Source organism: Loxodonta africana, chromosome 5 (assembly GCF_030014295.1).
Source record: "Loxodonta africana isolate mLoxAfr1 chromosome 5, mLoxAfr1.hap2, whole genome shotgun sequence".
Lineage (NCBI taxonomy): Eukaryota > Metazoa > Chordata > Mammalia > Proboscidea > Elephantidae > Loxodonta > Loxodonta africana.
The window spans coordinates 69,835,542-69,979,720 of NC_087346.1; the positions used below are offsets into that span (position 1 = coordinate 69,835,542).

A 144,179-nucleotide genomic window follows, 5' to 3' on the forward strand; every position below is an offset into this window, starting at 1 on the left:
AAGGAATGTGGGATGTCCCAATGGTTAGTCATCTCAGAAACTCAAGGGAAGGGGATGGGCATTGAGCATCCAGGCACTATTTGGAAAGGAATTGGGCAGCCTAAAAAATTAGTGTTCTTCATAAAGGAAACTGATAGTGGGGACAAAGTCAAGGGGATTAGCATTCTGAGTCAGAATTCTTACACCCAAGATAGAAAACAAAATAGGATTCCAGACCTGGAGGTACAGAGGTATCTTAAGCTTTCAGAAGAAAGTCAAACATCCAGTTACTAGAGTTGGAATACAAGGTTAACCAGGAGACCTGAACAGAGGAAGAAGGCAAACGTCCAGTTATTAGTACTAGAGTATATGAAGAGATGCTGAGTTAGCAATAAGGTGGACAATACTGAGCCTCTGACCTACATAATGGTCTAAGAGTAGAATGAGCCCAGAGTCTGGGGCACAGCTGAGGCTGCAGATACAGCCTGTCCTCTCCCGGCCTTCCAGCATTTGGTGACAATACAACTCCACTGTAAGGTGGCAGTATGGTTTAGAACAAATGAATTAGCCTTGACTTGGAAACTTTCTGCCTCAGATCTCAGATGTTGGTAAATTCTTTGCTCCTCAGTTTTTTTTTTTTTTTTCTGTTGAAATAGAAGAAATTCTGGACAGATACACATCAAAATGTTAACACTAGTTAGCAGCCAAATGCTTAACCCCTGTATCACCAGGGCACAACGATTATTTAATGATTACTAGATAATTTCCAGGCACTGTGCTAAATAGCTTACAAATTCTACGTCACTTAATCCTCACAACAACCCTATGAGGGGTGTACTGCTCTGGTCTTCATTTTATAGATGAGGATTTCAAGCCCCAAAGAGGTCACACTTCTGCTTTGATAACTTCTTGTATTAATTACATACTTTTTAGTAATTATAAAATGAAAAAATGCATCTGCCCCCAAAAGAGTATTTGATAGTTTTGTAAACTGGAAACTGCTTAACCAAAGCTAGGTAGTAAGGAACAGCAGAGGTTTATGATATGAGATCACAGAGCAGAGCCCAACATGTCTAACTCTAGGGAAAGAAGATGGAGTTTCTTACTAATGTTAACAACAACAACAACAAAAAAAAACCCTTCTTTAAAGTAGGAAGACAGAACAACCTTCAGAGTCAAGCAAAAGGGGCCTGTCTGCTCTTTAGAGAGACCCACATATCCCAAACACACACAAAGTTAATTTATTAAAGGTTACATATGTACTTGTGACACTCAGGATCCAGCATCCAGAGCTGGTATATTGCAATTTGAATCCTGACCATCTACTCCCATGGCTAATACTTGTCAGACCCCTGGAAATGGCTTCTTCACAGCTTTTTTCCTAAAGTTTGAATTAGAAGGCAACTGAGTACAAATGCCAAGGAAGCATGATACTGCCAATGTGGAGACAAACACTGCTTCAGGCTGGAATGTGGAAGAAGAGTTTAGATTAGAGAAAAAGCAAATTAACTAACGTGCCAAATACTTCCTTACAGAGAGCAAGAATGAAATTGATTCTTGGGAAATAAACTATTGTTTTTCCAAGAATACAAATGTCCATTTTCTTGTTTCTCTAGTGTTCCAATTTGTGGTTGGAGAGGTACTAATGAATGCTGTAGAAGAGCTGTACATAGTGCAATACTAAAGAGCTTCTATTACCCTTATTTCATATATTCTAGATGTAGGAGCCCTGGTGGCACAGTAGTTAAGTGCTGCAGCTGCTAACCAAAAGGTCAGCAGTTTGAATTCACCAGCTGCTCCTTGGAAACCCTATCTGGCATTTCTACTCTGTCCTATAGGTCGCTATGAGTTGGAATCTACTGGATGGCAATGGGTTTTTTAGTTTAGATGTAACATGCATGAAGTATATTGATTATTTGTACTGGTTTTTTAGTTTAGATGTAACATGCATGAAGTATACTTGATTATTAGATGGATGTTGAACTATGGAATAGCAATTACTTTAAAAAAAAATTAGTTTAGCTTTTTCTTTTTTTTTCGAGATATAGTCACAAAGCCTGTCTGAGACTGTGTTTCTTTGTTTTGTTTTTTTTTTTAATTGTGTTTTAGATGAAGGTTTACAGAGCAAATTAGTTTCATTAAACAATTAATATACATTTTTTTTGTGACATTGGTTGCCAGCCTCACGACATGCCAACACTCTCCCCTTCTCAACCTCAGGTTCGCCATTACCAGTTTTCCTGTCCTCTCCTGCCTTCTCAACCTTGCCCCTGGGTTGCTGTGCCCATTAGTCTCGTTTTGTTTTAGTAGTAGTAGTAGTTAGGTGCCATCGAGTAGGTTCCAACTCATAGTGACCCTATATACCACAGAACTTAACACTGCCTGGTCCTGTGCCATCCTTACATTCTTTATGCTTGAGCCCATCGTTGTAGCCACTGTGTCAATCCATCTCGTTGAGGGTCTTCCTCTTTTCCGCTGACCCTATACTTTCCCAAGCATGATGTTCTTCTCCAGGGACTGATCCCTCCTGACATATCCAAAGTACGTAAGACACAGTGTCGCCATCCTTGCTTCTAAGGAGCATTCTGGTTGTACTTCTTCCAAGACAGATTTGTTAGTTTTGGCCAAACCCGAAACCAAACCCATTGCTGTCGAGTTGATTCTGACTCATAGCGACCCTATAGGACAGAGCAGAACTGCCCCATAGAGTTTCCAAGGAGGGCCTGGCAGATTTGAACTGCCGACCTTTTGGTTATCAGCCATAGCACTTAACCACTACGCCACCAGGGTTTCCAAGTTCTTTTGGCAGTCCATGGTATATTCAATATTCTTCACCAACACAACTCAAAGGCGTCAATTTTTCTTCCGTCTTCCCTATTCATTGTCCAGCTTTCACATGCATATGATGTGATTGAAAATACCATGGTTTTGGTCAGGTGCACTTTAGTCTTCAAGGTGTCATCTTTGCTTTTCAACACTTTAAAGAGGTCCTTTGCAGTGGATTTGCCTAGTGCAACGCGTCTTTTGATTTTTTGACGGCTGCTTCCATGGGTGTTGATTGCGGATCCAAGTAAAATGAAATCCTTGACAGATTCAATTTTTTCTCCATTTATCATGATGTGGCTTATTGGTCCAGCTGTGAAGTTTTTTTTTTTCCTTTATGTTAAGGTGTAATCCATACTGAAAGCTATGGTCTTTGATCTTCATCAGTAAGTGCTTCAAGTCCTCTTCACTCTTGGCAAGCAAGCTTGTGTCATCTGCATAACGAAGGTTGATAATGAATCTTCCTCCAGTCCTGATGCTCCATTCTTTTTCATATAGTCCAGCTTCTCAGATTATTTGCTCTGCATACAGATTGAATAGGTATGGTGAAAGGATACAACCCTGACGCACACCTTTCCCGTGTTTAAACCACACGATGTCCCCTTGTTCTATCCAAACAACTGCCTCTTGACCTATGTAAAGGTTCCTTATGAGCACAAGTAAGTGTTCTGGGATTCCCATTTTTCTCAATGCTAGCCGTAACACCGTTATGATCCACACAGTTGAATGCCTTTGCATAGTCAATAAAACAAAGGTAAACATCGTTCTAGTGTTCTCTGCTTTCAGCCATAAGCAATGATATCCCTGGTTTCACTTGCTCTTCTGAATATGGCCTAAATTTGTGGCAGTTCCCTGTCAATATACTGCTACAGCCACTTTTGAATGATCTTCAGCAAAATTTTGCTTGCATGTGATATTAATGATATTGTTTGATAATTTCTGCATGCGGTTGGATCACCTTTCTTGGGAATAGGCATAAATATGGATCTCTTCCAGTCAGTTGGCCAGGTTGCTGTCTTCCTAATTTCTTGGCATAGACAAGTGAGCACTCCCAGTGCTGCATCCGTTTGTTGAAACATCTCAATTGGTATTCCATCAATTTCTGGAGCCTTGTTCTTCGCCAATGCCTTCAGTGCATCTTGGGCTTCCTCAGCACCATTGGTTCCTCATCATATGCTACCTCTTGAAATGGCTGATCATCAACTAATTCTTTTTGGTATAATGGCTCTGTATTCCTTCCATCTTCTTTTGATGCTTCCCGTGTCATTTAATATTTTCCCCATAGAATCCTTCACTATTGCAACTGGAGGCTTGAGTTTTTTATTCGCTACTTTCAGCGTGAGAAATGCCAAGAGCATTCTTCACTTTTGGTTTTCTATCTCCAGCTCTTTGCACATGTCATTATAATACTTTACTTTGTCTTCTCGAGAGGCCCTTTGAAATCTTCAGTTCTTTTACTTCATCATTTCTTCCTTTTGCTTGACCTTCAAGAGCCAGTTTCGGAGTACCCTCTGACATCCATCTTGGTCTTTTCTTTCTTTCCTGTCTTTCAATGATCTCTTGCTTCTTCATGTGATGTCCTTGATTTCATTCCAGAACTTCTCTGGTCTTCGGTCACCTAGTGTTCAGCGCGTTAAATTTATTCTTCAGATGGTCTCTAAATTCAGGTGGGAAATACCCAAGGTCATATTTTGGCTCTTGTGGACTTGCTCTGATTTTCTTCAGGTTCGACTTGAACTTGCATATGAGTAACTGATGGTCTGTTCCACAGTCGGCCCCTGGCCTTGTTCTGACTGATGATATTGATCTTTTCCATCATCTCTTTCCAAGGATGTAGTCGATTTGATTCCTGTGTATTCCATCTGGCGAGGTCCACGTGTATAGTCCCCGTTTATGTTGGTGAAAAAAGGTATTTGCGATGAAGAAGTTGTTGGTCTTGCCAAATTCTATCATTCGATCTCTGGCATTGTTTCTATCACCAAGGCCATATTTTCCAACTACTGATCCTTCTTCTTTGTTTTCAACTTTTGCATTCCAATCACCAGTAATTATCAATTTATCCTGATAGTGTGTTCTATCAATTTGAGACTGCAGCAGCTGATAAAAATCTTCAGTTTCTTCATTTTTGGCCTTAGTGGTTGGTGCATAAATTTGAAGAATAGTCGTATTAACTGGTCTTCCTTGTGGGTGTATGGACATTATCCTATCACTCACAGTTGTACTTGAGGATAGATGTTGAAATGTTCTTTTTGACCATGAATGCAACACCATTCCTCTTCATCATTCCCAGCATAGTAGACTATATGATTGTCCGATTCAAAATGGCCAATATCAGTCCATTTGAGCTCACTGATGCCTAGGATATTGATGTTTATGCATTCCATTTAATTTTTGATGATTTCCAGTTTTCCTAGATTAATACTTTATACATTCCAGGTTCTGATTATTAATAGATGTGTGCAGCTGTTTCTTCTCATTTTAAATCGTGCCACATCAACAAATAAAGGCCATGAAAGCTTTCCTCCATCCACATCATTAAGGTCGACTCTACTTTGAGGAGGCGGCTCCTCCCCAGTCATCTTTTGAGTGCCTTCCTTCCTGGGGTACTCATCTTCTGACACTGTATCAGAAAATGCTCCTCTGCTCTTCATAAGGTTTTCGTTTTATGGGCCTGTCTAATCTTTGGTTGAAGGGTGAACCTCAGGAGTGACTTTATTATATAGTTAAAAGGGTACCCAAGGGCCATACTCTTGGGGTTTTTCTTTCTAGTCTCTGTGAGACCAGTAAGTATGACCTTTTTTTGTGAGTTAGAATTTTGTTCTACATCTTTCCCCAGCTCTGTCCTGGATCCTCTATTGTGATCCCTATCAGAGCAGTCGGTGGTGGTAACCAGGCACCATCTAGTTGTGCTGGACTCAGTCTGGTGGAGGCTGTGGTAGTTGTGGTCCATTAGTCCTTTGGACTGATCTTTCCCTTGTGTCTTTGGTTTTCTTCAATTCTTTTAACATTTTTTTGATTAATTTTCAAAAATTAAATAAAATTCTGAGCTATATTTAAATAATGTTGATTTAAAATGTTGATATTCATTAGTTATAATTTGTATTTTGCCTATACTTTTAAATAGGAATTTTGAATATTTTAGAAAAAGCTTTTTTAAAAATATGAAAACAATCTTATATTTTAATTTTTCACATTTACTCTAATTTATTATAAAATACATTTAAATTTTTTACACTTGTAAGTTTTTACTTCTTATTTCTTACTCCTTTAGAGCATTGTCAATAAAACGATAATTACATGAAAATCTTTTTAGTAACGTTTTTGCTGAAATTAAGGCAAAAAGTTAATTTTAGTGAATAATTAATTACTAATTATGTCTTCGTTGTGTTACTCAGCCAAATAAGGCTGCTCCCACAACAAAACTCAGAAATGTGCAATACTAATACAATTCAGTAGTCTCTGATAATAGTTTGCTGACTTTCAGTTATTTAAAAACCATAGCTTTACATACTTTGTATGTGTATATGCACTGTTGAAAACACGTTTGTCAAGCCCTGGTCTTCCCACACTACCCCTTTTACTATTTAAACCAAATGATGCAATGCAGTATGATGATGCCAATCATTAAACTATCAAAACTACGTTAAAAAGCTATGTATTCTTTAAATTAGCTTGAGTCCTTAACTTTCTGAAAGCAAAGAAAAATGAAAACAAAGAACTAAACAAAACACACAGACACACATACACACACACACACACAACCGGAGGGGACATCTCTGGAAAGTTCTAGTAGAGACAATTTAATGAAGTTTTAAAAGTATAAACGTGGCGTATCCATTGTGGTGTTAAAATGTCACTCAGCAACGCTTTTATTCTTTTAACCATTGTTTGTCTTAAAATGACTCTGTCAACAGATAGTTCTGCATATAAGCCGTGGGTCCCTAAGCAGCTGCTGGCCACCAAAACGCTCTCCGTGGCCCTCTGCTGAGGTGCCCAACTGGGAGCGGACGTCAGGGCAAGGCTGTCAGGAGCGAGTGACTGCCACTCCAGCCAGAAGCCGGGCAAGAACGCCTCCAACAGCCGCGCTCGCCTACCGCTGCCTGGGCGCGCTCTCCCCAACTGACTGCCGCCCATCCACCTGCCTTGGCGGAGCGCGCCGCAGCCTGTGCGCAGGCGCAGGCCCCGCCTCCTCGCTCCACCCCCGCATCGTCGCTGCTGCAACGTTCCGAGTGGTAAACCCCGTCAGCCCCGGTTTAGTTGCCCCTTCGGGTCCCCGCGGGCAGCTCGGTGGCGTCCAGAGCATGGAGGGCGAGAGCACGTCGGCGGTGCTCTCCGGCTTTGTGCTTGGCGCGCTGGCCTTCCAGCACCTCAACACCAACTCGGACACGGTGAGCCGAGGGTGCGAGGCGGGATTCGGTGTCACCTCAGAAGAGGCCTGGCGCACGGCCTCCTTCCCCCGGCCGCAGTCGGAGCCTGCATACCGTCGTCGCCCCGGCCCCGCCCGCCCGCCTGCCTACTTTTTCCCCCTCGCCGGCTCTCCCCTGGTGTCTCTGCCTTTCCCCCTCTCCTTGGGGGTCATTGATGTGCTTTCTGCTGCTAAAGTCTCCCTAGATTAGTCCTCCCTCCTTTAACCTCTGTATCGGTTCCCGGACCCGAGTGGCCACATGCCCGCATTTCTCTCCCTTTCATCAGTCTACCTTTTTTTCGGGTCAGACTTGGGCGTGAAAGGAAAGAGAGTTCGCTTAGCGACCTCCCGCCACCGCTAGGAGAGTTGCCTGCTAACTTTCGGTTTTCCATAATTACCGACGGTGTCATTTTAAAGACAGCTGTAAATTTTTTCATGCAGAGCAGCAACTGTGTTTTCTTTTTGTTTTTGAGATGTTAGGATAGATGTTGCACTCGGTGACTATTTTTTTGGAAATATTAGTGAAAATTAACAACTGGGTGAAAAAGCTTATTTAATGTAATGGATAGCAGACTTTTATATGTTTGCATTGGTATCAAATTTATTAAAATTGTAAGGGCTCAGCTAGTTCCTTTTCCAGTGCTTCCGTCATAAACATTGTTTATCCTCAAATATTTAAATGCTTATTTTATGTATTTTCCTAGGTACAAAAATCTTCAGATGAAGTTTAATGAAAGTTTTTCAAATACAGGGTGTATTTTCTAAAACTTATGAAAAAAAAACACGAAAAGCCTCGGAAGTGGTGTTTTATAGTGTTTAGTAACTCGCTGGGAAAAAAAAAAAATCTGTACTGTTTAAAAAACACCATATTGAATAAAGTTTAGTGATTTATACTAACTTTTGTACCCATTTTATAATACTGGATCTGTCTTGCCAGTTTTTTTTTTTTTGGCACTGTTCTAATAAAGGTCAGAATTAATATATTTTATTATGCAGTTTTGAATAACCTTACAGGTTAACATCTATCAAAATACCAACTATACAATCATTTCTAATATGTGTGTAGCCCTGGTGGCACAGTGATTAAGGGCTCCGTGCAAACCTAAAGGTGGATGGTTCGAACCTACCAGCCACTTAGCAGAACAAAGATGTGGTAATTTGCTTTCGTAAAGATTATAGTTTGGGAAACCCTGTGGGGCAGTTCCACAGGCTCCTATAGGGCAGCTGTGGGTCAGTCCATTACAGCAGTGGGTTAATAGGTGTAGCTGTGGAAATTATTTTGGAATGCCCTTGTTGTTAGGTGCCATTGAGTCAATTCTGACTCATAGCAGCACTATGTGCAACAGAACAAGACACTTGCTGGACCTGCACCATCCTCCCAATCATTGTTAGTCTTGAGCCCATTGTTGCAGCCACTGTGTCAATCCATTTTGTTGAGGGTTTTCCTCTTTTTCACTGACCCTCTGCTTTACCAAGCATGTTGTCCTCCTCCAGGGACTGATCCCTCCTGATAGCATCTCCAAAGTTGTGAGACATAGTCTAGCCACCCTTGCTTCCAAGGAGTGTTCTGGTTGTACTTCTTCCAAGACAGACTTGTTCATTCTCTTGGCAGTCCAGCACCTCAATTCAAATGTGTCAGTTCTTCTTTGGTCTTCCTCATTCATTGGCCAGCTTTTGCATGCATTTGAGGCAACTGAAAACACCATGGATTGGGTCAGGTGCACCTTAGTCTTCAAGGTGACATTTTTGCTTTTCAGCACTTTAAAAAGGCCCTTTGCAGCGGATTTGTCCCGTGCAGTGCACCTTTTGATTTTTTAACAGCTGCTTCCATGGGTGTTGATTGTGGATCCAAGTAAAAGGAAATCCTTGAAAACTTCAATCTTTTCTCCATTTATCGTGGTTTGGCTTATTGGTCCAGTTGTGAGGATATTTTTGTTTTTTTTTACGTTGAGTTGTAATCCACAATGAAGACTTGTGGTTTTAGATTGTCGTCAATAAGTGCTTCAAGTCCTCTTCACTTTTAGCAAGCGACGTTGTGTCATCTTTATAACACAGATTGTTAATGAATTCTTCCTCCAGTCCTGATGCCACATTCTTCATATAGTCTAGCTTCTCGGATTATTTGCTCAGCATACAGATTGAATAGGTATGGTGAAAGGATACAACCCTGACACACACCTTTCCTGGCTTTAAACCACACAGTATCCCCTTGTTCTGTTTTAAAGACTGCCTTTTGATCTTTTACAAGTTTCTCATGCCCTTGAGGAATGCCCTCAGTGTAGATATAAACAGAATGGATCCTTAAATCCTCTATAGCTTCTGAGATGAGCCCTTGGGAAGTAACTTTAGAGTTTGAAAGGCTCCTGTTTCTCAGATATTGTTCTCAAAGTCTTAAAGGGGTGGTTTCCTGAATAGTTGCACTTGCATTGCCCTTGCTTCATTTCCCAGGGTTTGCTCTTGGGAATATCAAAATCAATAACACTAGAGTGTAGAGTTCCAGATTTTTGTTTTCCCCCTTTGATTGTGGTAGACTTATATTGTGGAGGGCTTTCTTTCGTGCTCTCTCCTTTTCAGGAGATGGGAAAAAATGCATTAAAATCTTAAATGTCTGTATAGCACATTAGGTCTTTAAATGTGCCAAAAGAAAGAATTGAATTATCTGAAGTTCAAGGAAATCACCACTTTTATGGCAAAATGCCTGTTTTTTTTTTTTTTAATTGGGGCTCACAGTTCTTTCAGAGAGCAGAGTATGATAATGAATTCCAAATTTTTAATGTTTCGTATGTTGCTCTACAAATTTATTGTTCTGTAGTAAAAACACTGATCATTGTGTCATTTCGTAGTTCTGAGGCCTCTAGTGGCTCCTAGAAGTGTCATTTAACCTGGATGTCTTGGCTTGGAGCCCTGGTGACACAGTGGCTAAGGGCTGGGCTGCTCACCAAAAGGTCTGCAGTTCAAATCCACCCCAAACCGAAAACCAAACCTACTGCCATCGAATTGATTTCTACTCATAGCAACACTATAGAACAGAGTAGAACTGCCCCGTAGAGTTTCCAAGGAGCACCTGGTGGACTCCAAATGCCAGCCTCTTGGTTGGCAGCCGTAGTACTTAACCACTAAGCCACCAGGGTTCCCTCAAATCCATCAGCTGCTCTGAAACCCTATGGGGAAGTTCTACTCTGTCCTATGGGGTTGCTGTGAGTCGGAATTGACTCCACCGCAGCGGGTTTGCGTTGCTTTTTTTTTTGGTTTGACATTTGGGATGTTCCATTAATAGCTCTATCCTATAGATCCTTGATTTCCTTACAGATAGGAGGCTTTTGTTCCAGGACAAACTGCTTTATTCCTGCTTGGTCAAACACTGTGTGCTCATTCCTGATTTTAAGTCTTTGCTGGTGCTTCCAAGTATTAGCTAAGCGCTTTACGCTCTACCTATGTAAATCCAACCCAGCCACCTTCAAGGTCGGCTCCATTCCAGCCCTGGACGGCTTTCTCCAGTTACTTCAGGCCATGTTAATTAATCTCTTCCCTCTTCCTAAAATCACCAAGATATTTACAATCTCTTCTGCCAAGTGCTCCTTGGAAACTCTATGGGGCAGTTCTACTCTGTCCTATAGGGTCGCTATGAGTCGGAATCTACTCGGCGGCGGTGGGTTTGGTTTTGTTCGGTTCTACACATTTTAAATTTAACTACTCACGTTTGACGCCTGAACTAGAAGTGTCTCTGGTCTTTTGTGTGCGCTCCAGCTGCTACGTACATTTGAATACATTGTAAAATACTCAGGAAATACTGGTTAGTTAAGTGAATGGGGGAGCCCTGATGGTACAGTGGTTAAGCACTCAGCTGCGAAGATGAAATTCAGAGGCTCAAACCCACCAGTGACTCCAAGGGAGAAAAATGTGACAGTCTGTTTCTGTAAAGATTTATAGCCTTGGAAACCCTATGGGGCAGTTCTACTCTGTCCTATAGGGTCACTACGGGTGGGAATAGACTCATTGGCAATGGGTTAAGTGAATGGTAATTCTATCAGGTAGTCCATATACTGCTTCTTATTTTTATCCTCATAGGAAGGTTTTCTCCTTGGGGAAGTGAAAGGTGAAGCCAAGAATAGCATTACTGACTCCCAAATGGATGATGTTGAAGTTGTTTATACAATTGGTGAGTCACTTATTTCTGTCTCCAACTGTTGATAGTTTATGCTAAAGTTACTGTTTTAAAATTGCTAAAAAAGAAAAAAAAAAATTAAACCCAAAAGCGCATTTAGAAGAATATATCTTACTCCTTACTTCTCAGTTAAAATTAAGACCAAGGACTGGTCTAAAGCTGGAAGAGAAACATGGTACATAGGAAGCAGTAAGACTACTGTGAGGAACAAGAAAAATGAAACAGCTCCTGTATATATTTAGGTGGCAGAAGAAGACGGCCCAGCAAAAGGAAAAGGAGCCAATAAGCAAGACCAAGAACAAAGAAAATAGTTTCTAGAAAAATCTTGGGATCAGCAGTGTTAAATGTTGCAGAAAAGCCCGAAGACGATTAACTGGAGTGTAATGGGAAAAAGGCCAGACTACAGATGGTTTGAGGAGTGGGGTGGTAAAGCAGCCACAGCTGGTGGCAGCTGTTCTTTCAGGGAAAAAAAAGGAAAAGGAACTTTAAAATATATAGTTTTCTGATGATCTAATATATAGTTTTTTCTTAAGCATGTATGTATTTTTAAACAAAATACTTTATAAAAAGTTTGGCATCATGATAATGTGTCAGTGTGTAGACTATTGTGAAATAATCTACAGCATAGTTTTGAATAATGCATTATATTCCACTATATGGCCTTGCTAATTTAAGTAGTCTTTTAACTAAATTGGAAACCCTGGTGGCCTAGTGGTTAAGAGCTACAGCTGCTAACCAAAAGGTCAGCAGTTTGAATCCACCAGGCACTCCTTGGAAACTCTATGGGGCAATTCTACTCCGTCCTATAGGGTCGCTATGAGTTGGAATCTACTCGATGGTAGTTGGAGAGGGGTTTGGTTTTTTAACTAAATTATAACCAGACTGTTCCCAGGTTTTCATTATTATAAATTATATTACAACAAACCTCCTCGTACATAAAGATATGTCTACATGTGTTGTAGATAGATTCCTGAGAATGGTGTTACAGTGTCAAAGGGTATGAACATTTTTTAAGTTCTTGATATAAGGAAATTGCTTTCCAGAAAGATTATATTAGTGTATACTCATTATCATTTTTTGTTTGTCACTTTAAAAGGCTAAAAATAGGAGTATACAGTAGAAAATAAAAAATTTAAATTCCTCACTCATTAGAGCCTCCTCGGTAGCAACCACTGTTAACAGTTTCATTGGTTTTTTTAACTCATAATCATACACTTAAAACGCAAATATATAAATATATATATTTTTATTTACACAAATGGAATCATTATATATATGCAGAAATATCTCCAAGATATCATTAATGCAGAATAGTATCAGTGCATACAGCTCTTCCTCATTCTTTTTAATAGCTCCGTGTTTCCCATTACATCGAAGTTGCATCCCTTATTTAACCAGGTATGAATGTTTCTTTTTTGTTGTTGTTATTACAAACATTTTGAACATTTTAGTACAGAAACCTTTGTGTCTTTGAGTATATCTTAAAGTCAAATTCCTAGAGGTAGGCTAGTTCATCATTTTAAACTCCTCTGCACAGTATATGAAAATACCTGGGTCCCCATACTCTTGCCAACACCAGTGGTCAAATCTTTTCATCTTTTCCAATTTGATAGGTGAAAAAAAAAAAAAACTTTTAATTTGCAATTCTTAATTATCAGTGAGGTTCAGGATTTTTTTCATGTTTTTACCTTTTTTTTTTTTTTGCGTATTCCTTTGAAAAGAAAGGACAAGCCTATTCCCAGTCTTTGTATTTCTACTGGGCTGTTTTTCTTATTGATTTATACATTGTTTTATACGTTACAACTTAAGGCGTTTGGTCTTTTATTTTTATAGTTTGTATTTTTACTTTGCTAATGTTGTTGTTATTTATTTATTTATTTTTTTAGTTCTGACACTTGAGCTTTAAGACCAAGCTCTTAGAGCGTTTTTTTTTTCCTAATTGAAATTAGCATGCCACCCATTTTGAGGAGTTTAGTTTAATTCAGCAAACACTTATTGAGCACCTACATTCTGCTAGGCACAATGCTGAGCTTTAAGGCACCAGGCAGGTGTGCTGTAGGAACACTTTAGTGTTTACTCCAATTATTTTAAGATGTTGGATTAGTTTAAAACAGATGCTAACGTCAGAAATCCAAGATTGACACCTTACTACATTACTTTGGTTAACTAATGGCATTTCCATCAGTTTTATACTTTCTTTTTTTTTTTTGTATATATACACCAGAGTATGTTTTGCAGGCTATAAGTTACAAAGACTGTTTTTAGTGTATTTTCAGATAGAGATTTATTTGAGGTTATTAAGTGCATTTGCTAGAAGAAAAATGTCTAAAGAGGATGGTCACTTTTCCTATTTAGATGTGGTATTACTATTGACAAGAGAATACAATTTCTTAAAAGATGTTGGGTTTTTGTTTCTTTAGTCTGTAGGTAACACTGACAAATCCTTCATGGAACAACTACTTACAACAAAAGATAATCCCCTTTAACAGTTGTTTATATTCAACTGGTAAAATTAGAGCATAATAACCTTTTTAGAACTCAATAAAAATATAGCAACTTTGAGCTTATCTTTTATGTTGATGTTGTTCAACCATTATTTAGAGGGAATATAGAATTCTGATTATGAGTAAGCCTCTGAGTTTGGACTTTGACTGTACTACTAGCTTGGGACTTGGGCAAACCACTTAATTTCTCTTTCCTGTTACCTCATCTGTAAATGAAGAGAGTGATAGCATCTATCTCATAGGTTTGTTTTACAGATTAACTGAGATACTCAATGGTAAATCATTTTCTGGCATGAAGTAAGAGCTTGATATATGCTATTTAAATGACTATTAGGTTTTTAATGTAATTATAACTATGAATTCTTTTTTCTCAGACATTCAGAAATATATTCCATGCTATCAACTTTTTAGGTGAGTAATATTACTATAATAGCAAGTAAATAGTCCATCATGAAAATTATTCTCTACAAGTAATTTTTAAAATTAGCAAAGTATCTTAGTTATCCGTTGTATATGATGATGTTGATTAACAAGAAACTACATTTTTTTAATAGCTGAAAATTCACCTGTGCATTGTCCGTCCTGTCTAGTGGTTCTTTCTCTTGTGTTTATATTCTTTATGTGAACTTGGCTCCACTGCCTTTCTCAGGTATCAGCTTACCTTGATAATTGCTTTTCCTTCTCACACCGGGTCTCCACATCGCATATTATAAACTCAGTGACACAGTCTCTTAGATTATCAGCAGTAGCCCTTTTTTCCCTCTCTTTTTATTCCTGTTTATTTTACCAACTATTTCCTTATTTATCCTTTTTTTTTTTTTTTTTTAATATTATCTTTTGTCTATTAACCAGTTTAGTTCTTCACCTGTCTTCCTTTTGCCTTTCTAGGGTGAAAGCTTGAATTCTTAGGTCTAATACACTGCCTTCTTTTTTTTTTTTTTAACTTTTTATTGAGGTAGATGTACATACTTTATGAACAATGGACATACAGGGATTCTTGGTTAGAGACTCATAAAAGGTACTCCCTTGAGGGATCTGCTGGGCCAGCAAAGGATTAAGAGGAAGAGTGAAAAAACGTAACTGATTCAGTATCTATTGGCAATCACCTTAATAATAACACAATTTAATAGTCTCAGAGCTGAGCCTTTTAGCTCTTAGAAAACAAAGGGACTAAGGGAGGAAAAGGTATAAAGAGAACCCCTTGAAATGGTTATTACATTGTTTTCACTTAACAACATAATAATAGGCTAGAAAGTTAATGTTTTAACAAAGACCAAAGAGCTAGTTAATGGTAGAAAATAAAGAAGAATCAGATTTCTGAATTCTAACCCAAGCTCTTTTCATTATACCATCCTGTTGTTTCTGTTATGAATAATATAGTAAACATGTTAAAAGCAAAATCTTCTGATACTGCACTTCTTGGAGTCTGAATTTGATAAGCTTTAATACCCAGTTTTATGCTCTAATACAGGCGTTGCCACGGTATGGCCCCAGTGATCTGCCTTTGTATGGCCCTTGTGCTGAGAATGATTTCTACGTTTTTTTAAATCTTAAGAAATAAAAGAAGAGGAATATGCAACAGAGACTGTATGTGGTCTGCAAAGTCTAAAATATTTACTACCTGGCCCTTTACTAAAAAAGTTTGCCAGTCCTGTTCTAATACATTGAAACAGATTTGCTTAACTCAAGTCTAGGGAGGCGCCTGGGAAACAGCCCACTGAAACCCAAAACTTAAAGCCACTTTAAAAAAAAATTGTGCAGTTTACATTTCTACTGCACAGTACATCTGTTTCTGTTTTAAAATGCCCCCCATCTCCTCTTCAAAAACTTAAGTACAATTGATGCTTCCACAGAAGATTTACACTGCTATCCTATGGTTTCTTATAAAAACCCATTGCCATTGAGTTGATTTCTTCTACTAGCAATCCTATAGGACAGAGTAGAACTGCTGCATAGGGTTTCCATAAAGCAGCTGGTTGATTGCAACTGTCCACCTTTTGGTTAGCAGCAGAGCTCTTAACCACTGTGCTACCAGGGCTCCGTGGTTTCTTATACACCCTGGTATATTACCTTATGCCCCAGTTGGAGGAGTTCAGAAATGGACCATGCTAGAGAAATATGTGAATAAATTATCGTACTTAAGAGTTTTCCTATTGGAACTATAAAAATAGGTAAAATGGAGGGATCAGTTTGATCAGCCTGATATCCTCCTTTTGGTAGGTAGAATGCTTTGTCAATTTTTCCGTTACAGTTTTTTAATGGGAAATTTTTAATGTAAGTGATTGTAAGTTAAAAAACATTCTGCCTATTAAGATCTATTTTTTTCAGTTTTATGTGACGAAATTTTATCAGTATACAGATTAGAATCACCGCTAAAAGCTTATTCCAGTAAACATTATTTATAACAGATTTTGCATAACAAAGATATTTCATTATCATAGAAAATAGCATTGTTGATCTCAATGAATGCTAAAAGGAAGAAAATAGTATTTGTAATCTGTTATTGGAAGGGAAAGAAACCTAGAATAAATATTTTAGAATCTTTAGCAATTATCCTCTCATTTTTCCTACATCTTTGACATTCCAGCTAAAGAACAAAGACCACTAAACTAAACTAAAACTTACCCCTCAAAAAACTAACCACCTCCTAAACCACTATTCATCTAAGTGTAGCTTTTTGGAGGCTTGGCTTAGTTGTCTTATCTCTGAGATTGTTATTGTTGATGTTAGGTGCTGTTGAGTCTGTTCTGACTCATAGTGACCTTATGCACAATGGAAAGAAACACTGCTGGGCCCTGCATCACCCTCACAATCATTGTTATGCTTGAGCCCATTGTTGCAGCCACTGTCAATCCATCTCATTGAGAGTTTTCCTCTTTTTTGCCGACCTACTTTACCAAGCATGATATCCTTCTCCAGGGACTGATCCCTCCTGATAACATGTCCAAATTATGTGGGACGGAGTCTCGCCTTCCTTGCCTCTAAGGAGCATTCTGTTTGTACCTCTTTCAAGACAGATTTGTTCCCCATTTTGGCAGTGCATGGTGTATTCAATATTCTTCGTCAACAGCACAATTGAAAGGCGTCAATTCTTCAGTCTTATTCATCGTCCACTTTTCACAAGCATATGAGGCGATGGAAAACACCATGAGCCCTGGTGGCGTAGTGGTTAAGAGCTGTGGCTGCTAATGAAAAGGTCAGCAGTTTGAATCTACTAGTCACTCCTTGGAAATCCCATGGGCCAGCTCCCCTCTGTCCTATAGAGTCGCTGTGGGTTGGAATCGACTCAGTGGCAATCGGTTTTTTTTAGATTAGCAATGAATAAGTTGTCTTTTGTTATGTGCTTCATAACTCCTGTTGTGTATTTGGTATGTATCAATATTTTAGAAAAAGAATTTTTTAAACAAATTGTAAATGAATTGTGTACTGGCTGTATGCTTAGTTTCTAATACCTGTATTTAGTGGTTAGATTTTTGTTTTGTTTTAGGGTAAAAAATGTGATGATGCCTACACTTATCTCTTGATAAGTTTCTCCACCCCTTTTCCACTTTCATAGTTTATGGACTTCATGTTTCTGCTACTTTAAGCCTATTAATTTGAGAACTTTATCTGTTTCGGTATTTATTTTAGGATTTCATCTAAAAAGTAAATGGTTACATGGATTTTGGTTGAGTAGTTTGGCTAAGAGTAACTAAAAAAGTACTAATGAATAATAATAACTAAATTATACTTTTAGCTTATTCGAAATGTCTTTAATATTGGCTTTTTTGGCTTTTACAGCTTTTATAATTCTTTAGGTGAAGTAAATGAGCAAGCACTGAAGAAAATATTATCAAGTGTCAAAAAGGTATTGTAATTTTACCTCCACTAATCATAAAATTTCCTGATTTACCTGTTGTTGTTTTTTACATTATTTTTGGCTCCTAAGATTATGAGTACTTTGACAGAACGTTCAAGCAGTATTTAAAACCTAGCGCTGTCGAGTTGATTATGACTAACAGCAACTCTGTAGGACAGAGTAGAACTGCCCCATAATGTTTCTAAGGAATGACTGGTGGGTTTGAACTGCCTACCTTTTGGTTAGCAGCTGAGCTCTTAACCACTGTGCCACCAGGGCTTCAAGCAGTGTTTATCTTCATAATATCCTGTTAGGCATGTGAAGGGTTGTTCGTTCCAGAAATTCAAAGGGGTTGCTCTGAAAACAAAACTAGTCAGTAAAACTGTTAATCTTGTTCGCATTTTGCCTTGAACTACAGCCATTAACTTCGGCCTCTCCCTCTACGGTATTCTCATAACGTCTTCCCAGCACCATTCATTTTAGCACTTAATCTGTTACTGTTATTTTAAAGATATAAACACCTACATTTAATCTCCTTAGCTTACAGTTACTATTTTTTATATTGCAAAGACTATACAGCACTTAATTTGAATCCCTCACGGCATACTTGGTGTTCAGTTAAAATGTTAAATTATGAAAACGGATTTTTTTCTAAATACAGAATTTTTTCTGAATACCATATTTTTCTGAATTGACACAGTAGCTGCAACAATGGGCTCAAATATAGCTACAGTCGTGACGATGGTTCAGGACGGGGCAATGTTTGTTCTGTTGTGCATAGGGTTGCTCTCGGTTGGAACCTACTCTACGGCACCTAATAGCAACAGCCATTTTTTTCCTCTTAAAATTTTTGATCCTTGATTTGAGAATCATCATAGTTTCAATAAAGGAAGTGTTTTTTAAAAAAATGGTTTGTTGAAAAAGCTTAGGCTTTTTTCCCAGTTTTATTTGGGCATTTTAAGATATATCTATAAAAACGTTTTACTTTTTTTTTTTTTTATTAATTTTTATTAAGCTTCAAGTGAACGTTTACCATTCCAATCAGTCTGTCACATGTAGGTTTACATACATCTTACTCCCTTCTCCCACTTGCTCTCCCCCTATTGAGTCAGCCCTTTCAGTCTCTCGTTTCATGCGAATTTTGCCATCTTCCCTCTCTCTCTATCTTCCCATCCCCCCTCCAGTCAAGAGTTGTCAACACACTCTCCAGTGTCCACCTGATTTAATTAGCTCACTCTTCTTCAGCATCTCTCTCCCCCCCACTGACCAGTCCTTTTCATGCCTGATGAGTTGTCTTCGGGGATGGTTCCTGTCCTGTGGCATCAGAAGTTCTGGGGAGCATTGTCTCTGGGATTCCTCTAGTTGCAGTCAGACCATTAGGTATGGTCTTTTTATGAGAATTTGGGGTCTGTATCCCATTGGTCTCCTGCTCCCTCAGGAGTTGTCTGTTGTGCTCCCTGACAGGGCAGACATCGATTGTGGCTGGGCACCAACTAGTTCTTCTGGTCTCAGGATAATGTAGGTCTCTGGTTCATGTGGCCCTTTCTGTCTCTTGGGTTCTTAGTTGTCGTGTGACCTTGGTGTTCTTCCTTTGCCTTTGGTCCAGGTGGGTTGAGACCAATTGATGTATCTTAGATGGCCGCTTGTTGGCATTTAGGACCCCAGGCGCCACAATTCAAAGTGGGATGCAGAATGTTTTCATAATAGAATTATTTTGCCCATTGACTTAGAAGTCTCCTCAAACCAAGTTCCCCCGACCCCAGCCCCTGCTCCGCTGACCTTTGAAGCTTTCATTTTATCCCGGAAACCTCTTTGCTTTTAGTCCAGTCCAATTAGGCTGACCTTCCTTGTATTGAGTGTTGTCTTTCCCTTCACCCAAAGCAGTTCTTATCTACTAATTGATCAATAAAAAGCCCCCTCCCTCCCTCCCTCCCTCCCTCCCCCCTTTGTAACCACAAAAGTATGTGTTCTTCTCCGTTTTTTCTATTTCTCAAGATCTTATAATAGTGGTCTTATACAATATTTGTCCTTTTGCCTCTGACTCATTTCGCTCAGCATAATGCCTTCCAGATTCCTCCATGTTATGAAATGTTTCAGAGATTCGTCACTGTTCTTTATCGATGCATAGTATTCCATTGTGTGAATATACCACAATTTATTTACCCGTTCATCCGTTGATGGACATCTTGGTTGCTTCCAGCTTTTTGCTATTGTAAACAGAGCTGCAATAAACATGGGTGTGCATATATCTGTTTGTGTGAAGGCTGTTGTATCTCTAGGGTATATTCCGAGGAGTGGGATTTCTGGGTTGTATGGTAGTTCTATTTCTAACTGTTTAAGATAACGCCAGATGGATTTCCAAAGTGGTTGTACCATTTTACAATCCCACCAGCAGTGTATGAGAGTTCCAATCTCTCCGCAGCCTCTCCAACATTTATTATTTTGTGTTTTTGGATTAATGCCAGTCTAGTTGGTGTGAGATGGAATCTCATCGTGGTTTTAATTTGCATTTACGTTTTACTTTTAAGGAGAAGTAATTTTAATTTCTTCACTTTAACTGTGTAAATATAAAACTTAGTTGCTGAAAATGGAGCCCTGGCGAAGCAGTGGTTAAAGAGCTCGGCTGCTAACCAAAAGGTCAGCAGTTCGAATCCACCAGCTGCTCCTTGGAAACCCCGTGAGGCAGTTCTGCTCTGCACTAAAGGGTCACTGTGAATCAGAATTGACTTGATGGCATCAGGTTTGGTTTTTGTTTTTGTTTTTTTTGCTGACAGTGTCACAGATCTCTAAGCAAATGTTTTTCTTTGTTAACAATTAGTTACTAAAAATCTTATTTTTCCATTTAAAAAAGGTTTATTGATACTAACAATATACTTGTGTAGCATGCTACAGTTTACAAATCCCTTAATATGATTTTATTCTGTCTCAAAATCAACTCTGTATCATCCCCATCTAAATTTCAGGTAAAAACTATAGATTCATCTACTTATTTAACAGACCAAGTATCCATTATAGGAAGTTAACTTGTTTTCAGGGAGAAATTGCCTATTATGTGAAAATGGTGTTGGCATTTTCATTTAAATTTTAACTAGAGATTAAGATTCCAAGATAACAACTGTTACAAAAGAAACTGGAGGGCATTTAGAATTTCCTTTCTCCCCTACTCTATCTTGAATAAAATTCTAGAGTAACCCTATAACTGAGTGGGAAGCTAATTAAACTGCAAGTCAGTTTGCATACTTTATAAAAGTATATGCTATCTTCTTGAATATTAAGACAGTCATCTTTTAAGGTTGTCAATTTTATTGTTTAATTATAACAGTAAGACATAATAATTATATCCATTATTAAGACATAAACCGGATATTTTTTCTATATTCTTTCAGAACGTGGTAGGTTGGTACAAATTCCGACGTCATTCAGATCAGATTATGACGTTCAGAGAGAGACTGCTTCACAAAAACTTACAGAAGCATCTTTCAAACCAGGAACTTCTTTTTCTGCTACTGACACCAAGTATAACAACAGAAACCTGCTCCACTCATCGGCTGGAACATGCCTTACATAAACCTCAAGAAGGGTAAATGTTGGCTAGTTATTGGCTCCTGAAGCTAATAGAAGAAAATGCCTAATATTTGTATAGTACTTGCAACTTAACAAGTAGTCGAATTACATTGTCCAGTAACCCTCTGAGGTAGGTCTTATCATTTGTTCTTCGTAGTTCAGAAAATGAAGATCAGATAAGGAAACCAGAAGCCCAGTGTGGAATGTTGACTTACATTCTGGCACTGAAGATTTGCTGTTACTCACTATTTAAGGTGGAAAAAATATTTGTCTTTTAGATACTGGTTGATAAAGAATATAATGTTGAACTTAAGCCTAGGTACTTGAGCAGCTTTTCTACAGTCTCTATAAAGACGCAGAGGTGGTTCTTGTTGATGAGTCAACAGGGATTCCCCATAAGCTGTAGAAAATACATTTTCATAAAATAGAAGAATTAAAAGAGTATCCACTAAGATTAATTTTATTATATGCAGGAAATAAGTCTCCTATCAATACTGCCTTTTTATACTTGCTAACCAGTTAAAATAGGAATTGAAGTGTTTTTTTTCACACAATAATCTTTTACCATGCACATTCATAACTTAAAAACCAGTTGCCTCAGTTCAGTAAATTCTATCTTGGGTATGTAGTAAGGAATGGGAGTTTTTTGTTATTTTTTTAATCTTGTACAGGAAGAGTAGTCTACTAAATACTTTTTGTAGATAGATTAATAGATGCTATTTTTTCACTTTGTTCTAAATTGATATTGTAAATTTTTATTTCTTCAGACTTTTTCATAGGGTACCTTTAGTGGTCGCCAATCTGGGCATGTCTGAACAACTGGGTTATAAAACTGTGTCAGGTTCCTGTATGTCCGCTGGTTTTAACCGAGCAGTAAAAACACACAGGTGAGATTCTTCAACTGTTTCCCCACAAAACTCTTTATTTTCTGAAATTAATTTTTTATTTGAACAAACCACAGCAGAATAAAAATGAGAGGGAAACAGAATAATAATCACATTATTCTAGTAAACTGAACACTTTTTACTTTCTCCATATTTCCTTCTAGCACTTGCCCATTTATAGATTAAAGAAAATAAAATTAAAAAAAGCAGAGGAGAAGTTTGTTGCACATCCTACACATTTTAACATATCTATTCTAGGTTAGAATAAATAGCCTCAAAATAATTTTATAAAATTAATATTAATTAAAGCCATGAATTAGACTAGGTATGTGCAAGAACTGCACGGGGGCCGTGATCTGACCTCCTCTTCACAAGGGGCAAGGAGGATCAAGAACAACAGCCCAGGGCTGATTCCTACGAGATGGAGGTCAGATATGCCTCCTCTCTCTGCCACCTTTACCAGTTCTGACACCAGTTGTCCCTCCCATGGCAGTCTGCCTCTGCTGGGTTCGATAATTCATTGCAGTGACCACGCAGAATTCACAGACAATAGTCACGATTATGGGGCTTGTTAGGGAAGTAACAGGTTATAATTCAGGTTCAGGAACACTCAGGATCCAGTTCTTCCTTCAGGACAGCAGCTGTGCTTGCAGGTACGCCTCTGTCTGGCCCTAGGCCTTTGCCCTGCTCAGGCAGGTGTTACAAAGCTCTTTAGCTCCTGCCAGTAAGTCCCCAGAGGCGCCCCCTGGCACTCAGCTTTCTAGCCATCTTCTGCTGTTGTTTCTCTGCCACCACTTCTTGAGCTCTCTCTTTTCTGATTCCGGGAGCTTTTCAGTACAGGGATCTCGGGTCCAAAGGATGTGCTTTCTGCTCCTGGTTGTTCTTCCTTGGTGGTGGGTTTCTCTCCCTTCCCACCTCTGGGATGGCTCACCTCCAGCACAGTGGGATGGCAAAAGCTGACCAGTCCCTTTGGTGGGCCATGGTTACCTTATCTGCACAGTCCCGCCCAGTCACCTGAGTGGGAGTTACAAGACCATGGTGAGAAAGGCCACACAAAGGCGATCCATTGCACTTTAATATTAAATAAAAAAAATCAGGCTTCAACCAAGACTCTCACTCATACTATAGGATGCTTAGGTGTAACTTTTTTTGTGGCCATTAAGTAAAAGAATAATTCATATCCAAAATAGCAACACTGGTACTATAGGGTACCTACTAGAGAATGTATAAACTTCATGAGGATAAAGGACTGGGTTTTATTCATTTTTGTGTCCTCACAGTACTTAGCAATGTACTTTATATAGGAATTGAATGTTGTGTTTCATTCATTCTAAGATACACTTTTTTTACATTTATTATTGAAATTGGGATGCATCTTAAAAACCATGCCTTCTTAGCATTTATTTTCTTTCTTTGTGGTGTATAAAATAGCGGCATCTTTTTCAGTCAGTGCCTTAAATTTGATCAAAATTTTTTTCTAATTGATGGCCTGTCCCAACTGCGAAAAAGGGACCTTTAATTCTCCTCCATCCTTCAGTCTTTTTCCTCTTTTTTCAGGTCTGGCAATAGTACTTATGGACCTAAAAAGTTAGTTAATGTGAAGATAAAATGAAGTAGACGTTTAGGTTGGTTTTACAGGATACAAGTAGGTTGACAAACTGATGGTCCCTACAAAGCCTGTAAAAAAAATCTTTCATTACTTACCAACTATAAGGAAGTTTTCCAACTTTGTAAAATGAGTTCTGGACATTTACCTGAGGAAATGATATTTTTTTATAGCTCTGAATTTTTTAAGGAAGATGGATCTTTAAAGGAGGTACATAAGATAAATGAAATGTATGCTTCATTACAAGAGGAATTAAGGGTAAGTTACCAAATACTTAAAGACCACTTCTAGAGTTCACAGCACATTGATTACTGTGAAGTTTTTTAGGGGGTAACCTGATATTTTGGTTATTTTATATTAACTGTATTAGTCAGTATTGCCACAGTAACAAAGACACCAAAATCTCAGTGGCTTACAATGGAAAGGATTTATTCTTACATATCTTGGCTGCAGCTCCGTTCCTATTCCAAATGTCAGCTTTAGTCCAGGATCCAGGCTAAAGGATCAGCCCTTATCTGGGACATACTATTCTCATAGCAAAAGGAAAAGAGCAACAAAGCTGATGGAAATTCACAACAGGTCTTAAAACTTCTCAGAACTGGCATGTCACTTCTAGCAATAAAAGCAGGGATATATAATCCTTTTACAGTATAAAGAGGGAATAATACAGTCTACCACAGTATTAAGTCTGTCTCACTGTGTCATTTTGGGTGCTTTGAGAAGTAGACATCAAGACAAGTTTAGATGTGCAAGAGATTTATTCGCTTGAGAAGGATAAAGTAGGCAGAACAGGTAGGCAGGGAGAACCTTTAGACTACAATGCAAGTCTGACCCCAGAGAAGAGGGATGTGGGGGGATGGGAAGGATTGGGTAGGGAGAGTCTCAGTCTGCAGTGCTGTTCTAAGAAAATTTCAGCTAAGACAGTTCAGGAGTACTTCAAATGAAGCTGCCTGTTAGAGGATTTCCACGTCCTCCAAGAATGGACTTGCACTAATACCCACACTGTGCTAAGTCACTGTCTAGGAGCAGCCTGGAAGAAGTGTGGCCTTAGCGCAAACAGTGGTGGATCCAAGAGTAGCAGCTGGGGCTGTGAGTCTACTGTGCTCTCCCAACAGGAGATGTAAGGGGTGTATTTCCAATGGCCAACATACTTTTCAGTATAAAACACTAAGAAAAAAAAAAAAAACTAGTGCCATCTAAGAGAAGGGCTTAATTCATTTTACACATTACTAATACTACACAGTATTTTATTTTTGAATATGAATGGTAATACAGAATCCCACAATTATAATTTTAACTTTGCCATATTCTCTTCTGGTTTTTTCCTAGTATGTGTGTGTATACACACACACACTTTTACATAGTTGACAGTTATGAGGCCCTATAAATTTGTACAATGATTTTTCATTTGATCATTTTTCATGTTGCTACATAGTCTTTAGTTATTATTAACAGCAGTATATCGTCTTCAGTTATTTTTAATGGCAGTATATTTCATAGAGCAGTACATTAGAACACTTAAAAGTACCAACTCAGGGTAAAATAGGGCAATGTAGAGATATGTCACAGGAACTGTGGGCTTCAGGAAGGAATTAGAATCAAGAGCTGGAAAGCCATCAGAACTTCCTCCCCGTGTCCGCACATTGGTCTCCTTCTTCATTTATCTACAGATCTTCCTATGTCTTCATCCACTGGTCAACCACAGTATGGCTAGCACAGAGCTCCTGTGTTTAGATCTCTTCTGTTGGAAGACATTAGGATTTACCAGTTGGCTTTGTAATATTTCTAAATTCTCAGGAGATCACAGGATTGGTTCTACCTGAAGTGGTGAGCTAGGGGGAAGGTGGAGTGAAAGCAAGGGATAGAAATAGGTGAAGGGGTTTCTGGCCAACTCTTATGTGCAGGATGAACAAGTTCCATGAGAAACAGGCTACACAGACACCTAAAAAGTATCCACTAAAACTGGCAGTAACAACTTTATTATTCTATGATTGGATATTAGTGACTTGTTTTGATATTATACTAAATTTTAAATAAACTTTGTTTTTCAGTTAAGATATATTCCCAGAATGGCATTACTGAGTCGAAGGGTATATTAGTACTTTTAAAACTGATGACACATAAGGGAAGACTGCTTTTCAAAAGCAGTCTTACGGGAATTAACATCTTCAATAGTTTGCTTTCACAACAGTAAAATATAGGGTTTTTAAAAAATTTTCATTATCAGTTTCATAATGTTAAATGTGTACAGCAACTATGAATCTCTCACTTTATAATAGGACAGTATTTTTTGTTTTAAACTGAGTTCAGTATTGCTTCAGGTTTTTATTTCTGTGTGGGGGGAAATAACTGACATGATAAACTAGGTATAAAAGAAATAATACATCTGGAAAGCATTTTATAACATATAAAGCACTACACAAGTGCATATTATTATTGAGCTCCTCCAGGACACAACACAATAAAATTTACATGAAGGCAGTGGTATTTGATATTATTACCAAAGATTTGTGAATCTAGACTATACATAACGTGGAATTTTATCTGTGCCCTTATTTTATTTTGCAGAGTATATGCAAAAAAGTAGAACACAGTGAGAGAGCAGTAGAGAAACTACTAGAAGATGTAAACAGATTAAAAGAAGAAATTAAAAAAAGAAAACAAGCACAGATCCAAGTAGCAGGTACTAAGTAACAAGTTAACACATCAGTATTTCCTATGCTTTAAAAAAAATTCTCACTGATTTGAATTCATGTATGAGCCAACTGCACTGACTACAATGAATCTGTTCACCTTGAGGTTAAAAGTCGTCATCTTATCAGTATTGTTAAATCACACTGAACAAAGAACGTGGTATTACAATAGAAGTACAATCAGAATGCTCCTTAGAAGCAAGGATGGCGAGACTGCGTCTTACATACTTTGGACGTGTTGTCAGGAGGGATGAGTCCCTGGAGAAGGACATCATGCTTCGTAGAGTACAGGGTCAGCAAAAAAGAGCAACACCCTCAATGAGGTGGATTGACACAGTGGCTGCAACAATGAGCTCAAGCATAACAACATTGTAGGGATGGTGCAGGACCAGGCAGTGTTTTGTTCTGTTGTGCGTAGGGTCACTATGAGTTGGAACCGACTCGACAGCACCTAACAACAACATATTATTGATATTAATGAATACAACTTAAGTTTAATTTTGTTAGAAATGGTGTGACTTCACAAAATTTGAGTGAAACCAAAGATAGGAGTACAGTACAAAAAAGCCTAATAAAAATTTATAAATTAGAATTTGGGATTATGCATATCATTTTTCTCACTGTAGATAATTTGATATAATGGTTTAGTTAAAATCTTTTTTAAATTTACTAACAACTAGCTAATTATAATAGCTTGAGCAAATGTTGTATATTGAACTGTTATTTATTTTGTTTAGGAGAGAAGAATGTCCCAGAAGAACCTCAGGAGAACACTTTTCTTTGTCAAGCTTTACAGACCTTATTTCCAGATTCTGAATTTCTTCATTCATGTGTTATCTCTTTAAAAAATAGACGCATTTCTAAAAGTTGCTGTAACACCAACCACCATCTTGATGCGGTAGACAAACTGACCTTAATGGTAGAATACACTGATGTTCCTGAATCTAACCAGGCTTGTACACGACAAATAATTAAGCGAAAAGCATCAGACACGGAAGATGGATGTCAATTCAAGAAATTACGGCTGCTGGAGATACAAAACAATCAGTCTAAAACAGATACTGACAGTAGTAACCAAGAAAAAGCATCCACAATGAGCAGTCCAGAAACTGATGAGGACACTGAGAAAACGAAGGGTTCTGGTGAATATCCACAGTCGCCTACATTTTGATCCTTTTAGGCAAAAAAGGAAGTTTTTGATCGACTGAAGGGTAAAGCCAAACATTTCTATTGTTTTTATTTTGTTGTGCTATTTGCAGTAATACATAAATTCTGATGCATGTATTTCATAAAGTACTTTTAAAACATCAGATATTTTTATTTTAAAATCAAACTTTTTTGCCTCCAAAATGTTGAGGGAAAGGCTTAAATAGATGCATTTTTCTAAATTTGTACAACATTCTTTACAACTGGAAAAGAGAAACACACATTTTCACAATGTGGAAAGAAGTTAATATGAAAATTTTATACCTGTCAATAAAGGTTCTACTCCTTAAGTGATGATAAGTAGTACGGTATGGCTAGGCTTGGCAGATGAAACGCTGGATACCGTGCAAATATTTGGGACATACTTATACTAAAAGTCATTGTTTCAGCTTTTTATTTTTGTATATTATCAAGGAAATAACTGATAAAGCTATGTATAAATAAGAAGTGATGAGTACTGATAATTTCATGGTTTATCTAAAATTCAGATTTAACTGGGTGTCCTGTATTTTTATTTGCTAAATCTGGCATCAAACCCTGATGGCGTCGTGGTTAAGAGTTACAGCTGCTAACCAAAAGGTCAGAAGTTTGAATTCACCAGGTGCTCCTTGGAAACCCTATGAGGCAGTTCTCCTCTGTCCTGTAGGGTTGCTGTGAGTTGGAATTGACTCGACGGAAATGGGTTTGGTTATAATGCAACACAAACAGCAATCTCTCCCTATTCTAAAGTCCTCTCTACACAAAATTTGAGTGAATCCAAAATTTGAGTATGGCATTTTGTTCCACTGTACATAGGGTTGCTTTGAGTCAGAACCAACTCGATGGCACCCAGCATAAACCTCCTAATCCAATGTGTTTAGGATCAGCAGTTGGCTAGTTGAAGTAGGGATTCAAGGACTTTATGTGTATTTGTGTGTATATATATGTATATATACACATATATGTTTGGATGAATGTACATCAAAAAGATTTTAACAACATAGAAATGTAGTTTGCCAACCTTTTTGTATAGGGCCAGGAATTCTTCTAAGAGTGTTAAGTCCACTGATGGGAGTTCCTATGTAAATCACACCTATCACTGAACCTTTACAGTTCCCAGTTCTGGTTTCTTTCAAGTGAAGCAAGAAGTTAAATTTGGAAAGCAGCCTAAGCATAGAATGTAAGGAGCTTTTTCATTTTCACAGCATGCTCCCACCAATCTTTGAGTTGTCTAAACCACAGCTAATTTGAAAACTTTTTTTTTTAAGCTAGTTATCTTTATCAAGTCTTCCCAAAGCATTTACTTCGTTTTCCTAGCAATAGTAACTTTCTTTTTATGATTCACCAGTGAGAGTCAGAGATTTCAGTATGATTTTTAATGAGGCTGTAAAGCCCCCATTTAATCTGGTGAGTTGGTTAAGAGCTTTTACTGTACATGCAGATGTATTTATGTCTTTTCTACAATTGTGCTGTATATGCAGATACAATTAATGTCCTCTCCACAGTTATGAAAATTTTCCAGTAAGTATATACCACATCACATGAAGCTGTCACCCTGTTTTGCTCACTAGTGAAATGCTGCACACACACTTTGACCTTTGCTCTTCTGCTCGTTACTTCCTGAGTGGAGCAAATTCATCCTAGTATCAAAAAACTATTATTTTCTGTCTTATGTGTTAACCTGCATTACCATGGGGCATTTACAAGGTCAGTATAATACCAAATATGTGCAATAATTTCTACTGCTGGGGTGGTGGTTTACTGGTTACATAGGAAATGCCGTGGTGTTACACAGGCAGGAGGGGAAAAAGGGTTGTCGGTCTGACCTCTAATTTAAAAATAACCACAAAAGACACAACTTTTATTCTTCTGTCGGGAGCAATGGAGAATGAATAAAACCAAAGATTCAAGGAAGCAATTAGTCCAAAAGACTAATGGACCACAGGAACCACAGCCTCCACCAGCCTGAGTCCAGAACTAGATGGAGCCCAGCTACCACTGCCAACTGCCCTGACTAGGATCACAATATAAGGTCCCCGTTAGAGTGGAAAAAAAATGTAGAACAAAACTCAAATTCATAAAAAAGACAAAACTGACTGGTCCAATAGAGACTGGAGGAGCTCCTGAGACTATGGTCCTTAGACACCCTTCTAACTTGGAACTGAAGCCACTCCCAGAGATCACCTTTCACCCAAATAATGGACAGGCCATGAGGTGTTATTATTCATCTATACGAGACTATCTAATAGTCATCTATATAAGACCAAAGATCATCGTATGAGACCAATCTTAGAACAAGCATCTATAAGAGACCCAAAAGGCATTATCTGCCCAAAAGCAAAGATGAGAAGGCAGAAAGGGGTAGGAAGACCAGATGAACAGAAGCAGTAAACTTGGTGGTGGGGAGAGTGCTGACACTGTGGGGACTGCAGCCAGTGTCACAACAATTTGTGTATAAATTATTGAATAAGAAACAATTTGCACTGTAAACCTTCACCTAAAGCATAAAACTACAAACTTCATCAGAGCCTACAGAGTTTATCACATAGAACATAGACAGAAAATGTCATTAACACATCAACAAAACTGGATACTAGGGCTAGAGAGGTGGGAAACAGCATAAGTAACATCACATGCAAACATCTCAATAGCTCAAGAGACTTCAAAGACTGCTTGTGTACTTGCTGAAACTCAAGTAGGAAAACTGGCCTTCATACAAAGTTCAATTTGCTAAAATGTTGTAGAGGTACAAAATATTTAGGTCACACTGCACAATGATCCATCCCCACTGAAAAGAGCAGTACTAAGCCTTCAGTCTTAGGTAGGCTTGCTCAAGTCAGTAGACAGGTGAACTTCCACAACTGATGACCCAGCTTTCGAGGTATCCAGTGAGCCAGAGGAAAAGAATCCTTATAAGACTTTTTTTTGCTGATTACTCTCCATCTTTTGGCAAAGGGTGGAATGAGGTAACCAATAATGGGTTACATATGAACTACCAGTTTATTTCAAAGGACACATTAATAATTCGAGGACGGAACAGTCCAAGAATAAATGTTACGTCCTTTTGTGACAGTACCACTATCCATCCCCAAGTAACATCTCTATAAAAAGACTCGGTCTTAATGCTTCAAAGGTCAGCGGAGCAAGGGCGGGGTTTGGGGACCTGGTTTAAGGGGACTACTAAGTCAATTGGCAAAATAATTCTATTATGAAAACATTCTGCATCCCACTTTGAAATGTGGCGTCTGGGGTCTTACATGCTAACAAGCGGCCATCTAAGATGCATCAATTGGTCTCAACCCACCTGGAGCAAAGGAGAATGAAGAACACCAAGGTCACACGATAACTAAGAGCCCAAGAGACAGAAAGGGCCACATGAACCAGAGACCTACATTATCCTGAGACCAGAAGAACTAGTTGGTGCCCGGCCACAATCGATGACTGCCCTGACAGGGAGCACAACAGAGAACCCCTGAGGGAGCAGGAGATCAGTGGGATGCAGACCCCAAATTCTCATAAAAAGACCAGACTTAATGGTCTGACTGAGACTAGAGGAATCCCGGCGGTCATGGTCCCCAGACCTTCTGTTGGCCCAGGACAGGAACCATTCCCGAAGACAACTCATCAGACATGAAAGGCACTGGACAGTGGGTAGGAGAGAGATGCTGATGAAGAGTGAGCTAATTATATCAGGTGGATACTTGAGACTGTGTTGGCATCTCCTGTCTGGAGGGGGGATGGGAGGATAGAGAGAGTTGGAAGCTGGCAAAATTGTCACGAAAGGAGAGACTGGAAGGGCTGACTCATTAGGGGGAGAGCAAGTCGGAGTACGGAGTAAGATGTATATAAACTTATATGTGACAGTCTGACTTGATTTGTAAACGATCACTTGAAGCTCAATACAAGTTAATAAAAAAAAGACTTGGTCTTTTAACAAGTCATACATTTGCTAGATAAGGGAATCATTCAGAGCAATTTGAACTCTACGGCCAGTCACATGGGATACATACATTATATATGCATTCCACCTTCCTGCACCTATTTATGTCCCATTTGTAAGGCAGAATCTGGGCCTCAAAATTCCAACACAAGCAATACCTCCCTTATTTACTATCAGTATCACTGCCAGTATCAGTGGTACATTACTCTATGAGCTATTTGGAGACCAGATATGTGGTACCATATATAAAATGTAACAAATATTAACATTTTAGAAAATCTGTGATCTGTTTTCTTTAATGAACATTAACTGGTATGGGGGGAAGGTTCACTTATTACCTCATTCTTGAAACTATTTTTTTCCATAAGATTTAGAAGTTCTTAAACCAGAAATCCTTAACATATAGTGCAGTAAGATCTAACTTACCTCTTAATTTTCTACCCAAAGGCTGTTAAATTTTATAATTTGAACCAATATTATTACCACACAACAATTTATTGTAAATAAGTTTATTGGTAATAATCTTACATAGTTTATTGCCGATATTTCATGTTACAAACTTTTGGGTCTTTGAGATATGCAGGATCCTTGTATGTAACTGGCATAAACCCTGTAAAGAAATAATTAAAGTTCTTCACAAAAGATGAGCAAAATTTTGATTAGTCCAATTAAGTTGTTCAGATATTCTTACCCATTATTTGAGCCCTCTTAATTGCTTTTGTTATTTCTTTCTGTTTCTTCCCACAAAGACCTATAAAAGAAAAAATGGACACATTCATAGTCATAAGAAAATGCCAATATTCGAAATTTATAACAATTGTTTAAGTCAAGGGTCAGCAAACTTTTTCTGTAAAGAACCGTCAGTAAATGTTTTAGACTTGGCTGGCCATACAGTCTGTCACAACTATTCGACTGCTATTTTAGCCTAGAAGCAGCCATAGACACTATGTAAACAAAACTAATTACAAAGACAGCAGGTTGTACTTGGCCTGTGGGTCAGTCTGGGTTTTATTAACTGTCTAAGAATGATTATAAACCAAAAGGAAAAAAAAAAACCTTAGCATCGAGTTGATTCTGACTCATAGCCACCCTATGTGACAGAGTAGAACTGCTCCATACGGTTTCCAAGGAGTGGCTGGTGGGTTCAAACTGCCGACCTTTTGGTTAGCAGCTGAACTCTTAACCACTGTGCCACCAGGGCTCCAAAAATGATTGTAGTGCACTCCAAAACATCAAGAACACAGTTTCTTTTAAAGCCCAAGTTTTTTGTATGTTGTCAGCCCAGCTATCCCTAAACATAAGACATACAAAACAGTAGTAATCCTACTGGCCTAAAAAGAGAGTTTCCCAGAGCACCTAAATCCAGTCTAAGCATGATTTATAGCATTATTTGAAAATCTGCTAGTTATCTTAAATAAGAGAAGCGGGTTTATACAATACTTATCTAAATTTAAATTGCTGCAATAAAAAGCAAAATACCTGTTATGTGCCTTCCATAAATGCATCCAGTAAATGGAGAAATAAACTGAGACAAAAGCTGTTTTTTTTAATTTGGAGGAAAAAAATTTATATTAGTATGTCTGTAAATTTATAAGTCAAACTTTATATGCCATCTTCAAGTTATGTAAAGGCTTATTAGTAAATTTCAGACAAACTTCATAAAATATGAATAAGAATATTTAACTATTTATTTAGCTCATCCTATTAACAAGTCTTTAAAAATAACCAGTCAACTAAAGTTAACATCTACCTGTCACAAAAGAAAAATCTATACAAGTAAACAACAGATTAATCAGCATATTCTTTCAGTGGTAAAGCTGTTTTGACTTTTCCACAGATATCTTTCTAAAATACTACTTTTAACAAGGTACTAAACATAATTTCATCTGTTACGATAGACTATTACATAATCATGAAGATGAATTATCGTAGTGGGAGCTTTAAGAGGTACTGAAGTACATGGGACCATTTCCTGTAATTTGTTTTATAACTTCTTTAGCACTTTCTTGGCACTTTACATAATCCTCCTAATATGTTGAATTTTAATATTTTAGTTTTTCTCCCTCAAAAGCAGCTATCACTTTACACTATTGTCAGTATACTTAAGTCCAACGCCATTCTCTTCCCCCAAATTTGCCACTTCTAATTGCTGGGAGTTAGACAACAGGTAAAATTACATTTGAAGTAGGGATATGAGTGGTGAGGTGCACAGATCAACTTCACCAGAGGGGCTTTTTCCAAACTACTTGCCCCACCAACTGAGAATCACTGCCATAGTAAGCGACTATGAATGACATGTGTCAGACTCATCAGGCATGTTGGGGCAGAAAAAGAGAGGAGAAATATGGAGCTGAAATAACAGTAAATACGGAAAGAGCAAAGGGGCTCTTCTTGGATACCTTGTATATAGATTTATAACTAGACTTGAAATTATAAAATTACTAGAACAGTTGCCTCTACACAAAGCCTGCTATAAAACTGACAATTAAGTGGTAATCATAAAGGAGCAAAACCCTAAAATCAAATACCACAGTGAAGTAAAACAAGATATTACCTGTACATTCTTATAATCTACATGCTTTCCACACAAGAGGCATTTTTTAAGAGGTTCCTTATAAGGATTTTCCATTGGAATGGGCTAGGATAAAGAAAAACATCTGATAAGGTACTTTAATGCAACAATTTTGAATTAAAAAATATTAAGGTTACCACATTCAAATCCATCCAAAGGATGAGTTGTGCCTTACTGTATGAAAAAGAATAATTTAGATACAACAGCTTGGCTTGTGAAAAATCGAGCACTTTCAAAAGTATTCAGCATTTTAAAGATTTCCGTGAGCTTGTATATATGAAAGCACTTTATTTTGTTTCAGTTTGGCTAAAGAGGAATTAACTCATGGAAGATTCTGGGATAAAGTACAATCTTTGGAAGAAAGAGAGTCTATAGAAGAAAAAAAATTCAAATCTGTGATTGGAAAGTGATTCTCCATTTAAATGCTTTGCCTAGATTGTAGATAACTGAAAATTATAAATTATGAAAAATTTATTTAAGCATACCTGGTATCATGTACTAAATAGTATAATCCCTAGTTTATCCAACTCCATATTTCTCTATCAGATGTTTTATTACTATATTTTATACACAGATAAGAATAGCTGTGCTAATGGTCCTGTGGCTTACTATAAAAAGAGCTTTTGTCTTCAGTTTTACGGCCCCACACTTCTTTATATGGTTGTCAGCCTTTCTTGGCTTTTCTGTCTTCACTACTGCCTCTGATACTCCTGTCACAATGCCTCCCTCCACTGTGTGTGGTTGTCTCCAGAAAAGATGTTCTTAATATAAAAATTGCTTTGAAGTCCATGACCCTGGTAATTGTATGCACAATTTCAAATGAATGGGACTATGCTTTTTTCTGCAGAGAGGGACCATAACTTTCATCACTCTCAGTGGAGTTTATGGCCTGAAAAAGTAACTTCCTTTACTCTTTTCAACTATGGTGTAAATCAGATGACCAAGATGGATGCTTAGAGGGACTAGAGAAGTTCTCTGGTTCAACTCCTTGAACTTTCTCAGGGTCCCTGGGTGGCATAAACGGCTAAACACTTGACTACTATGCAGAAGGTTGGTAATTTGAACCCATCCAGAGACGCCTTGGAAGACAGGCCTGGCAATCTGCTTCTGAAAGGCCGCAGCCTTGAAAACCCTATGAAGCAGTTCTCCTCTGCACACATGGGTTTGCCATGAATCAGAATTGACTTGACAGCAACTAACAACAAGCTTTCTTAATTTATATTCAGCTCACATTAAATAACAAGTAACTCTATTGCTTCTCAACACTGTGCTAAGTGCTGTGTATAGTCTGATTGTTGTTGTTGAGTGCCATAGAGCTGACAGACTCAAAGAGACCCCATGTAACAGAGCAGAACTGTCCCATAGGGTTTTCTAGGCTGTAATCCTTACAGGAGCTGATTGCCAGGTCTTTCTCACTCGAAGCTACTGGCTGAGTTCAAACCATCAGCCTTTCAGTTAGCAGCTGAGCATTTAACCATTGTGCCACCAGGGTTCCTCAGAGTTTGATTAGTGTCAAACAAATTATCTTTGCAAGTAGTAAGAAAGCCTATACTACCCAAGTCCAATGCTAGTACTTTAAGCCATGTCTGCAAGTTGGTAGAAACTGCATTTCATGCCCTGGTATAAAGCTTTAATTCTGATCCCTCATTTATTAAGACAGCTCCCCCAAAAGTGATGGATGAGATGAAGTTAGGAAAAATGTTGTGAATTCAAAACTAAGAAAAAAGCTGACCTGTAGTTTTGTATATATCAATTATAATTATTCCATCCACCAAAAATACCTTTTTTTAATTCCCAAATCACTTATCCTTACATTTACGATCTAGGAAGAAAAACGTGGTGTTACAGAAGCCACCCTTGTTAGGAATCTAGTAATTCTCTTACTTCAAATCCACTTAAGTGCCTAGTCATCGATGAATTATAATTTTCAAACTTAAAGTGATGATTATTGTTTTCTCTTACAGTTTAACCCTATTTATATAGCTAAGATACAAGAATCAGTCATATTTGTGAAGGCTTTATGACTAGGAAGAATAAAACCTCTTACCAGATCCTCATTGCTGGTCGTCTGTTTATATTCTGAACAAGCTCTTCTCCACAGCACTACAATTAAACAGAAACAGTACCAAAACAATTCTTTTTGTTAGTTGAGTTGCTAAAGAAATATTTTTTGGTTTTATGGAGGCAAGATGAATCAAGGGACACAATATAAAAGAAAGGCTTTATATTCATTATGCTCACAATGACTGGATTTAGAACCTCTAGTTTTGATTGGGACAAAGTGGGACTTAAGATGGATGTGCCTTCCAGTCTTCGGGAAAAAGGGCACATTATTTTCCCACCATACCACCTCTCACCTGCTCTCTCCCTGAACTTTATTTTCCCTTCACTCCATGGTCAGGGACAGATTTTAATGCAAATATTTCAGTAAAAGTAACAAAAAAGGCATTACTATACTAAAGGGAAAATGATTAACACACCTTCTCCAGAGAGCAGAGAAGCAGGCAGTCACACAGAAAATAAAAGTGCAGAAATGAGAAGACTGGAAGGCCTGTCGCAATTTCGTCCTAGTCTGGGAACTTACACGTCTTCTGAAATGAGCTGTTTGGTGACTCTGGAAATGTCCCTTCTTCACTAAGTTTACCCGCAGGTCTTAGGTGAGTAAGGCCCCGCCAGTTCCTGAGAACCACCCCATCACTGTCTTTGTAGGTTAAAAGAAATTTTTTTTTTTTTTTTAGAGTGAACTGGATGCTATCTCACGCTCTTTGAGCTCTTGAATATTTGCTCTGGGTCATTATAGATTCCCACCCATCTTGGATAAAGTTAACCGCCTAGAAGTCACGGTCTCTTTGCTAAAAGTGACGACTCCGCAAGACCAGGGGCTAAGGCAATGGTTGCAACGCTACAATTCAGCACAGGATATGGAGACTTTACCTGAGTGAGTCCCAGAACCTGTGAGGCAGACGGCAGCCGTTACCAAATGCGTCAACTTTTTTTTCCCCAGAGCACGGCCAACAATAGCCACAGCAGCCATAGCTCCTTGCTCCTCCTCTTCCTTTCCCCTTTTCAAATCGACCCCACCAGTCCCTTCTGGTGCTCTTCCCCTATCGGCTTTAGCACCCCATTAAAGGTTCCGCAGGCGAACGCTGGAGACTCCAGCGAAGAGGAGGTGGGGGTCCTTCAATGCAGCTGCGCACTACCTTCCGTTCGCACTCTCACCACGCCGCAGGTCCGCGGACACTTATGATTGGACGAGGCGAAGGCGGGCTCGTACGCCTGCGCGCGCGCTAGGCTAAGGCCTCTGCTTCCGGCCTGAGATTTCTGGGGATTAATTTGGGGTGCTTCCTTTTTTTTTTTCCCCGAAAGTGGGTGTGGGCGTGAGCGCAGTTTTGCCCCGGTTGTCACTCCTGCCCACTAGCTCCTCTTCCGGTGTTTGGCTGCTGGATCTGGGGGTGGGCAACGTTCTGGCTGGGCCCTAGGTCCCTGCTATGGATGAAGGTGGCTCACGCATCATCCGGCGGGTGTCTGTCCGCAAAAGGAACCGTCCTAGCCTAGGGAGCGTTTGTGCCGCCCCCACCGCGGCCGAGCTCAAGCCGGGCAATGTGGAGGAGGAGGAGATGGTGGCTGAGGGCCGGCGGCGGAAAACCGTGGCCGTGCAACCCGTCGAGGTACATCCCCATCATTTCTCAAATTACACGGCATTCTTCATCCCATGTCCCACCTTTGGAGCGGTGATACACACCCTGGCCTTCTGCTACCTCGTGTGCCCAGTGAAAGAGGGTGGGAGACCAGTTGTAGAAGACATGGAGGTTGAAACTCCAAAATTTTGTCAGTTTGCCTTCCAGGTGCAAACAATGGGCCAATTGCAGCATTCTGTGCTTGCTTCGCCTTTGTTATCTCTGTTAATCCTTACGAGGTATTGCCTCATTATCCCCATTTTTATATAGTTACGAAACGTAGACCCTGAATTGTACTTAGATGTGCATATAGCAAGTAAGTGGCATGACTGGAACTCAAATCTAGACTTTGAAGTTACTGCTGCTCTTACTCTACTAATAAAACCTACCATTTATTGAAGACACATTATGTGTTGCGTACCTCGTTAAGGTATTTAGATTATCTAAATTTTTACAAGAGGAAACAGGCCCAAGAGGAAACAGCTGCCATGTTGCTACCTCTCAAGTTTACATCTCTTCTGTTTAGTGGATCACCCCAAGTCTTTGCTGACTCTCCGTCTGACCCAATGCCAAATTTCTGGAAGAATCCCCTTGGAATGTCCAGTGGTACAATCATAATTTTGTTTCAGGACAGTTTCTGTAAATTGGAGGCTGGGAGGATGATGTATTCAGAAACTCCTAGCGAGCTGACACCCCAGTGGATGTCTACCAGTCTTGCTGTTCTAAGGATTTAGCACAGTAGTTAAATCACAGACTTAAGAATTAGAATTCCAGCATTACCACAAACTAGGAGTGCAGTTTAGGCATGTCACCCAACCTCTCTGGACGTCTGTTCCTTCGTTTGTAAAATGGGGATGAAAATACCTATTTTATAGGGTTATTAAGAGTTAAGTGAAATGTGTGCAGAACACTTAGAATGGTACATGGGTGTCTAGTATTACTGCTAATACACTTTACTTTTGCATTATTTTACTCTGGTTGCCAAGTTAGTTATACTGTTTTCCTTAGGTAGCTTTTTTTTTTTGACTTCTCATAAATCAGTATTTTAAGGTTATTTTTTGCCCATTTAATGTGAAATTGTAATTTCTTTTCTTCAGATTAACCCTTTCTCACCCCTACCTCAAATTTTTCTTTCCTAATTGTTTACCCTCTTCCAGTATTTATAAATATGATACCTATTACTTTATCATGATGTTTGTAGCAGCTTCACGCTTCATGTGACTCCCGTAGTGACCTGTATTTGTGAATTTAATTTTGAATAACCTAGATATTAATACAATGTTGTGAATAATGCCCCTGGAGTTGTAGTAAGTGTGTACTCTAATGTTTGCAGATGTGTTATTAATGTCTATAGGTAACTCTTAACAGAGAAAGGCATAGCATTGGAGTTGAACCCGATCAAGACTTTGAGAATTAACTACTTGAAAACAAGTTTCAGAGTAATATTGGTCACTAAACTATTTAGATGTATACTTGAAGATCATGCTTGATGTTCTTAGTATGTCTCTAACTGAACCTGTATGACCTTTAGAAAGGGTGAGAAATACACTAGAAAGCTAATTTTTTTATATCATCAAGGTTTCATTCATCATAAAAAAGAAACCTCATTTAATGAGACCATGTCAGATAAACCTCTTTTCTCTTTTATTCTTTTGTATTTAGATGTTGTGTTTATGTACGACATATATGTTTTGGGTATCATCTTCCAGGTTAAATGTTATTTTTGTCTGATATGGTGGCAAATGTAAAAGCGCTTACAGTTCTTAACATTAATTCTAGTTAAATGTTAAAAAGGTATTGCACATTTTTCTTAAAATTTTCTTAAAAGACTGGATTAGGTATTTTCCTTCATATATTGTTCTGAGGACCATAATCTTTGATCATCATCCTTTAAAATAAAGTATATTTCAAAAATTTCCAAATAACTTAGTTATGAAAATTTTTGTAAAAGCATCATTTTAAAATATCAGTAAGTATTTTCCAGTGACTTTAAAAACTCCACTATATAACTGGAAACCCTGGTGGCGTAGTGGTTAAGTGCTACGGCTGCTAACCAAAAGGTCGGCAGTTCAAATCCGCCAGGGGCTCCTTGGAAACTATGGGGCAGTTCTACCCTGTCCTATAGGGTCGCCATATAGTTTATATTTGGTATGGAGCTCTGATGGCTCAGTTGTTAAGAACTCAGCTGCTAACCAAAAGGTTGGCAGTTCAAATCCAGCAGCCACTCCTTGGAAACCCTTTAGGGGCAGTGTGTTCTGTCTCCTAGGGTCACTATGAATTTGAATTGACTGTACGGCAGTGGGTTTGGTTTTGGTTTTATAGCCCTGGGCTGAAACTTTTATTCTTAATGAAACTCAAATTAATCTTAATTATTTTTACTTCTTTCCAGTATAATGACAGTGAAGAGGACATGTTTGGTGGCTGTGATAGCTTTACTGAAAACTCTTTTTTAGCTCAAGTTGATGACCTGGAACAAAAATATATGCAACTTCCTGAGCATAGAAAATATGATACAGACCTTGTCACCGAAAATCTTTGTTCAGAAAGCATCAAAGACAGTGAACTCAACATTACAACTGTAGACAGCTTTACTGCCTTGACAACTGATGACCACACAAAGAACCAGTGTGGGCAGGAGGATGTCACTATTGAATCTGGAGATGATCTTTTGTATGATGTACCTTCTTCACAGGTTTTATACTTTGCAAATTTGCAGAACTCTTCCAATGACTTGGGCTATCAGTTTACTAAAGAAAGGGATTGGAATTCATCCTCTCTTCAGACTGTGAATGAGGAATTGTCCCATAATTGCATAGAGCAACCCCAACAGAATGATGAATCTTCTAAAGTCCAAACTAGTTCAGATGTGACTAGGAGAAAAAGCCTTAAAGATCATCTAAAAAGTGCCATGACTGGAAATGCCAAGGCCCAAACACCAGTATTTTCTAAGACTAAACAGCTCAAAGAGACCCTCCTATCTGAAGAAATTAATGTTGCTAAGAAAGCACTTGAGTCATCATCAGATGACTGTGGTCCTTTTTATTCATTACCCAGCAAAGTGAGAGACCTTTATGTTCAGTTCAAGGGAATAGAAAAACTATATGGTAATGCTTTTTGCTGTAATAAAAAAAGTTTGTGTCATTATCATAATATTAATGGAAAACAAATGCTTGCATGATCACATTTTCCATTTTAAAAACAAAACAAAATAGCAGTCCTGTCTCAATCTGCCATCTCTATCCTCTTACCATTGAACCTTTTCCTTTCCCTTCACAGTCACATTTCACAACCCCATTATCCTTCCTGTTTCTCTTTCCTCACCTCAAATACGTCCTCAGCTCACTTCTATTCTGAGTTCTGGGCTCTTGCTATGATACAAAAATGTCTAGAGTATCTAAACCAAATGACACTTTTAGTTCTTAATTTACCTGATTGCTAGTAGCACTATATTGACCGCACTCTTCTCAAAGCACTCATTTCTTCACTTCTTATTCTTACTGATTCTCCTTTGTAGGTGACTTTTCACTTATCCTTGGCTGGTCTTAAAATTTTCTCTTTATCTTTGGTTTTGGCAAGTTTGATGATAATATGTCTTGGTGATTTTCCTTTGGGATCTATCTTGTATGGGGTTTGATGAGATGGCCTTTCATCTTTCACGGTATCAGGGAAGTTTTCTGCCAACAAATCTGCAACAATTCTTTCTGTATTTTCTTTTATCCCTCCCTGTTCTGGAACTCCAGTCACACACAAGTTATTCTTCTTGATAGAGTCTCACATGATTCTTAGGGTTTCTTCATTTTTTTTAATTATTTTATCTGATTTTTCTTCAAATATATTGGTTCCAATTGCCCTATCCTCCATCTCCACAATTCCGCATTCCAATTCCTCAATTCTGCTCCTCTGACTTCCTACTGAGTTGTCTAATTCTGTAATTTTATTGTTAATGTTTTGAATTTCTGAATGCTCTCTCTCTATGGATTCTTGCAGGTTTTTCAATTTTTCACTGTGTTCTTGGATAATCTTTTTGTTTTCTTCAACTGCTTTATCTTTGTGTTCCTTGGCTTTTTCTGTAGTCTGCCTTATTTCATTTCTGAGGTCGTCCCTGATGTCTTGAAGCATTCTGTATCTTAGTTTTTTTTATATTCTACACTTGGCAATTCCAGGAATGTGCCTTCATCTGGGAAAGGTTTTGATTCTGTGATTTGGGCGTTTGTAGAAGCAATCACGGTCTGCTGCTTTATGTGATTTGATATTGACTGCTGTTTGCAAGCCATCTATAAGTTATCGTAATGGTTTATATTTGCTTACAGAGTCTTTGTCTTCTTGTTTTGTTTCAGTACACCCAAAAGGGCTACTAGAGTGCACTAACTTGATTGTCGGAGCCTTTGAATCACTTATGTCCTGTTACCAGCTGGTTTGAGCTGTTACCCGGTATATGAGCCTATGAGTCCATTCACTATTCTTGAATAGAATCAGCTCAGGTGTCCTGATGGTGGGTCGCCTAGTGTGTGGTCTAGACTCTCACCTCCTATTTTAGAGGAGTAGTGGTGATGGTTGTATGCACCGGTTTCTAGTAGAGGCAGGGGGTCACACTCTGAGGAGGGCAGGGTGCTGACAGCCTTCTCTCAAGTGCCAGTGAGGAAGGAGCATCTGTGTTCTCTAGAGCGCTCTGTTGGTTGGGCTCTGCAGCTGTACCTTAGGCACCCAATGCTTATACCTGTAAGGACTGGTAGGCACCACTATCCTTGGACCCCTTTCTTGGGTGGGTAGGTGGTGTGGATGGAGCCTCAGCCCTCGGTTCCCTGCTGTGGATCAGTGAGGGCTCTGTTTAATAGGTAGAGTGGTATCGGACCTCCAAAACTTGCCTTTGCACTGCTCAGCTACAACATTTACAGTCAGATCTCTAAAAGAATTGCCTTTGCATTAAAATAGCCACCTGGTTCCATGTAGGGGTGAAAGCCAAAGACTGGATCTCTTATGCCTTGATGGAGCTGGCTCTGTTCTGTTATTCCAGTTTAGAGAAATCAGGAAAGGATTTTTTTCTGATTGTTAATTGCTGCTTTTCCAGACCAGGAGAATGGGTTAGGAAAAAAAAAAAAAAAGAACCTGAAGAGCACTTCACTCTCTGGCCCAGGGAATTCCAATGTTAACGAAGCCAAGCAAGGAGGGGAGGAATCAGATAGATAGGAGAGAGTAGTGTGGTAAAATAGACAAAATCACTTATTTGGTGCTGAGATTCCGGAGGGGTATGTAGCCTGTGTGTGCTGGCTGGGTCACTGCCGAGATTGCCCCAGGGGGTTAGAACTGCATCCCTGCTTGCCTTGTCTCAGGAAGCCACAATCATCCCCGCAGCGGTGGCCCCAAGGCTCCACAAGGGCTCAGGTCTGGGGCACGGCTTGCCGGCTCCGGAACTGGTCACTTCTTCAGCGGATTCTCGCTCCCCGAGGGCTCAGGTCTGGGGCACGGCTTGCAGGCTCCGGAACTGGACACTTCTTCAGCGGATTCTCGCTCCCCGAGGGCTCAGGGCTGGGGCGCAGCACGCTGGTCTCCGGGACTGCTCGCTGCTTCAGCATGCGGATTCTTGCTCCCCTGTTACTCAGGTCAATTCCTTAGTTCTGAGTTTGATGGTCAGGGTTCGTAGATTGTCATGTATGTAATTGATTCACTTGTTTTTTTGAGTCTTTGTTGCAAGAGGGGTCAGCAGAAGCTTCTGCCTAGTCAGCCATCCTGTTCCTGCCTCATTTCTTCACTTCTTGACAGTCCTCTACTAATTTCCCTCTGATTGCCTGGCTTTTCCTCAATCTCCTTAGCTGTTGTTTGCTTGGCTGGCTCTGTCTTCTCTACCAAAACTTAGTTGTTGAAATTCCTTAGAACTTGAAAACGTCTTGAGTGAACATAGTATTAATAATACTACTGATTAAAACTAACCATCTTTAAAGATAACTGAAGTTAAGGTTTAAATGCAAAGAGGTAGTATAAGTAGCAATTAATATATCTCGTGTAGGGTTGCTATGAGTTGCAGTCTACTTGACGGCAACAGGTTGGGTTTAGTTTTTGGTAATATTTTTGAGAAATCCTGAGTCCTTGTATATATTTCAAACATGTCCTTTTAGAAGAGATAGTTGCTGCTATACTAAAAGATGAGCTAACCCCTTCATAACTATTTCTGGAATACCTATGTTAGGATCTTATGAACCATATGAAAACATGGCTTCTCATTTCAAGGAGAAGACAATCAGCTGGAGAAGTAAGACAACAGGAAATGAAGTCTAATACAAAAACTAATTACAAGAGTCTAATAAATTCTAAATAGTGAGGTTCAGGTTTAAGAGGTAATGGTATGTGTTGCCCATGAAGTAGATGTTAGCTATCTTTTCTCCTAGTACCTTGTTCTGCCTCTCTTGCCAGAATGAGTACCTTGAGGACAGGGCTCTATCTGACTCATGTTTTTGTTATGTAACTAGCACTGTGTCTGGTACACGCTGGTAGGTTCTCAGCTGTGCTGGGGGTTGTCAAACTAGTTATAGATCCTGACACTTATCCACAAGCTTAGCACCATGAACCTTAGTTCCTCGTCTATAAAAGAGGTAATTGTAATGTGTAATAATAATCTGTAGTAATAATAATTGTTTCGCAAGGTGTATTTTTTGTTAATCATCTGAAAAATGAAAACAAAAGAAGACCAAACCTGTTGCTGTCAGGTGGATTCCAACTCATAGCGACCCTATAGGACAGGATAGAACTGCCCCATATGGTTTCCAAGGAGCAACTGGTGGATTAGAACTGTTGACTTTTTGGTTAGCAGCCACACATTTAACCACTGTGCCACCAGGGCTCCCACCTGATGAATTAGGTGCTGGTAATTTTCGTCAGTAACTGATATCTTTTAAGTAAGAACTTTAGTAAAAACTTTTAAAATCTCTTTATTTGTCATGTGACCAATTTAAAGTATAAGTATGTATGCTGCTTTTCATTAAGCTAGAGCAGTGGTTCTCAAAGTGGCGTTCCTGGACCAGGAGCATCATCCTCATCTGGAAACCTGCTAGAAACGCACGTTCTCAGGTCGGCACCCCAGAGTTATTGAATCAAAACCTCTGAAGGTGGAGCCCAGCAGTCTGCATTTTAGCAAGCCCTCCAGGAGATTCTGCTGCGCCCTGAAGTTTGAGCACCACTGAGCTAGAGAACTGCAATCTATACTGTTACCTTTCTTTCTCCCATAGAATTACATGCTTAATGTGTTTTATGTAAAAGCTGAGAACTGAGTTAACGTAACTTCTTTTTTTAATGTTTCAGGATGAATACTGTTACATGGCTTTTTTGTCATTTTAGACTTAAAAAATATGAATTGGATGAAATGTGGGTATGGTAAAGTTATATTTGTGTATGAACGGTTTGATTACTAATGGGTGATACTAGACTGAAGTAAATTATGTTTTGGAGAAATTTTTTTTTTAATTAAAAAAAAAAAACAGTCATTTGTAAATGTTTCGAAACTGCCAAAGAAACACAATAAGTTAGTCATTTGTAACTGTCATTCACACATAACTATTCTTAATACCTTTGTAATATGTCCTGTAGTATGTACCTGTTACTCATATTTTTTCATTTTTTTTGAAGCAAAGGTAATACATTCAAGCCTAATTTTTTCTGTGCTTATGTTCTTTCCTGATACTTACATAAGTGAGTTGATACTATTTAACACACATTTATAACCTACCTTTTTTTACTTAACTATATTGAGGACCTCTTAATTTTATAGTGAAAATATATAGATAGGTCTAGTCCCCATTTTTAAGCTGCAGTGAATTGTGATTGTGCAATAATTCATTCAACCAAAAAACCCATTGCCGTCAAGTCAATTCTGACACATAGTGACCCTCTAAGACAGAGTAGAGCTGCCCATAGGGCTTCCAGGGAGCACCTGGTGGATTTGAACTGCTGACCTTTTGGTTAGTAGCTGTAGCTTTTAACCACTATGCCACCAGGGTTTCCTGATCGTGCCTTACATTCACCTTCTTTCCTGCCTGATGGCACTTTGTTATATACAAGCAATGGTGTGGCTAACGTCCTACACACAATCTCTGGATGCTCCTGCTTTTATTTCTATGGGTGCAGGGTTCTAGGGGTACTGCTACTAGATCAAAAGCAACGTGCAGTTTTATTTTTGATACTGGCAATTTACTTTCCAAAAAGGTTCTAGCAGTTCTTACTTTTCACCAACCATATGTAAGAATGCCTGTTTCTCACCACTCAGCTTCGCATTTTCCTTGTGTGGAGTTTTGGGGGTAGTTATTTGTTTTATATTTTTATTTAACCCATTTTCTACTGATAAAATACTGGTGCACATTTTGAAGACTTTTAATGATTCACAGCATCAAATCCTACAGAATAGTTGTGCTAGTTTTCATGCCATGTCTCAGACCTGATATTATACTTCCCATGAGTCCCACCTTGCTACATTATGGGAACCTTAGACTTAGTTAACAATCCCAGTCTTTTATGGTTTAAAATGGTATTCAGGCCATACACAGTTCAGCTGCCCATCAGAGCTAGTTGAGTCGTCTTGGTTTCTGCAAAACCTCATAGATTTTTTTCCACTTTCCCCTATTTCTTTCTAAGATGGTATTTGGGTGAAGAAGAGAAGTTTACATGATCCCCTTGCAGAATGTAAGAGGAAGACCTTATAAATCACACAGGTTGTTGTGCTGTCCTTTAGCTGACAGTCCAGATGATGCCCCTAGTCCACTAGGGCACTGTCTGCTCTGGTAGGATCTTAGGCCTAAGTCTGCAGCTGGTGAATAGGTAGGCTAGTCGTGCCCCCCGCCTCCCCGCCCCAGCTGACTAAGCTTAACGGCTGTACGCATAGAACATTAGGGATTTTTGACATTTAACATGATGTATATTACATTTATCCTTACGAGAAGATGGCTACACAAGGTAGCATTTGATTTTTCCTTAAAAAACATTCTTCAGACTGAAATTGTAGAAGAGGAAATAATGCTTTCTTTTTTAATTTCACAGAATGGCAACACACTTGCTTAACTCTGAATTCTGTGCAAGAAAGAAAAAATTTAATATATTCCTTGCCAACGAGTGGTGGAAAAACTCTTGTGGCTGAGATTTTAATGCTACAGGAACTCCTTTGCCGACGGAAAGATGTTTTAATGATCTTACCATATGTAGCAATTGTCCAAGAAAAGGTGTGATTTTTTTTAACAAGTATTATGTGCTATTATTTGGACATTAAGATTTAAAAACTGGAATAAAAATAATAACTTTTTATTAACTGAGAGGAGGTACGCCTTCTAAGGATGGAACGTCATTTTCAGGATGTACAAAAGAAGTATGGAGTACTTAACCTGAGATCTAGTAGTATTACATGTTATAAAGAGATTTAGATTTTTCTCCAACCTGGTGGATTAAACTCCCCTTTAAATGTTCTGTTGATATTTAGCCTGCTTTTTTTAAGCAGAAATTAGCCAATTACTTTACCGAAATAATTATTCTGATGCTTTTTTACTTTGAAAGAGATATTTGAAATTTATTTTCACATTTATTATGTACTTTAAAAGTTGCATTCATTTTGCAAAGATCAGCCTTTATATTATGGTATTTCTTAGTTGTGTATGTATTATATGTGACCTTGTTACGGTGGGTTGGTGTTAAACCCTATATTAGTTTTTAAAATTCCTGTGACTCTCCTTGGAAACTCTGTGGGCAAACCTAGGTACTGGGTTAGGTAAGCAATTACGGTTGTTTTTTTGTTTGTTATTGTTTGTTTTAACTAATATTGTAGATTTCAGGTTTGTCAACTTTTGGTATGGAGCTGGGCTTCTTTGTTGAAGAATATGCTGGAAGCAAAGGAAGATTTCCTCCAATTAAAAGAAGGGAAAAGAAATCACTATATATTGCCACTATTGAAAAAGGACATAGTCTGGTGAACTCCTTGATTGAAACTGAAAGGATTAGTAATCTGGGTCTGGTTGTTGTAGATGAGGTTCGTTTCTACTTCTGTAACTTATCGGTTTTTTATACTAACATTTATTATTCTGATTATTTTATGAATCTGCTTGATACCTTTATGAGAATGATTTATTTTAATATATGGACAATATAGGTGAAGGCTTTTCATGATCTGTAATGTTAAATTAAGTTTTATGTCAACTGTTTCTTGTGTGAATATATGTGTGTATGTAGTTTTGGGAGAAAGATGTGGCAGTCTACTTCTGTGAAGATTTACGATCTTGGAAACCCCATGGGTAGTTCTACCATGTCCCTTAGGGTCACTATGAGTTGGAATCAACTCAACAGTAGGGTTTTTTTTTTTTTTTAATGTACAGTTTTGTAATAGAATTTATGAATTCCCGATATGGTAGAATGTTGTCCCCAAACTTCATTTACTTAAAATAGTAGTGAAATAATATATATGCATTAAGGTTGCTATGTCCAAAATGTTTAAGAGTTATAAAGCAAGGATTACATATTCATTTCATACAAATGTTTTATGTGGGCACTATATGCAGACTTAACTCTCTCCCGTTTTAATCTTATAGTTGCACATGATTGGTGAAGGAAGCCGTGGGGCTATACTGGAAATGACTCTAGCAAAAATCCTCTACATCAACAGTAAGCACTTTTTGAAATGTGGTCACTAATTGATTTATAACCAAGAGATGTATGAAGGACTTAATTCTACCACTAAGTAAGTTATATAATCTAGAGTAAGAGATTTACACATTCTGCCTTAGTCTTTTTAATTTGTTAAAATAAGCTTATGAATTTTTATTGGAAGAATAGATGGATGAGTGGGATTGTAAAGATAAAAGGTGAGAAAGTCCTGTATCATTATCCTTCAATTACTAGCTAGATGAGCTTAGGCACATTGTTCAACTTATCTGTTCCCTCATCTGTAAAGTGAGGATAATAATAGTACCTGCCTGATGGGGCTTTTGTGAGAATTCTGTGAGTTAATGTGTCAAGTGTTCAGCAGTGCCACCTCTGCCACCACCATCGTCACCATACCAGCAGTGCCATATACAGTAAAGCCTGAGGAAGCTGGGACCTGTGTAAGGCGGAAGCCTGTCAAAGAAGGAAAAGTCAAATATTTTCCACTAATAGCAGTAGAAAAGTGGTACGACTGCACCTTGTTAAAAACGGAAAACCTACGAGACCCAGAAGATCAAGGCAGTCCTGTAAAGTTCCAACTTTGACAGGTTTCAACTGTATTTAAGTAGTCCCTTTCCGGAGCTGTTTTGCAACATCAGACAATCTTTAAATATGCTTGAAATATTTACTCTAAATTTTCTCTCTCCTATTTATTAATATGATTATTCAGTGCTTAACTTATATTTGGAAAAATTATTAACTGTAAAAATCAAGTCTTAATACTAAAAATTATTTTAAAAATTGGGACAGGCAATGCTGTTTAGGTAGGTATAGCACTTTATAATCATTCATTCAAAAAAAATCTATTGAGCACCATTGTGTGCCAGGCACTATTCTAAGTACCAAGAAGATAGCAGTGAATAAAACAAAGTTCCTGCCTTCATCAAGCCTATATTTTAGTGAAACGGAAGAGACAATAAAAAGATAAACCAGAAAATATATCGTATGTCAAATACTGGTAAGATCTATAGAAAAATATCATGCAGAGGAAGGGAGGAGAATGATTACCTCATTGTCAATTCCAGTGTACTTTTGCTATCCTTTATTGTTGTTTTAACTTTTCTGTAACATTGGTCTGTTTTCCATTCTTTCCTCCTTTGGGTGCTAGAGCATCATTCTCTCTTGGTTTTCTCTTCTGTCTCTCTGTCTTATCACTAAGAGCTAGCACAGCATAATGGCTGAGGATAGACTCTGGAGCTAAACCAGCTTCAAATCCTGGCCCACCTTTACTAGCTACATAACCTTTGGCAGGTAATATCAACATCCTTCAGTTCCTTTTCCGTCAGATATGGATGACAGTAATAGAACCTTCTTAGCTGAATTGCTATGAAGATGGCACAAGTTAATACATGTAAAGCATCTAGCATAGTGCCTGCCGCATAATGGACATATGTTTGTTGTTGCTATATGAGCATATTCTTTGAATTGTATTGAATAAAATGAATCTCTTTAGCTTTTCCTTCTTGTTCTCCTTTGTAACACCTCTTTCTAAGCTTGTTCTTTATGTACATTTGTGTTACCATAGATTCCTCTTAGACATGCCCCTTATTTCCTACTTCATGCAATTTCTGCTAATTCTAATCTATACGTACGATTTCAGGTACTTCCTGTGTGCTGTGGCTCCCAATATGTGTTTCTAGCTTATACCTCTCTTTTGAGTAACATCATCTGCCAACTGGACAGCCGCACTTGAATATCCTATGAGCAGCTCACATTCACCATTTCCAAACCTAAGTCATTTCCTTCAAACTCATTTTTCAGTCTGAATTCTCTGCCACTATTTTCCATTGGACTGAGTAAGCCAAAATCTTAGTCTTCACTCTTGCACAGCTATGAAATCCTAACTATTTTACTTCATTCATATATTTTCATAATTCCTCTTCACCTCTCTCTGTACTATTAAATATTTTAGTTCAGTTCTTCATCCTTTCTCACCTGGATTACTGCAGGTTACCAAGCTCTTCTGTCTGCCCTAGTCTTGATCACTGTATCTTTACCCAAACAAATCTGTCTTCTCTGGTGCATTTAGAATGATCTTTCCCAAATATAAGTCCAATTAGTCTACTGTTTAAAACTCTTTAATAACTTCCCTTTGTTTTCTGCATAAATTCCAAATTTCTTAGCACAACCTTTCTTGATTTGGCCCCATACTCACCTCTTTAGCTTCATAGTCCATCCTTATGGAAGGAGAAAGGAAAATATATATTCCCTATTTAATTATCTTCAGTGGTAATTCAAGACAAAAGTCAGTGCAGCAGTGAAGAAGCATTTGTTAACACTCCTTTGGTTTTTGATCTACTAGCTAAGTCCATAGAAAGCAGCCAGTTTGTACTGCCCAGGAAGTCACGCAGCTGCATAAGCTTCACTCCACTTTTATTTAAAACAACAATAACAGAAAGTTTATAACCTGATAGCAAGACCCCATAAAGAACTTTTCATGTGGTAAGAGTTTGGGACCAGTTCAGCCCTGTGTCCTACACTCTGCATCTATCTATAGCCATACCTGTGGAACATATGGTAACTCTTCATACAGGTGATCCACATAGTCCACAACAACCATATTTATACTCAGTATGCTTTGTTTAGAAGTTTAATGGACACCCCACTCTTTTGCCAAGTTTGAAATTATATAAAATTCTAAATAGTAACTTTCAGAACGCCTGAGGATTTCATCCTTTGATTGCAAGATAACTACTCTGATGATATATTTGTATTTTTCTTACCCCTCTTCCCTTTCCCAAGTAACCCAGGAGGAATTCATAAAAAAACAAATGGGTCAAAATCACTAATACTATTATGATATACCAAATATATGATATACAAATTTTCCTCAATACTTTTTTTCTTTTTTAGAAACAACTCAAATTATTGGGATGAGCGCAACGTTAAATAACGTTGAAGACCTACAAGAGTTCCTTCAAGCGGAATATTACACCAATCAGTTTCGACCAGTATGTACCTAAGGTTTGCACTGTATTGATTTGTTGTGCACTCATCTTACTTAGAAATAAGAGTAGCTCATGTACTATATAAAAAATTTTGTTTAGTGTAATTCTATTCACCAGGACTATAGACTAATAAGAGTTTGTATATAGAGAATGTAAACTCCATGGGGCCACAGATCTTGGTTTGGGTCACTAATGTATCTACGCCATCGGGAACAGTACCTGGCCCATGGGCCCTAGGTCGATATTTACTGAATGAATAGTTATTGAATGAATTTTTCCAGGCCCATTCTATTTTTCCTCTAAGGTAAATTTTTCATTTAGCCAAACTTTAACAAGACATGTTTTGAGTTATTGATATATAAAAGAAAAATTATCTTCAAATATTTATGTTTTGATAGTTATTTTTTAAATAAATTCAGACTTTACATGGAATTAATTTTAAACTTCTTAATAAGCAGCATTCCCACAATGTTTGAAGAAAGTCAACAAATAAATTTGTAGTTATTTGAAAGTATCTTATGTTCATATACTATCTACAGTGCTGGTGTGTATGTTCTATGCCTAAATAGTTTTTCAGAGAATAATTTTTAAGAATCATCAAATTTTAATTTGAAATATTGTTTTTTTTTACGTTTGTACCAAATGTGAAAATTTTTAAGAGGTGTTTTCTGACTTTAATTTTCAAATTAGAGATTCTTCTTTTAAAAATGCAGTGACCTGTGGTTAAAAACTCTTTTTTTTGTCTACAAAAATTTAAATTAAAAGTAATATGGTGGTATTAGAATTCAAACCAATAATCTTGGAGGGATAACACAAATAACACCTTAATTAAAGATGAAGAATGTGAACATTTTGACTTGTTTATACTGCTGCTTGTGACAAATACAAATGTCTGGTTTCCTATTGGATATGTGAATACCCAGTTCATAAGTGTTTTTTTTAAGGATATTAACTGTTATTTTAATCTAGAGACAAAAAGAGACTTAAAAAAAGGGAAACGGTGAAGAAAGCTTATAAGTTGAAGCATGCTTTACATATTAGAAAAACTAAAATGTTTTTACAGCAATTTTTTTTTACAACATAATTTTATAAAATCTAGAACTCTTGAAAGAGGAATTCGTATCTGCTATTAATTTCAAATGTCCTTTTAATTCAAGGTTGAATTAAAAGAATATCTGAAAATAAACGATGAAATATATGAAGTTGACAGCAAAGCTGAGAATGGCATCACTTTTTCACGTCTCCTTAATTATAAGGTAACACTGATAACCTTTAAATCCAAGGTTCCCAAACTTTGTGCCAAGGTACCCTGGAGCACCATACAAGATTCAGCGTTTGACATCTGTTGGACACCGTGTAAACTATTGGTTCAAGATAGTTTCCACTTTCAACATTAGATCACACTACATTCCTTTCTATGACTTCAGATCTTTGTGAAATTGGATTTTTTGCAGTTGCTGTAATAATAAGCAAGTACCTTGCAAAAATCAGTATGAAATAGGAAACAAAGTCGGCAGTGTCCAGTCTGATCCCAAGGCCTGAAAGGCTGTGCAGTGCCCAAAAAGTGTACACATCCTGTCACTGAGCAGTTGTGGCTATTTCGGAATGAAATAAAAAAGATTTTTTTTCTTTGTATTGATATATATATTATTTATTCAAATGGCGACTAAGTTGTGTTATTAAGCTGTTTGTACCAAACTACCTAATAAGCAGAACTGTTAAGGTTATTTCTTTTGTCCTTGGGGTACCATGAATCAAGAAAACTTGGCAACCTTTTCCTTAAATGTTTAGTATCATTCAACAACAATTTACAAAACATACCAGTGAAACAAAGACAGTGGAAAATTTATGGACTATGTAGTTCACATATTGGTGTATAAAAATGTAAATATCTACCATTGTTGTATGACTTATATGAAGGATATTAAAAAGGGGGGAAAGGGGTTTGTTTTATAACAGTATGAATTCTATGAAGGTATATTATTCTAAAATCTTTATCTTAGTAAAGTCTAAGGAACTGAGGAGATTTTAAATAACTTTACATTTTTTTCTTCATGTTCTTTGAATTCGTGGTGTCTCCTTAAGGTCACAAAAATTGTTGTAATTCAGTGATAAATATCTTTTGTATTTCTGAAAATGTCCTTTAGTATGATTGTATCTGTGTTTTTGAAAACTCTCAGTAATGACAAAGGGTATATCTTATGTATGCAGTCCTTTGACTATTATCAGGATCAATTTGTGTTTCCGTGGACTCTTCTGTTCTGCTTTGGTAGAGATGGCATGCAGAGGGGTTATTAATAATGTTAGCTATTTTCACTTCTTTTTTGTTTTATTTTCACTTCTTTAATTCCTGTTCATTTAATTCTAGTTTTTTTTTTTTTTTTAACTAAATATAGCTAACGAAACCCTAATAACCTAAAAGTGGGACTTAATGTTTAGATGTTTAATATAGATTTCATCATTTCTTTTAAATGATCAGATTTATTAAATAAGAAGTTTAAAATTATGTATGATTTTCTTACCTTTCAAGTCACATTGGTTAAAAAACAAAAATTGACAGTCTTTAATAGTTACTAACTTCCTTGTTGCTCCATCTTGTTATTTTGCAGTATTCTGATTCCCTGAAAAAGATGGACCCTGATCGCCTGATAGCATTAGTAACAGAAGTTATTCCCAATTATTCCTGCTTACTTTTTTGTCCTACTAAGAAGAACTGTGAAAACGTAGCAGAAATGATATGCAAGTTTTTAAGCAAGTATGTTAATATTTTTAAAATATCATTCACAGGGGTCTGAACCTAGCATTCATGGATTCATAGGAAGTACAGGAATAAACTTCAGGAAGTCCATGAACCTTCTGAAATTATATGCAAAGTGGTGTGTTTATGTGAATATTTGTTTTTTTTTTAGCTTGCATCAGATTTTTCGCAAGACTCTATAATCCCCAAAAAGGTTGACAAAGACTACCTAACAGTTAATGAAGTCAGAATCGAAATTCTAAGAATATTTTATGTACTTACAGTAATAAAAGTAATGCAATTTTTAAAAAGAATATTTACATGGCATCTACTAAAATTAAAATGATAGGCACTTTGTCACTATAAGATCAAGGATTCATATTTCTAACATGTCTTTTTCCTAGGGGATATCTGAAACACAAGGAGGAAGAAAAGTATGAGGTGATTAAGAACTTGAAGAACGTCAGTGGTGGCAGCCTGTGTCCTGTTCTGAAGCGCACTATCCCGTTTGGAGTTGCCTATCACCATAGTGGTTTAACCAGTGAGGAGAGGAAGCTCTTGGAGGAGGCCTATTCCACAGGAGTTCTCTGTCTTTTTACCTGCACGTCCACCCTAGCAGCAGGTGTCAACCTACCAGCTCGTAGGTAAGATGGAAGAAACCATTGGCCAGGCTCAAAACGTTTCAGTTCCTAACTTGCAAGGAGTTTTATTGTGGTTTTACTCTTTCTCAGTAGTGGGTGATGATTTATCAAATGTTTTTTCAGCATTTTTTAAGTTGACTATTTTTTTTTCTTTTAATATTTTAATGAAAAATAACATTAATAGATTTCTTTCCTTCTTTCCATAGTTGAATTTGGTGTCAGTTATGATGCTAGTTGTAAGAAAAAGTTAACAAGTTTTTCATCTATTTCTATGATCTATAAATAACATAAGGTTTCCTTGAAACCCTGGAGATCTCATCCATAAAGCCATTTCAGTCTAATATCATTTTTTAATGCAGAATCTTGACTATCTTTTCAGTTACTATCAAAGTTGTCGTCCTATGCCTTAGTTTCCTAGGGCTGCTGTAACAAAATACTACTAAGTGAATGGTTTTAACAACAGGCACTTATTTTTTCACAATTCTAGTGGCTAGAAGTCCAAATCAAGGTCTCGGTCATGTCAGTTTGTTCTGGAGGCTTAGAGAAAAACTTTTCCGTACTCTCTCCTCGTTTGTGGTCAATGCTGGCAATCCTCAGTGCTCTTTTGCTTATAAGCAGATCCTCACAAACTGTGTTTCTGCTGTATGTCACCCTGTTTCAATGTCTGCCCTCCCCTTTTATAAGACAGCACTCAGAAGGAATTGGGATTATGATCTACCCTATTCCAGTATGACCTCATTTAACTTAATTGATAACAAAAGAAAAACTGTTTCCAAATAAGGTCACATTCACAGGTACAGGGGTTAGGACTTCAGCTTATCATTTCAGAGGACACAATTCAATCCATAGCAGCCTGTGTAATTGATTTTTGCTCCTCGTGATTTATCACTATGGGTTTTTTTTTGTTTTTCCTCCTAATATATGGTCAATTTTTATAAATCTTCCAGGAGTATTAAAGCACATATATTATTCTGTTGGATATGAAGTTCTGTATAGCGCAATGAGATCATACTTGTTAATTATTTTATCGACTCTATTTTCTTGCTATTTTTGGTTCCTTGATCTGTCAGTTTCAGAGAGATGTGTTAGTCTTCCATTGTAACTATGAATTTATCAGTTTCTCCTTTTTGTGTTTTTAGAAGTGATTGCTTTGTATATTTCAAAGCTACTTAGATATATAAAAGTTTACTACAAATATCTTATTGCTGAATTGTACTTTTTATCAATGTAATAGATCCCATGTTTTACTCATTTAATTATTTTGCTTTAATCATGACTAAAACCCGTTGCTGTCAAGCTGATTCTGACTTATAGTGTCCCACTAGGACAGGATAGAACAGCCCCATAGGGTTTCCAAGGAGCAGCTGGTGGATTCAAACTGCTGACCTTCTGGCTAGCAGCCAAGCTCTTAAGCACTGCACCATCGGGGCTCATTACTAGGACTGCATTTTTTCCCCAAGTAAATCTTTTGTCATTATTTTATTTTTCAACTTCTGTCACCAATTAAGTTCCCCACTATCAGACAATTGGAGAAAAAATTATAAAGTTATATATCCTATTTCTATTATTTCAGTAGTTACTCTTAAAATTCTAACGGTTGTAATCAAACATGTTTTTCTATCACTTTAGAATTAACCAATAATTATGTCCCCCCCCCCTGAACAAAAGAATCTTAGCATTTGTATATTTTTCTGCTCTGCCACATTTACGTTACAATTACCTGGAATTTTAGTTTCAGATTTTTTATTTCATCTTATGGTCAATAATTATTTAACCCAAAAAAACCAAACCCATTGCCGTCAAGTCGATTCTGAGTCATTGCGACCCTATAAGGACAGAGCAGAACTGCCTGATAGAGTTTCCAAGGACCACCTGGTGGATTCGAACTGCCGACCTCTTGGTTAGAAGCCATAGCACTTAACCACTACACCACCAGGGTTTCCATAATTATTTAAAGTTACCTGTAAAATTTAAAGGTCCCTAGGTGACACAGTGATTAAGAGCCAAAGGTCGGCAGTTCAAATCCGCCAGCTCCTCCTTGGAAACCTTATGGGGCAATTTTGCTCTGTCATATACGGTTGCAATGAGTCGGAATCGACTTGACAGCAACAGGTTTGGTTTTTTAGGTTTCAGTGGCACACACGGTTTGTGCTTAACTGCTAACCTAAAGGTTGGCACTTGGAACCCACAGGCCTGGCAGTCTGCTTTCATTAAGATCGTTTTTAGTTGCGGTCAAGCTGATTCTGACTCATGACAACTCCACCTGTGTCAACGTAGAACTACGCTATATAGAGTTTTCAAAGCTGTGGTGTTTCAGAAGCCAATCACCAGGCTTGTCTTCTGAGGTACTCCTGGGTGGGTTTGAACCACCAACCTTTGGGCTAGTAGTCTGTCACTTAACCATTTGCACCACCCAGGGACTTCTTCTGTTAAAAGAATACAGCCAAGAAAACCCTATGGAACAGTTCTAATCTGTAACATATTGGGTTGCCATGAGTCAGAATTGACTTGATGGCATCTAACAACACTGCCTGTAAATTTTACTTGTTTTTTTGCTTACCACTGCCTCTTGTATCCCATATCTTCCTTCTGTGTTCATTTTTTTAAAAATTTTATTGTTCTTTAAGTGAAAGTTTACAAATCAAGTCAGTCTCTCATACAAAAATTTATATAAACCTTGCTATCTATATACTCCTAGTTGCTCTCTCCCCCTAATGAGACAGCACACCTCTTCTCTCCACCCTCTATTTTTGTGTCTGTTCAGCCAGCTTCTGACCCCCTTTGCCTTCTCATCTCCCTCCAGACAGGAGCTGCCCACATAGTCTCATGTGTCTGCTTGATCGAAGAAGCTCACTCCTCCCCAATATCATTTTCTAACCCATAGTCAAGTCAAGTCCCTGTCTGAAGAGTTGGCTCTGGGAATGGTTCCTGCCCTGGGCCAACGGAAGGTCTAGCGACCATGACCTCCAGGGTCTTTCTAGTCTCAGTCAGACCATTAAGCCTGGTCTTTTTATGAGAATTTGAGGTCTGCATCCCATTGTTCTCCTGCTCCCTCAGGGGTTTTCTGTTGTGTTCCCTGTCAGGGCAGTCAGGCACCATCTAGTTCTTCTGGTCTCAGGCTGATGTAGTCTCTGGCTTATGTGGCCCTTTCTGTCTCTTGAGCTCATAATTGTCTTTGGTGTTCTTCATTCTCCATTGCTCCAGGTGATCTGTGTTCATTTTTAATTTTGCTGTTCTTGAGTAATTTTTTAGAGTCTTTGCATAGCTAAGATGTCCTTATTTTCGCCTCACACTTTAACACTTTGCTGGGAAAAGAACTCTGACTTCAATTATTTTCCTTAGAAGATTTTATAGATATTGCTGTATGTCTTCTAGGAGGCAAGATTGCTGATTTTTGTTTTTGCGTGGGTTTGCCGTTTTTTTTTTCCCCTCTCCAGAAGCTTGTCAGCTTTTTCCTTAAAATTTTAGCATGATGTATAGTAATAATCGCAGCTATTGCATCTCCTACTCCACCTCTTGAGCATTGGCCATATGCCAGGCTGTACAGTAACTGCTTTACATGCACTTACTTATTGGCTCCTCACAGCAACTCTGAGGAAGGTTGGATTTTATTATCCACATGTTATAGAAGGGAAAACTGAGGTGCCGAACAATTAAATAACTTGCCCAACTTCACTCCTCAAGTGAGTTTCAAAGCCAAAATTCGAACCTAGGAAGTCTAATTCTACCCAACTCTTAGCTGCTTTCCGAAGATTTAACACTAGAGTGGATACTTTCATTGTAAAGCCTTATGCCTTTCTTCAGCTCAGAGTAATTTTTCCCTGTTATTTCTTCGTTTCTTTCCTTCTATTGTCTCTGTTCTCTGCTTTTTTTTTTTATTAACTTTTATTGAGCTTCAAGTGAACGTTTACAAATCAAGTCAAACTGTCACATATAAGTTTATATACACCTTACTCCGTACTCCCACTTGCTCTCCCCCTAATGAGTCAGCCCTTCCAGTCTCTCCTTCCGTGACAATTCTGCCAGCTTCCAACTCTCTCTATCCTCCCATCCCCCCTCCAGACAGGAGATGCCAACACAGTCTCAAGTGTCCACCTGATACAAATAGCTCACTCTTCATCAGCATCTCTCTCCTACCCACTGTCCAGTCCCTTTCATGTCTGATGAGTTGTCTTCGGGAATGGTTCCTGTCCTGGGCCAACAGAAGGTTTGGGGACAATGACCGCCGGGATTCCTCTAGTCTCAGTCAGACCATTAAGTATGGTCTTTTTATGAGAATTTGGGGTCTGCATCCCACTGATCTCCTGCTCCCTCAGGGGTTCTCTGTTGTGCTCCCTGTCAGGGCAGTCATCGATTGTGGCCAGGCACCAACTACTTCTTCTGCTCTCAGGATGATGTAGGTCTCTGGTTCATGTGGCCCTTTCTGTCTCTTGGGCTCATAGTTATCGTGTGACCTTGGAGTTCTTCATTCTCCTTTGCTCCAGGTGGGTTGAGACCAATTGATGCATCTTAGATGGCCGCTTGTTAGCATTCAAGACCCCAGACGCCACATTTCAAAGTGGGATGCAGAATGTTTTCATAATAGAATTATTTTGCCAATTGACTTAGAAGTCCCCTTAAACCGTGGTCCCCAAACCCCCACCCTTGCTCCACTGACCTTTGAAGCATTCATTTTATCCCGGAAACTTCTTTGCTTTTGGTCCAGTCCAGTTGAGCTGACCTTCCGTGTATTGAGTATTGTCCTTCCCTTCACCTAAAGCAGTTCTTATCTACTAACTAATCAGTAAAAAACCCTCTCCCTCCCTCCCCACCTCGTAACCACAAAAGTATGTGTTCTTCTCAGTTTATACTATTTCTCAAGATCTTATAATAGTGGTCTTATACAATATTTGTTCTTTTTCCTCTGACTAATTTCGCTCAGCGTAATGCCTTCCAGGTTCCTCCATGTTATGAAATGTTTCACAGATTCGTCACTGTTCTTTATCGATGCATAGTATTCCATTGTGTGAATATACCACAATTTATTTATCCATTCATCCGTTGATGGACACCTTGGTTGCTTCCATCTTTTTGCTATTGTAAACAGAGCTGCAATAAACATGGGTGTGCATATATCTGTTTGTGTAAAGGCTCTTATTTCTCTAGGGTATGTTCCGAGTAGTGGGATTTCTGGGTTGTGTGGTAGTTCTATTTCTAACTGTTTAAGATAACGCCAGATAGATTTCCAAAGTGTTTGTACCATTTTACATTCCCACCAGCAGTGTATAAGAGTTCCAATCTCTCTGCAGCCTCTCCAACATTTATTAGTTTGTGTTTTTTGGATTAATGCCAGCCTTGTTGGAGTGAGATGGAATCTCGTCGTAGTTTTAATTTGCGTTTCTCTAATGGCTAATGATCGAGAGCATTTTCTCATTTATCTCTTAGCTGCCTGAATATCTTCTTTAGTGAAGTGCGTGTTCATATCTTTTGCCCACTTCTTGATTGGGTTGTTTGTCTTTTTGTGGTTGAGTTTTGACAGAATCATATAGATTTTAGAGATCAGGCGCTGGTCGGAGATGTCATAGCTGAAAATTCTTTCCCAGTCTGTAGGTGGTCTTTTTACTCTTTTGGTGAAGTCTTTAGTTGAGCACAGGTGTTGGGTTTTTAGGAGCTCCCAGTTATCTGGTTTCTCTTCATCATTTTTGGTAATGTTTTGTATTCTGTTTATGCCTTGTATTAGGGCTCCTAACGTTGTCCCTATTTTTTTGTTCCATGATCTTTATCATTTTAGCCTTTATGTTTAGGTCTTTGATCCACTTGGAGTTAGTTTTTGTGCATGGTGCGAGATATGGGTCCTGTTTCATTTTTTTGCAAATGGATATCCAGTTATCCCAGCACCATTTGTTAAAAAGACTATCTTTTCCCCAATTAACTGACACTGGGCCTTTGTCAAATATCAGCTGCTCATATGTGGATGGATTTATATCTGCGTTCTCAATTCTGTTCCATTGGTCCATGTGTCTGTTGTTGTACCAGTACCAGGCTGTTTTGACTACTGTGGCTGTATAATAGGTTCTGAAATCAGGTAGAGTGAGGCCTCCCACTTTCTTCTTCTTTTTCAGTAATGCTTTACTTATCCGAGGCTTCTTGCCCTTCCATATGAAGTTGGTGATTTGTTTCTCTATCACAGTAAAAAATGACATTGTAATTTGGATCAGAAGTGCATTGTATGTATAGATGGCTTTTGGTCGAATAGACATTTTTGCTATGTTAATTCTTCCTATCCATGAGCACGGTATGTTTTTCCCCTTAAGTATGTCCTTTTTAATTTTTTGTAGTAGTACTTTGTAGTTTTCTTTGTATACGTCTTTTACATCTTTGGTAAGATTTATTCCTAAGTATTTTATCTTCTTGGGGGCTACTGTGAATGGTATTGATTTGGTTATTTCCTCTTCGATATTCTTTTTGTTGATGTGGAGGAATCCAAGTGATTTTTCTATGTTTATCTTATAACCTGAGGCTCTGCCAAACTCTTGTATTAGTTTCAGTAGTTTTTTGGAGGATTCCTTAGGGTTTTCTGTGTAGAAGATCATGTCATCTGCAAATAGAGATAATTTTACTTCCTCCTTGCCAATCCGGATGCCCTTTATTTCTTTGTCTAACCTAATTGCTCTGGCTAGGACCTCTAGCACAATGTTGAATAAGAGCGGTGATAAAGGGCATCCTTGTCTGGTTCCCGTTCTCAAGGGAAATGCTTTTAGGCTCTCTCCATTTAGAGTGATGTCGGCTGTTGGCTTTGTATAGATGCCCTTTATTATGTTGAGGAATTTTCCTTCAATTGCTATTTTGGTGAGAGTTTTTATCATAAATGGATATTGGACTTTGTCAAATGCCTTTTCTGCATCAATTGATAAGATCATGTGGTTTTGTCTTTTGTTTTATTTATATGGTGGATTACATTAATGGTTTTTCTAATATTTAACCAGCCTTGCATACCTGGTATAAATCTAAATTTTTTTTTTTAGATCATGGTGGATTAATTTTTTGATATGTTGTTGAATTCTATTGGCTAGGATTTTGTTGAGGGTTTTTGTATCTATGTTCATCAGGGATATAGGTCTGTAATTTTCTTTTTTTGTGATGTCTTTACCTGGTTTTGGTATCAGGGAGATGGTGGCTTCATAGAATGAGTTAGGTAGTATTCCGTCATTTTCTATGCTTTGAAATACCTTTAGTAGTAGTGGTGTTAACTCTTCTCTGAAAGTTTGGTAGAACTCTGCAGTAAAGCCATCCGGGCCAGGGCTTTTTTTTGTTGGGAGTTTTTTGATTACCGTTTCAATCTCTTTTTTTGCTATGGGTCTATTTAGTTGTTCTACTTCTGATTGTGTTAGTTTAGGTAGGTAGTGTTTTTCTAGGAATTCATCCATTTCTTCTAGGTGTGCAAATTGGTTAGAGTACAATTTTTTGTAATAATCTGATATGATTCTTTTAATTTCAGTTGGGTCTGTTGTGATGTGGCCCATGTCGTTTCTTATTCGGGTTATTTGTTTCCTTTCCTGTATTTCTTCAGTCAGTCTGGCCAATGGTTTATCAATTTTGTTAATTTTTTCCAAGAACCAGCTTTTGGCTTTGTTAATTCTTTCAATTGTTTTTCTGTTCCCTAATTCATTTAGTTCAGCTCTAATTTTTATTATTTGTTTTCTTCTGGTGCCTGATGGATTCTTTTGTTGCTCACTTTCTATTTGTTCAAGTTGTAGGGACAGTTCTCTGATTTTGGCTCTTTCTTCTTTTTGTATGTGTGCATTTATCGATATAAATTGGCCTCTGAGCACTGCTTTTGCTGTGTCCCAGAGGTTTTGATAGGAAGTATTTTCATTCTCGTTGCATTCTATGAATTTCCTTATTCCCTCCTTAATGTCTTCTATAACCCAGTCTTTTTTCAGCAGGGTATTGTTCAGTTTCCAAGTATTTGATTTCTTTTCCCTAATTTTTCTGTTATTGAATTCCACTTTATGGCCTTGTGGTCTGAGAAGATGCTTTGTAATATTTCGATGTTTTGGATTCTGCAAAGGTTTGTTTTATGACCTAATATGTGATCTATTCTAGAGAATGTTCCATGTGCGCTAGAAAAAAAAGTATACTTTGCAGCAGTTGGGTGGAGAGTTCTGTATAAGTCAATGAGGTCAAGTTGGTTGATTGTTGTAATTAGGTCTTCCGTGTCTCTATTGAGCTTCTTACTGGATGTCCTGTCCTTCTCCGAAAATGGTGTGTTGAAGTCTCCTACTATAATTGTGGAGGTGTCTATCTCACTTTTCAATTCTGTTAAAATTTGATTTATGTATCTTGCAGCCCTGTCATTGGGTACATAAATATTTAATATGGTTATATCTTCCTGGTCAATTGTCCCTTTTATCATTATGTGGTGGCCTTCTTTATCCTTTGTGGTGGATTTAAGTTTAAAGTCTGTTTTGTCAGAAATTAATATTGCTACTCCTCTTCTTTTTTGCTTATTGTTTGCTTGATATATTTTTTTCCATCCTTTGAGTTTTAGTTTGTCTGTGTCTCTAAGTCTAAGGTGTGTCTCTTGTAGGCAGCATATAGACGGATCGTGTTTCTTTATCCAGTCTGAGACTCTCTGTCTCTTTCTTGGTGCATTTAGTCCATTTACATTCAGCGTAATTATAGAAAAGTAAGTGTTTAGTGTTGTCCTTTGATGCCTTTTTATGTGTTGTTGACAGTTTCATTTTTCCACTTACTTCTTTGTGCTGAGACGTTTTTCTTTGTAAATTTTGTGTTCCTCATTTTCATAGTATTTGACTTTATGTTTGCTGAGTCGTTACGTTTTTCTTGGTTTTTGTTTTGAGTTATGGAGTTGTTATACCTCTTTGTGGTTACCTTAATATTTACCCCTATTTTTCTAAGTAAAAACCTAACTTGTATTGTCCTATATCGCGTTGTATCCCTCTCCATATGGCAGTTCTATGCCACCTGTATTTAGTCCCTCTTTTTGATTATTGTGATCTTTTACAAATTGACTTCAATGATTCTCTGTTTTGAGCGTTTTTTTTTTTTTTTAATTAATCTTAATTTGTTTTTGTGATTTCCCTATTTGAGTTGATATCAGGATGTTCTGTTCTGTGACCTTGTGTTGTGCTGGTATCTGATATTATTGGTTTTCTGACCAAACAATTTCCTTTAGTATTTCTTGCAGCTTTGGTTTGGTTTTTGCAAATTCTCTAAGCTTGTGTTTGTCTGTAAATATCTTAATTTTGTCTTCATATTTCAGAGAGAGTTTTGCTGGATATATGATCCTTGGCTGGCAGTTTTTCTCCTTCAGTGCTCTGTATATGTCATCCCATTGCCTTCTTGCCTGCATGGTTTATGCTGAGTAGTCTGAACTTATTGATTCTCCTTTGTAGGAGACCTTTCTTTTCTCCCTGGCTGCTTTTAAAATTTTCTCTTTATCTTTGGTTTTGGCAAGTTTGATGATAATATGTCTTGGTGTTTTTCTTTTTGGATCAATCTCAAATGGGGTTCGATGAGCATCTTTGATAGATATCCTTTCATCTTTCATGATGTCAGGGAAGTTTTCTGTCAGCAGATCTTCAGCTCTTCTCTCTGTGTTTTCTGTCCTCCCTCCCTGTTCTGGGACTCCAATCACACACAAGTTATCCTTCTTGATAGAGTCACACATGATTCTTAGGGTTTCTTCATTTTTTTTAATTCTTTTATCTGATTTTTTTCAGCTATGTTGGTGTTAATTCCCTGGTCCTCCAGATTTCCCACTCTGCATTTTAATTGCTCGAGTCTGCTCCTCTGACTTCCTATTGCATTGTCTAATTCTGTAATTTTATTGTTAATCTTTTGGATTTCTGAATGCTGTCTCTCTATGGATTCTTGCAACTTATTAATTTTTCCAATGTTCTTGAATAATCTTTTTGAGTTCTTCAACTGTTTTATCAGTGTGTTCCTTGGCTTTTTCTGCAGTTTGCCCTATTTCATTTCTGAGGTCATCCCTGATGTCTTGAAGCATTCTGTAAATTAGTTTTTTATATTCTGTATCTGATAATTCCAGGATTGTATCTTCATTTGGGAAAGATTTTGATTCTTTTGTTTGGGGGGTTGTAGAAGCTGTCATGGTCTGCTTCTTTGTGTGGTTTGATATCGACTGCTGTCTCCGAGCCATCAGATATTGTAGTGATTTATTCTATATTTGCTCACTGAGTCTTATCTCGTTTTGTTTTCTTTCAATATACGTGCATGGGCTACTAGATTGTGCTGTCTTGATTGTTGTAGCCCTTGACTTACTTATGACCTATTACCAGGTGTTTTGGGCTGTTACCAGATATATATGCCTGAGTCCATTCACTATTCTTGAGTAGAATCTGATTTTGGGTCATCCAGTTTGTGATGCACTCTAACACCTATCCACCTTGAGAAGTAGTGGTGATAGTTGTGTGCACCAGATTCTATTAGCAGCTGGGGTTCACAGTCCAGCGGGGGCAGGATGCTGACAGGCTTCGCCCAAGTGTCAGTGAGGTAGGTGTATCTCTATTCCCAGAGCACCTTGGTGGGAGGGCTCTGGAGCTGTACCTTAGGCCCCCAGTGCAAGTACCTCTACAGATTGGTAGGTGTCACCCTCCTTAGACCCCTAAGGCCAGAGCCTAGGTGATCTGGAGGGAGCTTCAGCCTTCAGTTCCCTGTTGGGGGTCAGTGAGGGCTCTGTTGAATACGCAGAGATATCAGACCTGGGAAACTTGTTTTTCCAGTAAATCCGCTAAAAAAAAATGCAGTCAGATCCCTATCAGAAATGCCTTTGCATTATAATAGCCACCTTGTTCCCTGTAGGATGAAAGCCCAAGACTTTATATCACATATGCTTGGCTGGAGGTGGTTCTGTGTTTTTAGTCCAATTAGGGAAGGATTTTTGGTCCCTGGGTTTTTTGTGGTTTCTTCTCTCAGGCTGGAAGAATGGGTTAGGAAAAGACCAAGAAAAAAAAGGGAAAAGAAAAGCCGCGTAGCAGTTCTCCCTCTGGCTCAGGAAATTCCAATGTTAATGAAGCCGCCTGGGAAGGGGAGGGGAAGGTTCAGAAAAACCGGAGAGAGTAGCACCCCGGAATATAGACAAAGTTACTTATCTTGCTTGGGATGACTATTTTATCTGAGATTCCCGAGGGGCGTGTCAGCTATGTGTGCTGGCTTGGTAGAGATTACCCCTGAGGGTCAGGCCTGCAGAAGCCGTGGTCAGTTCCTCCGCTGCCAGTCCAAAGTCCAGCGTCAACGTTCCCCGGCTGGGATGCTTCAAAACCAGTAGCTGCCTCCCAGGGACTTCTCCTCCCGCCAGCCGCGTCACTGCGCCGCCGGCGAGGACGGGCTGGGCCCCCTGCCGAGGTCAGTTCAGGGGGGTAGGGCTGCACCCCGTGTTTGCGCCGTGACAGGATGCCTGCTCAGCTCCCCTGCGCCCAGTCCAAAGCCCGGCGCCAAGGTTCCCCGGCTGGAACACTGCACTCCCAGCTCCAAAACCAGTCACTGCCTCCCGGGGACTTCTCCTCCTGCCAGCTGCCTCACCGCCCCAACTGCGCGGACCGGCTGGGCCCCCTCCCGGGGGCAGTTCAGGGGGTTAGGGCTGTGCCCCGTGTCACAGGATGTCCTGCTCAGCTCCCCTGCGCCCAGTCCAAAGCCCCGCGCCAAGGTTCCCTGGCTGGGACGCTGCACTCCCGGCTCCAAAACCAGTTGCTGCCTCCCGGCGACTTCTCCTCCTGCCAGCCGTGTCGCTGCGCCGCTCGCGCGGACGGACTGGGTCCCCTCCTGAGGTCAGTTCAGGGTCGTAGGGCTGCGCCCCGTGTTTGCGCCATCACAGGATGTTGTGTTCAGCTCCCCTGGGCCCAGTCCTAAGCCCGGCGCCAAGGTTACCTGACTGGGACGCTGGCTCCAGGCTCTGAAAACAGTCTCTACTTCCCCGTAGTTGTTCGTTCTCCGTCTCTGTCACTCAGGTCAATTCTTTAAATCTGTGTTTGTTGTTCAGGGTTCGTAGATTGTCATGTATGTGATCGATTCACTTGGTTTTCCGAGTCTTTGTTGCAAGAGGGATCCGAGGTAGCGTCTACCTAGTCAGCCATCTTGGCCCCCCTGAGTAATTCCTCTGTTCTCTGCTTTTGTCACTTCAGTTAGAAAGGTTTGAGGCGTCTCAGACTGAGCTTGCTTATCTCTTAACTTTTCTTACACATTCTTCCATCTATTTAAGGGATGTGATTTCTTCAATTTTGCTTTCCATATAACAAAATCAGTTTCTAACTGTGTCTGTTGTGTTCATTTATTATTCAGTTCTCCTATTGAAATTTCAAATGAAATAATTTTTTTTTTTTTAATTTGACAGGAACTCTTTCTTCTTTTACTGCTCTTTCTATATGACAGCCTATTCTTAATATTGTGAATACAGTATTCTTTGGAATTTCTCTGTGGATGGAATTTTTTGAAAGTTCTCTCCTATTGTCTGTATTATCTGCTCTGTCAGTTATTTGTTCTGTACATTTTTGTTGTTTTCTTTTATGTCATTAGTTTTCTTCAATTCTTTGAAAATCTTGGCTGTTAGGGAGATTTATGAATAAAGGACTAGGTTGATTAGTATAGGTAAATGGCATAGGTTTTCTCTTGTCTATGAACATGAAGGAAACTCTGGTGGCATAGTGGTTAAGTGCTACGGCTGCTAATCAAAAGATCAGCAGTTTGAATCCACCAGACTGATTGCAGGCTGATTTTGTACAGGATTAAAATTGCCATTTTTATGGGTCAAAAACAATTGAAATCTGCAATTTCATATAGTTTAAAGTTAAAGCAATATAAATTCATAAATTTGTGTTGTTACTATATGGTCAAATTTTTCATTTATGGGGTATAAAATTTTAAAGGTTTTGAGACTGTTGGTGTATTGAGTTGATCATAAACTTTGCAGTTAGGCAGACTTGGGTTCAGATCATGATTTTGGGACTTATAACTTTGTGGTTGGAAAACCTGGTGGTGTAGTGGTTAAAACCTACAGCTGCTAACCAAAAGGTCAACAGTTTGAATCCACCAGCTGCTCCTTGGAAACCCTAGGAGGCAGCTCTACTCTTTCCCATAGGGTTGCTATGAGTCAGAATCAACTTGATGGCAGTGGGTTTCTTTTTTTGGCTAACTTTGTGGTTTGGGGTAAGTCACAACTTGTCTGAGCTTCAGTTAACCCCTTTATACTAAAAAAAAAAAAAAAAGGATAATATTACCAAGAATTTTGTAAGAATTACAGATAATGCATGTAAGGGACCTAGGACATCATAAAAAAAAAACAAAAACCAAACCCAGTGCCGTCGAGTCAATTCTGACTCATAGTGACCCTATAGGACAGGGTAGAACTGCCCCCTAGAGTTTCCAAGGAGCACCTGGCAGATTCAAACTGCCGACCCTTTGGTTAGCAGCCATAGCATTTAACCACTACACCACTAGGGTTTCCAAGGACATCATAGAGTCTTGGTAAATGGTAAAAAAAGCTGCTAACCAAAAGGTCAGCAGTTCAGATCCATCAGGCACTCCTTGGAAACCATATGGGGCAGTTCTACTCTGTCCTATAGGGTCCCTATAAGTCAGAATCGACTCGACCGCAACGTGTTAGGTTTTATAATTTTGACTTAATAAGCCATTAAATGTAATATCACAAATATATAATGAAATGAAGAGTTAAAAGTAGATGCTATTGCTATAGATGGAGTGTCAATTTTAATTAATTTTATCAATTTCATAGAGTTATTTTAAGAGCCCCCTATGTTGCCAAGAAATTTTTAAAGAGGAATCAATATAAACAGATGATCGGCAGAGCTGGCCGTGCTGGAATAGATACTGTTGGGGAGAGTATCCTTATCTTGCAAGAAAAAGACAAGCAACAGGTAATACTGTCTGGTTGTTTGTTTGGCCTCTTATTCTTGGTCTTCGGTCTAGCCCTTTTGTGAGGTCATTTATTCAAAATTAATTATCAATCTTCCCTTAAATGATGCACCCTTCTCCGATTAGTTTGGATACTTTTGGATTTCAGTCACACAATGAAAAAGAAGTTCTTTATCTTTTTCCATTTTCATGCGGAATCTTGTTAAATTCTTATGCTTTTGTCTTTATGTTTTTTGTTCCTCCCCGACACCGCCTCCACAAGATTTATACCAAGTATAACCTTTTTATACCTATTTGTACCAAGTATAACCTTCACACATTAATTTTTTTTACCAGTCCAATGGTTGGAATATTTTATTATCATTAAAACTATTCTAAGGTGAATGTAGAAGGAATATTTTTAAAACAGAGATGACCGGCAATGCCTTGCTATAAGATCAGGTTTTTCTATTATTCTTTTCTCTTTCACTCTAAGATAGAAACAGTACCTGGGGAAGTTAATTACCTACCATTGGGTGGAGCCCTGGTGGTGCAGCGGTTAAGAGCTACAGCTGCTAACCAAAAGGTCAGCAGTTTGAATCTATCAGCCACTCCTTGGAAACCCTGTGGGGCAGTTCTGCTCTGTCCTGTAGGGTCTCTGTGGGTCCAAAACAGTCCACAGGGGCAGCACTGTCCTGGTGAAAAGGCACCTGCTGATTACTTACCTGTTGCCACCCCTGCCCATCTTTGTCTTTTTTTTTTTCGATTGTAGTAAACATATAGGAGGTAACAAAACATTTGCCATTTCTATGTTCTTCACGTGTACTGTTCAGTCACATTCATTACATTCACTATATTGTTCAACCATTGTCATTAAAAGTTCCTGAATTTTTCCATCACCCTTAACAGAAGCTCTGTGTCTCCTAAGCATTATGTCTTCATTCCCCCTCTTTCCAACCCACCCCTGGTAACCACTAAATAAACTTTGATCTCTATATGCTTGCCTATTCTAGATATTTCATACAAGTGGGATCATACACTATTTGTCCTTTTGTGACTGACTTATTTCACTCAGCATAATGTTTTCAAGGGAGCATCACTTATTTTTTATAACACAAAATATAATATTGCTTTAATTTTTGTAGGTATTGGAGTTAATAAACAGTCCATTGGAAAACTGTTATAGCCACCTTGTTCAGGAATTCACCAAGGGAATCCAAGCGTTATTTCTCTCTTTGGTTGGTTTGAAGGTATTTTAAAATATTTCTTAATCTTATTACCATCACCTGAAATAATAGATGTTAAAAAGTTATGTAAACTGTAAAGTATGGAAGAAATGCTAACTTCTAATCTATGGAAAGGAGCGGTCTATGACATGATAAATCTGCATCTGGATTTATATATATATTTTAATCCTTTGAGTTATAAGGAATATGAAAAATCAACAAATCATATAATTGGGCATCCATTGTATTTAGAGGACTTTGGTGGATTCTGTGGCACATACAAGGAACTCTAAAGATACGGGTCCTGATGTGGGATAATCTAGCACCTCTCCCCTTATTAAGGGGAAGGTTCACCTGTGGTCCTGTGACCATTCGAGGATATTACGGACATTTGTGGGATTAGTATAGCCTTTATCAGGCAGAAAAGCATGATGGAAAAACACTCTCCTAAGATTAGAAATTAGCTCCCTTTTTTAGGGTTACTCCTGAGTTAAATCTTTTTTTAGGGTTATTTTGAGTTAAATAATTTACCCGAGGGCTCTTAGCCAGAAGGATGTAAAGCTAGGTTTTGAATTCAGGTTTGACTGACTATAAAGCCAGTACTCATATTCCATCATACAGTCTGCCTTCATTAACATCAACAGTTTAAGTGAAAATGTAAAGGGGAACTGATAAGTAAAAGAGATATCACAAAGCATAGTTTGATGATGCTGCAGGTAAACAGTGTAATCATTATGTCCTCTGTCAATTTAGAAAAGGAAGAAAAGGGTTTCGTGCTGGGTATTGAAGGAGAGGAAACCCTGGTGGCGTAGTGGTTAAGTGCTATGGCTGCTAACCAAAGGGTCAGCAGTTTGAATCCGCCAGGCGCTTCTTGGAAACTCTATGGGGCAGCTCTACTCTGTCCTATAGGGTCGCTATGAGTTGGAATAGACTCAACGGCACTGGGTTTGGTTTTTTTTTTTTTTTTTTGGTTATTGAAGGAGATACAGTTTTTAGATAAACACAAGGAAGGGAAAAGCCATTCCAGGTAGTTAAAATAGGAAGAAAGATAAGAAAGCTTAACAAAGTGAGAGGGTTTATACTACTTCATTACAAGAGTTACTGTAAAAGCTATAATGATCAGGACAGTGTGGTACTGGTGCAAAGATAGACATGTAGGTCAGTGGATCAGTGAGTCCAGAAATAGATCCACACATGTATAGTTACTTTTCAACAAAAGTGCCAACGAATTCAACAGAGAAAGGATAGTCTTCGACAGATTGTGCTAGAACAACTGGACATCCATATGGAATTTAAGACATTAACCTCTTATCTTACCCTGTACAAAAAATTTTAAATGGATCACAGATCTAAATGTAAAAGCTATAATAAAACTTCTAGTAGAAAATATAGGAGAAAAATTTTTGTTGCCTTGGGTTAGGCAAAGATATCTAAAATGGGAACCATGGTGGGGCAGGGAGTAGGTCAATTAAACAGACGTCATCAAAATTAAAAACTTCTTCTCTTCAAAGACACTGCTGAAAAAAATTAAAAGGGTATCCACAGATGGGGAAAATATTCATAATACGTATATCTGACAAATATACACATGTCATGGGTTTGTTGTTAGGTGCTGTCGAGTTGATTCTGACTTATAGCGACCCTACATGCAACAGAACAAAGCACTGCCCAGTCCTGCGCCATCCTCACAATATGTCGTGGGTTAGGACTCAGCAAAAGGCAGTCCTCCACGATCAATTAGGAGGGAGTTGGAACTTCACTTGAGGCTGGAGCATTTAGAGAAACAGGGAGATTGGGAGAGCTGAGTTGGCCATATACGTGAGGTTTTGCAGGCCTGGCAAGGCAAGATCCACAGGTTACACAGTCATTCCAAATCTGCTTTTAGCAGTTGCAGTGCAACGGCAAGAAGTCCAGGCAGCAGTTGGTTCAGGATGGAAGCAGGTGGGCAGCTGTCATCCAAACCTTTCTATAGGTGGCAGAACTCAAGCTCTTGGGCCTAGTCCTAAAAAAAGAGGCCATCAGTGTTCCCTTTTCCTCTTGATGTAGGGGCTCCCAATAGGACTGTCGTGCAAGAGGGCTGGGATTCTAGACAGGATGATTAACCCTGAAAACCTTTAGAGCTGAAATTGAAGCAGAAATCAAGTCCGCTGGTAGAACAGAGGTGAGAGGGAAGAAGGGCACTATCTATGATTTGGGCAGTATGAGGTCAGGGAGCAGAAGTATAGAGGTGAACATTCCTGGAAACACCAGGGCCCCGCTTTGATATGAGAGAAGGAGACTTCAGGAGTTAATAAGAGACTATAACAGTTGTTCTTGGGTCACAGGATCCAGGGTGCCTCTATTTATGTTTCATATACTCTGCCAGACACTTTTCTTGTTTAATCCCTGATTCTTACATGCCTTTGAATTAAAACCAAAAAAAACCCCTGCTGTCGAATCAATTCCAACTCATAGCGACCCTATAGGACAGAGTAGAACTGCCCCATAGAGTTTCCAAGGAGCGCCTGGTTAGCGGCCATAGCTCTTAACCACTATGCCACCAGGGTTTCCGCCTTTGAATTAAGTAATATTATTTCCCTTTTATGAGTAAAGAATCTGAGGCTAGCAGAGATAAGTTGTACAGACTGGCTTACTGTGCTCGCACACTCTAGTCCATGCTACTGCAGCCTCTTGCCTGGATCACTGCAGTAGTCTAACTGGTCTCCTTGCATCCATACCACCCTGCCTTCCCACATCCCTTCCAAATAATTCTCCACATAGAGTGATCTTTTCAAAACGCAAATATGGTTACATAATCCCCTTCTGCTTCAAATTTGTCAGTGGTTTCCCATTGCTTTTAGGATTAAGGCCAAATTCTTCATCAGTGGTCTACCACGGTAGATGTGGCCTCTGCCTCTTTGTCTAGCCTCTTACCAGCTTTCGCATGCTCTGCACTGCAGACACACTGACCTTCTTTTTCAGTTTCTCAAACATGCTGTGCTGCTTCCTACCCCAGTGTCTGTAATCCTGGAACTCTCCCATTTTCCCTCTCCATCTCTAGTTTCCCTCTCATCCCACTTCTTTGTCTAGTTAACTCCTACTCAACCTTCAGATCTTAGCTTAACCATCACTTCTGCATGGAAGACTTCGCTGTGCCTCTGAGTCCAGCCTATTGAATATGCTTTTATAGAATATAAAATATATTTGTCACTGAATCCCAGTGCCTAGCAGAGGGCTCAGCATGTTGTTGATACCTGGTAAATACTGAAATTAATGAGTAGACTAACTCTGAAATTGGGCTTGGGTGAACTTGCAGGTTAGGGTATTAGTGACTAATCCAGCTTTAAGAAGCTGAGGAGGCCAGAGACAGAGGCCAGCCCGGTTTGTTTAAATCACCATGTCAGAAGTTTTTCAGGGAGGTAGGAAAATAACATGAGGGTAGATAAAGGGATCAAGTAAAGGTTTCCCACCAGCTACCACTGCAAGGGCTAACTGTATATAACCACGTAGGAAACAGTACAAAACTGAAGTACATTAATAATCTACAAACTGAGTATCAGTTCCTGAATATCTTAAAAGTATAATTTTAGTCTAATTAAATATATTAAAAATGATTTTTATTAAAAGAGGAAGAAGCAATAGAAAATGTCCATGCCCCGTAATATTTTTTGTTACGCTTTATATTGGTTTAATATGAAATAACTACTTAATTTTTCCAGTTGAAATATCATCAGGATTGTAAGAGAGAAAAATGTATTTATCGATTGACTATATTTTAGTAGAACATGCTGATGTCTTTGAAATTGGCTAGTATAAAATCATTCTAATTCAGGGTCAACTTTACATCTGAATACCAAATGGAGGTTAAGTATGACTTATGCTTGCCCTTCTAAGTTGTAAATGGTGAATAAAAAAAAAACAAACCAAACTCGTTGCCACTGAGTCAATTCCGACTCATAGTGACCCTATAGGACAGAGTAGAACTGCCCACAGGGTTCTCAAGAAAGGCCTGGGGGATTCGAACTGCCAGCCTTTTGGTTAGCAGCCGTAGCTCTTAACCACTACGCCACCAGGGTTTCCATAGTGAATAAGAGGCAAAGAGAAAAAGGCAATGAAAGAACAGGAAAATGAGATGGGAACAGGAGAGGGAAAAAAAGTGGTAGAAAACTACTATTTGCTTTTAGTAACATTTTCGGGTCCGCTGGGAAATACTGCCTGATGCTGTTTTAGTGGAGTTTTTCAGGAGTGTTTCCCACCTGTTTCTTTTCTTTTAATATGTATTTTAGAGCTAAAAGATACTTTCATATGTGGAAGCAAAAGGGTAAAGGGCCAGTTTTCTGAAGGACACTGAGCAGGAGTTAATGATAATTGCTGGGACGTAAACTGAGAGAGCACAGCTTTGGAGATAATACAAAAAGTTATTGGAAAGTCTAAGGAGTTTTGAAGGTGCCCTCGTGGCATAGTGGTTAAGAACTTGGCTGCTTACTGAAAGGTCGGTCATTTGAACCCACCGACAGCTCTGCAGGAGAAAGATGTGGCAGTCTGTTTCCGTAAAGATTTACAGCTTTGGAATCCTATAGTTCTCTTCTGTCCTATAGGGTCACTATGAGTTGAAATTGACTCAAAGGCAATGGGTTTTGGGTTTAAGGAGTTTCAAGCAAAATATGTGTGACTGTTTTCATAAAAAGTGTAACTATTCTTTTAATTGTATTTTCTTGTTAATTGTAAAATGCCAGTATAAAATCATATGTGCAGTTATGAAGATTATCTGCTAGTTTTTTTATTTAAATAGCTTTGAGGTATAGGGGCAAGTCAGCATCTTGATTAATGTGCATTCAAAGTACCTTGAATTAAGAAAAATAATTCATTGATGTCCTGAATTGTTTCAGATTGCAACAAATCTTAATGACATATATCACTTTATGAGTGGCACATTTTTGGGGGTTCAGCAGAAGATTTTGTTGAAAGAAAAAAGTCTCTGGGAAATAACTGTTGAATCACTTAGATACCTAACAGAAAAAGGACTGCTACAAAAAGACACTATTTGTAAGTCTGAGGAAGAGGTCGAATATAGTTTTCATATTACAAAGTTGGGACGAGCTTCTTTTAAGGGTAAGAGTTTACCTGAATTGAATTATTAATCTAAAGGAAAGCGTTGGAAAAAGTAGAAATTAAAATTTTCTGTTACTTTAAATTTGATTTATAATTTCATACTCATATTCATATTAACATTAGTTTTATTTTATAAGCTGTTAGACTGCTTCAACTTTCAGAAGTTAAAAATTGTTTTGAATTACGTTTTCTAATTTACACAAGTAATTTAGGGTACTATAGAAGTATGTAGAGAAAAAGTCAGTCACTCAACCTTCACACTCTGCTCCCCCAGCAATCACCCAAACCCCAGTATCCTACCAAAAATAACACTTCAGTATTAATCTTTCCAGACCTTTTCTGTATGTTTTATTTCAATGCATAATGTATACATATATGCTGTTTTAATATTTAAGCCTTTGTTTTTTCATAAATAATGATTTATATTGTTCCGGAACTTGCTTTTTTTACTTAATATAATAGAGATTATTCTATGACAGTGAATAGCATTTCCTTCTTAACAGCTGCATCATAATTTACTTAATAGAAAGTAATGTATGTATATTGTTTTAAAATCCTAAGAACTCAGCATTGTATAAAGGAGAGTTCCATACCCCTGTCTAATTTCCACTCTCCCTGGGACTACCACGGGTAACAGTTTGATATATATCCTTTTAAACATTTTAATGTAAATACCCACATGTATCGGGTGGCTGGGTGGCACGAATGCTAAGTGCTCAGCTGCTAGGCGAAAGGTTGGTGGTTCAAACCCACCCAGTGGTGCCTCAGAAGACAGGCCTAGCAACTTGCTTCCACAGGGTCGTAGCCTTGAAAGCTCTATGCAGCAGTTCTACTCTGCACACATGGGGTAGCCATGAGTTGGAGTTGACTCAAAGGCAACCAACTACAACAGCCACATATATGCATATGTGTTACGTGTAAAGTTTATTTTCTCAAACAGAATCATGGCGTATTTTTTGACAACATACTTTTCTCACTTATAAAACATCATGAGCATCTTAACACATCACTCTCTTTAAAAAATCTACCTCACTTTCTCTTAATAAAGGCAGTCATTTATATTATGGGTGTACCAAAATTTTTTTAACCATTCTCCTATCATGGACATCTCTATTCCTGTATTTTTGAGTATGTGTGAGAGTATTTCTCTGGGTTAGATTCACAGAAATCAAGCATTAGTTGGGTCAGAAGGTATGTACATATTAAACATTGATGGATATTATTAAAATGACCTCCAAAATAGATTTTGAAGACTTTTTGCTTCATTTAGGTAATTTCACCTTACAAGCAGAATTTTATTTAAAATCACTTCTTTCTCCCTCTAACAATTATGAAAGATGAAATATTTATATCTTTCTTTTAGGAATGATAGATGTGGCTTATTGTGACATTCTCTACAGAGACTTGAAGAAAGGTCTTGAAGGACTCGTACTTGAGAGCCTTCTTCATCTAGTCTACCTAACGACTCCCTATGATATGATTTTCCAGTGTGACCCTGATTGGATGATATACTTTAGGCAGGTAAGAATACATTATAAGGAGATTATTCAATTTAGGCTACTTAGCTTATTGATGATATGATTTTTGTTAAGTGGTCAGTTTTTGTTTTGCTCTGTTAAAATATATTTGGCCTCGAGTCTTTTTTCTTTCAGTTTTTAAAAATAGTAATATGGACACAGCGTTTTTGGTTTGTTTTCCTTAAATACTACTTTTCTTTTAAATATAAACATACTCATTATACAATTTTTTTTTTTAAAGTACAGAAAATGAAAAAAACGTACTGGTCCCATTCTCCCAGACAGTTACTATTACCGTTTGATGCCCACTGCATTTTATAATGCCTAGAATGTAAAGAAAACAATGAAAGTTGTCTCTGATGATCAAGAGTTTACGTGAAAGCTCTATCAGAGCCAAACATGATGATATACCAAATCCAGTGATGTTAATATCCAAGAAGGAATGTTTATTTTATAGTCAGTAGGAAGGTAGAACTTGTCCTACTTACACATAACCAAGTGGAAAAGTGTAGTTTACTATGATTTTACTGTGAGCTAGCTAGATGTTTAGATGTTTGCAGCTGAATGTGGAATGTACGAAGTATGAATCTACGAAAATTGGAAATCATCAGAAATGAAATGTAACATATACATATCAGTATCCTAGGCATTAGTGAGCTGACATGAACTGGTATGGGCCATTTTGAATTGGACAATCATATGGTCTACTATGCCGGAATAACAACTTGAAGATCTATTGAAGTACAGTGCTGTCAGTGATAGGATAATATCCACACACCTACAAGGAAGACGAGTTAATACGACCTTTATTAAAATTTATGCACCAACCACTGAGGCCAAAAATGAAGATTTTTACCAACTTCTGCCATCTGAAATTGATCAGACATGCAATGAGGCTGCATTGATTACTACTGGTGATTGGAATGCAAAAATTGGAAACAAAGGATTGGTAGTTGGAAAATGTGGCCTTGGTGATAGAAACGGTGCCGGTGATCGCATGATAGAGTTTTACAAGACCAATGACTTCTTCATTGCAAATACCTTTTTTCACCAACATAAATGAAGACTATACACACGGACCTCACCAGATGGAATACGCAGGAATCAAATCAACTACATCTGTGGAAAGAGACGATGGAAAAGCTCAATATCATCAGTCAGAACAAGCCCAGGGGTCGACTGTGGAACAGACCATCAATTGCTGATATGTAAGTTCAAGTTGAAACTGAAGAGAATTAGAACAAGTCAATGAGAGCCAAAGTATGACCTTGAGTATATCCCACCTGAATTTAGAGACCATCTCAAGAATAGATTTGATGCTTTGAATGCTAATGATCAAAGACCAGACGAGTTGTGCAAGGACATCACACATGAAGAAAGCAAGAGGTTATTAAAAAGACAGGAAAGAAAGAAAAGACCAAAATGGATGTCAGAAGATACTCTGAAATTTGCTCTTGAACATCAAGCAGCTAAAGCAAAAGGAAGAAATGATGACATAAAGAACTGAGGATTTCAAAGGGCAATTCGAGAAGACAAAGTAAGGTATTATAATGACATGTGCAAAGAGCTGGAGATGGAAAACCAAAAGGGAAGAACATGCTCGGCATTTCTCAAGCTGAAAGAACTGAAGAAGAAAGTTAAGCCTCGAGTTGCAATAGTGAAGGATTCTATGGAGAAAATATTAAACAATGCAGGAAGCATCAAAAGAAGATAGAAGGAATACACAGAGTCATTATACCAAAAAGAATTGGTCGACATTGAACCATTTCAAGAGGTAGCATATGATCAGGAACCAATGATACTGAAGGAAAAAGTCCAAGCTACACTGAAGGCATTGGTGAAAAACAAGGCTCCAGGAATTGACAGAATATCAATTGAGATGTTTCAACAAACAAATACAGTGCTGAAAGTGCTCACTCTCTATGCCAAGAAATGTGGAAGACAGCTACCTGGTCAACCAACTGGAAAAGATCCATATTTATGCCTATTCTCAGGAAAGGTGATCCAACCAAATGTGGAAATTATTGAACAATATCGTTAGTGTCACACACAAGCAAAATTTTGCTGAAGATCATTCTAAAGTGGCTGCAGCAGTGCATTGACAGGGGACTGCCAGAAATTCACGCTGGATTCAGAAGAGGATGTGGAACCAGGGTTATCATTGCTGATGTCAGATGAATCCTGGCTGAAAGCTGAGAGTACCAGAAGGATGTATACCTGTGTTTTATTGACTATACAAAGGCATTCGACTGTGTGGATAATAAAAAAATTATGGATAACATTGCGAAGAATGGGAATTCCAGAACACTTAATTGTGCTCATGAGGAACATTTACATAGATCAAGAAGCAGTTGTTCGGACAGAACAAGGGATACTGAGTGGTTTAAAGTCAGGAAGGGTGTGCGTCAGGGTTGTATCCTTCCACCATACCTATTCAATCTGTTTGCTGAGCAAATAATCTGAGAAGCTGGACTATATGAAGAAGAACGGGACATCAGGATTGGAGGAAGACTCATTAACAACCTTCATTATGCAGATGACACAACCTTGCTTGCTGAAAGTGAAGAGGACTTGAAGCACTTACTAATGAAGATCAAAGACCACAGCCTTCAGTATAGATTATACCTCAACATAAAGAAAACAAAAATCCTCACAACTGGACCGATAAGCAACATTGTGATAAATGGAGAAAAGACTAAAGTTGTCAAGGATTTCGTTTTACTTGGATCCATAATTAACACCCACGGAAGTAGCAGTCAGGAAATCAAAGGACGCGTTGCATTGGGCAAATTTGCTGCAAAGGACCTCTTTAAAGTGTTGAAAAGCAAAGATGTCACCTTGAAGACTAAGGTGTGCCTGACCCAAGCTATGGTATTTTCAGTCACATCATATGCATGTGAAAGCTGGACAGGAATAAGGAAAACTGAAGAAGAATTGATGCCTTTGAATTGTGGTGTTGGTGAAGAATATTGAGTATACCATGGACTTCCAAAAGAATGAAGAAATCTCTCTTGGAAGAATACAACCAGAATGCTCCTTAGAAGCAAGGATGGTGACACTGTGTCTTACATACTTTGGACATATCAGGAGGGGACAGTTCCTGGAGAAGGGCAACATGCTTGGCAAAGTACAGGGTAAGCGGAAAAGAGGAAGACCCTCAACAAAATGGACCGGTACAGTGGCTGCAACAATGGGCTCAAGCATAACAACAATTGTGAGCATGGCACAGGACTGGGCAGTGTTTCATTCTGTGGTACATAGGGTCGCTATGAGATGGAACCAACTCGACGGCACCTAACAATAATATGAACAAGCTAGACGCTTGAATACGTATTAGTCAGAGGCAGTATACAGCCTTTAATCCCAGGAAATTTATTTTCTTTCTAATGTCATTTTTGTAATTATCACGTAGTTTTTAAGAGGCACTGTATAATACAGTTACTGTCAAAATCTTTTGCTCTTCTCCCTTCCCCCAGCCATCTTTGTAGTAAACATGACCACACAAACTCCATGGAAGCTAGTACTTGTAGCCATTTCTTTAAGCAATTTTGCTATAGTATGTTACATATTAATAATGTATTTTTTAACTTGTAGTATTTGTAAATAAAATTTATGTTTTTCTTCATATCCTTTGAAATCATGAAAATATAATATCCAAAAATTTGATTTGGTTCAAATGATAGATTTTTTTAAGTTATAATATGATTTTTCCATGTATTTATTCTTTTTCTGTGTAGTTCAGCCAGCTCAGTCCAGCAGAGCAAAAAGTAGCTGCTCTTGTTGGAGTCTCTGAAAGCTTTATTGGGAAGAAAGCATCAGGTCAAGCAATCAAGAAGGTACCATAATCTTTTTTTGTTTTTTTCCTTCCTAAATAATGAACTAAATTCATTCAACAAAATTAATGGCATTGTATTATCTTTTTTGTTGGCCTATCTTTTGTTTCACTTTTTTTCTTCAATATGATGCCCATTTTGCTGTTTGAAACATAGCTGAGCACCAGAAAATTTTGCATTTTTTTAAGCAATAGTCATTTCTAGGTGGTATGATGACTTAAAGAAATACTTTCGTGTCTTAGAAATGTTCTGTCGTGTACATATAAAAAGAGTAAACTTCATTAATCTATTTTTTTCTGAAACTACTTATGACTTACATTATAAAAATTATAGAATGTTTTTATAATTTTGTATAATCCTGAATTAAGTTCAACTCAAGGGGAAAAATAATATTTTCTGGAAAGTTTATATTAGACATTCTGTTTGGTACCAGGATTCTAAGATAAACTAAAAAACCCGTTGCTGTGGAGTCAAGTCCAACTCATAGCGACACTATAGGACAGAGTAGAACTGCCCCATAGAGTTTCCAAGGAGCGCCTGGTGAATTTGAACTGCCGACCTTTTGGTTAGCAGCCGTAGCACTTAACCAGCACACCACCAGGGTTTCCAGGATTCTAAGATAGGACGGGGTTTTTTGCTTGTTTGTTTGTTTATTTTCTCAGAGGACTCTCAATCTAATACTTAAAGCCCATAAAGTATTTTAGAAGGTTGGAGTGGATAAACTGGTAACTCTTTGGGATGGTATCTTATATCACAGTCACTGTGCATTAAGCAAGTCCTAATGCATTTTTTTTTTTTTAATGCATAGATTAAATTTAAGAGAAGTGAAAAAAAAAATTCTATACTAACTATACCTTCAAATTTCTTAGTTTAATGTTTTCCCCATCATAATACACCTTTTTAATTTTTCATTTCCTTTGGTAATTCAGTCTACATTGAAACATAGTATCTCACCTACCATCTCCCCCTGTACCTTTTAAATTTACATAGGTAATACTTGTTTTCATTTTGAGAAGTAGAAGAGAGCGTTTAGTACTTACATTTGAATTAAATGGTACAACTAACTATCCCATACACTGTTGAATTATAAAATTATAAAGATCTATGTAACACAACTTTTAAACTGGATGTTTTACTGTGTTTTTTGTTGTTGTTGTTGTAGACCTTCAAAATATTCAACAAAGGTATTTCTTAAACTTTCTATATCAAATTCTAAAATATAAAATGAAAACAAAATCATGTTAATTTGGAACTCAGTACCAAATAATAAACATATGTAAAATCTTATTAAGAGTAATGCAGAATTGAATCCTGAAAATTTTTGTTAATTTTATGTAATATAGTCAATAGATGTTAAATAGATAAATATTTAAAATAGTATGAGTATGGATTTATCTTTATTACAAATGGATTAGTTGCTAGTTTAATATTTTGAAAATTTTTTTTTAGAACACTGGAGAATACTTAAAATCTGATTTCTTCACATTTAAAAAGATCTTTTTTAAAGTTTTTTTGCAGAAGGTCTGGAAGTTGGCGCAGTGTATTTTATCTTGCAATAGAATATGAGTATATCATTTTTCTTGGCTTAGAAAATACATTCTAACCTACATTAATCCAATTTATAGTTAATAATGTAGGTGCACCGAAATTGGGAAATTAAAAAGCCTGCTTTTCCAACATGTTATTCAACTGTTATGCTTTTTAAGCTTTTAAAATGCTTTTAAAAGGGTGATCCAGTGTCAACATATAGAATCTGTAATTCATATACCCTTCAATATGTTGTCCTAAATTCTCATCCGAAACATCTTTTGACTATAGTAGAACATATAATTTCATAATTGCTTTTTCTCTTTCAAATTCATCCTTTTTTTCCTCTAATTATAAGCATGAGTTACTCAGTTTCTAAGTTAGCGTGATTTGAACAACAAAAACACAAAAAATAGTCACTAGACACCACCGGTCAGAGCAGTACACAGAATAGAAATCAGCAGCTACAGAAGGTATTTTTCTTCATCTCTTGCAATATCTTATCTTTGGAAACATTGTCATGACCATGTGGAAATATTTACTCTTAGTTTACAATATAGACGAGCTTGCTAACATATTTATGTAAATAAATGCATTTGTCGAATTTATAGCCATAGTCACACACATGTACAACCTATGATCCTCCCCTCCCCCCCCAAAAAAACCAAATCAGTTGGGGTTGAGTCAGTTGCAGCTCACAGTAACCCAAGAGGACAGAGTAGAACTGCACCATAGGGTTTCCAAGCAGTGGCTGGTAGATTCAAACTGCAGACCTTTTGGTTTGTAGCCATGACTCTGAACCGCTATACCACAGGGGCTCTACAACCTATAAATGCCACAGTAAGTGTAAAGATCTCCCCAACACCCTCTGTCTCTACAGAAGGGAATTTAATTTAAGCTAGCAACAATTTGGCCATCACAATTTGGCGTGTCTCCTTTTTATACTTGGAAAAATGAAAATCAACTTGAATTAATCTAAAGCACAGTTGTTAGAAGTTTGTTTTGTTTTTGTGGAACCATCCTGTCTTTGCCTCCCTGTAGCCCTGATGGCACAGTGGTTAAGTGCGCAGCTGCTAACCAAGAACAGTGTGGCAGTCTGCGCCTGTAAAGATTACAGCCTTCAAAACTCCATGGGGCAGTTTTATTCTGTCCTTTCTTTATAATGTTGCTGAGTCGGAATCCACTAAACAGCAATGGGTTTGATCTTTGGTGTTTTAGTGCAACTTCATTCACTTTACCTTTTTTCAATTTGAATGTAACTGACATTTTTAACTGGATCAGTGCGTAAATTTATTTGATTGTATCTTTCTAGAAGGTGGATAAGGACATTGTCAACCGACTATACCTGTCTTTTATTCTTAATACCTTGCTCAAAGAGACTAACATTTGGAGTGTGTCTGAAAAATATAATATGCCTCGAGGATATATACAAAATCTTCTCACTGGAGCTGCCTCATTCTCATCTTCTGTGTTACATTTCTGTGAGGTAATTCTATTAAGTAGATGGTATGTACTTTGTGTATTTTCTTGCTTTAATTCCTGCTAAGTCATAAACCAATTAGTGTTTTCTCTTTGTGACTTATGTTATTACAAAGCACTCAAAATTAAAAAAATATATATATCTTGGGTTTTATCTGCTTGCAAAGTAATATATATATTTACGGTGAAGATGCAAAAACTAATGAATCCACTAAAATATATAGTGAACAAATAGAAAAGCTCCTAGTTATCCCTACCCTTAGAACCACGGTTAATAGTTTCAGATATTTGGAATTAACTCTTTAAAACAACACTTTTCCAATGACGTAGATTCTGTATGTCTTTCTCATGAGGGATATGAAGTGTTTGGTTAGTATATTACCAATATCCAGCAACTAGCATGTGACATTTTGTCCCATGTGCTCTTGATTGCCCCACTATCTGCCTAACCTTTGTCTCTAACGTCAGGTAGCTGTTTTGGGTTTCTACATCAGGTGTTTATTTCATAAAACAACTCAAGAAGAAGACCTTATTCTGGCCATATGTATTCGGCATGAATCTGTTTGTTTGAAGACATCACTAAAAGAAGCTTTCAAAACTGCCTTAAGTAACACCACAAAGCTTACTAGAATTTTCTGCCCAGATCATATTTTTTTTATGAATTTATAATATAAGCCATTTTTTTTTTAATAACTTTTATTAAGCTTCAAGTGAACGTTTACAAATCCAATCAGTCTGTCACATATAAGTTTACATACATCTCACTCCCTACTACCACTTGCTCTCCCCCTCTTGAGTCAGCCCTTTCAGTCTCTCCTTTCTTGACAATTTTGCTGGCTTCCCTCTCTCTCTATCCTCCCATCCCCCCTCCAGACAAGAGTGGCCAACACAATCTCAAGTGTCCACCCGATATAATTAGCTCGCTCTTCATGAGCGTCTCTCTCCCACCCGCTGACCAGTCCCTTTCATTTCTGATGAGTTGTCTTCGGGGATGGTTCCTGTCCTGTGTCAACTGAAGGTCTGGGGAGCATGGCCGCCGGGATTCCTCCCGTCTCAGTCAGACCATCAAGTTTGGTCTCTCCATGAGAATTTGGGGTCTGCATCCCACTGATCTCCTGCTCCCTCAGGGGTCCTCTGCTGTGCTCCCTGTCAGGGCAGTCATCGGTTGTGGCCGGGCACCAACTAGTTCTTCTGGTCTCAGGATAATGCAGGTCTCTGGTTCATGTGGTCCCTTCTGTCTCTTGGGCTCTTAGTTGTCGTGTGGCCTTGGTGTTCTTCATTTTCCCTTGCTCCAGGTGGGTTGAGACCAACTGCTGCATCTTAGATGGCCGCTTGTCAGCATTTAAGACCCCAGACGCCACATTTCAAAGTGGGATGCAGAATGATTTCATGATAGAATTATTTTGCCAATTGACTTAGAAGTTCCCGCAAACCATGTTCCCCAGACCCCCGCACTTGCTCCGCTGACCTTTGAAGCATTCATTTTATCCCGGAAACGTCTTTGCTTTTGGTCCAGTCCAATTGAGCTGACCTTCCATGTATTGAGTGTTGTCTTTCCCTTCACCTAAAGCAGTTCTTATCTACTGATTAATCAATAAAAAACCCTCTCCCTCCCTCCCTCCCTCCCCCCCTCGTAACCACAAAAGTATGTGTTCTTCTCAGGTTTACTATTTCTCAAGATCTTACAATAGTGGTCTTATACAATATTTGTCCTTTTGCCTCTGACTAATTTCGCTCAGCATAATGCCTTCCAGGTTCCTCCATGTTATGAAATGTTTCAGAGATTCGTCACTGTTCTTTATCGATGCGTAGTATTCCATTGTGTGAATATACCACAATTTATTTACCCATTCATCCGTTGATGGACACCTTGGTTGCTTCCAACTTTTTGCTATTGTAAACAGAGCTGCAATAAACATGGGTGTGCATGTATCTGTTTGTATGAAGGCTCTTGTATCTCTAGGGTATATTCCTAGGAGTGGGATTTCTGGGTTGTATGGTAGTTCTATTTCTAACTGTTTAAGATAACGCCAGATAGATTTCCAAAGTGGTTGTACCATTTTACATTCCCACCAGCAGTGTATGAGAGTTCCAATCTCTCCGCAGCCTCTCCAACATTTATTATTTTGTGTTTTTTGGATAAATGCCAGCCTTGCTGGTGTGAGATGGAATCTCATCGTAGTTTTAATTTGCATTTCTCTAATGGCTAATGATCGAGAGCATTTTCTAATGTATCTGTTGGCTCCCTGAATATCTTCTTTAGTGAAATGTGTGTTCATATCCTTTGCCCACTTCTTGATTGGGTTGTTTGTCTTTTTGTGGTTGAGTTTTGACAGAATCATGTAGATTTTAGAGATCAGGCGCTGGTTGGAGATGTCATAGCTGAAAATTCTTTCCCAGTCTGTAGGTGGTCTTTTTACTCTTTTGGAGAAGTCTTTAGATGAGCATAGGTGTTTGATTTTTAGGAGCTCCCAGTTATCGGGTTTCTCTTCGTCATTTTTGGTAATGTTTTGTATTCTGTTTATGCCCTGTATTAGGGCTCCTAGGGTTGTCCCTATTTTTTCTTCCATGATCTTTATTGTTTTAGTCTTTATGTTTAGGTCTTTGATCCACTTGGAGTTAGTTTTTGTGCATGGTGTAAGGTATGGGTCCTGTTTCATTTTTTTGCAAATGGATATCCAGTTATGCCAGCACCATTTGTTAAAAAGGCTATCTTTTCCCCAGTTAATTGACACTGGTCCTTTGTCAAATATCAGCTGCTCATACGTGGATGGATCTATGTCTGGGTTCTCAATTCTGTTCCATTGGTCTATGTGTCTGTTGTACCAATACCAGGCTGTTTTGACTACTGTGGCTGTGTAATAGGTTCTGAAGTCAGGTAAGGTGAGGCCTCCCACTTTCCTCTTCTTTTTCAGTAGTGCTTTGCTTATCCGGGGCTTCTTTCCCTTCCATATGAAATTGGTGATTTGTTTCTCTATCCCCTTAAAATATGACATTGGAATTTGGATCGGAAGTGCGTTAAATGTATAGATGGCTTTTGGTAGAATAGACATTTTTACTATGTTAAGTCTTCCTATCCATGAGCAAGGTATGTTTTTCCACTTAAGTATGTCCTTTTGAATTTCTTGTAGCAGAGCTTTGTAGTTTTCTTTGTATAGGTCTTTTACATCCTTGGTAAGATTTATTCCTAAGTATCTTATCTTCTTGGGGGCTACTGTGAGTGGTATTGATTTGGTTATTTCCTCTTCGGTGTTCTTTTTGTTGATGTAGAGGAATCCAAGTGATTTTTGTATGTTTATTTTATAACCTGAGACTCTGCCAAACTCTTCTATTAGTTTCAGTAGATTTCTGCAGGATTCCTTAGGGTTTTCTGTGTATATAATCATGTCATCTGCAAATAGTGATAACTTTACTTCTTCCTTGCCAATCTGGATACCTTTTATTTCTTTGTCTAGCCTAATTGCCCTGACTAAGACTTCCAACACGATGTTGAATAAGAGCGGTGATAAAGGGCATCCTTGTCTGGTTCCCGTTCTCAAGGGAAATGCTTTCAGGTTCTCTCCATTTAGAGTGATATTGGCTGTTGGCTTTGCATAGATGCCCTTTATTATGTTGAGGAATTTTCCTTCAATTCCTATTTTGGTAAGAGTTTTTATCATGAATGGGTGTTGGACTTTGTCAAATGCCTTTTCTGCATCAATTGATAAGATCATGTGGTTTTTGTCTTTTGTTTTATTTATGTGATGGATTACATTAATGGTTTTTCTGATATTAAACCAGCCTTGCACACCTGGTATAAATCCCACTTGATCAGGGTGAATTATTTTTTTGATGTGTTGTTGGATTCTATTGGCTAGAATTTTGTTGAGGATTTTTGCATCAATGTTCATGAGGGATATAGGTCTATAATTTTCTTTTTTTGTAAAGTCTTTTCCTGGTTTTGGTATCAGGGAGATGGTGGCTTCATACAATGAGTTGGGTAGTATTCCGTCATTTTCTATGCTTTGGAATACCTTTAGTAGTAGTGGTGTTAACTCTTCTCTGAAAGTTTGGTAGAACTCTGCAGTGAAGCCGTCCGGGCCAGGGCTTTTTTTTGTTGGGAGTTTTTTGATTACCGTTTCAATCTCTTTTTTTGTTATGGGTCTATTTAGTTGTTCTACTTCTGAATGTGTTAGTTTAGGTAGGTAGTGTTTTTCCAGGAATTCATCCATTTCTTCTAGGTTTTCAAATTTGTTAGAGTACAATTTTTCATAATAATCTGAAATGATTCTTTTAATTTCATTTGGTTCTGTTGTGATGTGGTCCTTCTCATTTCTTATTTGGGTTATTTGTTTCCTTTCCTGTATTTCTTTAGTCAGTCTAGCCAATGGTTTATCAATTTTGTTAATTTTTTCAAAGAACCAGCTTTTGGCTTTGTTAATTTTTTCAATTCTTTTTCTGTTCTCTAATTCATTTAGTTCAGCTCTAATTTTTATTATTTTTTTTCTTCTGGTGCATGATGGATTCTTTTGTTGCTCAGTTTCTATTTGTTCAAGTTGTCGGGACAGTTCTCTGATTTTGGCTCTTTCTTCTTTTTGTATGTGTGCATTTATTGATATAAATTGGCCTCTGAGCACTGCTTTTGCTGTGTCCCAGAGGTTTTGATAGGAAGTATTTTCATTCTCGTTGCTTTCTATGAATTTCCTTATTCCCTCCTTGATGTCTTCTATAACCCAGTCTTTTTTCAGCAGGGTATTGTTCAGTTTCCAAGTATTTGATTTCTTTTCCCTCGTTTTTCTGTTATTGATCTCTAGTTTTATTGCCTTGTGGTCTGAGAAGATGCTTTGTAATATTTCGATGTTTTGGACTCTGCAAAGGTTTGTTTTATGACCTAATATGTGGTCTATTCTAGAGAATGTTCCATGTGCGCTAGAAAAAAAAGTATATTTTGCAGCAGTTGGGTGGAGAGTTCTGTATAAGTCAATGAGGTCAAGTTGGTTGATTGTTGTAATTAGATCTTCCGTGTCTCTGTTGAGCTTCTTACTGGATGTCCTGTCCTTCTCCGAAAGTGGTGTGTTGAAGTCTCCTACTATAATTGTGGAGGTGCCTATCTCACTTTTCAGTTCTGTTAAAATTTGATTTATGTATCTTGCAGCCCTGTCATTGGGTGCATCAATATTTAATATGGTTATGTCTTCCTGATCAATTGTCCCTTTTATCATTATATAGTGTCCTTCTTTATCCTTTGTGGCGGATTTAAGTCTCAAGTCTATTTTGTCAGAAATTAATATTGCTACTCCTCTTCTTTTTTGCTTATTGTTTGCTTGATATACTTTTTTCCATCCTTTGAGTTTTAGTTTGTTTGTGTCTCTAAGTCTAAGGTGTGTCTCTTGTAGGCAGCATATAGATGGATCGTGTTCCTTTATCCAGTCTGTGACTCTCTGTCTCTTTATTGGTGCATTTAGTCCATTTACATTCAGGGTAATTATAGATAAATAAGTTTTTAGTGCTGTCATTTTGATGCCTTTTTATGTGTGTTGCTGACAATTTCATTTTTCCACATACTTTTTTGTGCTGAGGCGTTTTTCTTAGTAAATTGTGAGATCCTCATTTTCATAGTGCTTGACTTTATGTTAGTTGAGTCGTTACGTTTTTCTTGGTTTTTATCTTGTGTTATAGAGTTGTTATACCTTTTTGTGGTTACCTTATTATTTACCCCTATTTTTCTAAGTAAAAACCTAACTTGTATTGTTCTATATCACCTTGTATCACTCTCCATATGGCAGTTCAATACCTCCTGTATTTAGTCCCTCTTTTTGATTATTGTGATCTTTTACCTATTGACTTCCATGATTCCCTGTTATGTGTATTTTTTTTTAATTAATCTTAATTTGTTTGTTTTTGTGATTTCCCTATTTGAGTTGATATCAGGACGTTCTGTTTTGTGACCTTGTGTTGTGCTGATATCTGATATTATTGGTTCTCTGACCAAACAATATCTTTTAGTATTTCTTGTAGCTTTGGTTTGGTTTTTGCAAATTCTCTAAACTTGTGTTTGTCTGTAAATATCTTAATTTCGCCTTCATATTTCAGAGAGAGTTTTGCTGGATATATGATCCTTGGCTGGCAGTTTTTCTCCTCCAGTGTTCTGTATATGTCGTCCCATTCCCTTCTTGCCTGCATGGTTTCTGCTGAGTAGTCAGAACATATTCTTATTGATTGTCCCTTCAAGGAAACCTTTCTTTTCTCCCTGGCTGCTTTTAAAATTTTCTGTTTATCTTTGGTTTTGGTGAGTTTGATGATAATATGTCTTGGTGTTTTTCTTTTTGGATCAGTCTTAAATGGGGTTCGATGAGCATCTTGGATAGATATCCTTTCGTCTTTCATGATGTCAGGGAAGTTTTCTGTCAGGAGTTCTTCAACTATTTTCTCTGTGTTTTCTGTCCCCCCTCCCTGTTCTGGGACTCCAATCATCTGCAGGTTATCCTTCTTGATAGAGTCCCACATAATTCTTAGGGTTTCTTCATTTTTTTTAATTCTTTTATCTGATTTTTTTTCAGCTATGTTGGTGTTGATTCCCTGGTCCTCCAGATGTCCCAGTCTGCATTCTAATTGCTCGAGTCTGCTCCTCTGACTTCCTAGTGCGTTGTCTAATTCTGTTATTTTATTGTTAATCTTTTGGATTTCTACATGTTGTCTCTCTATGGATTCTTGCAACTTATTAATTTTTCCAGTATGTCTTGAATAATCTTTTTGAGTTCTTCAACAGTTTTATCAGTGTGTTCCTTGGCTTTTTCTGCAGTTATCCTAATTTCATTTGTGATATCATTAAGCATTCTGTAAATTAGTTTTTTATATTCTGTATCTGATAATTCCAAGATTGTATCTTCATTTGGGAAAGATTTTGATTCTTTTGTTTGGGGGGTTGGAGAAGCTGTCATGGTCTGTTTCTTTAAGTGGTTTGATATGGATTGTTGTCTCCGAGCCATCACTGGGAAACTAGTTTTTTCAGAAAATCCGCTAAAAAAAAAATGCAGTCAGATCCCTATCAGAGTTCTCCCTCTGGCTCAGGCTATTCAGATGTTAATGAAGCCGCCTGGGGAGGATGGGAGAGGGATCAGAGAGATAGGAGAGTAGCACCTCAGAATATAGCCAGAGTTGCTTGTCTTGCTTGGAATGGCTATTATATCTGAGATTCCCGCGGGGCATCGCCTATGTGTGCTGTCTGTGTGGAGATTGCCCGGGGGGGGGTCTGGCCCGCTGGAGTCACGGTCAGATCATCCGCTTCCAGCCCCACGCCCAGCGTCAACGCTCCCCTACTGGGACGGTGCACTCTCGACTCCAAAATCAGTCTGCCTCCCGGGGACTTCTCATCCCTCCAGCCACGTGGCCGTGCCGCCTCCGAGAACCAGTTGGGCCTCCTCCCGGGGTTAGTTCAGATGGGTAGAGCAGCTCCCCATGCTTGTACCATGACCGAGTGTCCCAGCTGGGACGCTGTTCTCCCCGCTCCAATACCAGTCGCTGCCTCCCCGGGACTTCTCCTACCGGCTGCATCCCACACCGCCCGCGCAACCCAGCTAGTCCCCTTCCCGGGGTTAGTTCAGGGGGGTGGAGCAACTCTCCGTGTTTATGCCGTACCTGCGTCCAGTCCAAATCCCTGCGGGACGGTTCCCCAGCTCGGACGCTGCTCTTTCTGCTCCAAGACCAGTCACTCTCTCCCAGGGACTTCTCCTACCGGCTGCGTCCCACGCCGCCCGTGGAACCGGCTGGTCCTCCTCCCGGGGTTAGTTCAGGGGGGTGGAGCAGCTCTCTGTGCTTGTGCCGTACCTGACTGGTACGCCGGCTCCAGGCTCTGGAAACAATCACTGCTTCCCCGTAGTAGTTCGTTCTACGTCTCTAAATCTGTGTTTGTTGTTCAGGGTTCGTAGATTGTTATGTATGTGATCGATTCACTTGTTTTTCCATGTCTTTGTTGTAAGAGGGATCCGAGGTAGCGTCTGCCTAGTCCGCCATCTTGGCTCCGCCCCCAATATAAGCCATTTTTGCTACTTTTAAAACCTATTTCTCCCTCTTGAGTAGCAAAATAATCCTTTCTGTATATGTGGATTTTTCCCATCTCTTTAATTCACATTTTTTATGTACATAATATATATAATTTATTTCATTTTTATTGTTTTGAATATACACAGCAGAACATATACTGGTTCAGCAGTTTCTACATGTACAATTTAGTGACACTGATTACATTCTTCAAGTTGTGCAGCCATTCTCACCCTCCTTTTCTGAGTTGTTCCTCCTAATCCACATTATTTTTGAGAAGCCTTTTTCTCATGAATCCAGCTTCTAAACTTGAGATCTGCTTCATTTCCCTACCTTAAACCTTCATCTATTCTGTCACGTGTACTAATGAAGGGAATAATAAATAACCCAAATGTACTTGACTTTGGATTGAGTGATAATAGCAGTTTACCTTTCTAACTATCTTTTCTTTATAGTGATTTTATAATATTAGCTTGCATTCCCTGGTGCACAATCTAGATAGGCAGCAGACAAAAATTATAAGTAATAAGGAGAAGCTAGCCTTTAAAAATGTATGTTTTCCAAAGTTTTTCTATGTTTATTGTTCTTCATATTTAAAGATACTATCCCTAAAATTCTATCCCTCTGTTTTACTTAGGACTATAAGGACTTGAGTTCTTATAAGATTGTTCAAGTAAAAGAATCTGTGTGCAGGACTTAAAAACATCTCTAATTTGATGGCTGATCCTAAGAAAAGCCTAGCTGACAACTTTAGCTCTCATGAATGTGTTTTCACTATTTTAAAGTTTTTTTCTTTTTAAATTATATCAAAAACCAAAACACCAAACCCAGTGCCGTGGAGTCTATTCCGACTCATAGCGACCCTATAGGACAGAGTAGAACTGCCCCATAGAGTTTCCAAGGAGCGCCTGGTGGATTCGAACTGCTGACCCTTTGGTTAGCAGCCACAGCACTTAACCACTACACTACCAGGGTTTCCCAAAAAAAGTTATATAGATGGTATAAAATAGTATACCAACTGTATTAGTCAAGCTGTTTTTAACTGAAAGTGCCAGAAAAACTCTGTAGAAGAATAGACAATGAGAAAAAATTATTATCTTATGTAACAGAAAGGTCAGGGCTAAGGCACTTCCAGTGTTAATTGATTCAGTAGTTCTATTCAGAGATCTCTTTTCTTCTCTTTGCTCTGCTATCTTAGTGCCTTAAGTCCTTTCCTGGTGGTTGCAAAATGGCTAACACCATTCCATGCATCACATACTTTCACAACCATACCCAAAGTTTACAAAGGGACCATAAAAAAAAATAAAATAACGCTTATGATGGAAAATTTCAAGCATATGTAAAAATAGACAGAATAATACAGTGAACTCCTGTTCACCTACCCACCTTTAACAAGTATCATTAATGTTGCATTGAACATCATCTTACAATTCAGTCTTTACATACTTAATATTTTATCTTCAAAATAAGTTCCCAGAAGTTGGAATTTGTTTTTGGTCATTTTGGAAAGAAAAACTTTATGCATTTACTTTCTGATACTTTGGTAAGAATGGATATAATTTTTCTTACGGGCTTCTTTTTTAGTTTTTCAATCTTTCGCCTCATCCTAAAACCAATTCATCAAATACCTTAGTATCTCTCCCATGTTCCCCATAATAATGTTGCTTGGTGTCATGGCTTAACCCAAGTTCCAGAATTCACATCATCTCCTGCCCTATTCCACAAAATTTTGAAATAACTTACCAAATTTAAATTTTGTGTATTTCTTTGTTTCATGCAGGAGCTGGAGGAGTTTTGGGTTTATAGAGCCCTTTTAGTAGAACTCACTAAGAAGTTGACTTACTGTGTAAAGGCAGAGCTAATCCCTCTCATGGAAGTGACTGGAGTTTTAGAGGTCAGTGGTGGAACCCTGGTGGCATAGTGGTTGAGTTTAGCTGCTAATCAGAAGGCTGGCGGTTTGAGTCCACCAGCCACTTCTTGGAAACTCTATGAGGCAATTCTGCTCTGTCCTTAGGATCGGAATCAACTTGATGGCCACAGGTTTTTTTTTTTTAGCTTCCCAGTTTCCCAATTGAGATTATTTCAACTAACAGAAGAATAAAGTTTGCCGTTTGGTGAAGCCTTACCACAGAGCAAATAACAACAAAAGCCTTATTTCTCTCTTGTCATAAGAGTCTTTTTTTTTTTTTTTTAAATAAATTACTGCCATGTCCTCCCAGAATTCCTCTTGTTAATCTGGAAGAAGTCCTGGTGAAAAATCACAGTTGGGGGAAAAAAATAGCAGTAGGAATGAGACAACTGTCCCCAAGTATGTTTTTGCTACCATTTCTCAGCATCTCTTTCTTCTTCCCCTTCAGTTACCTTCAGTCAGTTTAGACTCAGTACTTGTATAAGGTAGTAGTGAATTGGTGGCAACAAGGATCATTTACATTTTCTTAGTAAGTGAGAAAAATGTTCTCAGTTGGTTTCTCAGCTTTCTATTTTAACCAGCCCTCAATTTCCATTCTCCATTATTCAGTTCTTGAATCAGGGGAATAATGCTGCTTGTTTAGAAAAAAAACAAAACAAAACGGGTCGCCTGAGTAAATAGCGAGACCGTTTTAAGGACGTTGGACTAGAACATTCTGCCTAGGGATATGACGCTTTGCCAGTAACCTAAGAGGTTTAATGGGTTTCTGATTCCTAATGGCAACATGCATCAGTTGACTTAGGCAAAACTGATTGGAGCCACCCAAATGCATCTTTAAAAATGCCTCAGAATTCTCATGTGTTACCTCCTCACACTTACCTTTTTACCTTGGTTTATTCCTACCTCCTGCAAGTGAAATTTTTCCCTTGAGTAAGACATTTAATTTTTTTTCTTCATCCCAAATTGTGATTTTAACTGATTTTTTTACCACTTTCAGGGTCGAGCAAAACAATTATACAATGCTGGATACAAAAGTCTAACGCACTTAGCTAATGCAAATCCTGAGGTGCTAATAAGGACCATCGATCATTTATCAAGACGCCAGGCCAAGCAGATTGTTTCATCAGCAAAGGTAAGGAAACAAACCATTTTTTAACCTTTGTAATATTTTATAGTATTATCGCTTTATACTTTAGACATAAAAACATTTAACACTGCATAACAGTTTATTTCTATAGACAGAGAAGTATATGTATATACTCATAATATATGATAAAAATAATGCATCTGTTCCGAAAGAAGCCTTGCGAAAAAGAGAAAAAGAACCTTCCAGAAAATAAAGACATTTTCAAGGACTCGCTGTAGTACAACGAAACCTAGAAATTGGTGCGTTCTGCCTCCTGGCATCCTCTTCACAGAAGCCCTTTCCTCAGTATCCCCAACAGCTAGCGTTCTCATCTTTGAATACCTTCATTGGCAAAGGGGTTACAGCCTCAAAAATTAGATTATTCTATTTTTGGACAGCCTTGTTACGTTGCTAGGTGCCATCAAGTTAGTTCCAACTCGCAGCAATCCTGTACAACGGAAGGAAATGCTGCCTGGTCCTGTGCCATCCTCACAATCATTGTTTGAACCCATTGTGGCAGCCAGTGTCAGTCCTTCTCACGGAGGGTCTTCCTCTTTTTCACTGACCCTCTACTTTGCCAAGCACGATGTCCTTCTCTAGGGACTGGTTCCCTCTGTTAACATGTTCAGAGTAAATGAGAAGAAATCTCACCATCCTTGCTTCCAAGGAACATTTTGGCTATAGTTTTACGAGACAGATTTGTTCGTTCTTCTAGCAGTCATGGTATATTCTTCGTCAACACCATAATTCAAAGACATCGATTTTTCGATCTTCCTTATTCGTTGCCCAGCTTTCACATGCATATGAGGCAATTGAAAATACCATGGCATTCTCTTACGTAAGTACAATACAGTGATCAAAATCAGGACGTTATCATTGATTAAATACCATTATCTAATCTGTAGACTTTATTCCTATTTTACCAGTTGTCCCAATAATGTCTTCTATAGCCCGAATGTTGCATTTAGTTGTGATATCTCTTCATTTTTATTTAATATGTAACAGTTCTTCAACCTGTCTTTGAATTTGCAATCTTGACATTTTTTTTTGAAGAGTACAGGTCAGTGATTTTGAAGAATCTCTCTCCATTTGGATTTGTCTGATGTTTCCTTGTGATTATATTGAGGTTATGTCTAATTAAATGTTTACTTAAATCTTTTCTTCCTTCACACCTATTTGTAGTTTTTATTTTGATATGATTTTGCCTTTTTCTTCTATTTCTTTCCTGAGCTCAATCAACTTTTATTTCATTTATTCCTTTTTTTTTTTTTGGTTTATTTCAGTTCTTCATTTGGAGACTTCTTATTCAGGGTGTATTGTTCTTTTTTTTTTTTTATATCACCAGATACTTATTTTAGAATATTTAATTCACTTTTGAGTGTTGTGTTACAGACTTTTCTGCTTCATGGTTTGCTTTTAGGGAGGGACTTTTTTTTTTTTTTTTTACTAGAACTCGGGTTGTGCCTCTTGATTCCAAGTATGCAGTTTGTTTCATTCTTTTTTTTTTTTTTTATTGTGGTAGAAATATATATAACAGAACACTTGCCATTTCAACATTTTTTTGCACGTACAGTTCAGTGACTAACTACATTTATCATGTTGTACAACCATCACCTATCCGTTCCCAGATTTTTTATTGCCCTTAACAGAAACTCATTGCCCCTTAGGCAGTGACTCCCTTTTCTCCCTCACTTCCACACAAGAGAGGGAAACTTTTATGAACTGAAGTGCTTTGATTCTTGGTTTCTGTTTTCTTTTTATATCGTAGCTTTGTCAAGATGAGAACTGCTTCTGCCTGTATATTTCCTGGACAGGGCTAGCCACTGGGAGTAGTTTACGAGACTCCGAACTCAAGAGCTCTCCCTTCTGACAGTGTAGTGAAGTATGGTTTCTTTACTGGATGACTTTTGTGTGGGGGAGGGTGCAAGGAAGGGTCTGTCTTAGTTATCTAGCGCTGTTATAACATAAAGACCACAAGTGAGTGCCTTTAGCAAACAGAAATTTATTTTCTCACTGTTCAGGAGGCTAGAAGTCCAAATTCCGGGTGCCAGCTCTAGGGGAAGGCTTTCTGTCTCTGTTGGCTCTGGAGGAAGGTTCTTGTCTCTTCTGAGCTTCTGCTCCTGCACAATCTTCTAGTGGCTTGGCATCTCTCTTCCACCCATCTCTTCTCTCTTGCTTGCTTGTTAGATCTCTTTTATATCTCAAAAGAAATTGACTCAAGACACACCCTGCACTAATCCTGCCTCATTAACATAACAAAGACAACTCATTCCCAAATGGAATTATAACCACAGGCATAAACCTGTTGCCATCAAGTAGATTCCCAGTTATAGCCACCCTATATTACACAGTGGAACTGCCCCATAGAGTTTCCAAGGAGTGCCTGGTAGAGTCAAGCTGCCAACCTTTTGGTTAGCAGAGAGGTTAGTATTTGTAACACATTTTTGTGGGGAACACAATTCAATCCATAATAGGTGCTTTGAATTTTTTTTTAATTTTCTTTTGTCCTTCCAAAAAACCCAGTGCCATCTAGTTGATTCTGACTCATAGCAACCTTTTGGGACAGAATAGAACTGCTCCATAGGGTTTCCAAGGCTGTAAATCTTTACAGAAGCAGACTGCCGCAACTTTCTCTCATAGGGCACCCGGTAGATTTGAACCCTAACCTTTTCATTAGCAGCCAAGCGCTTAACCACTGCACCACTGAGGCCCCTATTTTATCCTGCAGGATACTAAAATTTCCCCTCTTCTTTCTTTTTCCCTTCACTGCTCAGCTTCCAAAGGGTGCCTCTTCCATTTTAAATCCTGTTCTTTTCCCTAGAAGCATTGACGAGACTGCCTCCTGGAGCCTCCCACACACTTTAAGTCCCTTTCTATTAACAATGCTTTCATCTACCAAGATGCTTTTTTTTTTAAGAATACATATACTGGGGTATTCTAGTATCCAAAGAGTCAAATAAACCAACCTAAATGATCGTCATGAATGAAATGGTTAAATTTTCATAACTTGATGGGCTATAGAACAATAATGACAGATTTACAAGAATCAACATCATTTATTTTCCCAATAAATCAACATCGATTATTGGGAAAAAATTGCTAATATAAATATGTAGTGTGAAGTATCCATATACATTTAATTTAAAAAAATCTTTTGTGTGTGTTAGGTGGAAGTTTACAGAGCAAATTAGTTTTCCATTCGATAGCTTATACATAGAGTGTTTCATAATATTGGCTTCATTCCCCACAGTGTGTCAGTACTCTCCCCATTTCCATCCTAAGTTCCCCATTTCCTTTTGTTCTGATTTCTGTCCTTCCTGACTTCTCATCTTTGCTTTTGGGCAGATGTCACCCTTTGATCTCATGTAATTGATTGTTCTAAGGAGCACGTTCCTCTCGGGTGTTTTTGTTTATTTTATGGCCCTGTCTATGGTTTGGCTGAAAGGTTGTCTCGGGGAATGGCTTCAGTTCCAGTTCAGATGGATGTCTTAGGGCCATAGTTTCAGGGGTTCCTCTAATCTCTGTCAGACCAGCAAGTCTGGTCTTTTTTGTGAATTTGGTTTTTCTACAATTTTTCTCCTGTTCTGTCCAAGACCCTCTGTTGTGATCCCAGTCAGAGCGGTTGGTAGTGGTAGCTGGACACCATCTAGTTCTTCTGGTTTGGGGATCCTACAGGCTGTGGTTCTTGTGGTCCATTAGTCCTTTGGACTATTCGCTCCCTTGAGTCTTCGGTTTTCTTCACTCTCCTTTGCTCTGAATGGTAAGAGGCCAATAGATGTATCTTAGGTGGCCACTTGCAAGCATTCAAGACCCCAGACGCTACTTATCAAAGTAGGATACAGAACTTTATGAACTGTTGTGTCAGTTGACATAGATGACCCCCAAGTTACTGAAGTTCTTTTTCAGCATTTTTGCACTTGGAGTAGCCTTTCTTTCTGGAGGTGATTTTAGTTTAACCTTAGGTTCTCTGTTTTCTTCTTCTCTCATCCATGTGGTTTTTTTCTCAACCTCTATCTCCACAAACACATAGGGTGCGAATTTGAGAAATGACTCTACTGGAAATTGGTGTTTGATTTTTTTAACTATAAGTAATTTGAGGCTAATGGTGTTTCTCTGTATTCTGGTAATGCTGATACATGGGTTCTGTGTAGTCTATTTGTTGTTCCTGGATCTGTATTGTTTTTAGAGGATGTATTAGGAGATTTGTTCTGCATGGTTACCATTACCTCCGCTACTAGAAAGCTTGCCTAACTCCATTTTAATCTCTTGTATATAATGCTATGTAATGCTGTGCCAGGAGCCCTGGTGGCAGAATGGTTAAGGGCTCGGCTACAAGCTGAAAGATTGGCAGTTTGAGCCCACCAGCCGCTCTGTGGGAGAAAGACGTGGCAGTCTGCTTCTGTAGAGGTTACAGCCTTGGAAACCCTATGGGGCAGTTCTGCTCTGTTCTGTAGGGTTGCTGTGAGTTGGAATTCTACCAGACAGCAATAGATTATAGTAGTGCTATGCTTTGTATCAAATTGGTTGAGAGTGTTTTTATTTTTTTCACTTCTGCTTTCTTATGATTTTTTTCCTCTATGTGATTTCTCTAAACTTTTTATTAAGAAAATTTTGCAACAGAAATAATACAAATACTTCACTGTGTTATACAAATACCAACATTTTATTTCTAAAAATTCATTGACATCTGTGTGCCATGTTTAGAAATGCTTTTTTGCTCATTATTTATTTTTTTAAGTTAAACATGTTAACTTTAGGAGCTTGAATAAAACCTTTCTTTTAAATACGAAAAGGTTTTTAGAAGATAGTATATTAAGTTCTGAGGAATAATAAAATGCCTATATAAAATATAACATTTTCAAGGGGTAATTAAATTTTTGCAAAATTGTCTTAGATTTTATAGATTAAAAGTTAATTTTTAAGTGGCTGAGTCTTCAGTAAAACAAATCTGTGAGAGTATGAAAGCTCCTTTATTTTTGGTATACTAAAAGCCACGATCAGCTAAAATGGCTTTAACTAAACGCCTCAGCTTCATTTGCTATAATCGCTTTTCTTAAGTGCCCATTTTTCAATATCATTATTAGTTTTTAATGTCCAGATTACTGATGTATAAGAATTTAGATGTCTAATAGATGGTGGTAAAAATGTTGGCAATTCTCTAGCAATGCATATTTTTGTTCCATTTCTTGATTTTTTTTTTTTATTATAGATGCTGTTACTTGAAAAAGCAGAAGCTTTGCAAGAAGAAGTAGAAGAGTTATTGAGATTGCCTTCTGATTTCCCTGATACTGTGGCTTCTTCCATTGAAAAGCCATGAAGCTACCTGATGAGCATTTTTGAAAATGAATTATTTATTGTGCATATATTTTATTAAAGATTCCCCATACTTTGTAAATGAAAAAATATATATATTTTAATTATACATTAGGAACTATGGATGATGTCTAACTCTGCCTCTCACCCATAATTGTAGTAAACTTCCCACTAATAATCCATCTTGTTCAATACTTACACATTATTTTTCTGCTCAAAAATCTATGGTGCTTACCATGAAATGAAATCCAACTTCCTCAATATATCCCCAGCCTACCTCTGTAGCCAGATCTTTCATTATTCTCTTAGCATTTTCCTGCATCAAACTAGATGATTGCAATCCCCAGAATTTTCCCTGTGATTCCCAAACCCTCTATTTCTTCGATGCTTTATTCTGTTCCCAGTGATGAAAATTATTTTTAAAACATACCATCTACTTCAAGTGTTAACTAAAAATGCTCAAATGCTGTCTCCTCTATGAGATTGTCCCAAGCTCATCTATATCCCTAACCCCTTATGTGGGTGCTCTTTCCTTTCTATAAGCATTGTGGCCCTCTCATTGATGCCCATATTTTTTTCCTGCTATTAGTTTATAATCTCCCAGAGGGCTGAAATATGTTTTACACACAGTATCTATCACATTTTACTGCACAAAGTAGGAACCCCTGTGAAGAATGAATACTAGTTAAATCAACAATTTGAAGAGTCTCTTTAATCACAAGTTAAATATAGCCTCTGCCCACTCTCTGTTCAGAATTATAGCTCAAATGTAGCTGTTTCTGGTACAAGCGAAAAAAGGGTGAAAACTAGCAATATTTATGAGTATGGAAGTGGTTTGATCAAAGTACTACTCACCTGTCTAAAAGATGTCCATTAGAAACTTTGCAAATAGATCTACAGCTTAAGTTCTTTAGCCTTAAAATTTTAGACCACGAAAATATAGCAGTCACTTGCCTAGTACTTTGTCTCTACTGGGCACTGCTGTAAGTGCTTTATGACAACTAATTTTGTCCTTACAGGAATCCTATGAAGCAGGTACTGTCACTGTTCCCATTTTACTGAGTTACAATGAGTGTACTGAGACACAGAGGAATTAACTTGCCCAAGTTGTGTACTAGTTAGTAGCAGAGCAGGGATTCAAGCCAGGCAGGCTTAGTCTGAAGTCCATGCACTTAACCGTTATTGCTTTGGTAGAATTGGTCTCTCTAATCCCTTCCTTAGTGTCCCTTTCACCTGGCCTTGATGTTATCCTCAGCATTACTTCCCCTATCCTCCCCCACCCAATCTTTACATTTCTTCATATGAATCAAAGTATAGCATCCTAATGTCTTAGTAGAATCTTGGGCTTCACCACACACGTTCCATTTGCTGCAGCTAAAAAGATCGTAAAAGAGCACCTGGCTAGCCTGCTGGCAGCTTGGGCCAGGTACTGAGGTGTGCTCACAATGATCCATAGTCTGGTAACCTGTAAGTTACCATAACTGGTATTCAGGATATTTTTAAATCTGGAAACTCCAATTTTATTAGTTTGACCAAGTAAGTAAGACTCTAAGTAAGCCCTGACTCTTGCTGACCAAATTTATAAAAGACTGATTTATCATCCCAAATTAATATATTAACTTAAAATTGGAGTTAGGGACTTCCGGCCAACATGGCGCCATAGAAGCCCCACGCCATCCCTCCACCACAAAGACCCGAAAAAGTAAAACAGAGACAAATGTCATTCCTGGAACCTGAAGTGTCGAATGAAGAGATAACTCAGCCAAGCACTGAATGGAATAAGAAAATGACAGGACAGAGAACGAGGAGAGATACACGCTGAAGGCCCCATCTGCTAATACAGCACGGTTCTGCCATCTTGGACTCCTGTTGGGGACTGGCAGACAGGGAGCATGGGAAAGCAGCTTCGCAGAACTCCCAGCAGGAGACAGCACAGGTAACCAGCGATACATGCTTTCCCATCCCACATTCTCTCCTGGCTGCTCTACCTCTGAGCTTCCCGGCTGGCTGTGGTGGCTCAGCTGACCAGTTAGTTAGTGCAGCGTCCATGCCACTTGGATTTGCCCCATCCACGTCAGAGATAGGTAGATGGGGAGTGTGAGAAAACAGATGCACAAAGTTCCCAGCAGGAGACACAGCACGCGGTAACAAGCAATATACGCTTTCCTAACCCCTCCTTCCTCCCCTCCCTCGGACTCCTCTGTTTCCCACCAGCTGCAGTTTCTTGACCGGGAGGCAACTGCTTTGGCCTCAGGCTGCTTCGATTCTCCCTGCCCACACTGGCCGGACCCCTGAGCTGCTATTGGTTCTTTCCGTCTCTTTGGTTTCTTCTGTGCCTCCTACCGCCACCCCCTCCTTTCTCTGAACACCTGGCTCCATGTGCCATCTTTGCTTCTTGAGAGGCTGTGAAGCCACGCTTAGCTGGGAACCACTCCCCTGGCCTGCGACACCACGCTAGTGGGAGCCCTGGAGCTTTTTTCCTTGTTTAGCTTTGTTCTCTTTTATTTTCCTTTGTTTGTTTTCTTTTTCTTTTCACAGCTTTGGAGCCACTTCTAGCTGGGCTGCACTGCACGGTTTAGGAGCTACTCCCCCAATCTGCGCATCCATGTAGATAGAATCCCTGGGGGCATTTCTTTTTCTCTTTTCTCTCTTTTTCCCTCTCTGTCTTTCTCCATTTCTCAGTTCTCATCCTTATCTTCTTTTCTTGTCTCCTGAATACCTGGTGCTGTGTGACATCTATACCCCCTCTAGCCAGGCAGTTCTGCACGGCCTGAGAGCCACTTCCCCAGCCTTAGCAGCCCCACTGGTGTGACTCTGGGACTCCTGGGGGTTTTTCTTTTCCAGATTTTTATCTGGTTACCTTTTCTTTCTTTTTCCCTCTTTTTTTTTTTTTTTCTCTTCTTTTCTCATCTATCCACTCCAGTGGCAAGCTCCCTTAACACTCTTTTCTTTATTTGTTTGTTTGCTTGCCTTTTTTTTTTTTTTTGGTTGGGAGTTTTTTGATTACCGTTTCAATCTCTTTTTTTGTTATGGGTCTATTTAGTTGTTCTACTTCTGATTGTGTTAGTTTCGGTAGGTAGTGTTTTTCTAGGGATTCATCCATTTCTTCTAGGTTTGCAAATTGGTTAGAGTACAATTTTTCATAATAATCTGATATGATTCTTTTAATTTCAGTTGGTTCTGTTGTGATGTGGCCCTTCTTGTTTCTTATTCGGGTTATTTGTTTCCTTTCCTGTATTTCTTTAGTCAGTCTGGCCAATGGTTTATCAATTTTGTTAATTTTTTCCAAGAACCAGCTTTTGGCTTTGTTAATTCTTTCAATTGTTTTTCTGTTCTCTAATTCATTTAGTTTAGCTCTAATTTTTATTATTTGTTTTCTTCTGGTGCCTGGTGGATTCTTTTGTTGCTCACTTTCTATTTGTTCAAGTTGTAGGGACAGTTCTCTGATTTTGGCTCTTTTTTCTTTTTGTATGTGTGCATTTATCGATATAAATTGACCTCTGAGCGCTGCTTTTACTGTATCCCAGAGGTTTTGATAGGAAGTGTTTTCATTCTTGTTGCATTCTATGAATTTCCTTATTCCCTCCTTGATGTCTTCTATAACCCAGTCTTTTTTCAGCAGGGTATTGTTCAGTTTCCAAGTATTTGATTTCTTTTCCCTGATTTTTCTTTTATTGATTTCCCTTTTATGGCCTTATGGTCTGAGAAGATGCTTTGTAATATTTCAGTGTTTTGGATTCTGCAAAGTCTTGTTTTATGACCTAATATGTGGTCTATTCTAGAGAATGTTCCATGTGCGCTAGAAAAAAAAGTATACTTTGCAGCTGTTGGGTGGAGTGTTCTGTATAAGTTAATGAGGTCAAGTTGGTTGATTGTAGCAATTAGGTCTTCTGTGTCTCTATTGAGCTTCTTACTGGATGTACTGTCCTTCTCCGAAAGTGATGTGTTGAAGTCTTCTACTATAATTGTGGAGGTATCTATCTCACTTTTCACTTCTGTTAAAGTTTGTTTTATGTATCTTGCAGCCCTGTCATTGGGTGCATAAATATTTAATATGGTTATATCTTCCTGGTCAATTGTCCCTTTTATCATTATGTAGTGGCCTTCTTTATCCTTTGTGGTGGATTTAAGTCTAAAGTCTATTTTGTCAGAAATTAATATTGCTACTCCTCTTCTTTTTTGCTTATTGTTTGCTTGATATATTTTTTTCCATCCTTTGAGTTTTAGTTTGTGTTTCTAAGTATAAGGTGTGTTTCTTGTAGGCAGCATATAGACAGATCGTATTTCTTTATCCAGTCTGAGACTCTCTGTCTCTTTATTGGTACGTTTAGTCCATTTACATTCAGCGTAATTATAGATAAGTATGTGTTTAGTGTTGTCATTTTGATGCCTTTTTATGTGTGTTGTTGACAATTTCATTTTCCCACTTACTTTTTTGTGCTGAGACGTTTTCCTTTGTAAATTGTGTGTTCCTCATTTTCATAGTATTTGACTTTATGTTTGCTGAGTTGTTTTGTTTTTCTTGGTTTTTATTTTGAGTTATGAAGTTGTTATACCTTTTTGTGGTTACCTTAATATTTACCCCTATTTTTCTAAGTAAAAACCTATCTTGTATTGTCCTATATCGCCCTGTTTCCCTTTCCATATAGTAGTTCTGTACCACCTGTATTTAGTCCCTCTTTTTGATTATTGTGATCTTTTACATATTGACTTCAATGATTCCCTATTTTGAGCGTTTTTTTCTTTTTTGAATTAATCTTGATTTGTTTTTGTGATTTCCCTATATGAGTTGATATCAGGATGTTCTGTTCTATGACCTTGTGTTGTGCTGGTATCTGATATTATTGGTTTTCTGACCAATTTCCTTTAGTATTTCTTGCAGCTTTGGTTTGGTTTTTGCAAATTATCTAAGCTTGTGTTTACCTGTAAATGTTTTAATTTCACGTTCATATTTCAGAGAGAGTTTTGCTGGATATATGATCCTTGGCTGGCAGTTTTTCTCCTTCAGTGCTCTGTATATGTCATCCCATTGCCTTCTTGACTGTATGGTTTCTGCTGAGTAGTCTGAACTTATTCTTATTGATTCTCCCTTGTAGGAGACCTTTCTTTTCTCCCTGGCTGCTTTTAAAATTTTCTCTTTATCTTTGGTTTTGGCAAGTTTGATGATAATATGTCTTGGTGATTTTCTTTTTGGATCAATCTTAAATGGGATTCGATGAGCATCTTGGATAGATATCCTTTGGTCTTTCATGACGTCAGGGAAGTTTTCTGCCAACAGATCTTCAACTATTCTCTCTGTGTTTTCTGATATCCCTCCCTGTTCTGGGACTCCAATCACACGCAAGTTATTCTTCTTGATAGAGTCCCACATGATTCTTAGGGTTTCTTCATTTTTTTTAATTCTTTTATCAGATTTTTTTTCAGCTATATTGGTGTCAATTCCCTGGTCCTCCAGATCTCCCACTCTGCATTCCAATTGCTTGAGTCTGCTCCTCTGACTTACTATTGCGTTGTCTAATTCTGTAATTTTATTATTAATCTTTTGGATTTCTGAATGCTGTCTCTCTATGGATTCTTGCAACTTATTAATTTTTCCAATGTTCTTGAATAATCTTTTTGAGTTCTTCAACTGCTTTATCAGTGTGTTCCTTGGCTTTTCTGTAGATTGCCTTATTTCATTTCTGAGTTCATCCCTGATGTCTTGAAGCATTCTGTAAATTAGTTTTTATATTCTGTATCTGATAATTCCAGGATTGTATCTTCATTTGGGAAAGATTTTGATCCTTTAATTTGGGGAGTTGTAAAAGCAATCATGGTCTGCTTCTTCATGTGGTTTGATATCGACTGCTGTCTCCGAGCCAACACTAAGATATTGTAGTGATTTAGTCTATATTTGCTCACTGAGTCTTATCTTGTTTTGTTTTCTTTCAATATACATAGATGGGCTACTAGATTGCACTATATTGTAGCCCTTGACTCATTTATGTCCTATTACCAGCTGGTTTGGGCTGTTACCAGATATATAAGCCTAAGAGTCCATTCACTATTCTTGAGTAGAATCTGATTTTGTGTCACCAAGCGTGTGGTGCAGACTGTCACCTATCCACCTAGAGAAGTAGTGGTGATCGTTGTGTGCATCAGATTCTAGTAGCAGCAGGGGTTCACACTCGGGGGGGGGCAGGATGCTGACAGGCTTCCCCCAAGTGCCAGTGAGGTAGGTGTGTCTCTATTCCTAAAGCACTTTGGTGGGCGGGCTCTGCTGCTGTACCTTAGGCCCCCAATGCAAGTACCTCTACAGATTGGTAGGTGTCACCTTCCTTAGACCCCTAAGGCAGGAGGCTAGGTGGTCTGGGGGGAGCTTCAGCCCTCAGTTCCCAGTTGTGAGTCAGCGAGGGCTCTGTTGAATGCGCAGAGATATCAGACCTGGGAAACTTGTCTTTCCAGTAATCCGCTAAAACAATTACAGTCATATCCCTATCAGAAATGCTTTTACATTATAATAGCCACCTTGTTCCCTGTAGGGATGAAAGCCCAAGACCGTGGATCACATATGCTTGGCTAGAGCTGGTTCTGTGTTTTTAGTCCAATTAGGGAAGGATTTTTGGTCCTTGGGTTTTTTGTAGCTGCTTCTCTCAGGCCAGGAGAATGGGTTAGGAAAAGACCAAAAGAAAGAAAGAAAGAAAAACCACAGCACAGTTCACTCTCTGGGCTTAGGAAATTCCAATGTTAATGAAGCTGCCTGGGAAGGGGAAGGGGGTTCAGATAAATAGGAGAGAGTAGCATCCCAGAATATAGACAAAGTTACTTATCTTGCTAGGGGTGACTGTTTTATCTGAGATTCCCAAGGGGCGCGTCGACTGTGTGCACTGGCTGTGTAGAGATTGTCTCCGAGGGTTAGGCCCGCGTCCCGTGCTCACGCTGTCTCAGAAGCGGTGGTTAGTTCCTCCAGTCCCAGTCCAAAGCCCAGTGCTTGCTTGTTTTTGGCTCCTGTTTTTCTCTCCTCTCTCTCCTCTTTCCCATACCTGTCTTAGCTCCACATATCACAACCTCTCCCCTCTTGCCTGCCTACCTGCACCATGCACTGAGCATCAAACCCGCGAGCAGCACACGCATGGCCCACTGGAACCTGCCCAGCACTGATTCCTGGTCTGCCCTGTTGGCCCTAGTATGTGCCACAAACAACCCATCCCAGCCCCTTCCCTTCAGCTTGATCTGCCCTGCTGCACCATAGCTGAATGACTGGCCCTGTCCACTGGACAAGGAGGTGAAAAGTACTGTGACTACAGACGAGCAAACAACAAAGAAGGTTGTCTGCTCATCTGCTTGCCTGCCTGCTCAGACATAACAAAATAGAACAAAAAAGCAGGACGAAACAAACAAATCTACAATCAAGAAATGAGTAAAATAACTACTGAATGTCCTGAAGATAGCAGACAATATCAAAATATACTAAAAAGACTGGACAGGATGGTTCCAGTAGGCATCCAAATTAAACACCAGATGACTTTCCAGTAGAAGAAAAGGCACTAGAACTACCTGACAGGGAATTCAAATCTCTAATCAGAGCAATCCAAGAGTTGAAGCAAAAAGTGGACAAAAACGAGGAAATAATAGACAAATTTATGGAAAAGGCAGACAAATTCATGGAAAATACAGACAAAAAAAGGGAAAATTCAGGCAAATAATACAGGAACAAAGTGCCAAAACAAATTCACAACTAGAAATCATACAAAAACAACAATTAGAAATCCAAAGGATGAACAACAAGATTTCAGAAATGGACAGTGTCATGGAAGGGCTGAGAAGCAGGTTTGAAACGAAGGAAGACAGAATCAGTGAAATTGAAGACAAACACTTGGATACAATTCTGTTTGAGGAAAAATCAGAAAAAAGAATGAAGAAACCCTGAGAATTATGTGGGATACAATCAAAAGCAAAAATTTGCAGGTGATCAGAGTTCCAGAACAGAAACAGAAAACAGAGAGGATCATTGAAGAATTGCTGACAGAAACTTCCCTAATATCATGAATGATGAAAAGCTGGCCATCCAAGAAGCTCAATGAACTCCACATAGGATGGACCCCAAAAGAAAAACACCAAGGCATATCATAATCACACTCGCTAAAACCGAAGACAAAAAATCCTGTGAGCAGCTCGAAAAAACAAAAAGTCACATACAAAGGAGAAACAATAACACTAAAAAACACTAAGCTCCGATTATTCAGCAGAAACCGTGCAGGCAAGAAGGCAATTGGGATGACATATGTAAAACCTTGAAAGAAAAAAATTGCCAACCAAGAATCATATATCCTGCAAAACTTCTGTTCAAATATGATGGTGAAATTAGGACATTGCCAGATAAACAGAAATTAAGGGAATATGTAAAAACCAAACTGCACTTACAAGAATTATTAAAGAGAGTCCTTCAGTCTGAGAACAAACAACATCAGACCACAGCCTGAATCTAGGATGCACGATTGTACCAGCTAGATACCAACCCAGGAAATGAATGCTCAAGGACTATCTGAAACCAAAACAATTGCAACAGGGAGTCAGAGAGGTTAATCTGTAAATGAAAACAGCATCAGGACAATAAAAGAGGGAATAAATGGTATAGGTATAGAACTTTCTAATGCAGAAGAAGGCAAGGTGATACCAAGTACTAATAGACTGGTTCAAACCTAGGAAGATGAGGGTAAATTTCAAGGTAAGCACAAAGGAAGTTAACAAACCTACTTATCAAAATAAAGAGGAAAAACAAAGTCTCAATAAAAACAAAACCTACAAAAATAAAAGAAATTCACAAACAGAAGGAACTCAGCACAGGAGAATAAGAGGAATAAAGAAAATGTTAGCACCATTAAAAAAAAAAAAAAAGCTACAAAATGACAGCAATAAACTCACACCTATCAATAATTACACTGAGTGTAAAAGGCCTAAATGCACCCATAAAGAGACACAGAGTGGCAGAATGGATTAAAAAACAGGATCCATCAATACGCTGTCTACAAGACACCTTAGAAACAAAGATGTAAATGTATTAAAAATCAAAGGATGGAAAAAATTTATCAAGCAAATAACTACCAAAAACAGCAGGAATGGCAATACTAATCTCAGATAAAATAGACTTGAAAACAAAACCCACCATAAAAGACAAAGAAGGGCACTATATAATGATTAAAGGGACAATCCATCATGAACACAACCATAATAAACATCTACACACCCAATGACAGGGCTCCAAAATACATAAAACAAACTCTTAACAGCACTGAAAACAGAAATTGACAGTTCCACAATAATAGTAGGAGACTTCAACACACCACTCTCAGTAAATGACAGAACTTCTAGAAAGGAACTCAACAAAGATACATAAGAGCTAAACAGTGCAATCAGCCAACTTGATCTCATAGACATATGTAGAACACTCCACCCAACGGCTGCAAAGCACACATTGTTTTCCAAAGCACATGGAATATTCTCCAGAATAGACCACATCTTAGGCCACAGAGCAACCCTCAACAAAATCCAAAACACTGAGATAATACAGAGTATTTTCTCTGACCACAATACGATCAAAGTAGAAATTAACAAAAGGAGGAGTAAGGAAAAAAAAAATCAATTATGTGGAAACTGAATACATCCTGCTTAAAAACAATTGGGTAGTAGAAGAAATCAAAGATGGAATCAAAAAGTTCCTAGAATCAAATGAGAATGAAAACACATCACACTAAAACCTTTGGGACTCAGCAAAGGCAGTCCTCAGAGGTCAACTTATAGCACTAGATACACACATCAAAGAATAAGGGACAAAATAAAAATATTTGTTACACAACTTGAACAAATAGAGAACAGCAAAAGGAGCCCACAGCCACCAGAAGAAAGGAAATAATAAAGATCAGAGCAGAAATAAATGAAATAGAGAATAGAAAAACAATAGAAAGAATCAACAAAACCAAAAGTTGGTTCTTTGAAAGGATCAATAAAATCAACCAAACTGACAAAAGAAAAACAGGAGAGAATGCAAATAACCCCAAAAAGGAATGAAATGGGGGACATTACAATAGACCCAACTGAAATAAAAGAGATCATAACAGAGTATTATGAAAAACTATACTCCAACAAATTTGAAAACCTAGAGGAAATGGACAGATTTCTGGACACACAACCTACCCAAACTAACACAGAATGATGTTGGAAATCTGAACAGACCCATAACAAGAGAAGAGATTGACAAGGTAATATAATAAAAAAAATTCCCAAACAAACAAAAAAAGAGCCCTGGCCCAGATGGCTTTACTGGAGAATTCTACCAAACATTCAGAGAAGAGCTCAAACCAATGCTACTCAAACTGTTTCAGAACATACAAAAGGAAGTGATACTTCCAAATTCATTCTATGAAGCGAGCATAACCCTGATACCAACACCAGTCAAAGACACCACAAAAAAAGAAAATTACAGACCAATATCTCTCATGAATATAGATGCAAAAATTCTCAACAAAATTCTACCCAATAGAATTCAGCATCATTTCAAAAAAATAATGCACCACAACCAAGTAGGATCCATACCAAGTATGCAAGGATGGTTCAACATTAGAAAATGAATCAATGTAATCTACCACATAAATAAAAGAATTACATGATCATCTCAATCGACACAGAAAAGGCATTTGACAAAGTCGAACACCCATTCCTGACAGAAACTCTCAATAAAATAGGTTTAGAAGGGAAATTTCTCAACATAATAAAGGGCATCTATGTAAAACCATTGGCTGACATCATTCTCAGTGGAGAGAGGCTGAAAACATTCCCCTTGAGAACAGGAACAAGACAAAGATGCCCTTTATCACCACTCCTATTTGACATTGTGTTGGAGTCTTAGCTAAAGCAATAAGGCAAGAAACAGAAATAAAGGGCGTCCAAATTGATAATGAGGAAGTTGAACTGCCCTTTTTTGTGGATATGATAATCTACGTAGAAAGTCCAAAAGACTCCATGAGAAAACTACTGAATCTAACAGAAAGATTCAGCAGATTAACAGGACACAAGATAAACATACAGAAATCAGTTGGGTTCCTTTTCACCAATAAAGAGAATGATGAAAAGGAAATCCGGAAAAAATACCATTTATAATAGCCCCTAAAAAAATGAAATACTTGGGAATAAATCTAACCGGGATGTAAAAGACCTATACAAAGAAAACCACAAAACACTACTGCAAGAAACCAAAAAAGACCTACATAAACGGAAAAACATACCATGCTCATGGATAGGTAGACTCAACATTGTCAAAATGACAATTCTACCCAAAGCAATTTACAAATACAATGCAATACCTATCCAAATACCACCAACATTCTTTAAAAAGTTGGAAAAACTTATCATTAACTTTATGTGGAAAGGGAAGAAGCCCCAGATAAGTAAAGCACTATTGAAGAAGAAGAAAGTAGAAGGACTAGCACTAGCCGACCTCAGAACCTACTCTACAGCTACGGTAGTCAAAACAGCCTGGTACTGGTACAATGACAGATACATGGACCAATGGAACAGAATTGAGAACCCAGATGTAAATCCATCCACCTGTGGTCACCCGATCTTTGACAAGGGCTCAAAGTCCATCAAATGAGGAAAAGACAGTCTTTTTAACAAATGGTTCTGGCAAAACTGGACGTCCATCTGCAAAAAAATGAAACAGGACCCATACCTCACACCGTATACAAAAACTAACTCAAAGTGGATCAAAGACCTAAATATAAAGCCCAAAACCTTGAAGTTCATATAAGAAAAAATAGGATCAATGCTAGAGGCCCTAATACACGGCATTAACAGGATACAAATCACAACCAACAACACACAATCTCCAAAGGATAAGCTAGATAACTGGGGTCTTCTAAAAATTAAACACATTCATCAAAAGACTTCATCAAAAGAGTAAAAAGAAAACCTACAGACTGGGAAAAAAAAAATTGGCTATTACAAATCAGACAAACGTCTAATCTCTAAAATGTACAAGAAAATCCAACACCTCAACAACAATAAGACAAATAATCCAATTTAAAAATGGGCAAAGGAACAGACACTTCACCAAAGACATTCAAGCAGCCAGTAAATACTTGAGGAAATGCTCGTGATCTCTAGGCATCAAAGAAATGCCAATCAAAACCACAATGAAATACCATCTCATCCCAGCATTACTGGCATGAATCAATAAAACAGAAAATAAAAAATGTTGGAGAGGCTGCACAGAGATCGGAACTCTTATGCATTGCTGGTGGGAATGCAAAATGATACAACCATTTTGGAAAATGATATGACACTTCCTTAGAAAGCTAGAAATAGAAATAACATTTGATCCAGCAATCCCACTCCTAGGAATATGTCCTAGAGAAATAAGAGTCATCACACGAATAAATATATGTACGCCCATGTTCATTGCAGCATTGTTCACAATAGCAAAAAGATGGAAACAATTTAGATGCCCATCAAGAGATGAATGGATAAACAAACTGGTACATATACTCAATGGAATATTATGCAACGCTAGAGAAGAACGATGAATCTGTGAAGCATCTCATAACACGAATGCATCTGGAGGACATTATGCTGAGTGAAATACATCAGTCACAAAAGGACAAATATTGTATGAAACCACTACTGTAAAAACTCATGAAAAGGTTTATATACAAAAATAAAGAATATTTGATGGTTACGAGAGAGAGGAGGGGTGGGAATGGAAAAACACTTAATAGATAATAGGTAAGTGGTAACTTTGATAAAGGGTAAGACAGTACACAATACTGGGGAAGCCAGCACAACCTGTACAATGCAAGCCCATGGTTGCACCGTAGACACATGGACCTCAGGGTCCGAATTGCCAGGCTGAGGGCTGAGGGGACCATGTTCACAGGGAACCTCTAGCTCAATTGATATACAGAGTTTATAAAGAATATGTTCTACGTTCTATTTGGTGAGTAGTGTCCGGGGTCTTAAAAGCCTGTGAGCAACCATCTAGGATACTGCACTGATCTCATCCCTTCGGGAGCAGGGAAGAATGAAGAAACCTAAAGACATAAGGGAAAGATTAGTCCAAATGACTAATGGACCACATCTAGCACAGCCTCCACCAGACTGAGTCCAGTACAACTAGATGGTGCCCGGCCACCACCACGGACTGCTCTGACAGGGATCACAGTGGAGGGTCCTGGACAGAGCTGGAGAAAAATGTAGAACAAAATTCCAACTCAAAAAGAAAGATTTGCTGGTCTGACAGAGACTGGAGAAGCCCTGAGAGTATGTCCCCCAGACAGCCTTTCACTTCAGTAATAAGGCCACTCCTGGGGTTCACCCTTCAGCCAAGGATTGCACAGTCCCATGGAACAAAGTGAGACTAGAGGGGCACACCAGCCCTGGGGAAGAGACTGGAAGGTAGGAGGGAACAGGACAGCTGGTCGTGGGGAACCCAGGGTTGTGAAGGGAGAGTGTTGACATGTCGTGGAGTTGTTGACCAATGTCATACAACAGTGTGAGTACTGTTCGATGAGAGGCTAGTTTGTTCTGTGAACCTTCGTCTAAAGTTCAATAAAAAGAAAGAAACAAACAAACATAAAATTGGAGTTAGGGAGTACCCGTATAGGAACTAGAATTTGAGTCCAGGACAACTCACAACCCCACAACTTGTCAGTGTTTCTCTAGATGAATCTAACCAAAAGGCTGTGTCAAGCGCAATGATGGGGGATTAGGCCTAAAAAGCTAAAATGTAAAAAATTTGAAACAGTTTAGTTCCAGAGAAGAATAGAAAAATAGACCACTGGAACATAGTGGAGAGTCAAAATAGACCCAACTACATTTGAGGATTGAATATATAATAAATACGTTTTCTCTGTTTCAAGTGATAAAAGCCCAGGTATATACCTTATTCTCTCTGGGTTTAAGGAGCCCTGGTGGCGTAGTGGTTAAGTGCTCAGCTGTTAACCGAAAGGTTGGCAGTTCAAACCCACCAGTTGCTCCATGGGAGAAAAATGTGACAGCCTGCTTCCATAAAGATTTACAGCCTTGGAAACCTATAGGGGCACTATGAGTCAGAATCGCCTCAATGGCAACAGGTTTGGTTTTTGTTGTATCCAGGTTTAGCTCCCAAATGGATTCAGAAAACTCCTGTCTTATTTGTACCGTATTTACGAACTTGTACCACTCTTATTGTGGTTTGCAGAAGCCTCATCACATCTGTTTTTTGTTAATTCTCCAAACTTACAATTTCAGTGTGTGACACATTTTGACCTCCCAAAGTTGAGGGGTGCAGTAGACTGCTAGTTGCAGCTTAAACTTTACCCTAAGTAAGTACATAAATTGGCACGTGGAAGTGGGGTGCTGCCATAACAGAAACCTAAAGTATGTGACACTGGCTTAGCAATTGAGTGGCGATCAGCAAGGAAACACCTATTGCAATCTGGGAAGATGATGACCTTTGTTATGCCAGTAACATAACTTGGTAAACCTGATGCGATGCCCACAATGACTTAGAATGCAACCATGTGCCTGTGAATCCTGGAGCTATGGGAAATGTTTGGGAAGAGTCAAATGCTGTGTATTCGTACCCCTTGCTTTTTTTTTTTTTATTATTATTATTTTAGAAATATACTACAAAAGAGAAATGAGACCAGGCAAAAATTTGCGACTTTTCAGGTATATACAGTCCAGAAATTTGGGGCATCACAAAATTAACAAAAGCAAGCTACTTTTGTACTTCCCAGCAGAGGGGATAAGACTGTTGGTCTGAATGTTTTTCACAAAACCTCTCATTAAGACTCCTCAGCCAAATAAAAGTAAAAAATCCTATAAAAAAGGGCAGTTTAGGAATGTTGCCTTCTGTTATGGATTAAGTTGTGTCCTCCCCAAAATATATTACATTCATAGTTATAAAACCAAAAGCTAAACCCTTTGCCGTTGAGCCAATTCCAACTTATAGTGACCCTATATGACAGAGTAAAACTGCCCCATAGGGTTTCCAAGGAGTGCCTCGTGGACTCAAACTACCAACTTTTTGTTTAGCAGCCAAACTCTTAACCACTATGCCACCAGGGAGGTTGTAAATTCTTACCCATACCTGTGGAGAGGGACATTCTACCACCAAGAAAGAAGAGCTAGGAGCAGAATGAGTCCTTTGGACACAGGGTCCCTGTCCTGAGAAACTCCTAGACCCAGGGAAAGATTGATGAAAAGGACCTTCCCCCACAGGCAATAGAGAGAGAAAGCCTTCCCCTGGAGCTGGCGCCCTGAATTTGGACTTTTAGTCTTCTAAACTGTGAGAGCCACCATGTGTGTCGGTTTCTCATACTGTGGTGGCTTGCATGTTGCTGTGATGCTGGAAGCTATGCCATCAGCATTTCAAATACCAGCAGGGTCACCCATGGTGGACAGGTATCAGCAGAGCTTCCAGACTAAAACAGACTAGAAAGAAGGACCTGGCAGTCTACTTCTGAAAAAATTGGCCAGTGAAAACGTTATGAATAGCAGTGGAATATTATCTGATATAGTGCCAAAAGATGCACCCCTCAGGTTGGAAGGCACTCAGAAAAAGACTGGAAAAGAGCTGCCTCCTCAAAGTAGAGTCAACCATAATGACATGGATGGAGTAAATCTTTTGGGACCGTCATTTGCTGATATGAAGAAACAGCTGCAAACATCCATTAATAATTGTAACATGGAACGTAAGAAGTATGAATCTAGGCAAATTGGAAGTCATCAAAAATGAAATGGAGAGGAGAAGCCAAGATAGCAAAGTAGTCAGACAGTTCTGGTGGTCCCTCTTAAAACAAAGACCAAAAAAACAAGTGAATCAATTATATATGACAATCTAGGAGCCCTGAACATCAAATGCAAAGTTGAGGAATCAGACTGAGTGGCAGAGGGAGGGAGAGAGAGTTCAGAAGCAGCAAGGAATTGCCAGACCTGACATGGCAGGAACTGGTACCCTGCAGGCTGGATCGGCTGCTGCGCCTGGTGAGGCAGACAGTGGCACTCAAGACACATTTATCACATCAGGAGAGGCTGAGCAGTGGAGAGCCTGCTCAACCCTCCAGAGCCAGTGAGAAGTGGTCCTCGATTGGAAAAAGATAAGTACATGCATCTAACCTACCTCATGGATCAAAGTACATTCCATTTGAGGGGAATCTCTCTCCCTGCTCCCTCCCTACTCTGCACCAGGTCCCAGGCTGGCTTCAGCGATTGCCGATTGCCAATTGCTGCTTCCCCTGGGCTGGAAGTAGAGCCCGTCACGTGCCCTGAGCCATTCTGCTGGCCTGGGAGAGGGAACAAATTAACAAACAGGAAAAAATAATCTGCCAGCTCCCCTAAGATGGGAACTCAGGCAGGTACAATTCCTTTGCCTAGGCACAGGCATAAGGGGCCTGTGGACTTTGAATGCCTTTCACCCCTGCATAGACCTGTGTGGGACCGTTTCAATAGCACAGGCCCTCATTAGCACAGGACAGCAGGGTGCATACCTGAAGCCTAACGTCACTGTATCAGCTATACGGTGGAGTGGCAGGTTCATGACATTTGACACCGCTCTGCCCATTAAGCAGGGTCCTCACCTACCCATATCAGAGGCCTGAGGACTGGTGGCTCCACCCACGCTACCTACCTACCTTCAACAGGGGCCAAAGAATAAGTGGTACCTCCCAGTCCTTACAGCCAACAGCACTGGGTGCCCCATAGTTTAGCTGCAAAACCCACCCACCTATGCACTCTAAGGAACAGGGACACACTTTCCTCCCAGACACTTGGGTGCAGCTGTCAGCCCCCTGTCTTGTTCAGAGTGTGAGCCCTGTTGCAGCCAGATCCTGTGCCCACTCCAATCACCCCTGCCCATCTGGGACTGTAGGCAAGAGCCTGCCCTACACACTTGGTGACCGACTATCTGGACACTTGGGGGGAATCCATACAAGAAAAGTAAACGGACTCCTGGGCTCACAAATCTAACCAACTGGTGACAGGACATTAGAGCTTCAAAGGCACCAATAATAAAACTAGCTCACACGAGTAGCCTATTTGGGCACAGCAAAACAAAACAAAATGAGAAGCTAGGACACAGTAAGCAAATATAAAATAAAAAAGTAAAATAACTTATTAATGGCTCAGCAACAGCACCAAAAAAAAAAAAAAAACAAACTCATTGCTGTTGAGTCGGGTCCGACTCATGACGGAAACCTGCTGGCATAGTGGTTAAGTGCTACGGCTGCTAGCCAAAAGGTTGGCAGTTCAAATCCACCAGGTGCTCCTTGGAAACTCTATGGGGCAGTTCTACTCTACCCTATAGGGTTGCTATGAGTATGTCAGTGACAGCAGTCAACATCAAATCACATAAAGAGGCAGACAATGACGGCTTCAGCAAGCTGCTAAAACAAAGAATCAAGAAATCTTCTGAGGAAGATAACTTCCTGGAATTAACAGAGGTAGAATACGAAAGATTAATATAAAAGAATTCTTCAAGAGATCAGGAAGGCAAAATGCAGAACAAGCCAAGGAACACACAGACAAAGCAGTAAAGAAATTGAGGTTAGAGAGACAGCAAACAGAAATCCAGAAGATTAACAATAAAATTTCAGAATTAGACAAGTCAATAGAAAGTCATAGGAGCAGAACTGAGACACTGGAGGTCAGAATTAGTGAGATTGAAGATAAAGCACTTGATACCAATTTATTTGAGGAAAAATCAGTAAAAGAATTTAAAACAATGAAGAAATGCTAAGAATTATATGGGACTTTATCAAGAAATAACCTACAAATGATTGGAGTACCAGAACAGGGAGGGATAATAGAAAATACAGAGAGAATTTCTGAAGATTTGTTGGCAGAAAACTTCCCTAACATCATGAAAGATGGGAAGATACCTAACCAAGATGCTCATCGAACCCCACACAAGGTAGATCCCAAAAGAAAGTCACCAACACATATTATAATCAGACTTGCCAAAACCAAAGATAAAGAGAGAATTTTAAGAGCAGCCAGGGATAAACAAAAAGTCACCTACAAAGGAGAGTCAGTAAGACTAAGCTCAACTACTCAGCAGAAACCATGCAGGCAAGAAGGAAATGGGATGACATATATAAAGCCTTGAAGGAAAAAAAATTGCCACCCAAGAATCATATATCCAGCAAAACTGTCTCTCAAATATGATGGTGAAATTAGGGCATTTCCGGATAAACAGACGTTCAGGGAATTTGCAAAAACCAAAACAAAATTACAGGAAATTCTAAAGGGAGTCATCTGATTAGAAAATCAATAACATCTGATAACCCAAGACTAGACACAGGACAGAGCAACCAGATATCAACCCAGCTAGGGAAGTCACAAAAATAAATCAAAGCTAAAATGCTGAAAATAGGGAAACAGAGATGTCAATATGTAAAAGATGACAATGTTAAAACAAAGAAGAGGAACTGAAAAATGTAGTCATAGATCTTTCATACAGAGAGGATGTCAAGGCAATATAAAGAAATAAAAGATTGGTTTAAACTTAGAAATATGGGGGTAAATATTAAGGTAACCACAAAGGAAGCTAACAATCCTACAAAATAAAAAACAAGAAAAACATAAAGACTTAGGAAATACAAAATCATTAACAATGAAAAAGATGAAAAGAAAATGCATAAAGAAAAATGACTCAGCACAGAAAATTAAGTGAAACAAAGAAACTGTCAAAAACACACACACAAAAAGACATCCAAATGACAGCACTAGCACTAAACTCATACCTATGCATAATTACGCTGAATGTAAATGGACTAAATGCACCAATAAAGAGATAAAGAGTGGCAGAATGAATTAAAAAACACAATCCGTCTATACACTGCCTACAAGAGACACATATTAGACTTAAAGACACAAACAAACTAAAACTCAAAGGATAGGAAAAAATATATCAAGCAAACAACAATTAATAAAAGAGCAGGAACGGCAAAATTAATTTCTGACAAAATAGACTTTAAAATCCACCGCAAAGGTGGTGGACACTATATAATGATTAAAGTGTCATTACGCTAGAAGGACATAACCATAAGAAATATCTACGCACCCAATGACAGGGCTCCAAAAGACATAAAACAAACTCTAACAGCATTGAAAAGAGACATAGCTCCACAATAATAGTAGGAGACTTCAACACACCACTTTTGGTGAAGGACAGAACATCTAGAAAGAAGCTCAATAAAGACATGGAAGATCTAAATGCCACAATCAAACAACTTGACCTCATAGACATATACAGAACACTCCACCCAACAACAGCCAAGTATACTTTCTTTTCCAATGCACATGGAACATTCTCCAGAATAGATCACATATTAGGCCATAAAACAAGCTTTAACATGATCCAAAACATCAAAACATTACAAAGCACCTTTTCGGATCATAAAGCCATAATAGAAATCAATAACAGAAAAAGGAAGGAAAAAAAATCAAACTCATGGAAACTGAACAACACCTTGCTCAAAAACTACCAGGTAATAGGAGAAATTAAGGACAGAATAAAGAAATTCACAGAATCAAATGAGAATGAAAATGCATCCTACCTGAACCTTTGGGACACAGCAAGAGCACACTCAGACGTCAATTTATAGCAATAAATGCACACTTCCAAAAATAAGAAAGGGCCACAATCAAAGAATTAACCCAACAACTCAAACAAATAGAAAGAGAGCAGCAAAAGCAGCCCTTGGGCACCAGAAGAAAGCCAAATAATAAAAATCAGAGCAGAATTAAATGAAACAGAAAAGCAATTTAAAGAGTTAACAAGACCAAAACTGGTTCTTTGAAAAGATTAACAAAATTGATAAACCATTGGCCAAACTGACGTAGAAAAACAGGAGAGGAAGCAAATAATCCAAATAAGAAATGAAATGGGCGATATTACAACAGACCCAACTGAAATGAAAAGAATCATAACAGAATGCTATGAAAAATTGTACTCTGACAATTTTGAAAACCTAGAGGGAATGAACAAATTTCTAGAAACACACTACCTACCTAAACTAACACAAACAGAGATAGAACAACTAAATAAACCTATACCAAAAGACGAGATTGAAGAGGTAATTAAAAAAAAAGCTCCCAACAGAAAAAAAGCCCTGGCCCTCACAGTTTCACTGGAGAATTCTACCAAACTTTCAGAAAAGAGTTAACACCACTACTACTAAAGGTATTTCCGAGCATAGAAAAGGATGGCATACTCCTAAACTCATTCTATGAAGCCAGCATAACCCTGATACCAAAACCAGGTAAAGACACCACAAAAGAAAAAAAAGATTACAGAACCATATCCCTCATGAACATAGATGCAAAAATCCTCAAAAAATTCTAGCCAATAGAATTCAACAACATATCAAAAAAATACTTCACCATGACCATGTGGGATTCATACCAGGTTCAACATTAGAAAAACAATCAATGTAATCCATCACATAAATAAAGCAAAAGACACTTGATCTTATGACTTGACACAAAAAAGGCATTTGACAAAGTTCAACACATATTCATGATAAAAGCTCTCAGCAAAATAGGAATAGAAGGGAAATTCCTCAACATGTTAAAGGTGTTTATACAAAGCCAACAGCCAACATCATCCTAAATGGAGAGAGTCTGAAAGCATTCCCCCTGAGAATGAGAACCAGACAAAAATGCCCTTTATCACCACACTTATTCAACGTTGTGCTGGAAGTACTAGCCAGAGCATTTACGCTAGAAAAAGAAATTAGGGCATCCAAATTGGTAAGGAAGAAGTAAAAGTATCTCTATTTGCTGATGGCATGATCTTATACACAGAAAACACAAAAGAATCCACAAGAAAACTGCTGGAACTAATAGAAGAGTTCAGCAGAGTATCAGAATACAAGATAAACATACAAAAATCAGTTTGATTCCTCTACAACAAAGAGAGCTTTCAAAAGGAAATCGCCAAACCAATACAATTTACAATAGCCCCCAAGAAGATAAAATACTTAGAAATAAATCTGACCTGACACCTAAAAGACCTATATAAAGAAAACTACAAGACACTACTGCAAGAAACCAAAAGAGACCCACATAAGTGGAAAAACATACTTTGTGCATGGATAGGAAGACTAAACATTGTGAAGATGTCTATTCTACCCAAACCGATCTACAGGTATAATGTAATCCTGATCCAAATTCCAGTGGTACTTTTTAATGAGATGGAGAAAAAAATCACCAACTTCATATGGAAAGGGAAGAGGCCCTGGATAAGTAGAGTATTACTGAAGAAGAAGAACAAAGTGGGAGGCCTCACGCTACCTAATTTTAGAACCTATTATACTGCCATGGTAGTCAAAACAGTCTGACATTGGTACAACAACAGGTACATAGACCAGTGGAGCTGAATTGAGAATCCAGATATAAATTCGTCCACCTATGAGCAGCTGATACTAGACAAAGGCCCAAAGCCTGTTAATTGGGGAAAAGATGGTCTCTTTAACAAATGGTGCTGGCATAACTGGATATCCATCTGCAAAAAAATGAAACAAGATTCATACCTCACACCATGCACAAAAAACTAACTCAAAATGAATCAAAGACCTAAATGTGAAATCTAAAACTAATAAATATCATGGAAGCAAAAATAGGGACAAGTCTAGGAGCCCCAATACATGGCATAAACAGAATACAAAACATTACTAACAGTGCACAAACATCAGAAGAGAAACTAGACAGCTGGGAGCCCCTAAAAATCAAACACTTATGCTCATCAAAATACTTCATCAAAAAATAACCTAAAGACTGGGAAAAAAAGTTTGGCTATGACAAGTCCAATCAGTGTCTAATCTCTAATGTCTACAAAATACTGCAAAACCTCAACAGGAGTAAGACAAATAACCCAATTAAAAAGTGGGCAAAAGATATGAACAGGCACCTCACCAAGGAAGACATTCAGGCAGCTAACAGATACATGAGGAAATACGATCATTTGCCATTAGAGAAATGCAAATTTCTACAATGAGATACCATCTCACTCCAACAAGGCTAGCACTAATCAAAAACAAAACAAAAAAAACACGCACACACACAAAATAATAAATGTTGGGGAGGTTGTGGAGAAACTGGAACACCTATGCACTGCTGGTGGGAATGTAAAATGGTACAACTACATTGGAAATTGATTTGGTGTTTCCTTAAAAAGCTAAAAATAGAAGTACCATCTGATTCAGCAGTCCCACTTCTTGAGATATATCCTAGAGAAATAAAAGCCGTCACAGGAATAGACATATGCACATCCCTGTTCATTGCAGCACTGTTCACAATAGCAAAAAATGGAAACAACCTACATGCCCATCAGCAGATAAATGGATAAACAAACTATGGTATATTCACACAATGGAATACTAAGCAATGATAAAGAACAACAATGAACCTGTGAAACATCTCAAAACATGGATGAATCTGGAAGGCATTATGCTGAGTGAAATGAGTCAGTCGCAAAGGGACAAATATTGTATGAGACCAGTATTATGAGAATTCAAGAAATGATTTAAACAAAGAAAACATTCTTTGATGATTACAAGGGTGGGGAGAGAGTCAAAGGGATATTCACTAACCAGATAGTAGATGAGAATTATCTTAGGTGAAGGGAAGGACAACACAATACAGGGGAAGTCAGTACAACTGGACTAAACCAAAAGCTAAGAAGTTCCCTGAATACAACCAAACACTTAAAGGGACTGAGTAGCAGGGGCAGGGGTCTGGGGACCATGGTTTCAGGGGACATCTAGGTAAATTGACATAATAAAGTTTATTAAGAAAACATTCTGCATCCCACTTGGGTGAGTGGCATCAAGGGTCTTAAAAGCTAGCAAGCGGCTATCTAAGATGCATCAATTGGTCCCAACCCATCTGGAGCAAAGAAGAATGAAGAATACCAAAGGCATAAGAAAAATATGAGCCCAAGAGACAGAATGGGTCACATAAACCAGACATTCCATCAGCCTGCGATCAGAAGAACTAGATGGTGCCTGGCTACCACCAATGACCCCCCTGACAGAACACAGCAGAGAGTCCCCGATGGAGCAGGAGAAAAGTGGCATGCAGAGCTCAAATTCTAGTAAAAAGACCAGACTTAACGGTCTGACTGAGACTGGAGGAACCCCAGAAGACATGGCCTCCAGACTCTTAGCCAGAACTGAAACCATTCCCGAAGTCAACATTTCAGACAAAGATAGACTGGGTTATAAGACAAAAAATGATACTTGTGAAGTGAGTGCTTCTTAGCTTGAATAGGTACGTGAGACTAAATGAGCAGCTCCTGTCTGAAGGTGAGATGAGAGGGCAAAAAGGGGTTGAATGGAGATGGGAAATCTGGGGTGGAAAGGAGTGTGCTGTCACATTATAGGGAGAGCAACTAGAGTCATATAACAATATGCATATAAACTTTTTTACGAGAAATTAACTTGAGCTCTATACTTTCACTTAAAAAAAAATTTTTTTTTTTTTTTAGAGCACAGTTTAAAAAAAATGAAATGGGGCACTTTATATAAGATCAGTATCCTAGGCATTAAAAAAGCCTAATATCTTAGGCATTAGTGAGTTGAAATGGACTGCTATTGACCCTTTTCCACCCTCTTGGCTCCGCCTCTGCTATTGGCCATTTTGAATCAGACAAACATATGCTCTACCATGCCAGTGATGACAAATTGAAGAGGAATGACATCACATTCATAGACGAGCATTTCAAAATCCATCCTCAAGCCCAATGCTGTCAGTGACAGGATAATATCTGTATGCCTACAAGACCAGTTAATAAGACTATTATTCAAATTTATGCACCAACCACTAAGGCCAAAGATGAGGAAATTGAAGATTTTTGCCAACTTCTGCAGTCTAAAATTGATCAAACATGCAATCAAAATAAACTGATAATTACTTGTGATTGGAATCTAAAAGTTGTAAATGAAGAAATATCTGTAGTCAGAAAATATGGCCTTGGTGATAGAAATGACACTGGAGATCACATGACGGAATTCTGCAAGACCAACGACTTATTCATTGCAAATATCTTTTTTCAAAAATACAGTCGGTGACTATACATGTGGACCTCACCGGATGGAAAACCCAGGAATAAAAAGGCTACATCATGCTTGGTAAAGGAGGTCAGCAAAAAAGAGGAAGACCATCAACGAGATGAATTGACACAGTGGCTGTAACAATAGGCTCCTGCATAACAAACAATGACTGTGAGGATGGTGCAGGACCAGGCAGTGTTTTATTCTGTTGTACATAAGGTCACCATGAATCAGAACCAACTAGACAGCACCTTGGGTGGCGTAGACTTTTTGCACTCAACTACTAACCCAAAGGTTGGTGGTTCAAACCCACTCAGCAGTGCCATGGAAGGAAGTTCTGATGACCTGTTTCCATAAAGAATACAGCCAAGAAAACCCTGTAGAGCACAGTTTAACTCTGCAACACATGGAGTCGTGATGAGTCAGAATCAACTCGAAGGCAACAGGTTTGGTTTTGTTTGTTGTTGTTGTTTTGTAACTAGATATGAAGATCACAAGGGATACAAAATTGACAATGAAAATTTTTTAAATTTTATTTTTGGTGAAAATATACACAGCAGATCATACCCCCATTCAACAATTTCTACATGTACAGATCAATGACAATGATTACATTCTTCACATTGTGTCACCATTCTATCTCTCCCCATATTATTTCACCACCATTGACTTTGACTTGCTGCCCCATAAACTACTCATCTACGCTTTAGAGTTACTGTTGTCAATTTGATCAGATATAGATAATTCTTTAAAAGAGTACAATGTTCAAGGTGAACGTTGCCTCCAGGGGATAGTTTCAGTTCAGAATTTTAAAAATTTCTCAAGGCAACAGATTTGGGGATTTCTCCAGCCTCAAGGATTCCAGTTGTCTGGATTCTATAAAATATTTTAAATTTTGTTCCACATTTTTCCACCTTTTGGTCAGGACTTCTATTGAGTCCTTGATCAAAACATTCAGTAATGGTAACCAGGCACCATCCAATTCTCATCTCACAGCAAAGGAAGAAGTAGTTCGTGGAAGCAACTGGACCTGCAACCCAGGTCCTTCTACAGCTCCTGAGTCTCCTTCTTCCTCTGCTCCAGGTGAATAGAGATCAATTGTATCTTGGATGGCGACTCGCAAGCTTTTAAGACCCCAGTCACTCTTCATGCAACTGGGGGATTGCCTTAGGCTGGGTTTGGTTTTCTAGAGAAGCAAAACTAGTAAAGCATATAAATATATATACCAAACCAAACCAAACCCACTGCCGTTGAGTCGATTCCAACTCATAGAGACCCTACAGGACAGAGTAGAACTGCCCCATAGAGTTTCCAAGGAGCCCCTGGAAGATTTGAATTGCCAGCCTCTTGGTTAGCAGCCGTAGCATTTAACCACTACGCCACAAGGGTTTCCAAATATATATATAGAGAGAATTATATCAAAGAAATGGCTCATGTGATTGTAGATGCTGGAATGTCCAAAGTGTGTGGATCAGGATAGAGACCTCTCCCAACTCACACAGCCGCAGAAGCTGATGAACCCAACACCAGTGGGTCGGAGAGCAGGACTCCTGCTCCCAGGCTGTGAAGGTCAAGGAATCCAAGATTGGCAGGCAAAACTGCAAGGTTTCTACGTAGCTGCCGGGGCTGGAGAACCAAAGATCGGCAGGTCAGGGAGCAGGACTCTTGCTCGCAGGCTGTGAAGATCAACTAATCCCAAGATCGACAGGTAAACTGATAGCTCAAATCCCAAGAACCAGAGTCAGATGATAAGAGACAGCTACTGGAATCAGAACAAGCCAAAAGCTTTGGCAAGGCAAGCAGGAACAAAGTAGGAGATGGAGGGCAGAGAGATGAAGGCTGAGGGGGTGGTGAGCTGCTGCAGGCCCTGCTCCCTCCGTTATCACTCAGCAGATTCCATCAGGAGGGTGATCACATATCAGATTTCAACAGGGAGGTGATCACTACATTATACAACTGCCAAAGTACTGAGAATCATGGCCCAGCCAAGTTGACACACAATCTTAACCATCACAGGGGTAGAAAAGAAACTCTAAAGACACTGTTAGGGTAATTGGCTAGACGGTTTTACTAAGCCATAACCCTAAGCCCTCAAATCAAGTAAACTAATCCCATGAGGTGTTCGCAACTTTTTTTTTTTTGAAATTTTTTTGGTTGCTGTTGTAAAGTTATATATAACACAACATTTGCCATTTTGCCCTTTTTTTGGTGTACAACTTGGTGATATGAATTACATTAGGCAAGTAGCGTAACCACCACCCTAATCGATGTCCATTTTTCCCATCGCTATAGACATACACTCACTACTTCCTAGAGAGCAGTGATACTTTTTAATGTTCATCCTATAAAAATGCATGGTTATTAAATGATGTTAAATGATAGATTCACTCAGAAGCTCCTGAAAGACATTAACACATATGAGAAAAGACAAGGAATTGAAGATGTACCAGAATAAGTAAAACAAGTGATCAGTTTTCTGAGAGTCAGTCTTCAGGGAACTGGGATAATAACATCAAAATATTTGGTGACTGTTTTCTGTCATTCACTTGACACCAACATGAGATTTGGCACCACACAGTATGGAAGTACGAGCTGCTTTGACCACTGAGTTGGTGACATTGAGCTGTCTTATGGCTCTTGTAATTGTATTTAGAATGCTTGGAAATAAACTTGGAGAAGTAAGCTGGTATGATGAATTAGCATGTTTCATTTTTCATGTTTAGGATAGCTTTCAATCTTTTTCTTCAGTAAATATTACCCTAGTGATATGTGTCTATTCAGAGTACTTCTTGAAGATGTGATAGTTGTCTTTTGGAAAACACTGGTATGGCAATATATAAAAGTCATGCTATTTAGAATGATTATTGTAACTCTGGAGAAAATAGGTGGATTTTGCTGTAGCTGGACCAAATGTACTAAATGATCAAATGTCAAAAAAAAAAAAAAAAGGTTATACCAGTACTCAAATTTATATGGAATTGCAAGAGGCTAAAGCTATCTTGAAGGACAAAGCAGGAGGGCTCATACTTCCTGATTTAAAAACGTAATATAAAACTACCATAATCAAAACAGTCTGGTACCAGTAAAATAAAAGGCACATAACCAAAACCGAGTGCCGACCAGTGGAATAGAATTGAGAATCCAGAGATAAACTCATACATCTACAATCAATTGATTTTTGACATGGATGCTAAGTCCATCCTATGGGGAAAGAAGAGCTTCTTTCATAAATGATGCTGGGACTAGGTATACACAAGACAAAGAATGAAGCTGGACTCATACCTCACACTAAGCTAATACTCACAATTAACTCAAAACGTATCAAAGACCTAAATGTAAGAATTAAAATCATGAAATTCGTAAAAGAAAATATAGGAGTATTTTTGGGGGACCTAGTTTTTAGCAGTGGATTCTTAGACATGACACCAAAAACACTAACAACAAAAGACAGAACAGATAAATGGGACTTCATCAAAAACTTTTGTTCAGCATGGGACTTTAACAACAAAGTGAAGAGACAACCTACAGACTGGGAGAAAATTTGGGGGAACCATCGATTTTTATATATAAGGGTTTAATGTGTAGAATATATAATGAACTCTTGCAATTTAACAACAAAAAGACAAACAACCCAATAAAAAAATAAAGGGTTTTGAATAGAGGTCTCACCAAAAAAGAAACACACATGGCCCACAAAGCCATAAAATAGATGCTAAACACCGTAAGCCATTGTTGTGTGCCATTGAGTCGATTACAACTCATAGCGACCCTATAGAAGAACAGAGTAGAACTGCCCCATAGGATTTCCTAAGCTGTAATCTTTATGGGAGCAGATACCAGGTCTTTCTCCTGTGGAGCAGCTGACGGGTTCAAACTGCTGATCTTTTGGTTAATAGCAGTGGAGAATTAAGCACTTCACCACCAGGACTCCTTTCATTAGCCATTAGGGAAATGTAAATAAAAACCACAATGAGATACCACTAGAAAGACCTAAAAAAAAAAAAAAAAAAAAAAACCCAAAAGCCACAAATGGTGAGTTTGTAGAGAAATTGGAACTCTTACCTATTGCTGGTGGGAATGCAAAATGGCACAGCCACAGTGGAAAACAGTTTGGTGGTTCCTCAGAAAGTTAAGTTAAACATAGAACTACCATGTTGTTGTTGTTGGGTGCTGTCGAGTCAGTTCTGACTCATAGCAACCCTATGTGCTACAGAACGAAACACTGCCCAGTCCTTCGCCATGCTCACAATACTTGTTATGCTTAGGCCATTGTTGAAGCCACTGTGTCAATCCATCTCTTTGGGGGTCTTCCTCTTTTCCGCCAACCCTGTACTTTACCAAGCATGATGTCTTTGACAACTTCAATCTTTTCTCCGCGCATCATGATGTTGCTTATTGGTCCAGTTGTGAGAATTTTTGTTTTCTTTATGTTGAAGTGTGATCCATACTGAAGGCTGTGGTCTTTGATCATCAGCAAGTGTCTCAAGTCCTCCTCGCTTTCAGCAAGCACGGTTGTGTCATCTGCATAACGAAGATCGTTAATGAGTCTTCCTCCAAACCTGATGCCCCATTCTTCTTCATACAGTTCAGCCTCTTGGATTATCTGCTCATCATACAGATTGAACAGGTATGGTGAAAGGATACAACCCTGATGCACACCTTTCCTGACTTTAAACCGTGAAGCATCCCCTTGTTCTGTTTGAATAACTGCCTCTTGGTCTACATACAGGTTTCTCATGAGAACAATTAAGTGTCCTGGAATTTCCATTCTTCACAATGTTATCCATAATTTGTTATGATCCACACAGTCCATCCCTTTGTATAGAACGACCGTATGACCCAGTAATTTCACTCTTAGGTGTATAACCAAGAGACTTGAAAACAGCAATGCAAACAAACACATGCACACCAATGTTTATTGCAGCACTATTCACAATTGCCAAAAGGTGGAAACAACCTAAATGCCCATGAACAGATGAATGGATAAACAAAATGTGGTATATACAGACAATGGAATATTACTTAGCCATAAAGAGAAATAAAGTCCTGATACATGCCACAACATGGATGAACCTTGAAAACATTACGTTGAGTGAAGTAAGCCAATCACAAAAGGACAAATATTGTATTATTTCACTGATATGGAATATCTAGAATAGGTAAATTCATAGAGACCAAAGTTTATTAGTAGCTATTGGGGCAGGAGGGAGGGGGAAGGGGGAGCCATTGTTTAGGAAGCTGTGTTTCTGTTTATGGTGATGGAAAATTTGTCCGTGGACATTGGTGACAGCGGCACAACATGATTAATGTAATCAATGTCACTAAATAGTTGTTGTTGGGCTCCATTGAGTCGGTTACAATTCATAGCAACCTATGTACAACAGAACAAAATGCTGCCCAGTCCTGCAGCATGATCACTAAATTGTACACATGAAAAATGTTAAATTGAAAACAAACAAAAAAACGAGTTGCATACACAGAGATGGCAGCAGAAACTTTAGCCTAAGGTTTGCACTAAAACAAACAGTAACTTGATAGCACAGGTTATTACACCAGTATTATCTGGTGTTTAAAATTCAGTACATTATATATTCGAATGTGTATTTTGTTTCTTCTGAATATTTTAAATAAACTTTAAAAAAAAATTTTAACTCAGATGTGTGTGATACCAAATGTGCCCCCCCAACCTCCCCCTCCCCTACCACCACCAAAGACATCCACCTCCTAATCCCAAAAACCTATGTTCATGGTAAAGGGGAATTAGGGTTTCAGACAGAATTTAGCTTGCTAAGCAGTTGACCTTGAGATGCAGAGAGTAGCCTGAATTACGCAGGTGAGTTCAGTGTAATTACAAGGCCCTTATGAGTGAAAGAGGAGACAGAAGCTGGATTTGAAGAGGAATGGGGGCCAGCAGCCAAGGTATGCAGGAAATCTCTAGAAGCTGGAAAAGGCAAGGAAATGAATTCTACCCTAGAGCCACCAGAGGGAGCACAGCCTTGTTGACACCTTGATTTTAGCCCAGTGAGACCCATTCTAGACTTCTGACCTCCAGAAATGTGACACAAAAACTGTCATTTTAAAATACTAAATTTGTGGCAATTGGTTACAGCTGCAATAGGAAGAATTGAAGTAAAAGAACTGGACAGAAGATTTCAAAGGGCGGCTAGAGAAGACAAAGTAAAGTATTATAATGACATGTGCAAAGAGCTGGAAATGGAAAACCAAAAGGGAAGAACATACTCGGCATTTCTCAAGCTGAAAGAACTGAAGAAAAAATTCAAGCCTCAAGTTGCAATAGTGAAGGATTCTATGGGGAAAATATTAAATGATGCAGGAAGCATCAAAAGAAGATGGAAGGAATACACAGAGTCATTATACCAAAAAGAGTTATTTGAAATTCAACTATTTCAAGAGGTGGCATATGATCGGGAACCGATGGTACTGAAGGAAGACGTCCAAGCTGCTCTGAAGGCATTGGCAAAAAACAAGTCTCCAGGAATTGATGGAATATCAGTTGAGATGTTTCAACAAACAGATGCAGTGCTGGAGGTGCTTGCTCGTCTATGCCAAGAAATATGGAAGACAGCTTCCTGGCCAACTAACTTGAAGAGATCCATATTTATGGCTATTCCCAAGAAAGGTGATGCAACCGGATGTAGAAATTATAGAACAATATCATTAATATCACACGCATGCAAAATTTTGCTGAAGATCATTCAAAAACAGCTGCAGCAGTGTATCGACAGGGAACTGCCAGAAATTCAGGCTGGTTTCAGAAGAGGACATGGAACCAGGGATATCATTGCTGATGTCAGGTGGACCCTGGCTGAAAGCAGAGAATACCAGAAGGATGTTTACCTGTGTTTTATTGACTATGCAAAGGCATTCAACTGTGTGGATCATAACAAATTATGGATAACCTTGTGAAGAATGGGGATTCCAGAACTTAATTGTGCTCATGAGGAACCTTTACATAGGTCAAGAGGCAGTTGTTCAGACAGAACAAGGGGATACTGATTGGTTTAAAGTCAGGAAAGGTGTGCATCAGGGTTGTTTTCTTTCACCATACCTACTCAATCTGTATGCTGAGCAAATAATCTGAGAAGCTGGACTATATGAAGAAGAACAGGGCATCAGGATTGGAGGAAGACTCATTAACAACCTGCATTATGCAGATAACACAACCCTACTTGCTGAAAGTGAAGAGGACTTGAAGCACTTACTAATGAAGATCAAAGACCACAGCCTTCAGTATGGATTGCACCTCAACATAAAGAAAACAAAAATCCTCACAGCTGGACCAGTGAGCAACATCATGATAAATGGAGAAAAGATTGAAGATGTCAAGGATTTCATTTTACTTGGATCTACAATCAACAGCCATGGAAGCAGCAGTCAAGAAACCAAAAGGCGCATTGCATTGGGTAAATCTGCTGCAAAGAACCTCTTTGAAGTGCTGAAGATTAACGATGTCACCTTGAATACTAAGGTGCGTCTGACCCAAGCCATGGTATTTTCAATCACATCATATGCATGTGAAAGCTGGACAATGAATAAGGAAGACCGAAGAAGAATTGACGCCTTTGAATTGTGGTGTTGGCGAAGAATATTGAATATACCATGGACTGCCAAAAGAATGAACAAATCTGTCTTAGAAGAAGTACAACCAGAATTGCTCCTTAGAAGCAAGGACGGTGAGACTGTGTCTTACATACTTTGGACATGTTGTCAGGAGGGATCAGTCCCTGGAGAAGGACATCATGCTTGGCAGACTACAGGGTCAGCAGAAACGAAGAAGACCCTCAATGAGGTGGATTGACACAGTGGCTGCAACAATAAGCTCAAGCATAACAAAGATTGTAAGGATGGCTCAGGACCAGGCAGTGTTTCGTTCTGTTGTGCATAGGGTTGCTATGAGTCGGAACTGACTCAACGGCACCTAAGAACAACAACAACAAAGCAATAGGAAACATACATCTGGAAATAGCTCCCTGGCATCCTGGGGTTCTATAGAACACAATTTTCAAACCACTATTCTGGAGGATCCCTTCTAGATATCAGCATGTGAACAATCCAAGTTAAATGTGTTAAGGCCATTGAAAGGATTATTTTGTATTCCTGAAAACTATCTTATAGAAGTTTTAACTTTAATGGATGCATGCTAGAGGTAGTCCCTAACTTATGACAGGGTTTCCTTCCAACAACTCTATTGTAGATCAGTTGAATGCCTCTTTTTTTTCATTATTATTGGCTTTTATTATCAGTATCTTTATAAATCCTATCTTTATTTGTCTTTGAGGATTGGAAACATTACATGTAAACTTACAGATATGTTTTAATACATACACTAAAAAAATACAGAAATCAGTGTCTGGGGACTTAAAGCTTGTGAGTGGCCATCTAAGATATTCCACTGGTCTTACCCCTTTGGGAGCAAGAAAGAATGAAGAAAATCAAAGACACAAGGGCAAGATTAGTCCAAAGAACCAATGGACCACAACTAACACTGCCTCCATCAGACAGTCTAGCACAACTAGATGGTGCCTGGCTGCCACCACTGACTGCTTTGACAGGGATCACAATAGAGGGTCCGGGACACAGCAGAAAAAAACGTAGAACAAAATTCTAACTCACAGAAAAAGGCCAGGCTTACTGACCTGACAGAAGCCGGAGAAACCCCGAGAGTATGGCCCCCGGACACTCTTAGCTCTGTATTGAACTAACTCCTGAGGTTCACACTTTAGCCAAAGATTACACAGGCCCATAAAACAAAATGAGGCTATAGGGGCACACCAGCCCAGGGGCAAGGAGTAGAAGGCAGGAGGAGTTAGGAAAGCTGGTAATAGGGAACCCAAGTTGAAGAAGGGAGAGTGTTGAGATGTTGTGGGGTTGGTAACCAATGCCGTAAAACAATATGTGTACTAACTGTTTATTGAGAAGCTAATTTGTTCTGTAAACTTTCATTAACGTACAATAAAATTTTGTTTTCTCATTTTTGTTTAGTGATTAAAACAACATTGCCAAGTGTCATGGATTGAATTATGTCCCCTTAAAAAGTGTGCATCAACTTGGTTAGGTCATAATTCCCAGTATTGTATGGTTGTCCTCCATTTTGTGATTGTAATTTTATGTTGACAGGATTAGGGTGGGATTGTAACACCACCCTTACTCAGGTCACCCCCCTGATCCAAGGTAAAGGGAGTTTCCCTGGGGTGTGGCCCAAACCACCTTTTATCTCTCAAGAGATAAAAGGAAAGGGAAGGAAGCAGAGTGTTGGAGACCTCATACCACCAAGAAAGAAGCACCAGGAGCAGAGCGCGTCTTTTAGACCTGGGGTCCCTGCATGAAGAAGTGCCTCGTCTGGGGAAATATTGATGAGAAGACTGACAGAGAGAGAAAGCCTTCCCCTGGAGCCAACACCCTGAATTTGGACGTGTAACCTATTAGACTGTGAGAAAATAAATTTCTCTTTGTTAAAGCCACCAAAACACACACACACACACACATCATAAAAGTTTACTCTGACACTGAAGAAGAGTTGGATGACATTGGCATTTTGTCACTTTTGATAATAACTCCACTCGTGGAATGTTCTGGATCATCTGGATTATCCCTGGGAATGGGGATGGCGTTTCTAGTCAGAAAACTAGTGAGAGTTGTGTGCGTGGTCTTTTTCTTTTTTTGTCACGTATTTCACGGTAACTTCTCACTGCTTCCTGAATCTGCCTAGCTGACTTTAGCAAAGCTATCAGAATTTGGGTTTATGTTTTCAAGTAACTGGAGCCCCTGATTTAGTTTAGAAAAAAACTCCAGCTAATCCTTTCACTGCAATTTTTTTTTATAACTCCTCTCTTTCCTCATTATTTATTTCGTCTTCAGCATTTCTGTCCTCTTCAAAATCCATTAAGTCTTGATCTGTCAACTGCCCTTCTTCGTGATCTATGAGTGATTCCACATCAGTGATATCAAGTTCTGAATTTAGTTTTCTTGCCATATGGACAATTTTTTCACCAATCTCTTCCGTCATATCATCCTAATCAAGTGCTTGGACTGTGTTCACATAACTCAGCAATTTTTTCTATATCCCCCACATGCATTTTCCCGTAACTTCCTCCAAGGAAGATGCTATCTTCCAGATACACTGACAGTCGTAAGTGTGGTTCATCCTAACTCGAATGCGTCGTAAGTTAAGGACTACCTGTATTTTACAATTACATTATTGTTTTTTACTTATCCTATGAACATAGACTAAGTAAAATGTAAAAGCCCTACCCCTAGCTGATTAAAACAAAACAAAAAAGATCCAATTACTGTAGAGAATTAAAATTTGAATCGCTAGCTTCTGAGGAGTATTATGAGCCATCTAAACCAAAACCAAACCTATTATCATCGAGTTGATTCCAACTCACAGCAACCCTATAGGATAGAACTGCCCCATTGGGTTTCCAAGGCAGTAAATCTTTACAGAAGCAGATTGTCACAATTGTCACATTTTTCTCCCAAGGAGCGACTGGTGGGTTTGAACTGCTGATCTTTCGGTTAACAGCTGAGCTTTAACCACTACAACCAGTGCTCCGTAAGCCATCTGCTCTATGACATTTTCTCATGCCTTTTTTTCTCTTTAAAATGGGCAGAAAGTATATTATACTAAAGAGATACATATAAAGCTGTAAAAATGTAGACTATCAGCCACAGAAGTATAAAGAACCACGTATGTTATATAATAATTATTTTGCTTTGTGGTAAAATATAATATTACTGTGTGATCACACATAAAATTGGGGGAAAAATCCACAGGCAACTGGGCACAAAAGGTAGTAACACTAGTTGTTTGATTCTGTACAAATTTGTAAGCACTTCAGAGGCTGTAATAATACATTCTACTGCTCACCCTAGACACCATGAAGGAATTTAAAATTGCTTTACTGTATATTGTCAAAATCATTTGAAAGCTCAATGCAAATATTTGAATGCATCTTACTAAATAGTTTCAATACTCTTAGCTTGATGCTAGACACTGGTAGAGAACAAAAAGTTGGAATATTTGGTCTTTTTTTTTTTTTTTTGGAGTAGCAAAGCACAAATACATGAACTATGGGGCACTGATGGGTAACGAAACAAAGCAGTGAATGAAAGATAAATTTTATAAGCACCAGAGAGAGAGAAGTGAGAGCTGGAGTCTTTGGGAAAGAACTGGTGGAAAAGGAGGACCTTGAGCTAGATGCTAAAAGGACAGGAGAATTGAGACTGTCAGGGGCAAAGAGGGAGGAGGGCAGTGACAAGAAGGTACTCTTACACAGCTGAGCTCTACAAAGAGGATGCCATCAGCCACACCATCTGTACGTTACATATCGCTCTTAAAGCAGTCATGTGCTGAGCCATCCCTACTTTCTCATCTGGTCTCCCTTGTGGTCAATGAAAGGCACTTGTGAAACACCTGACAGAGGTGTGCACTTGTGACCACAATGTGGGCAGAGCCATATGGAGATCAAGTTCATAACCTTGACCTCATTAGCCATGCGACTGTCTGTTAAAACTAATCCCTACTCCTTAGGACAAATAGAAAATGTATCTAATCTTCCAATATTTGTTCAAAATGCTCCACTTAGCTCACTTCCAAAAATGCCATCACTAAGAAAAATATTTGGTTTCCTTCAGTCTATATTTGAAAACCTGGGTCTTGGTTTAAATGACACTTTGATTTAATTTTATTTTATTTCTTGGTTATTTTTCTCAACATGATCACAGAGCATTAGGAAGAGGGTTTTGCATAACTTATTCCAGCTCCTTGTGTGGCTCTGAAGGTCATTTTTCAGGACTCCTGCAGCAAAAGGAAGCCTGTAGAAACCCGACGACCTTGAAAGGCTTGCTCCACCATCCCCCAATCCTGAGCAGGTGCGGTTCAGAAAAACCTCAAAGGGGGTTGCACTTTTATAGGCAACAGGCTGCATGTTAGTTGTCCCAGGCTGTGCCAACATACTAAATAAAAATTAAATGTTAATGATAGTGGTGTCTGTGCCACTCTGCTGGGGAAACTAAAATGCAGAGAAACGACGCTCCAACACCTGTCAGTAATTGGGTCATCACCTTCCCCTGTGCCCTGACTGCCTAGATTTATGCCAGCACCTACCATCATTAATGCCTGTGCTGCCAAAAAGACCTGCCTTTGCCAAGATGTCGAGCTGGAGGACCACGTGTTCCTGCATGAGAAGCTGAAAGTCCTTGAGTGGGGCACAAACAGAGGACATGAGCCCACATGCAGAAAAAGGTAGGAATGCTTTCATACCTCATTGAATAGTACTGCATGCAAAAAACTAGCTTGGCAGTTGCTTTCTCTGCCCCTCTGTTACTGTGAGCAGTACATACCCCAGGTGGAAGCTGACTTCTCCACAGGATTATGATGGCACCTTTCTTGTTGTCTTTTTCTGCAAAATGAGGGAAGTCGAGCAGATTCTGTCAAAATGTCTTTCTTATTCCAAATGCCTAAATGGCATGTTACTGACTCATAATAGCTAATGGTTCCATTCATAAATAATAGTCAATTGGATACCTACAATTTATACAGGCCACTAAGAGGCTAAGACAAAAGAAACCCACTAAGAGGCTAAGACAAAAGAAACCCAGGTTCCTACTCCTCCATAGTGAATTTTAATTATCTCTACTGAATGAGATGCTTGGCTTCTACCCATGGTAGCAGGTGCCCTGGCTGGTCTCTGCTAGAAGTGTAGGGAGATCTCTTCACTGGTAATTCAAGTTGCTTGGAAGTGAATGAGCTCCGCTTGACATTTCTGGAAACAGTCATCACACCTATTGTGGACCAAGAAGCTTCAGAGTGCTATTGGGGTGTTTTATTTAAGCATCTCAGTTTGGTGTTATTTATAAAAGAATATAAATTAGTAAGTTTATGTGTGTGACTGCTGGGGACATAGTGGAAGTCACTCAAAAAAAACTCTTCTTGCTATTTAGGCAGTACCATCAATTAGCAGTTTAAGTAGACCCAGGGCAAGGCATTGTTTCCTTCGTGATGGTGTGCTCTAGAAGAAGCAACTGGAAAAGTCATATCACAGCTGACCACAAAAAAGAGCAGAGCTGGTCATTTGCCTGCATGCTCTCAGAATTATTCCCTGCTCATGTCTGCTCTGAAATGCAGGGATTAGAGTCTGGATACTTACATCTTCCAGGCTTACTTGTCCAACTGCCCTCACTTAGGTTTGGCCAATGGAGGCTCTGGCAAGAGATTGGGCAGCATATCTGATCGCGTCTCCTTCAAGGGTCCAGCTTCTGCCATACAGCTCCTCTGTGGTCCCTGGTGGCGAGCTCCAGTGTGGATCACCTGAGGGATGGTGGTGGTCCTGGCTCCTGGACTCCAAATAGCACCTTCTCTCTAGCCCTATGGACAGCAGCTTTCTGCTTTTGCTAAATCTGTGTTGCCTCCCTGTCCCCTGTTTGACTTTTCAACTCTTTCAATACTTTTGTAATTTGTTCCCTACATCAAATTCCTTTAACTGAATTACCTGGGATGGGCTCTGTCCAAACTGGACCCTCTCTGATAAGACAGCTACTCACAGCATGGTCCTTCTCACCATCAGGGCCTTTCTAATGCCGGTTGTCTTAGTCATCTAGTGCTGCTACAACAGAAGAACCACAGGTGGATGGCTTTAACAAAGAGAAATTCATTTTCGCATAGTCTAGTAGGCTAGAAGTCCAAATTCAGGGCACCAGCTCTGGGGAAAATCTTTCTTCTCTCTGTTGACTCTGGGGGAAGGTCCTTGTCATCAATCTTCTCGAGGTCTAGGGGCATCTCTGAGCAGGAACGTCAGGTCCCGGTGCTGCATTCTTGGTGGTAGGAGGTCCCCATGTCTCTCTGCTTGCTTCTCTCTTTTATATCTCAAAAGAGATTGGCTTAAGATACTATCTAATCTAATAGATCTCATCAATACAACTGCCACTAATCCATCTCATTACATCATAATGGTAGGATTTACAACATGTAGGGAAATCACATCAGATGACAAAATGATGGGCAATCACACAATACTGGGAATCATGGCCTAACGAAGTTGACACATATTTTGGGAAACACAATTCAATTCATGACACCAGTCATCCTTAAACTCTTTGCAAGACCAGGGGCTTTTGCTTCTTTGAAATGGATTAGAAATATTGACTAGCTAGCAAAGGAAGAAAAGATTGAGCTGTTTGGCCATGGTATGTATCCATAAATATGAGCTAGGATAAATATAAATAAACATAATGTGGAGACAGGAAAGATGGTATCCTGATTTCTGAGAGGAATACCTGGGCCCAGCTTCCACAATCTAAAAACTGCTGAAAATTCTCCTCTAATCTTACTGTCCATCACCCATCTGTCAGTTTGTCACATTGTGGTGGCTCGAGTGTTGCTATGATGCTGAAAGCTATGCCACCAGTATTTCAAATACCAGCAGGGTCATCCATGGTAGACAGGTTTCACAGGAGCTTCCAGACTAAGAAAGAATAGAAAGAAAGGCCTGGTGGTCTATTTCCAAAAATTAGTCAACGTAAACCCTAAGAACCACAGCAGAATATTGTCTGAGATAGTGCTAGAATAGGAGCCCCCAGGGTTGGAAGGCACCCAAAGCACACAATGGCAGCAACAATGGACTCAAGCATATCAACTATCATGAAAATGACACAGCACTAGGAAACATTTTGTTCTGCTGTGCATGGGGTTGCTATGAGTCAGAGCCAACTCTAGCAGCAACTAACAACAATCTTACTTTGGAAAACGGAGGGTACCAATCTAAGACAAATCTTAGATTTTTTCAACCCATACCTTCTATTGAGGAGCCTTGGTTGCACAGTAGCTAAAAGGGCTTGGCTGCTTGCCAAAAAAAAAAAAAAAACCCCACAAGTGGTAGCTTTAAAGAATAGAAATTTATTCTCTGACAGTTTAGGAAGTCCAAATCAGGGTATCAGCCATGTTGATTCCTTCTGAGGGCTTTGAGAGAAACTGTTCCATGCCTCTCTCCTAGCTTCTAGTGGCTGCCACAATCCTCAGCATTTCTTGTGGATTGTAGATCTATCTGCCTCAATGGTCATATGGCTGTCCTCCTCTGTTCCAGGTCTGTTCTCTCCTTTTAAAAGACACCACTCAGAAGGGATTTGGATTAGGACCCACCCTACTCTGGTATGATCTTGTTAACATAACTGATAAGATCTTCAAAGAAAGAGCCTATTTCCCCATCCAGGGTAATATTCACATAGATGGGTTAGGGCTTCAATATGTTTTTTGCGGGAACAAAATTCAGTCCATAATGGAGGGTCTGTGAGTGCTGTTGAGACAGATAGGGTTAACTGTGCTGGCCGAACAAAAGAGCTGTTAAAAGATTACCATCTTAGAAGCTGGGTAAACAGGAACCACACCGTGTCAACATGAGATAAGTTTGAAACAACCCGTGAATCTCCTTCTTAATGTTGTTCTAGTCCCTTACCCCTTTACAGGCTCCCACATGTGCAGAAGAACAAAGTGTGACCACTGTTTAACCTTCCTTGGCCCTCCGAAGACAGCTATGTAGAGCCAAAGATCAGTGCACTTGCGCTATATCCCATAAGTGATGCCAAGGGTTGCCGAGGGGACTCCATTTTGAATATCAGCAGGTTCCATCTTGGATTCCAGATGTGAAAGAGCAACCTAATTAAGATGCACGATCATTCTGAGAGGTACCTGCCTGCCTCTTGTAAGAAGCCCACTAAATATTCATTACTTTATTCTCTCCACCGAACCCATATAAGCCATAGCCTTGCATCTGTTTTTGAGTCAGCCTTTTGGAGAGGTTTAGTCCCCCACTGACTCCTTTTACTTGACTCAAGAAAAAGAAAGTTTGCTGAAGATAAAGTTTGTCCTTCGCATGTATTCTTACTTGGGAAGAGACCAGGACCCTTTGTGTCAGATTGGCGATTGGTAACACTGTCTGCTAGTCAAGACTTATGCTAAATTTCCAAAAATAGCTTTGACAAACTTTAAAATCAGCATGTTTTCCCTGTGCTCAAGTACAGGGAAGAGTTCTTTATCTTTCAAAAAACAACAGTAACAATAAATACCTCCTTTAATTTCTAGTAAAATAAAACCAACTAAAAATATTTTAGGGAAAAAAGTGTATTTGCTCACAGTAAATAAAGGATTCCAAAGTAATGGCTTCAGGTATGCTTGGATCCAGGCTGAAATTTTGCCCCAGGATAGGGTCTCCTTTTATTTTAATTCTATTTTCCCCTGAATTGCTTCCATTCTTGGTCAGGCTCTCTCATGGTGGTAGCAAAAACGCTGCCTGCAGGCTCACGTTCTCACAGCTAAGCATAACCAAAGATGTCATTTTGAGGACTAAGGTATGCTTGCGCCCCCTCCCCCCCAGGGAAAAAAAACATTGCCGTAGAGTAGATTCTGACTCATAGCAACCCTATAGGATGGAGTAGAACTGCTCCTTACCAAGGAGCCGCTGGTGGATTTGAACTCCCAACTCTTTGGTCGCCTGACCCAAGCCATGGCATTTTCAGTTGTCTCATATGCATGTAAAAGCTGGACAATGAACAAGGAAGACCGAAGAAGAATTGATGCCTTTGAATTACGATGTTGGCAAGGAATATTGAATATACCATGGACTATTGGAAGAACAAACAAATCTGTCTTGGAAGTACAGCCAGAATGCTCCTTAGAAGCAAGAATGGTGAGACTTCATCTCACATACTTTGGACATGTTATCAGGAGGAATCGGTCCCTGGAGAAGGACATCATGCTTAGTAAAGAACAGGATCAGTGAAAAAGTGGAATATCCTCAATGAGATGGGTTGACAAAGTGGCTGAAACAGCGGGTTCAAACAAAGCAATGATTGTGAGGATGGCATAGGAACGGGCAGCATTTTATTCTGTTGTACATAGGGTCACTGTGTCAGAACTGACTCAATGGCACCTAACAACAACAAGAAGTATAACCTCCAAAAAAGAACTCCTCTCTTATAGTTTTCCAGAAAGATGGATCATGGTTATTGACAAGGCCTTGGACACAAGCGTCCACTCTGCCCCCACCCTTCGCCCACCAACCACATACACAACCACAAGGACTGAGAAAGATAATCAAGGTGCTGTTACCACTATACGGCGACTGACTGCTGGGCTGGTACAAGCATAGATGTCTTCCCTTCAGAGGACTGTAAGTTCGCATGTGACTAGCAGTGGCCAGTCCATGCTTCACTAAACATTAATGTAACACATGTCAAAAAGAGCCTGGGTGACACAAGTGGTTTGTGATCAGCTGCTAACCCACCCGGCAGTCCCAAGGAAGAAAGACCCGGTGAACTGCTTCTGTAAAGATCATAGCTAAGAAAACCCTCTGAGGCAGTTCTACTCTATAACACATGGTGTCACCATGAGTCGGAGGCTGACACATGGCAGCTAACAAAATAAAGCACATCAGACAGGCTCAGCTTATCACGGAAGACTTATTGGCATCCCAGACCCAGGTCTAGGCTGGTTTTGTGTATTTTGATCATTTGTCAAGGCCAGTGGTTCTTAGCACAGGATGATTTTGTCTCCCTGGGAACATTTGACAATAGGGTCACTATGAGCCTCAATCGATTCAACGGCAATGGGTTATACAAGAGACATTTTTGGTTGTCACAACTGCGGAAGGGGTGCTGCTGTCATCTAGTGGGTACAGGCCAGGGATGCTGCTAAGTGTCTTATAGAGAATAAGACATCCCCCCACAACAAATAGTTATCTGGCAGCAAAATAGGAGTCCATAGGAGCCCTGGTGGCCCAGTTGTAAGAGCTCGACTGCTAACCAGAAGAACCAAAAGGTCAGCAGTTCAAATACACCAACTGCTCCTTGAAAGCCCTGTGGGGCAGCTCCACTCTGTACTACAGGACCCCTATGAGTCAGAATCAACTTGATGGCAACGGGTTTGTTTGTTTTTTTTTTGTTGTTGTTTGGGTGGTGCAAGCAGTTTGCCACTGCTGTAACCTAAAGGTTGGAGGTTTCAACCCACCCTGCGGCTCCGCAAAAGAAAGATCTGAGTACCTGATTCTGTAAAGATTTTCAAAATTCTCATGGACGCCGGACTTTCTGGAGCCAGGGGGCTAAATGAATCCCTGAAAATATTGCCCGAGACAGTCTTTAAACCTTAAACCAAAAATATCACCTGAAGTTCTCTTAAAGGTTAAGTGTCTAGCTACTAATCAAAAGGTTGGACGTTCATACCCACCCAGAGGTACCTTATCTTCCATAAGATCACTGCTATTTGTCTTAAAACTTGCAAGCGGCCATCCAAGGCACGACAATTGGCTGCTATTCCCCTGGAGTAACGGGGAAAAAGGAGAGTCAGGAACAGGAGGAGGAAATGGAACGTGTGGCTGACTGCCTCCATGAACAACTGCCTCCCTTGCCATGAACCAGAAGAACTAGGTAGTACCTGGGTACCACTACTGAACATTTTGACCAAAGATTCTATAGAAGAATCCTGATCAAAAGGGGAAAAAAGCAGAATGGAATTTCAAATTCTCATGGACTCCAGACTTCCTGCAGCCACAGGGGCTGGATAAACCTCTGAAACTATTACCCTAAAATAATCTTTAAAACTTAAAACAAAAACAGTCCCTGAATTCTTCTTAAAAGCAAACAGTAGTTTATCGTAACTAGTAAAAAATGTCTGCCTTGAGCATTATGCTCTTATAAGAACTATTTATATAGGATCAAAGTGACAGCAGTAAGTCTAAACAGTACATAGTAACCCTAGGGGAAGTGAGTTCATGTTAATGGGGGAGGAACAACTGAGAAGAAGAAGATGAGAATGGTTGCACAATTCAAAGAATGTAACCAATGTTACTGAATTGTACACGTAGAAAAGGTTGAATTGGTGTGTATTTTGCTGTGTATGTTCTCAACAACAACAACAAAACAAGTTAAAAAAAAAAAAGATTACAGCCAAGAAAATTCTACGAAACAGTTCTACTCAGACACATACGGAAGCGTCCTAAGTCTGAATTGGTTTTTTGGCCCCCAAATATTAACAACACAGTGCCAAGCTTGAGAAACCCTGGTTTAGGCCATCAGTAAAGTATGTTTCTGCTGTTTTGCTAAAAAAGAAAAACTATACTTGACATTTGCTGAATTACTTTTTTTTTTTTTGGCTAACATTTTCAGACACAAATTAAAGGACTGGACAAGTCCCTAGTGTGCCAATTTAGAAGGGTGGTTGAAGGCAACGTCTCCAAGAGATTGGACACACATTGCTTGGTGGTTTCTGGGTGAGCTATCTGACACCACGTTATTTTCTTTCACACCATCTTCATTCTGTTCAAGATTAAGTTTTCTGTTGTTTAAATGTTCTCATAACATGTCCTTAACCGAATTATAATACTCATTATTTTTATTTCAGATAAACTGTATCTGGTCTCAAAACTACCATTGTTTCAAAAGCAAGTTTCACTGTTTCATACTCCTTTCCAAGAAACCATTCAACTAATTTCTTTCTTTTTTTTTTTTTTTAACTCTCCCTCCCTTCATTAGTAGGAAATATGTTTAATAAAAATAATTCCCAGAGCTGAGCTTTATAAGAAGTAATGATTAGCTATGCAGTTGCAAAAAAATAAAATAAAATGAGCTCTGATTCCAGGTTTGGGATGCAAATATTGGACCCCTGGATAGACTGCAAAGTCCCAGGGGAAATGACTTTGCCTTCTGCTACTTATGTAAGCTACCAAAGAGCAAGGAGTGCTGACCACACAGTAAATGCTTAAAACAAAACAAAACAAACCAACAAACAAACAAAAAAACAATTGCCATCGAGTCGATTCCGACTCATAGCGACACTATAGGACAGAGTAGAACCGCCCCTTGGAGTTTCCAAGGAGCAGCTGGTGGACTGAGCTGTTGAACTTTTGGTTCGCAGTCCTGGCTCTTAACCACTCTGCCACTCAGGCTCCAAATGCTTAAAAAGCAACGTTAAATCTGGATCGAAGTTTGAAAAAAACCACATACAACCAGGAGTGATTTAGAGGATATTGCTGTTTATAACAGAGTGCTCTGTTGTACTTTTTAATTTCCTTTTTTTTTTTCTTGTCTTCTTTTTAATAGACTTTGTTTTTAGAGCAGTTTTTGCTTTCAAGAAAAGTTGTGAAGGAAGTACAGAGAGTTCGTGTATACCTCCTTCCCCTCTTGCACTTGTTGTGCTATCATTTACCAGTTGCCGTGGAGTAACTTCTGACTCGAGACAACCACTTCTGTGTCAGAGAAGAACTGTGCTCCCTAGGATTTTCAATGGATAATTTTTTGGAAGTAGAGTAGCAGGCCTTTCTTCCAAGGCACCTCTGGGTAGACTCGAATTTCTAACCTTTT

The 144,179-nt window shown here is 38.8% G+C and overlaps 3 protein-coding genes and 1 long non-coding RNA gene across 16 annotated transcripts; 2 read left to right on the top strand and 2 right to left on the bottom strand.

Moving 5' to 3' along the window:
- Positions 1–7,013: 7,013 nt before the first annotated feature.
- On the top strand, positions 7,014–27,632 carry ABRAXAS1 (abraxas 1, BRCA1 A complex subunit). 9 transcript variants are annotated; one of them, XM_064285641.1, is made up of 11 exons: positions 7,168–7,190; positions 11,276–11,366; positions 12,725–12,770; positions 14,251–14,287; positions 15,348–15,463; positions 17,657–17,723; positions 21,101–21,294; positions 22,046–22,165; positions 23,942–24,026; positions 26,337–26,451; positions 27,199–27,632. In XM_064285641.1, exons 5-11 carry the CDS (start codon positions 15,450–15,452, stop codon positions 27,630–27,632), a joined length of 1,029 nt encoding a protein of 342 aa, XP_064141711.1. In that variant the 5' UTR covers positions 7,168–7,190; positions 11,276–11,366; positions 12,725–12,770; positions 14,251–14,287; positions 15,348–15,449. The 9 variants fall into 9 exon arrangements, with proteins under 9 accessions (XP_064141709.1, XP_003414154.1, XP_064141710.1 ...); XM_023553301.2 differs by lacking the exon at positions 15,348–15,463; XM_064285644.1 differs by lacking the exon at positions 15,348–15,463 and having other exon boundaries at positions 17,674–17,723.
- Positions 25,197–27,203, bottom strand: LOC135231436 (uncharacterized). The gene is made up of 2 exons (XR_010322056.1): positions 26,690–27,203; positions 25,197–25,509 (listed from the first exon to the last, which is right to left on the bottom strand). It is a non-coding gene; the product is annotated as an uncharacterized LOC135231436 (long non-coding RNA).
- Positions 27,633–32,094: 4,462 nt separating the features above from the next.
- MRPS18C (mitochondrial ribosomal protein S18C) lies at positions 32,095–37,400 on the bottom strand. 3 transcript variants are annotated; one of them, XM_023553307.2, is made up of 6 exons: positions 37,093–37,393; positions 36,206–36,261; positions 34,141–34,224; positions 33,066–33,123; positions 32,278–32,337; positions 32,095–32,218 (listed from the first exon to the last, which is right to left on the bottom strand). In XM_023553307.2, the coding sequence occupies exons 1-6, from the start codon at positions 37,190–37,192 to the stop codon at positions 32,211–32,213; spliced, it is 366 nt and encodes a 121-aa protein (XP_023409075.1). In that variant the 5' UTR covers positions 37,193–37,393; the 3' UTR covers positions 32,095–32,210. The 3 variants fall into 3 exon arrangements, with proteins under 3 accessions (XP_023409075.1, XP_003414155.1, XP_023409076.1); XM_003414107.4 differs by having other exon boundaries at positions 32,095–32,196; positions 37,093–37,389; XM_023553308.2 differs by lacking the exon at positions 34,141–34,224 and having other exon boundaries at positions 32,095–32,196; positions 37,093–37,400.
- Positions 37,401–37,424: 24 nt separating this feature from the next.
- HELQ (helicase, POLQ like) lies at positions 37,425–100,629 on the top strand. Of its 3 annotated transcripts, XM_010594093.3 has the most exons (18): positions 37,425–37,826; positions 40,225–40,939; positions 46,857–47,035; positions 47,632–47,832; positions 48,389–48,461; positions 51,354–51,451; positions 52,606–52,704; positions 54,058–54,203; positions 54,590–54,829; positions 68,580–68,721; positions 69,844–69,948; positions 74,793–75,015; positions 76,379–76,536; positions 80,270–80,368; positions 83,205–83,378; positions 93,171–93,284; positions 94,297–94,431; positions 99,635–100,488. In XM_010594093.3, exons 1-18 carry the CDS (start codon positions 37,647–37,649, stop codon positions 99,740–99,742), a joined length of 3,189 nt encoding a protein of 1,062 aa, XP_010592395.2. In that variant the 5' UTR covers positions 37,425–37,646; the 3' UTR covers positions 99,743–100,488. The 3 variants fall into 3 exon arrangements, with proteins under 3 accessions (XP_010592395.2, XP_023409073.2, XP_023409074.2); XM_023553305.2 differs by lacking the exons at positions 37,425–37,826; positions 40,225–40,939 and having other exon boundaries at positions 46,927–47,035; positions 47,639–47,832; positions 99,635–100,627; XM_023553306.2 differs by lacking the exons at positions 37,425–37,826; positions 40,225–40,939; positions 46,857–47,035; positions 47,632–47,832 and having other exon boundaries at positions 48,425–48,537; positions 99,635–100,629.
- The last annotated feature ends 43,550 nt before the right edge of the window (positions 100,630–144,179 follow it).

Excerpts from the sequence above, each read along its gene's own strand:
- ABRAXAS1 (XM_003414106.4), top strand. The coding sequence starts at position 7,104 with ATGGAGGGCGAGAGCACGTCGGCGGTGCTCTCCGGCTTTGTGCTTGGC. Across the intron at positions 7,191-11,275 it reads TCAACACCAACTCGGACACG|GAAGGTTTTCTCCTTGGGGA; the intron begins GTGAGCCGAGGG and ends TTATCCTCATAG. Across the intron at positions 11,367-14,250 it reads TGAAGTTGTTTATACAATTG|ACATTCAGAAATATATTCCA; the intron begins GTGAGTCACTTA and ends CTTTTTTCTCAG.
- MRPS18C (XM_003414107.4), bottom strand. The coding sequence starts at position 37,192 with ATGGCTGCTGTGGCTATTGTTGGCCGTGCTCTGGGGAAAAAAAAGTTG. Across the intron at positions 34,225-36,205 it reads CGACCAGCAATGAGGATCTG|CCCATTCCAATGGAAAATCC; the intron begins GTAAGAGGTTTT and ends TCTTTATCCTAG. Across the intron at positions 32,338-33,065 it reads TTATGGAAGGCACATAACAG|GTCTTTGTGGGAAGAAACAG; the intron begins GTATTTTGCTTT and ends TTTCTTTTATAG.
- HELQ (XM_010594093.3), top strand. The coding sequence starts at position 37,647 with ATGGATGAAGGTGGCTCACGCATCATCCGGCGGGTGTCTGTCCGCAAA. Across the intron at positions 47,036-47,631 it reads TAGCAATTGTCCAAGAAAAG|ATTTCAGGTTTGTCAACTTT; the intron begins GTGTGATTTTTT and ends CTAATATTGTAG. Across the intron at positions 83,379-93,170 it reads CTGTGTTACATTTCTGTGAG|GAGCTGGAGGAGTTTTGGGT; the intron begins GTAATTCTATTA and ends TGTTTCATGCAG.